The sequence below is a fragment of the Lynx rufus genome, unplaced genomic scaffold, assembly GCF_022079265.1.
Source record: "Lynx rufus isolate CCGP_SWC_20201006 ecotype Redwood Valley unplaced genomic scaffold, mLynRuf1.p SCAF_18, whole genome shotgun sequence".
In the NCBI taxonomy this organism is placed as follows: domain Eukaryota; kingdom Metazoa; phylum Chordata; class Mammalia; order Carnivora; family Felidae; genus Lynx; species Lynx rufus.
Window position 1 is genome coordinate 511,361 of NW_025814832.1, and position 142,898 is coordinate 654,258.

Consider the following 142,898-nt stretch of genomic DNA (forward strand, 5'->3'; position numbering starts at 1 on the left):
CCCTGAGGCCATTTAAAATCTGGGAAGCAAGACACAAAAGTCAGGAAGTTAAAAATCCACACAAGATTTAGAAATCCCAAGATAAGACCGGTAGAGTTGGCACTGTCCTCGGGTGGGTTACAGGTACTCGCGGTGGTGCTTTAACCACCTTCTCTGGGGCCAGAACTAGCTCTGCTTATTCCTACTTGGGTCCTCCCAGAAATGAGGGGCTGACGGTTCCTGATTTGGGTAATCAGGCTTTTATTAGCACACGACAGTTTGCTGTTTTCTAGCTGTACCAGAAAGTTTGGCTTCAAATCCATGAGGGACCCAGATGGATGAAGAAAATAAATGAGGAAGATGAGCAGTGTGGAGGTTCCTCAGAAAATTAAAAATAGACCTACCCTATGACCCAGCAATAGCACTGCTAGGAATTTATCCAAGGGATACAGGAGTACTGATGCATAGGGGCACTTGTACCCCAATGTTCATAGCAGCACTGTCAACAATAGCCAAATTATGGAAAGAGCCTAAATGTCCATCAACTGATGAATGGATAAAGAAATTGTGGTATATATACACAATGGAATACTATGTGGCAATGAGAAAAAATGAAATATGGCCTTTTGTAGCAACGTGGATGGAACTGGAGAGTGTAATGCTAAGTGAAATAAGCCATACAGAGAAAGACAGATACCATATGGCTTCACTCTTATGTGGATCCTGAGAAACTTAACAGGAACCCATGGGGGAGGGGAAGGGAAAAAAAAAAAAAAGAGGTTAGAGTGGGAGAGAGCCAAAGCATAAGAGACTGTTAAAAACTGAGAACAAACTGAGGGTTGATGGGGGGTGGGAGGGAGGGGAGGGTGGGTGATGGGTATTGAGGAGGGCACCTTTTGGGATGAGCACTGGGTGTTGTATGGAAACCAATTTGTCAATAAATTTCATATATATAAAAAAAAAATAAAAAAATAAATGAGGATCCCATTGCCAGGGTCAAGGGCTGAGTTTAAGTCAATGTGCCCCCCTGGTGGTGACGCTAAAGAACTGCAGCCATTGATGACCTGGGGCCCAGCCCACTTGGCCCACCCATGTGCTGGTGTGGCCCCTAGCACTTTGCTGCACTGCCTCTTGTTCCCATCAGACCTGAGCTTGAAGTACGCGCCCCCTCCCAGAATTCATCACTGAAACGTGATCTACTTACAAAGAGTTTTAATGGATACATCATTACATAGATTCAAGAACACCTTGTTGGCAAAATACCACCCAGAAAACCAGGCTGATGGCAGCAGTGCTCAACCCTAAGGTCTTGGGTCTGCTGCCATTTCTTGAGTTTTAGTAGAACCACTCAGTGCAGGTTTGGCTCAGATAAAACCATGCCAATAAATGTATATGTTGTGCTCCTTTGGGCAAGTTGTGGAGCTAGGTAGGCTTAGAGAAGGAGAATTGAGGGTGCAAGAGCCCTGTCACTCTGGAGCCATTAAAATCTGCCAAATAAGACACAAACCTCAGAGCAGTTAAAGCTCAATACAAGCTTTAGGAAGCTTCAGACAAGACTAGTATGGTTGTCACTGTCCTTGGGCAGGTAACATAGCCTGTCTATACTTCATTTCCTCATCCATAAAATGGGGGACAAAATCAGACTCTCCTCATGAAACTTTGTGAGAGTCTGATGAGCTAATGCATAAAGTGCTTATCCCAGAACCTGGCACACTGCATGGTCTTAATAAGCATCCACTGCTATTATCGTTGTCTTTGTGATCACATGCACTGGTTGCTGCAGGAAGGTGCGGGTCTAGATTTCTGTAGGGGTTTAGAGGTGAGCACTTTGGCTGGGCCCTTGGTGGAGAGGATTTTTGGAAGAGGTGGAGTTGAATGATAGAGCCCCGGCATCCAAAGGTCCCACCTGCCACCTGGGCCTTAAAAGACAGGTTAAGTCGATGCATAGTGCAAGCACGTTGGGCAGAAAGAGGGCAGGGGAAGGGGGTGGAGGCAGGCACAGTTAGTATGGCTTGGGAGGAGATGTGTCCAGGTAACAGGAAGGGCTGGGCCACAGTGGGAGTGGAGACTGGGGTTGTCGGCTCAGGGTACCAAGCCGAGGGGTAGGGCCTTATTCTGTAAGGGGGCGCAGTCAGGAGGATATTCTAGGTCTGGGGATTGGGAGGTCATGAGTCAGGGTGCTGGGCACTTCTGGTGCCTCAGGTGAGAGGAAGTAGCTGCCAGCCGCAGAGAGGGATCCATATGAGCCACAGAAACGTACCCTGGACAGAACAGAGAAGGAGAGGCTGGAGATGACAAAGTATGTCAGACTTTGACATAAGAAAGTTGGTGCCTTAGGGGCGCCTGGGTGGCTCAGTCGGTTAAGCGTCTGACTTCAGCTTAGGTCATGATCTCGCGGTTTGTGAGTACAAGCCCCACGACGGGCTCTGTGCTGACAGCTCGGAGCCTGGAGCCTGCTTTGAATTCTGTGTTTCCTTCTGTCTCTTCCCCTCCCCCACTTGTATGCTGTCTCTCTCTATCAAAAATAAATAAATGTAAAAAGAAATTTTTAAAATGTTGGTGTCTGATAGGCAGTAATGTTGAGGGGAGGGAGTGTGGAGGGCAGAGAGGTTCATCTTGGGACATGCTGATGGGAAGGGGTTTGTGGTCTTTACCTGGAGTTTCCAGGAGAGCTCAGGGGAAAGGGTGGGGCTGGACCCCTGGATGAGGGAGTCCCTGGCTTGGGCATGTCAGATGGGTCCTTGGAGGAGTGGGGGTCTCAGAAAAGGGTAGGAGGAGATAAGGGTCCTTTTCCTGTATATTGAGGAAAAGCTGTCAGGGAAGGAGGAGAAGGGCCAGGATTTCCCTGCAGCCCTCGCAGCGTGCATGGTGCCATGTAGACTCTGGGAGATGTCAGTGCCCAATGGCTATGTTACAAAGGGGACACATTTAGTGACATGTGTTGTCCTCACTGGAGGCAGAAATCACCTTGGAAGCTAAGGGGACACCTCTGGTAGAGAAGTATAACCCTCCCCTTTCTTGGACGTTGCCCTGGGCTGGCCAGTCCTCTCAGTGCCTTTCTCAGATGTCTCCCACCCATGCCCCAGGGCTGCTGTGGCTGAGATCCGGACCCGGCCCAGCCAGTGTGTGAGCCAGAGGCTGTCCTTAACACAGCATCAGCATGTCCGTCTCCACACCGAGGTGTTCTCCGCAGCACCTCTGGCCTACACACATGGTTAGAAGGAACAGTGACCCTAGAGAACTTGTAGGTTGAGGGGTCACTGCTGGTGAGTTTTTAAAATATGTGTAACAGATGGCTATGCATGATTAAGAACGAATTCCATGGTCCAGCAATCCCACTTCTGGGTATATGCCCAAAAGAATCGAAAGCTGTGACTCAAAGAGATATTTGTACACCCATGTTCAGAGCAATATTCCACAGGCAAAAGTTGGAAGTAACCCAAGTGTCCATTGACTGATGAAGGGCTAAACAAAACATGGTCTACACATGCAATGGCATATCGTACAACCTTATAAAGGGAGGAAATCCTGGAGTATGCTACAAGATGGATGAATCTTGAGGACATTATGCTAAGTGAAACAAGCCAGTCACAAAAAGATAAATACTGCACGAATCCACTTCCATGATGGTCTTAGAATAATCAAATTCATAGAGACAGAATGTAGACTGGTTGCCAGAGGCTGGGGGAAGGGAGGAATGGGGAATTAGTGTTTAATAGGTATAGGGTTTCAGTTTCACAAGATGAAAACAGTTCCGGAGATGGATGGTGGTGACATTATAAATGTACTTAATGCTCCTGAATTGTACACTGAAAACTGGTTGAAATGGTATTTTTTCATGTTATAGGTATTTTACCAAAATTTCTCAAAAAAGGATGAATTCCAAGGTTCATTTAAAAAATTTTTTTAACGTTTATTTTTATTTTTGAGACAGAGAGAGACAGAGCATGAACGGGGGAGGGGCAGAGAGAGAGAGGGAGACCCAGAATCGGAAGCAGGCTCCAGGCTCTGAGCTATCAGCCCAGAGCCCGACGCGGGGCTCGAACCCATGAACTGTGAGATCATGACCTGAGCCAAAGTCAGACATTTAGCCAACTGAGCCACCCAGGCGCCCAGCACAGATTTCTCATATGTAAAATGAGTATGCCCAGGGTTGTTGTGTGGCATGGGAGAGTGGGTTTGTGCAGCTTCTCTGTAAACTGTAAAATGTCGTGCAGAGTCCACGAAGTGTCTGCACTTCAGTGTCTTGACTCGGGGGTCAACCTTGTGAGCTACTCCAAGGAGGACTACGATGGGACTTTTCTGGCACATAGCTGCTCATTTCAGGCCATGTAGGGCCCCCAGCTTTTTGGAGTCCTATAGGGTTCCTACGGGCAGCTGCTGCCAGGATGGGTTCTGCAGGGCATTTCAGGTTGCAGACTGTATACATGCTCAGAAGGACTTTGCAGCCTTTCTCAGCCATGTTCCAGGAGGGAATTATTCCTTACAGTATTGACTCTCCTCCTATGCTTTTACAATCATACTAAGAGAAATAAGAAAATAGACACGGAAATAATTTTCTGTGTTTTGTGGTTCCATGAGGAATCCCAGTTGAGTAAGGCTGGGACCTGGCAGACCCAGAAGCCTCCACAATCCTTCACGAGGCTTCCACAGAGAATGAGAGGCCCAAGAGAGGCAGGCATTTGTCCAAGGTTGCACAGAGTTGGCAAAGCCGTCATTCAAAACCAGGTTCCTGAATGTCAGGCCATGACTGTGTGATGGGTGATGTGACCCTTTACATTCCTTCCACATTTTCAAACTGGAGCAGTTTCATGATGCTGGGTTTTACTTCTCTGGTTGTTGAGTTTTTTCCCCAGACCACCCTATCTGTAAGAGTGGTGGGTTTGAGAGGCCTGAGCAGTGGCCTCCTTTTTCTTGAGAGCTGAGGTCACAGCTCTGGCTGGCTCTGGGCGGTGTGTGGCTAAGTGCACTGCAGCCCTGGCATGGTGGGGGGAGGGGCAGCAGCTAAGTGGTTTCTGAAAAAGGGAAAAAATGATGGGAAAAGCTCTGGGATCCTCTGGGAATCAGAACCACGGCAACAGCAGCTGCTGCCATTGCTGGAAACATTTTCCTTGAGTGCCAGAGTGTACCCACAGCCCATCCCTGCCAGCGCTGAGTGACCGTGGCCCAGGGAGGGGCCACGGACCCTCACAGAGGCAACTCTTCTCCCCACACCAGTCCAGCTCTCCCTTCAAGTAACGAAGCCTTGGAGCTTGCCGGCACCTGCTGTGTCCGGGGTGCGCTGCATCTAGCTGGTGAGTCCTTTCTGTTGTTTGCTGGCCGGTGCCGATGCTAGCTTTTAGAATGGCACAGGGAGCTGTCAAAAACTGAGCCCTGCCTCTGTCCGCTTGGGTGACTATGAGCAGTTCAACTAGCCTCTCAGCACCTTAGTTACCCCATCTGAAAACTGGGGATAATAACAGTGGCTGCCTCAAAGGTCATGGTGACGCTGAAGTGAAGCTATAGCTGTGGTGCACTTAGCCTGGTTAATCGTAAACACTTGGCAAGTGACTGTGGAGGTTGCTATTGTCATTGTGTATGAGTTGCATCAGGGTCATCCTGGACCCTCCTCCTGGAGCAAAGAGGCCAGTGGTTTGTGACCGGAGGTTTCGCCACATAGCTCCTTCCAGGCTGAAGGGGTGCTGGGTGGGGTGGCGGGAGTCCTGGGTTCTCACCCAGGCTCCACTCGCTCTCTGTTTTAGATAGGGTTCCTGTGGCTCTTCATCCATAGGCGGGGTAGCCCCCGGATCTCCGTCCCTCTTTAGGAAATGCTCAGGTAGGAATTTCTCTTTAGGAATGATCAGGGGTGGATCCTGGACCAGTTCCCAAGAGCCTGTAGGGAAGCTGGAGGCAGACAGATGCTTTGAGCAGAGAGGGAGCAGGAGAGCTGCGCCCCGGGATGTGTCACCTGGATTAGGAAGAAAAAGGGGGCTTCGCCCAGGTGGTGGGCAGTTTCCTTCCTGGCTCTGGAGTGGAGAAAGATCCAGAGGCCAAACCAAGTTTTGCTGAGCAGGGTCATTTTTTTCAGGACAGTCCTTTAGTCTCCATTGGTAGGTTTGTGAATCTTGCCTAAACCAGAACAGCCATCTCCATCAGACACCCCAAGTCATAGTTGGAAATTTCCCCCATCATCGTAGGACATTCAACTGTGATAGGTACCTTGCCACGGGGCTCATGTGCTAGACACACCCGGGCCTGGCAGTGGCAGACTATCTTGTCCCTGTCCACCCTGCAGCCCAGAGCAAATGGCCTCTCAGTCCCTGTCCTGCCCTCTGCTCTGGAAGAAGCTTAGTTTTCAGTAGGAAATCAAGTGTGAGGCATGCAGTGCAGATTTGGGGTTTGTTGACTGACCGAATGATGGTACTGTGTGGGCTGCTTCATGTTTATTGGGTTTGGTTAGATTTGGACCAGTCAGAGGGAGAGGCTGTGGAATGATTTGTGGGGGCCCCTGCTAATGGGTGCTCTGGTTGGGATATTAAGAATTGTGAGTCAGGCATCAGGTTTATTCTTGGTTTTGTGGCCAGTCCTACCAAGGGGAGATGCCCTGCAAGAGTCAGGCCCTGGCAGATGGCCTGGTTCCTACCTGTACTTCGTTTTGGCCTTTGAGCTTCCTGGGATGCTTGTTTGAGCAGGAAGGTGCTACAGGTTGGGGCTTCTGAGCAGAAGGGGGTTGTCCCTGCCTGCCTGGCCCCAGGGCTAGGGGACTTTGGGCTGATCAGTTCCTCACCCTGGTGTGAAGTCCGGGGCTGAGTTTAATGGCTGAGAAGACCCCTGTGGTGGAGTGCTAGAGATACTCTGCAGTCAGGCTTCCGGGTATCAAATCCAGGTTCCACCTCATCCTAACTGTGGCCTCCAGCAACCACTGTGCCTGAGTTTCCTCATCTGTCAAATATTTACCTCTTGGAGATGTGAGAATGAAGTGAGCACATGTGAAGTGTTAGAATGGTACCCACCCTTGCACAGTACATGCTCAAGCACGTCAGTTACTTTCGTTCTTACTAGCCTCCTGTGCCTTTTAATGGTAGCAGGCTCCACATAGTATGAACATAATAAGACGTTCTCTTCCAAAAGCGCAGATGAGTGTTGGTGTTTATGCTTCTGAAGCTTCTCATGGCTTCCTACCATCCACACAGTAAAGTCCAAATCCTGTTCCTTGACGTTCAAGGACAACAGCCATCTGGTTCTGCCCTGCTGCCTGTCCTCCAGGCCCACTGGCTTCCTCTTCACCAGCTACTTTGGGGTCCCCATCCTCTCCTCTGGCCCCAGATCAACCCTCCTCTCCTTTTAGGCCCAGATCCTCTGTCACCTTCTCCATGAAGCCTTCTTCAGGACCCTGGCCCCTCCTGTGATACCCTGCCCCAGCCAGTGCCTGGTTTCTGTCTCAGATGGGGCCGAGTCCTCTCTGTGCCCCCAGCACAGGCCTGGGTACCCAGTAGGATTCAGTAGATGGCTGTTGAGTGATGGGATGAACAAATGGGTGAGTGGTTGGAAGGAGGATTCCCTGTGGCCAGGAACACTTCCTGCTGCAGGGTTTCCATCTGAGGGATAACCCAGAGAAAGACTCGAGCCCCCCTGAGAGGAACAGCAGGCAGGATGGAAAATGGGCCGGCAGTCAGCTGTCTGTCTTCTTCGCAGGGTGCAGAGTGGTGAGGCTGCCTCATTTATTTTTCCCCCAAGGACCTGGGCATCAGATAATAGCTGATCTACTGCCGAGGCCCAGCTGTGTGCTCTGAGTGTTCACTGCCTGAACTTGCACTTGAAAATGCAGGTTGTGAGCAGCTTCCCATTTCTTGACTGGCTATTTTTTGGAATCCAACCACTGCTGGAACATGAATCTCACTAACTTTCTTTGGAAATGGGAACAAGAAGGGTCTATATCTGATCTCTTTCATGTCCCCGACAGTGACCACAGCTTTATTTCATAGAGAGGGGGATCAGGCAAGTGCCCTGCTCAGGAAGAGGTCATAGGATGTAGGGGAGATAAGGCAGTGCCAGATAGAAATTGCTAGACTGCATAATGGATGGTGCTAACAGGGCCACGAAGGATGATGGACAACCAACTGGGCCACTCTGGATGGGGAGGGAGCACGGCCAGTGCAGAGCCTGGGGGTGTGGAGGAGGCAGCATTAGTGTTGGACCCCAAAGGGAGGTGGCCTCTGAAAAGTGATAGGATTTGGGCATGAAGAGGAGAAGGAAAATGCCCCCCAAGTGGAGACACTGCAGAGGCAAAGGCCTCTGAGATGTGGGACAGCCCTGGGTACCAGGGAGTGGGGATGCCCTGCTGGATGGAGGGAGGAGTGGGACAGAAGGTTAGGAAGGGGGTGGAAGACACTATCAAACCAAGTTCACGGCCATATGTGCTAGTGCTAGCTGCCAGCTGACCACCACATGTTCAGGCCTGGAAGGCCTGCACCAGCCTCTAATCTCTTAAAGTTTAAAAATTCAGGGATGCTTGAAATTTCACAAAAATGACAAAAAAGTGCAAAAAGTCCCCACCAACTCAATAGTTGCAGCTGCCAGGTCGAAGAGCAAAAGCAGGCAAGCACGTGGCTGGTGATGGGGACACGTGGCACAAGAAGGCCTGTGCAGCATGGAGTGTGAGCATGTCAGTCTCTGCCGCTCACCCTGTTCACAGAGACACAGCCTGTTCTGCTCTTTGAGGCTGAGCCATTCTCATCACCGAGTCCCTCCCTCAATGCCCAGCCATTGACAGCCACTCCCATTGTTTCCTTTATTCTGATCTTGGAGGGAGGCAGAGCAGTAGTTATGATCCCACTTTGCAGATGAGGCAACTGAGGCCCAGAGAGGAGAGCAATCCATTCATGTCTTTCAGAGCCTTATGGCTTCAAGCTGGCCCACACATCCACCCTTGAGCCCAATGCCCATGGGGTTGCTAGGCCTGCTCACCCCTGGGGCCTCTGAGGTAGGAGGTATAGCACCCCTAGAAGCTTTAGTTCTGGGGGGATAGGGCCAGCAGCTGTTGGATCTCTGGGGTGTCCTGCTTCACAGGGGCTTTTGCAAGGAGGGCAGATGGGGGCTAGAGTTGTGGAGTCCTCAAGCTGGGCACACACCTGATCTTGGTGGCTGCCTGCAGGCTGCCTCTCAGGCCACAACAGATCTGACAAGGATGAAGAAATGGGGGAGCTCAGACTCAGGGGAGTCTGAGGAGCCACCCCAAGAGGACTCCTGCTCAGACCCCCTGGATGGAGACCCTAACTCCAGGCCAGCTCCAGCCAAACCCCACATCTTCCCCACGGCCAAGAGCCGCAGTCGGCTTTTTGGGAAATGCGACTCGGAGGAAGCTTCTCCTATGGACTGCTCTTACGAGGAAGGCCAGCTAGCCTCCTGCCCAGCCATCACCGTCAGCCCTGTTGTCATCATCCAGAAGCATGAGGATGGCCTCACCTGTGACAGGTAAGCTGCATCTGGAGCCTGAGCCCCTCCCCACCAGGAGCCCAACTGGCTCTGCCAGCTGAGGCCCCAGCTGTGGAGATACCATGTGTTCCTCTAGCTTATGGGCTGAAGGTCATAGAGCCAGGGAACTGGAGAGGCTTCACAAATCGTCTGGTCCAGCATCTGTACTCCTAGGAGCCTCAGGACACATGGTCATGGATGCTGGCCTATCTGCTGATCTTAGCTGCAGGCTGATCTCTAGGTTTCCAGGCCTCAAATGCTCACCAGCCCCAAACACTTAGACTCTAAGTTGAAAACCTCAGGGCCAGGATGCTTTTTAGAGAGTGCAGAACAGTTCCAGTGACAAGCCCAAGGGCCCTCTCGCTTCCTCCAAGGCAGGTGAGGGAGGTACATGGGCCGGCTGACCTCCAGGCCAGTGTGAAGACACTTTTTCACTTAACAGGAACCGTCCAAACTGCTGCAACTCCCCGCCTCCAGCCCCCTCCGGGCTACTGCCCCCAGAGCCCCAGCTCCTGAGTAGGCAGAGAAGTGAGTGGCTTGGGTGTTGGAGGAAGCAGTGGCAGCAAAGACTTTCTAGATGGTGCCTACAGGCAGGGTGGGGACAGAGTGTGGACACATGCACCCCATCGTTCCCTGTTACATCAGTTTCCTGGACGGTCATCTAGACTGAGGGATGGGTTTTATATCATGTTTTTTCACCTTTTGGTTTACCCTGGGATTTAGTCATGCTCCCTGACAAGCTCTGGAGGCCCCAGGGCTGAAGGGAAATCAGAGCAGGAGATGAAGGTGTTTTCTGGCCTGCAGGCAGTCTTCCCAGGACTCTGCTCCTGCTGGGTCTGAGAAGAACCTCAAGCTGTATGATCGCAGGAAGATCTTTGAAGCCGTCGCTCAGAATAACTGTGAGGAGCTGCAGAGTCTGCTGCTCTTCCTGCAGAAGAGCCAGAAGCACCTCATGGACAGCGAGTTCAAAGGTGGCCCCTGCAGGGCCGGGCTCCTGGGTCGGGCCCCAGCTGTCATGCACTGCTCTGACCCTAACTTTGTCTTGCAGACCCAGAGACTGGGAAGACCTGTCTGCTGAAAGCCATGCTCAACCTGCACGATGGGCAGAATGATACCATTCCCCTGCTCCTGGAGATTGCCCGGCAGACGGACAGCCTGAAGGAGTTTGTCAACGCCAGTTACACAGACAGCTACTACAAGGGTGAGGAGGGGGACGGGGTTTGGCATGACTCTGTGCACAAGCACAGCTGGAGCCAGGTGGCATGCCTGGGCAAGCCTCTGAGCTTCGTACTCCCTGTACCAGCCACTGAGTTGGCATCTCCTGGTCCTGGGGGGGTCCTTGCCTCCCCCACCTGCTGGACTTGTTTTCTCCTGGTGCTGAGGGTCCCATCCTCCCCTCTGTGGACTCGGTGTTCTTTGCTTCCAGAAGCCATGGCTACTCTCCCTGCTACTGTTCCTTGACCTTGGGCAGTTTTGACTATTCCAGGTCATGGTCTGGTGTTCCCTGGGGGTCTCTACTTCTGCCTCAGGGACTCTCTAGGCCTCCTTTGGGCATTCTGGCCTGCTCCCCTCTTGTATGGGGGAGTCACCTGGCATTTTCTGCCCAGATCTTCCCCCTGCACCTATCTAAGCACCCCCACAGGACTGTGAGTACAAAGCCAACAGCACACACCCTCCACAGGCCAGACGGCCCTGCACATTGCCATTGAGAGGCGGAACATGGCACTAGTGACCCTCCTAGTGGAGAACGGGGCAGACGTCCAGGCTGCAGCCAACGGGGACTTCTTTAAGAAAACCAAAGGGCGGCCCGGCTTCTACTTTGGTAGGGAGACCATGGGGTAGACCCTTGGATTTTTGACAATTGCCAAGGGGAGGTTTCGGGTGGAGAGAGAGGGATTTGGAGGCCGGGTGGTCCAGGGACCAAGCCAATCTATTCCTGAGGCCCATCGTATGCCTGTGTTGGCCACAGGTGAGCTGCCCCTCTCCTTGGCTGCATGTACCAACCAGCTGGGCATCGTGAAGTTCCTGCTGCAGAACTCTTGGCAGCCAGCAGACATCAGTGCCCGGGACTCGGTGGGCAACACAGTGCTGCATGCGCTGGTGGAGGTGGCCGACAACACAGCTGACAACACTAAGTTTGTGACGAGCATGTACAATGAGATTCTGATCCTGGGGGCCAAGCTCCACCCTACACTGAAGCTGGAGGAGCTCACCAACAAGAAGGGGCTGACGCCACTGGCTCTGGCTGCCAGGAGTGGGAAGATTGGGGTAGGGGGAAGGCTTCGGGCCTGGGCAGGGAGTGTGACTTTAGATGGTGGTGTTGGGGGGACGGTCTGCCTTGCTGCATGCCTGGCATCACCATCACACAGAGCCCTGCTACTGTGACACTAGCCTGTAGGGGTAGGGCAGGGGGCTGTTAGAGGAAGCCAGAGGAATTGTGAGATGCTGGGCAGAAGCCAGCATCGCACCTGACTGTTTCTCATTTCTACCTGTGAGCATCACTAGCCAGACACAGAGTAGTGGGGACGGGGGGTGCTAGGGCCTGGGGATAGGAGTGTGTTGAGACAAGGGTGAAACTGATGTGATCAAGTGTGATCAGCCAGGTGTGATCAGGCAATGGGTCTGATGTGGCCGCAGCTGGGGTCTGAGGCAGTGGGTGGGTTGATCTCGATGGTGGTCGGGAGGCTGCTGGATGGAGGTGAGGACTCTCCTAGGGCTTGGGTAGAGTCTCCAACTGAGCTAGGAAGCAGACTTATTCCTGGGGCAGAGTTGGTAGCCTGGTGGAGACGCATCTTGTGGTTGGGGCTCCAGGGTGGTCTCTAACAGGCTCTCGTATCCCCGTGGCAGGTCTTGGCCTATATTCTTCAGAGGGAGATCCAGGAGCCCGAGTGCAGGCACCTGTCCAGGAAGTTCACCGAGTGGGCCTACGGGCCTGTGCACTCCTCACTCTACGACCTGTCCTGCGTCGACACTTGTGAGAAGAACTCGGTGCTAGAAGTGATTGCCTACAGCAGCAGTGACACCCCCGTGAGTGGGCCGGGGTGGGACTCAGCCAGGGTGGGCTTCTTGTCTCACTGCACCCCCCAGCCTCCACCCCAGCCCCTCGATCCAGCTCTGCCTGTCTTCTCATCACTGAAAACCTGCTGTGTGGCGTCTAGTCCCAGAAGCTTCATCTCCCCATTTGTTCCCACTGAATGTTTTCCTTCATCATACAATGTACAATGATATTCCCATAAAAGCGTAAATATTTCAGATATACACAGACAAAAACAACCTTCTTTTTATACCATATAAAAACATGTAGCTTTATTTTGTTTATATAAATGGGATCAAACTATGCAAAATGTAAAACAACCAGTTTTTTTACTTACTGGTGTGTCTTGTAGATAATTTTATATCAGAGTAGGTATGGATCTGCTTCATTAAAAAAAACCCACGCAGTGTTCTGTAGGAGGGCTGGGGATAAATGTCCATTGGAGGACATTTGAGTTATATCCAGTTTTCTGCTCTTTCAGTACTGCGAGCCACTTAGCATGGGTTTGGGAATTTTTCTAGGATGCCTGGAAATGGAATTGCTAAATCAAAAAGTATGTATGTTTTAGCATTTTAATAGCTACAGCCAAGTTGTCCTCCACAGACTCCATCAGTGCATTTGCCCCCACCAGTGGGAAAATCTGCCCATGCCCTTGCCACCCTGGATATTATCAGTCTTTTCTCAAAAACCGGTTTAAGTTCTTGGGGCCTGAAATGCTATCTTATTGATGTCTTAATTCTCATTTTCTTGGCTAATATGAGGTGAATAATTTTCTCATATAGTTACCTGGCCATTCATATTTCCTTGGTAGATTTCCTATTCATTGTCCTTGGCCATCTCTTCCACTGAACTGTTTGCCCCATTCCTCTTTGTTTCTAGGTTCTCTTAGTATGGAGTGAATCCATCCTTTCTCTATTGCATATATTGCAAATATTTTATTTTTTCGTCTGCCTCTTGTCTTCTAACTTCAGTCAATGCATCGTTTGCTTATGAAAGGTTTTCAGTTTGAGAGCCAAATTAGTCTTTTTCTTTTATAACTTCTGTGACTTTTATCTTGCTTTTTGTAAGTCCTTTTCCACTATAAGGTTATACAATATCCTTCAATATTTTTGTTTAGCTCCTTTGTAGGTATTTTACGTTTGTCTCTTTAATTTGTCTGGAATTTATTTTTGTGTAGGGGTGAGGTAGGCATCTTACTTAATTATTTTGTTTCCACATGAGGGTCCCAGGGCCACTAAATGAAAAGCCTGTCCTACCCCCACTGCTTTGAAAGGCTACTTTCCCTGTCTGTTCTTTCTAAGGTATACCTGCCCCCGAGGCAGCCCCAGGGGCTAGGCTGGAGTTTGTGCTGGTGAGGAGGCTACCACAGTATCTTACAGGGCAGAGGCTGTGTTTACAGGGGCAAAGTCTAGTGGGGGAGAGAGGTCTAGACTGCTTTGCTGTGCCCCGCCAGCCTTTACCTGGGCTGCCATGCTGGATCAGGGCGTTGGATTCAGAATCCTGAATGGAGTGTCCCCAGAGGGCTGGCCCATGTAGGAAACGGCTTCAAAAAGGCTGAGGTGTTTGGCCTAGAGAGGAGAGGGCTCTGGGGCCACACTGCCATTTTCATGTCTTGGAAGGCTCTCTCAGGCAGAAATGCAATACTGGGGTCCCTGAGTGCAGAACTGGGACAACTGGTGGAAAGCAGAGAAGTAAGACCAACTTTACTCCAGAGAATTGATCTTCCTGACAGTTAACATTTCTCCCCAGGCTGCTCGAGGCAGCGAGGAGCTTCCCATCCCAAAGGCACTGAAGAAAACATTGAACCGGGACCTTACTGGGGGAGCTAGAGCTTGGGCTGGGGGTTGGGTCGATGACCTGCAAAAGAGGATGATTTTGGCTTGTCCATCTTAGGAATATACTGGAACTTCAACAGAGATCTCTTGGATATGAGATTTTGTCATTCCTGGCTGGGGAGTGAGCCTCACCTCTCTCTGCTCCCCTTAGAATCGCCACGACATGCTTTTGGTGGAACCGCTGAACCGACTCCTGCAGGACAAGTGGGACAGATTTGTCAAGCGCATCTTCTACTTCAACTTCTTCGTCTACTGCTTGTATATGATCATCTTCACCACAGCAGCCTACTACAGGCCTGTGGATGGCTTGGTGCGGCCTGAGGCTTGGGGACTGGGGAGAGGGATGGGCATTTCTAGAAGACCCCCGAGACCCAGGCCCAGGCCAGGCCCTGGACTCCTTCCCAGCTCACTGGAGACATGGAAGGATCACCCAGAGCTCCTCATGTCCCTGTACACAGCCCTCCATGTCTCAGGTTGTCCTGGCAACACTCCCTCCCCCTTCTCAGTCCCTCCTGTGGTCTCCTGGTTCTGTGAGGCTGAGTGTGTGGTCTATGAGGTCCCTGATGGCTGAGGAGGGGCAACAGGTTAGAAAAGATGCAGGAACTAGGGCTCTAGAAGCAGCTCTTCCCTCGGTTGGCTGTCTGTAGGGTCATGAGCTGGCGTGAGCCCTGAGCCTAATGCCATCCCACTGGCCTGCCCACTTTTGTTCATTCATTCACTCATTGTTTGTTCCCTGGACATCTACTTTTGAGCATTTCTTCTGTGCTAGGCCCTGGGCCATCCATCAAATCGGCTTGAGACCAGACTTCTTCCTCTACCAAGAGCCATGGACTCCTTTGAGTTACTAAACTGAATCCTTTCCATTCAATACCCAAGCACCTAATTTGCTGCCTTTGTTTCCAGGGTGCCTTGCTTATAAATGTGATTTAAAACCCCACTTCCTAGTTAGGTGAAACCTGACTTCTATCCACCTAGTAAGGCCATTTAACGATTTCATTTTATGAGAAAAGAGAAATGTGCTAATAAGACAAGCTAGTGAGGCAGTGTTTATCAAACATCAATGGCAAGCAAAAGGAAACCCACCCCAGGAATGTATCCAAGACACAAGGATGACACACATGTGTGTGGGACATCTCACCTCCCACCATCCAGGGAAACCTCAACAGTCATGGGACACCAGGGGTTCACCATGGGCTGTGGGAGCAGCAGGAAGCATATGGCATTAGCATCTGTAAGAGTGTCTCCACCTATGCCATCTACCTCCTCCCATAGGTGCTCCTGGCTGGACAGTGTCTGGGAAGGAGCACAGCACTGTAAGGATGCTCTGCTTGGCACCTAAAAGATGCCACTTTGGGAATCAGCTCCCACAGAAGGGCCTCCTTGCAGGTGTCCCCAATAATGCACTGTCTTTAATGATGCCTCTCTCCTGATGGAGGCTGGGCCTCTTGGGCAGCCCAGCTCTTTTTTTTTTTTTAATGTTTATTTATTTTTGACATAAAGTGAGCGTGTGAGTGGGGGAGGGGCAGAGAGAGAAGGAGACAGAGGATCTGAAGCAGACTCTGTGCTGACAGCAGAGAGCTGGATGTGGGGCTTGAACTCATGAACTGTGATGTCATGACCTGAGCCAAAGTTGGACACTTAACCAACTGAGCCACCCACATGCCCCCAGGGGTGGGCTCTTAATCACAGGGCTTGGTAAATGCTTGTTGAGTGAATGAATGAGTGAATCGAGTCACTAACTTCTCTGCACCTTGCAGCCTCCCTATAAGCTGAAACACACTGTTGGGGACTATTTCCGAGTCACTGGCGAGATTCTTTCTGTATCAGGAGGAGTCTACTTTTTTTTCCGAGGGGTAAGCATTCCTTCCCACACTGTGAGTTTCCATTATCACCAAAACAAAAAGCCAAGAGACTCACTCATTGCTCACTCACTCTTTACTTCAGGGGAGAGATGCCCAGGTGAAGATGAGGCATTCGTGCCCAGTGGGTTTCCGCAGACTCAGGACAGTTCGAAGTGTTCGGAGACAGATAGTCAGGACTTTCCACTGGACGTACAGTTGACCCTTGAACACTGCAGGGGTTAGGAGCACCAACTTGTCACACAATCGAAAGTCTGCTTATAACATTTGACTGCCCCCAAATTTAACTACCAGTAGCCTACTGTTGATTGGAAGCCTTACTGATAACATAAACAGTCAATTAACACATATTTTGTATGATACATGTATTGCACACTATATTCTTACCATAAAGTAAGAGAAAATAAGAAAATCATAAGGAAGAGAAAATACATTTACAGTACTGTACTGTATTTATATAAAAAACTGCATATAAGTGGACCCTCACAGTTCAAAGCTATGTTGTTCAGGGGTCAACTGTAATGTTTAATTATGAAGTAGAGTGGAAGTCTCTTAAGTGACAGGATCATGACTGGTGGTTATTTAATTAAAACCATCTGTTAAAGCTCAAAACAATGAAAGAAATCTACACATATACTGGAATCATTTTATTTTACCTGAAAACTCATACATGTACATTCCTTGGCCATTTTTCTAATATATGAACAGTCTTTTCTTTGAAATTGGAACCACTGTTACATATACAAGTAATTGGAGATTATGGTGATTTTTCCCTGTTAACATTTTTTTTATTAAAAAAATTTTTTTAATGTTTTATTTTCTGAGAGAGAGAGATAGACAGAATATGAGCAGGGGAGGGATAGAGAACAGGGGAGACACAGAATTCAAAGCAGTCTCCTGTCAGCACCGAGCCCGATGCAGGGCTTGAACCCATGAACTGTGAGATCATGACCTGAGCTGCAGTTGGATGCTCAACCGACTGAGCCACCCAGGCGCCCCTCCCTTAATCTTTTTGATCTAAGCTAGCTACACCTGATTTTTTGTTTTTTAGTGACTTACCTTTAAGGAATCTTTCCAAATCATTGGATGCTGTCTTCACAGAAACAACTGTCTTTTTATTTTTGTACTCATATTTTATATTATAATAAGATACAAAGCCACAGTAACAAGTGCAGTCTTGATGACAAGGATTGACTGTGGGAGGGAGCAAAGTGTGTGGGTATCCTGGAGAGGGTCTCCTAGCCACCAGCCCTCACTGTGGGCGTCAGTCAGAATGTTTTCAGGGAGTGGAGAGCACTGGCTAATCTGGTGACTTAGTTCAGTGGAGGCTGCTTAAAGAATTTTTACTATAATGCATAGTTCTTGAAGAAAACTAGGGGAAAATGCACAAATTAGAAAGAAGAAAAGAAATTGCTCAATCTCATCATTCAAACACAGCAATTAATATTTTGGTACTTTTCCTTCCTGTCTTTATTTCTACCTAGAGTCGTAATTCCACTCTCTATTTTTAACAGTCTCTCCTGACTGAGTCACATAATGTTACCCTGTGAACCTGACCCTCGCTGTTCTACCCTTTTCAGAACCTCTGCTTTGATGCATTTGTTCCATCGTCGGCCATTTAGGAGCATTGCAAGTACACTCACCATTTCACCTTTCCTGGCTTCTTACTCTGTCTATTTGTTTGCAGATTCAATATTTCCTGCAGAGGCGGCCGTCTCTGAAGACCTTGTTTGTGGACAGCTACAGTGAGATGCTTTTGTAAGTGATGCTTTGACTCTTATGACTTGATAGCAGACGGTATCTTTTGGCCCAGTCCTAAAGTTATAGCCATCAGTTCTCACCCATCCTCTCACCTATGCTAAGCCTGGAACGTAGTAGGACCTCACAAATGTGTTGAATGAATGACAGAAGGCCCTCAATACATGTGTGGATGAATACTGAAGCTCTACTCTGTGTCATATACGCACCAGGTGTTAGGAAATGACATATATGGGCTCATGTGGCTTATAGTCTGAGTTACAGTCTGAATACCCTTGGTCATTTTTTTTCATGCGTTTGTCCAACCATCTGGTAGTCACTGAGTTGGCATTGGAATACTGAGATGAAATAGATATGATTCCTGTCTTCAAGGAGTTTCTGATCCTTGGGGTAGCGTTTCTCAACCTTGGCACCATGGACATTTTGGACTGGATGATTCTTTGCTATGGGGCCTGTCCTATGCATTGTAGAATGTTTAGCAGCATCCCGGGCCTCTACCTGCTAGCTGCCAGTAGCACTCTCTCTCCCCCATTCTTGATGACCAAAAATGTGTCTAGATATTGCCAAATGTCCCCAACTTGGGGAGGCACAAAGTCACCCAAGACTGAGAATCATTGCTTTAGGGGGAGACAGATAAACAAAAACCATAGTTATAGAACAGCATGGATGTCACCGGGACCCTCCTTCCTACACAAAATAAGCTGGAACCTTACGAAATTTCCTTGGAGGACCCAGGATACACAAAGGGGGTTTTCAGATGGGGATGGGTTCTCCTGGGATTTATACTAAGCACTTAACTCTGATCCCCAAGTTTCCTTCATTCCTGAGGCCTCTCTATTCCTGGCAAATGAAAGGAGTTGATTTCTTATCCTATTGTAGCTAGCTTGTCCCCATGTGTTTACCATAATCTTCAGATACTTGCACTTTAACTCCAAAGGGCTGGGTCTATAGGGTTAGTGCAATGCTGGTTTGCTTTACTAAGAGAAACAATGTTCTCCTACATAGCATTGTGCCAATAAACTTGATTCTATTCCTAGGAGGACTTACTGCAGGCAGGTTAGAAATGGATTTTATTTTACTTTTTCAAAGCTACTCATGCCCATGGGTAAACATTGAAGAGTACTAAAACGCTTACAGTCAGTATATGAATTCCTCATCTTAAGCCTTCCCATCTTGTCATTCTCCTTCCCAGGGACAATCACTTTTCATTCTTGCAGCTCTTTCATCTGATGTTTTCTCACCTGGTGGATGAGGATTTAGCATCCTTTTACTTCCTTCCCCTCTGCTTCTGCTCCTCTAGCCTCCCAATATAGTTTGAAGTAATTTTTGTTTTAGTTGGTATTGAGTAATTTATGTTATGTCTCTACAAGTAGTATTCACAGTTGAGCTTCATAATATACTGTACTTCTTTTTTTGTTTGTTTCTCCTAAAATTTGTAATTATCTTGTTGTTACTTGTTTAGTTTTCTTTGTACCCATTGTTAACTTGTCCCACACATCTCAAAGACTCTCAGTAAAAATTTTCTCAAAGTCAATCACATAAATTATATGATTGGAATCCCTGCTCCTAGTTTTTTCCTTGAGAGATCTCCTCCTGGAGTGCTGTCCTCTCTTTCTTACTGGGCTCGTTGGTCTCTGGGCCTGCTACTTAGCCATCATCCTGGGACTCCTCTTTGTTGCCATCTTTGGGATGCTCACTGCTTTCATTCTGGGTTAGACTTCCTGTCTCTTTTTTGGTTTTTTCCTCCTTTTTCCTCCTTCAGTATTGTCATTTGGTGAAAAGGATTGTCTCCTGGTGAAGGGCACAGTGATGACAACTTTTATTGTGTCTGGTTCTTAAGTCTCATTCTCCCACATGTGCATCCGAGGTGTCATCCCTTCACTAGCACCTTAGAGATCCCTTTCACTTCTCTCCTGATTTGGATCTCTTATTTTCTGAACCCCAAGTCTTCCTTTTTACTGATTCACTCCCTTTTTGAGGGAAAAACATCCTCAGCTAAAGAAAAAAGGCACATAGTAGGGAAGGGGGGAGTAAAATTTATTTGAAATCTGGCATGCCTGAGAATATTTCTACTATACCTTCACATTTTATTGATATCTTGATTGGATATAAAAATATTTTTAAAAATTGAAGATATTTCTCCATTGTTTCCCTGCTTCCAGTATTATAGATGACAAGTCCAAAACTATTCTGATTCTGGATCCTCTTAATACCTGGTTTGGTTTTTCTCTTTGTAAATCTGTGGTATCTTCTGTTTGTTTCTAGTGTTCTGAAACTTAATGATATGTCTTGATTGCATTTGTTTTTATCCAATGTTCTGGGCACTTGGTGGGCTCTTTCAATCTGGAAATTTATGTCCTTTATTTTGGGAATATTTTCTTGAATTATTTCTTATGATATGTATATTGAACCTCCTGACTTAGTCCTGAACCAGTTCTTATATCTTCTCACTTGTGTTCTCTTTATCTTTGGCTATTCTTTCTGGGAAGTTCAAATCAACTTTAATTTCTGTCCCTTCTATTGAGTTTATTACTTTTGATACCATGTTTTAATTTCTGTGTGTTCCTTATCTACAGCACTCTATTCTTGTTTCATTGATGCAATATCTTCTTTTGTCTCTCTAAGACTATTGAAATAAAATTTTAAAATAAAATAAATTTTCTTCTTTTTGCATAGGATTTATTTTCTCTAAGTTGTTGTTTCCCATTTTCTTGTTTTGCTCTATCTTTTATATTAGAAGATACCTGGAAAATTTTTTTTTCTGGAAATTTTTTATATCTGCTCATGAGTAAGAGTGGAGGACTGAAAAGCTTGCTGGGAGCTCTTAATGTATGAATGGGGCTTATCAATTTTGAGCTTCACTATAAACTAGTCTAGGTTAAGCTATTTATTGGCAAACATCCAAAGTTAGTCGATTGCATCTTTTCAGTCTTCTGCCTGGAGGAAAGAAGTCTGGCTGCTAGATTTCTGAGAACTGAGTGGAGAAGAGGGCTTTCTGTAATCTGTATTATATAAAAATCACAATCTGCTTTTGGTAAAATACCAATGCTTTCACTGTTGTTTGATGAAAGTGGCTCCAAAGATCCTCTCCTTTGTCTTCTTCAGAGACAAAACCTCCACTCTTCCTTATTTTAGGTCTCTTCATCTCCTTTCTGGAGGTCTCTAACCCTTTTGAGGCTCCTTGGTTAAAAGAGCTGATTCTCAGCTTTCCCCACTACAGATTTGGATTTGGGTCTGCTAAGTCAGTTTCTGTTTGTCCGCTGCTTCCCAAATGCATATGTGGGGGCTCCATTTGCCACCCAAGGTAACTCTTTACCTATTTCAACTGGTGTCAGTTCTTATTTTGGCCAAGGTTCTGAGAATACAGAGGAATAGTTTTCCTTTGCAGCAGAGTTCCAATTGATGAGCCAGTTTATTGACATCAGTTTTCAGTAGACTCACATCATCACAGTGGTGTTTTTTTGCTTGGTTCTTTCACAGAAATGGGAAGTGAGGTTGTCAGCATGGTCGACAGTATAAATGTAGCTGGGGGTACTTTCGAGAGGAGGCTATGATGAACAAGGAGACCTGGGGTGAATATGTAAAGAAAGGACCACTGGGCAGACTCTGTCATAGGATCATCAGATTTACTACACCTTATCCATGGATCCTACTTGGGCAGCCCCCACCAGACCGAGTTGCTGAGGAACATCTTTCCTGGCTCTCCTCCTGAGTTTGATGGTATGGCCAGCAGACTCCACCTGTGATTTTTCAGGAGAGCATGGCCTGTATCTCCTCACTGCTAAAGCAATGTTTCCCAGACTTTTTTCATTATTGCCTTTTTAGACATTTTTTCCTAATTGCCCCTCCCATGAAATCTAATACCACAAATATACTGTAGAGTTGTCCATGCAATGTATTTCTATTTGTGCTTTCTACAAAAAGAGAGTAAGATTTTGTACTCCCATAACCAACTTTTCCCCCCTTGGGGATGCTATTACTCCTACTGAGAATCACGGGCTAAAGGAGACAGGACAGTCAACCCTAGCTCCCGCAACAGCCTGTTGTCTGTGCTTCTGAGGGGGTGCCAGGCCTCCTGGGTGCTCTTAGACAGAGCTTCCTATCCCTCCACCCTCAGCTTTGTGCAGTCACTGTTCATGCTGGGGACCGTGGTGCTGTACTTCTGCCACCACAAGGAGTACGTGGCCTCCATGGTGTTCTCCCTGGCCATGGGCTGGACCAACATGCTCTACTACACCCGCGGCTTCCAGCAGATGGGCATCTATGCTGTTATGATTGAGAAGGTGGGTGCCAGCATCCAAGCAGGTTCTCCGTAGAACCTGTTTACCTCATGGGCGTGTGGGACATGGTCTACAAACTCTGTCCATCCTCTGTAATGTCTGGAGAGGTGCTGGTTTAGTTCAGCACCCACTTTCCCAGATAATTCCTCAAGATTCAGGCCATCTGGTCTTGACCTGGGTTTGGGGGCTCCCCTGAAACTTGACCCCCTACATACCAGGCCCTGCTCTCCCACCAGAACAAAGGCCATGGTGGGAGAAGCTATGGATGACTTCCTTATGACACTGGAGCTGAAAACCACCAAACCAGACCCTCCTGCATGTTCTCCAGTTCTACTTAGGCTCAAGATTAATCCCAGGCTGACATAGTCGTGACATTTCCCTTGGCCGGCCTGGGGACTGGACTTGGTTCTGACAAGCCTGCTCTCTCCTGCAGATGATCCTGAGAGACCTGTGTCGCTTCATGTTTGTCTACCTTGTTTTCTTGTTCGGGTTTTCCACAGGTAATGGGCTTGGTCAGGGCTGGTGGCGGGCAGAGCTCTGGCTACCCTCAGCTTCCTGAGGTCTCTGCAGGGGCTGGGTGGGGAGAGGCCCACTGGGGTGTGTATCTGCAGGTGACAGTGTGGATGGATAAAGAACGCACAGAAATGAGCAGGAGAACGTGGAAATGTGATTCATAAAATATTGTAAACAATTTTAGAGGTATGAAGTGCTGCTTTCCTACAGTATAGCTGCATTTTGGCTTAGTTTTTATTTTATTTTTATTTTATTTATTTATTTATTTAGGGTTTTTTAATTTTTTTTTTAAGTTTTTATTTTGATATTATTTCAGATTTTCAGAAAAATTGCAAGAATAGTACAAATAACTTTTCTGTACATATTACCCACAATCCCCAAATTTTATCACATTTTAAAATCACTTTCCCTTCTACACACACACACCACACTTAAAAAAAAGAGTAAGCTACAGACATGATCAACCCTTTACCACTGGATAAAGTCTGCATTTCCTAAAAACAAGGATATTTTCTTACATAAACAATGTGTAATGATCAGAATAAGGAAATAAACATCAATACAGTACTATTAACTAATCTACCAGCCTTATTCAGATTTCACCAATTGTCCTAATAATGTCTTTTGTACAAATAAAAATCCCAGATCATGCATTGTATTCAGTTGTCATGCCTCTTTAGTTTCCTTTAATCTGGAGTGCTTCCTCAATCTTTCCTTGTTTTTTTGACCTTAGCATTTTTAATGAGTAAAGGCTGGTTTTTACAATGTCTCTCAATTTGGGTTTGTCTGATGTTTCCTCAAAATTAGATCCAGGTGTGCATTTTTGGTCAGACTATGGAGGAAGTAACGTGTGTCTTCCTCAGTGCATTGTATCAGGGCTTCTGTAACGTTTGTTTAGCCCTTGTCTGGTGGTGTTAACTTTAATTACTTGGTTTTGATGGGTGTGATAAGTAATTTGTGAGGAGATGTTTTGAGACTAGGTAAATATCCTGTTTCTCATCACACTTTCAACCGGTAATTTTAGCATCCACTGATGATTCTCACCTGAATCACTTAATCCTAATGGTTGCCAAATGATGATTTTCTAACCCTGTCATTCCTTCTACATTTATTCACTGGCATTCTATTATAGGGAAGAGCTTTCCATTCTCTTAACACTCATTTATTATTTATGTCAGTGTGGCCTCACAGATTCTTTTCTGTTTTTGTTTCATTTTTCATGGAATCTCACTTTGTTAAGTGGGTTATAATCTTACTGTCACCATCTTGATGCTGAGATTGTCTGAGAAATCATCTTTGGGAGCCTCTTCAAGCTGGCTCCTGTGCCCTTCTGACACATCCACAGAATTTCTGGGCACCTGGCTCTGCTTTGATCCTCGTCTGAGTTCTGCAATTACATGGTTCACATGTATACCCTCTCCTTCCCCCTCCCCACAGCCTGTTTTGGAATCTCTGTCTTGGAGTTACGGACAGCTTTGACTAGGAGCTTTGATTGATAGGGATGCGTGTGGGCTCTGGCACCCTGTGTGAAGGTCCTGGTCTATCAGTACCCACAGGAAGGGACTTGGCCAAATGGGTTAATGGATACTGGATGTGCAGTAACCATGGGCACAACAACTATAGAAGCTCTCAGGCTCCAGACTACATTTTGCAAAGAAAAGTGTAGAATGCAGCAAGAGACCATTCTGCTCTGAGCTGCTTAGTCTCCATCATTCTGGAACGTGCTGGCTTTGGGGCACCCTCTAAGGGGGACAGGAAGACAAGGGTGACTGAGAAGCTGGGTGTGGATCCAGGACTGATACGTAAAGTTAGATAGGTTGTGCACTGTACAAAGGCAGCTAGATTCACATTGTATATGTACATTTGCATATTTTTTAAAACATTTTTTCCCCTAGCAGATGATGATAAAGTTCTTATTGTAACAAAACAGTATACAGTTGACCCCTGAACAAAATGGGAGCTAGGGGCACCAATTCCCTGCATAGTCAAAAATCTGCAAATAACTTTTGACTCCCCCAAAACTTAACTACTAATAGCCTACTGTTGACCAGAAGCCTTACCACATATTTTGTATGTTATATGTATTATATACTGTATTCTTATAATAAAGTAAGCTAGAGAAAAGAAAATGTTATTAAGGAAATCATACAGAAAATACATTTACAACTATGCTGAATTTATCAGAAAAAAACCTGTGTATAAGTGGACTCTTGCAGTTCAAACCTATGTTGTTCAATGGTCAACTGTACTATGACGGTTTGCTGATAGTTCTGAAGAAGAGGGTTTTTTTTTCTTTTTTAAATTCACACAAAATTGCCATATGGCGAGCAGCATTCTTACTGCAGACATATCCTGGGAGATGGGGCGCATCTGTTGGGGGGGGGGTCTGTCTTGGCTTCCATCCAGTTGCATATGTCCCCGCCCCTGCCCTGTAGCGGTGGTGACACTGATTGAGGATGGGAAGAATAATTCTGTGCCGGCTGAGTCCACATTGCACAGGTGGCGAGGGCCTGGCTGCCGGCCACCCGACAGCTCCTACAACAGCCTGTACTCCACGTGTCTGGAGCTCTTCAAGTTCACCATTGGTATGGGCGACCTGGAGTTCACCGAGAACTATGACTTCAAGGCTGTCTTCATCATCTTGCTGCTGGCCTACGTGATTCTCACCTATATCCTCCTGCTCAACATGCTCATCGCCCTCATGGGTGAGACCGTCAACAAGATCGCTCAGGAGAGCAAAAACATCTGGAAGCTACAGGTGGGTCGGTGGGTGGGGTGTGCACAGCGGAGGGCACTGGCTGCTCTGTCGCTGCTTAACACAGCAGGGGTGTATGAGCCCCTGCAGGGTTTGAGGAAGGGCAGAGAGCCCAGCCAGGCCTGGGGGATCAAGCAGAAGCATCTCTCCCAGTTGACTCCTTTCCGGCCCCTCTTTCGGGGTTTCCCTGCTACGCATCACCAGCTGGTATTCACAGACACTGTGTTTACTGTGACTGGGCAGTGCCCAGGAGAAGGAAACGGAAGGCTCAGCCCCATGGGATGCCCACCTCACAAGAGCTTGGTCTAGGGTGGGCCCCAGAGACCAGACTTGGGGGGAGCAGCTAAAATGGGGTTGATCCTGACAGCTATGTTTTTGAGCCACCTGGTTCTTAATCTGCCTTCCCACCTAGTAATAAAAGCATCGTTCTAATTATTAAGTAGCAGTGACTCTATACCAGGTACTGTTCTAAGTGTTTTATATGCTCTCAGTTAATCCTCACAGCAATGCTGTCAAGTGGCTACAATTATTATCTCCATTTTTGTGTAAAGGCACTGAGGCATTGAGCACTTAGGCATCTGTGTCCAAGGTAACTGCGATCTTCCTCAACTTACAGAGGAATGACGTCCCAATAAACCCACTGTAATTTGAAAATGCATTTATTACACCTAACCTACTGAACATCACAGCTTAGCCCAGCCTACCTTAAATGTGCTTAGAACACTTAACATTAGCTTACCATCGGGCAAACTCATCTAACACAAAACCTATTTTATAATAAAGTGTTGGCTATCTCATGAAATTTGTTGACTACTATAATAAAAGTGAGAAACAGAATGGTTGTATGGGTACAGAGTAATTGTAAGTGTACTGGTTGTTAGCCCCTGTGATCCCATTGCTGACCAGGAACTCCTGGCATCACGAGAAAGGATTGTATCATTTATTGCTAGCCTGGGAAAAGATGCACGTTCAAAACTCCAAGTATGGCTTCTACTGAATGCACACTGCTTTTGCACCATCATAAAGTTGAAGATCATTAAGTTGAACCATCATAAGTTGGGGACTGTCTGTAGTAAGTAGCAGTTAGGATTCAAGTCAAGCTGTCTCATCGTGAGGCCCTGTTCTTTACTACACTATCTGCCCCTCTGTGAGTAGGGAAGTCTGGGGTGAGACACTCTACATCACTCATGGGAGGCCCTGCCCTAACCCCAACCTGGCAGGCACCTCAGTGCCTGGGCAGTTCTGGGCCGGATGCGCTGAGCTTGGAGTGTGCACCTATTGGGCTATGGAAACAAGCCTGGTATGGAAGGCACTAGCGGTCCAGCTTGGGGGCACTGGGGCTGGGAGAAACTCTGGAGAGGTTGGTCTTGGAAGCTAGCCCCTGGACAAGCCTCTGCCCCTCAGCCCTTTGTGTCTTCCCACAGAGAGCCATCACCATCCTGGACACGGAGAAGAGCTTCCTTAAGTGTATGAGGAAGGCCTTCCGCTCAGGCAAGCTGTTGCAAGTTGGGTACACACCTGATGGCAAGGATGACTACAGGTGGTGTTTCAGGTAATGTTCAGGCAGGAATCAAACTGAGGGAGCTCAAGGGCTTAGCTAGATATCAGGGATCCACCCAGAGCCAGCTATGGGCACAGAGGCCATTCTAGGGCTTTGTGGGCATAGGGGACTCAGCCACCTGCAGCCAGCTGTGGATACAGAAGCCTTCCTCAGGGCCTCTTGGGACCAGTCATGTGCATAGGGGACTCTCCCAAGGCCAGCTGTAGTTAGGTAAAGGGCTATCCCAAGGCTGAGCTGTGGGCATAGGAGACCTACTGGAAAATGAGGTGTCCAAAAGGGGTCATCCAATGATCAGAGTCAGAACCAGGAATCCAATATTTAAAGTCCTTGGGCCCCATGATATGGTCAGAGAATACAGCTTTGGGGGTGGTGTCCAAAACGCAGGCCCTTTTCAGCCTTCCCCTTACTGGCTATGTCTCCCTATCCTGCTCTATGGGCTTCTTGGGATTGGCCTGTGGCACCAAGCCCTCAACCAGGAACATAGGCATGGCTTTTAGGCCATCAGCTCCCAGCTCCCTTGTCTCCTTGCCCTGCAGGGTGGATGAGGTCAACTGGACCACCTGGAACACCAATGTGGGCATCATCAATGAAGACCCGGGCAACTGTGAGGGCATCAAGCGCACCCTGAGCTTCTCTCTGCGCTCAGGCAGAGGTGAGGTGTGAGGGAAGGGTGCTGTAGCACAGAGGTGGCCTGATGATGGGCAGGTGAAGCCTTGGGGTTCCTTGTTCCTTGGAGGCCTTCTTCGCCCTGCAACCTGAGCCCCTTCGGCTCAGGTCTGATCTCACTGTTTGTGAGTTTGAGCTCAGAGCCTGGAGCCCGCTTCAGATTCTGTGTCTCCCTCCTCTCTCTGTCACCCTCTCCTGTTCACACTGTCTCTCTCTCTCAAAAGTAAATAAACATTAAAAAAAAAAAAGAATGAAGCAAACCTAGTTTTTATTGAACACATTTTGAGTTATAACTACAATTTTGCACTAATTCTTTGTTTTTAGATTTTAGAAAATTGTGGTAAAATATACGTAACACAAAAGTTACCATTTTTAAGTGTTCAATTCATTGGTGTTAATTACATCCACAATGTTGTGCAGACTTCACCACTATTTCCAAAACCTTTTCATTATTTCAAACAGAAACTCTTTACCTATTGAACAGTTACTCCTATTTTTCCCTCTGTCTCTATTCTACTTTCTGTCTCAGTAATATTCCATTGTATGTATATACCATGTTTTATTTATCCACTCATCTGTTGATTGACATTAGGATCGTATCCACTTTTTTGGCTATTGTGAATAATGCTGTGAACATTGGTGTCCAAGATTCTGTTTGACTCCCTGCCTTCAATTCTTTTGGAATTAAACTGCTGGGTCATATGGTAATTCTGTGTTTAGCTTTTTAAGGAATGCCAAACTATGTTCTATAGCAGCTGCATTATTGTACATTCCCACCAGCAATACATGAGGGTTCCACATCCTCACCAACACTTGCTATTTTCTGGGTTTTTGTGGTGGTGTATTGGTTGTCTTCGCCACCTTACTGGATGTGAAGTAGTCAAAATGTCCATTTCATTCTCATGTTTGAAGACTATCTTCATTGAATAAAGAATTCTGGGTTAACAGATATTTTTCCTCTTTTTTTTAAAAAAGTTTTTTCCAACGCTATTTTTCTCCACTGGTCTCCATTGTTTCTGATGGAAAGTAGCTCATTATTTGCATTACTATATGTAATATGTCTTTTTTTCTCTGGCTGTTTTCAAAATATTCTCTTCATCTTTGGTTTTCAGCAGTTTGACTAAGACGTGCTCAGGTTTGGTTTCCTTTGGTTTTATCCTGTTTGGCGTTTGCCTGAGATTCTTCAATCTGTATGTCAGTGTTTCATCAAATTGGGAAACCATATATATTTTGCTTCATTCTCCCTATCTTCTTTTTTGGGGACCCCAGTTGCATGTATTTTTGATTACTTGATATTACCCCATAGGTTTCTGAGATTTTGGTCATGTTTCCTTAATTTTTTCTGTTTCTCAAATTTGATAAGTTTTATTGATCTGTCTTCAAGTTTATTGATACTATTCTCCAAAGTGCTATTAAGCTCATCCAGTGACTATTACATTTCAAGTATTGTGCTGTTGGTTCTTAAATTTCTATTTGGTTATTTTTTTTTGTAGTTTTCATTTCTTTTCTGAGATTCTCTAGTGTCCTCTCATCAAGACCATATTTTCCTTTTTTTTTTTTTTTTTTTTTTTTGAACATACTCATAATAGCTGATTTAAGTTATCTGCCTGCTAAATCCAACATCTGGGCCATCTTGGAGTCAGTTTCTATTGACTGCTTTTTCTTCCCCCTTACTGTGAGTCACATTTCCTTGTTTCTTTGCATGTCTAGTGACTTTTAATTGTATACTGGGAATTATGGATAATATGTTGTAGAGACTCTGGGTTGAATTTTTTTTTTTAACAATTTTTTTTAATGTTTATTTTTCACAGAGAGAGAGAGAGAGAGAGACAGAGCATGAGTGGGGGAGGGGCAGAGAGAGAGGGAGACACAGAATCCGAAGCAGGCTCCAGGCTCTGAGCTATCAGCACAGAGCCCGACGTGGGGCTCAAACTCACAAACCGTGAGATCATGACCTGGGCTGAAGTCGGACGCTCAACTGACTGAGCCATACAGGTGCCCCGAATTTTTGTTTTAATTGGCAGTTCAATTATTGATGATGAATCACCCTGAACTTGTATACACTTAGTTTTAAACTTTATTATGGTAGATATGTGAAATGCCAAGTTATTTGCCAATCCCATAAAACTTGTGGGACTGAACCTCCCAACTGTTTCTCCTGAGGATCTTGTCAGGGCTTAGTTTTAGGCTTTGTTAGGGTGGGTGGGTCTTGAGTAGACCTTACTCTAGGGCATGTAGAGTAAATAGGGTATTTCTGGTATTTTAGCTTGATCCTCATAGTAGGAAAAAAAGAGTGTTAATGTGGTGGTCTCTCCACTCAGTACTGCTCAGCTTCTAGTGTTTCTGTCCCACTTTCAGCCCCATAGTGGCCACTGCCTAGTGAGCCTTATGTGATCTCACACTGTGCAGGTATGATCCAGCAACCCATCCCAGAGACTTTTGGACCTCCACCCCTACAGCTCCCTTCTTCCTCTTCTCCTGCACCCTGTCCCACAGATTCTAGCTGCTTTGGCTGCTCCAAACCCTGATCTCTTCTTCCTTAGCTCAGAGGCACTGCCATACTCTGTTTGGACTCCCGTGTGCTGCACCATGGTCAGAGAAATTGTCCCTAAGCAAAGTATCAGCGCAATCATGGGGCTCACTTTGTCAGTTTCACTTCTCTCAGCAATCACAGTTTCCAGTCTGTGTCCAATGTCTGGAAACATTTATTGCAAGTATTTTATCCTGTTTTATGGTTGTTTACAGCAGAGTGGCTAGCCTAGTACTAGACACTCCATCAGAGCTGGAAGTAGAAATCTATTTTAACAAGAGGCTTACTTTGGAAAACTACTTAAGGGCGTAATCAGTTTTCCCAAGAGCCTCCTGCAATCCCGTAATTTTCCTACGAGTTTCACTGGAAGCACTTCCTGTGTCATGCCATAATACTTATTGATTATCTCTTCAATTGTTACCTGGTCTAACTTTTCAAAGATGGCTTTGTCTGTAATTTGAGCAGGTGTCCGACATCACTCCTATTGATTTTGTGAAACCCCACATCTTTAAGAGACTTGGTGTTTCACTTTGCAGTTGATTTGCGTTGTGTTTGCATGACATTGTTGGCTGCTTCTAACATTACACATTCACTGTGATATTATATTGGCTAAGTGGCAGGGATACACATATTCATTCATGTTACTTGGGGTTGGGGCCAGAGATGGTTAGAGGTTCCCTGATTTTACATTTATAATTAATTAGTGAATATTTCCTGAGGATTTTGCTTTCCTGTACAACCTTGTAACAGTGGACACTTTAGTAATGAATAGTCATAATTCAGATAACAAGGAACTCTCCCACCCACAAAGTGTGTTGTGATTGGGAAGGGGTAAAGGAATGTATAAGAGAAAGGCCAGGAAAGAAAAGTGGTTAGTAGCTGAGCACTAAGGAGGGCACTAGGGAGGGCATGTGTGGGAGTCTTGGCATTAGGACTGTGGGAAGTGGGCACTGGGAGCCCCATGCCTCCTTTGAGAGCCTTTGAACTGGAGCTGGACCAAGCAGTCTCTGAGGCCAACCAGAAGATTGTGTCTCAATGAGACCTGGCCTGTATCCCCATGAAGCCCAGCTTCTATGCCTGGGTTCCCCAAGGGATCATCCTTCAGGAGTTGATGCTTGGTATTAGATTGTGTTTGGGGACAGGCCAGTGTCAGCCTGCAGGCCTGGGGTAAATACTGAGACCTGGAGACTTCACCTGGAGTGGTCATGATGGACCAGCCTCCCATATTCCTGACGCCTTTGACATTAGCAAAGGGGCCTGAATTGTGACCTAAGAGTGGGAGGTATAAATTTAGGCTGATTTTCCAGAGATTAGACCCAGGGTGGCCAACCAGAGGCCTTGGCTGACCAGGGCTCTGGCAGTGGGAGGAGAACATGTACAGCTTTCCCTCTTCACTGTCATTTTGCCTAGGTGGCTGGGAACCTGGAGATGGCTATGGGGGAAACAACTGGGCCCCCTTTGGGAGCTTCCTGCCCATATATGAGAGCCCCATTTAAGGCCTGGTATCATCATGGTTTCCTGGGCACTATTCCCAATTTGCTGTGCCCTGGTGGGGCCCGGTCCCCAAATCCTGATTCTTTGGCTGGTGTCCATCACCCTATAGCTGATGTGATGTGGAGCCACCATGGGGCAGGTCCCAGTGTTGCTCTGTGGAGACGTGGTCTCCCTCCCATGTGGGCAGGGGGGAAATGGAAGCTGGGAAAGGCAAGCAATGGGCTCTCATGAGGCCCCTGCAAGTCAGGTTAACGTGAAGGAAGAGAATTTAGGAAGTGCCAGAGAAGATGAGGCTCCTTAAGCAGGTAAGGAAAGAGGCAATGGCATGTATCCATGTGTCTCAGGAAGCACCGAAATGTCTGGGTCTCCTTTCATCTGGAGATTGGTAAGGCCAACAAATAAGTGTTTATTGCTGCTTGCAGCATCCAAGGCAGTAATGATGTTTTACCCTTCAGTTTCAGGAAGAAACTGGAAGAATTTTGCCCTGGTTCCCCTCTTAAGAGACACAAGTACAAGAGAAAGGCACCCTGGCCAGCCGGAGGAGGTTCATCTGAGGCACTTTGCAGGTTCCCTCAAGCCAGAAGATGCTGAGGTCTTCAAGGATCCTGCTGCTTTAGGGGAGAAATGAGCGACCCCTACAGGGTTCTCTTAACACTATTGGGCCTCAGGATATGCCACTGCTGCCATACGGCACTCTCAGCAGCCTGGCCTGGTCTGTGCCTGCCTCGGCACTTTCCTCGCCTGCCCTGGACAAGCTGTGTGAAGCATTGTTGGATGCCTGGGAAGAGATAGCCATCCAACCCTCACTGTCCCCAAGTGAGTCTCCTGAAAGGAAAGGATTTTGCTCGCTCGCTCTCTCTCTCTTTTTTTTTTTTTTTACAGACTTTGTTAAGTATCATGAATGATGTATCTTTATGTGGACGTATGTGATGCCCCTATTTTATTTTATTTTCTATCACTAGGACTAAAAGTGAATGAGGCCCAGGAAAACACCTCTTAGAACATGTCCTTCAATGTAAAATGCCAAAGCTGTTCTCTGTATTGGGTTTAATACCTTCCTTGAACAAAGCGGTCTGGGGGTGATGTCGTTTATTCCTCAGAGAAGGTGGGGGAGGCTGGCCCTATTCCCAGCTCTGGTGGAATCAGGTTTTTCCAGAGTGACTTCCTCCTTCTGTGTGATCCATCACAGTTCCAAAAATTTTAGCTCTATTGCTGTTCAGATGAAAGTATGGAACCCTGTCTCAAAAGCATGTGGCAAGAGTTTTTTAATGATCTTCTATTTGTTGTGACCATAGTCCTGCTCCCCTGCAGTGGTATGTATCTCCACCTCCATCCATCCTGTTGTCCATCAAATACATAAGTAAGTAAGCAAGTAAATAAATAAATAGGTAAATATCATATCAAGTGTGAACTTTGTGCCAGTCACTGGGCTAGCATAGCGAGTTGGCTCTGTGGTCTATGTGTGTGTGTGTGTGTGTGTGTGTGTGTGCATACTACCGAGGCTGGGACAGTTAGTAAGGTTACACAGTCAGCAAAGAGCATTGCCTGGGTCTGACCCCAGGCAGTGTGACTCCAAAGCCTGGAACTTACCTGCAGTGCCAGGCAACCTGGCAGAGAAGGTGCTGGGGCATGCCAGTCCATCCCTGGGGAAGGGAGACGTGCTTCCTCTTGTGGGCCTGAGACCCCTCGCTTTATCTGTAAGCCTTTCTCTGAAGGTGTCACGTAGATGTCAGATATTTGCAACTTTCAGACTTACTCAGAGCTGGAAGGAAGCTTGTGGGTGTCCTTTTGTAAAATGAATGATCATGACCTTTTGTGTAAACCTGCGTTGTTTAAAGAAAGACACATGCAACTAGCCCATTCTTTCTCCTTTGTAGCGGTCACTGTCTCCTTATTTCTCTCTGTCCCTGTGTCCCTCCCTCCATCACCTGGAGGCAGGATGAGCCACAAGCCAGAATCCCCAATGGGGAGGCTGCTGAGCTCTCCTAGCCCAGAGATATCTGTGGCCTGCTAGGATGCAGACAGGGCTTCTCCTGACCACTGTCAGGGTGGATCTGTTCAGGCCTGAGGCAGTTGATGGAGCTCTGCCTGGCTCTCAGTCCTTCTTCCTTCTTCACTGCACCAAATGGGGTATTTCCTAGAGCAGGTCAAGGCCTTGGCCCATCCCTGTGTGCACTCACCCCTTCTCTTCCACCTCTTTCTTCAGGGGAGAGCTTGTGTGCCTGCCACCAGAGCCTGATGTCTGCAGGGCTTGGGGGGTGTAGGGAGGAGGTGAGGTTGTGCTTGATTCCTGCCCAGTATGTCCTTTGTGGTCGTTTTACAGTTCAGGGCAGACAGACGCTGACCCCAGTCTGGTGAGATGGGGCCCCATGTAGGGCAAATGTCCAGGGGCTGCCTAAAATTCAGGCCTCTAGGGAGCGAGATTAGGGCGGGAATATCTAACGGCTGCCCTTTTCCCTCTTGCTGCCCCATCCCATCCGGGCCACGGGCTGCATTTCCCCTTTGTGTTTTGTTCCGCACACACAGCGCATCTGGGAGGTTCCTTTGGTCACTGTTTTCTTTTTTTTAGGCTCTGCTTGTTTCATGCACCATCACAGAAGGAGCTGAAGTCACTGATAAAGGGTGGGCACAGCATGGCTCATGGCTGCTACGAGAAACGAGGAGCTGGATTGCGGAGGGCAGTTTATTGGTCCTTCCAGGTTCCCAGGCCCCGGTGCTGCTGTGACTGAGTGCTAAAAGTCACCCATGTGGTGTCCAAGGCTGAGTGCGCAATACTGGGTTCTGCGGGGCTCCAGGCTTGGCAGAAGAAGGCAGAACTCCTGGCTCCACTGTTCTATGAGGTCCCCAAACACGGGTGGGAATCCGTCTCACCTGCAGCCCCAGCAAGTGCAGCCCGGGGTTCCACTGGCGGAGGTGTTGTCTTTGGTCTGGGGTGCTGACTCAGCTGAGCTGGGTCAGTTCCCTGCCTGACCGCACTGGTGACAGCATCCCCAACAGGGCCCCTTCCCCCTTGAGGCTGGACCAGCGCAGCCTTCTGTGATTAAGGGGTCAGGGCTGACTCAGCGGCTTGGGGCCTGACTTGCAGCTCCTGTCTGCTACCCCACCGAGCTTGTGTGTCACCCAAGCTCATCACCACTCCTTGAAAGTGCCTGGATCTCTTGCCTCCCAGTCCTGCTCCTGTTGTTCTTCCTGTGTAGGCAGTCCTCCCTCCTTCCAAGTTCAGCCCAAATGCTCTCGCTTCCCTGAGCCCATCCCTGACTTCCCCATGGGAGGGATTTCCTTCCCCCTCAGTGACCTCAGCCCTTTTTGTCCTTATGACCTGCCTAGTGGGGCCATGGTTCCTGCCTGAGCCTGTCTCCTGTGTGGCCCACAGTTTCTTGAGGGTGGAGACTGCTTTCTCCAGTTCTGAATCCTACACTGGCCCCTGTTTCCCTGCCTTATCTCCTACTGTGGGCTCTCACAATGTGTTGGTTTAAACGGGATTGAATGCAAACCAGCTGAAATGGCAGGAGCTGCTGTTTCCTTGTATCTGGGGTAGGAGGGTGGGGGGTAGTGGCTCTGACTCTGTCGTTGACCTGCTCCCTGCTCCATGCACAGCAGAGGAGGCTCCCCTTACTCCTTGCTGGGCACAGTGAGTGTATTTGGGTGGAGGACAGGGGCCTTTTAGAGCAGCTCTAGCCTGGTATTTGAGAAAAAGTGCTAACACCAGGCAAAATGTAAACATTGAAATTTGTCCACAGCTTCACCCCTAGGGTTCTGAGGCAGTGAGAAGCAAGCTAAAAGGGACAAGGGGCAATTAATTGAATCTTAGAGGGAAGACGATGATTGATCCAAGATCAGGCTTTCATGAAGGAGTTTCAGGCAATGTTTGTGGGAACCGGGCCCCCCTTGATGTCAAACTGCAAGAGCGGGGACCCTACTTCACCCACACTAAAGCCTCTTGGCCCCAAAGCCAGATTTCCTGCCCCTTACCGGCCACAGGTCCTGCTGCCCCGTGGTCAGAAGCCTGAGCCTGCTTCCTGCCTCTTTCCAGGCCTGGCCGGTTGTGGTGATGAGAGCCAGAGGGCCTTGCCCCAGATGACAGTTGGGGAAATCCCTGCTGCATCAGTCACGGGTGCCACATCCCTGTCAGCAATACTTCCTGCTCCCTCCCAGTCCTGTCTTGCCAGCGGGAACAGGTATGCAATTCCTGAGTGACAAGAGACAGGCATGGCTGCCCCAGCCTTGCTCCACCCCCTTCACAGCTGCAGCCTGGGTGAGGAGGGGGGCAGAGTCTTCCCCATGGTCTGGCCTGTTGGCAGGTGGCCCAGGTGGTCCAGGAGAATCAACTGGGATGATACCAATATGAATTAATAGCTGTTACTGTTTCTTGAGTCCTTTCTGTGCTCTGGGCCTTGTTCAAGTCCTTTCTGTGTGTTTTCTCAAGTAATTCTGCAAGGTGGATTTATTATGCACATTTCACAGGTGGGAAACGGGAGGAATGACTGGCTCAAGGTCATAATAGCCAGAAAGGGGTGAGGCTGTCTGGCGCCAAGGTCTGAAGTGCATAATATCTGGTTGTAAGCTTTGAGTGGGGGACTTCCTTTGTCTTTGGAAAGGTCTGATCCCAGACTTTGACGGACAGATACCAAGTCTCGGGGCTGGCCACCTTTGGATCAACCAGGCCAGTGCTTGGCTGTGGCCTTTCCTCCCAGAGCTCAGGGCAGAGCACTTGACCATTCATTAGGCTCTCTCACCAGCATGATCTCTTTGACTCTTCACAGCATCCATGGGAAGTAGGTATTATAATTCCCATTTCTCAGTTGGGGAAACCGAGGCTCATGATACATCAAATACAAGAGAGAAAAGAGTTGGGTCCAGAACTTCAGCCTTGGCACCTGCTGCCTCCCCTGCCTTCTTCCAGGTTGGGCTGCTGTGTGGGTGTGGGGGTGACTCAGGCAGAGCATGTGGGTGGGCGGGCGCTGCAGCTATGGCTGGTGGGTGTGGCCTGCTTGGCGCCTAGGGCAGGTGGCCCAGCCAGTTCTGCCTCCGACGCCTCATTTCAGCCATCTCCCTGCCTATGATGAGAGCCTCCCGCCGCCTCAGCCATAGTCCCTCTGGGGGTCCTTGGGCCTGGGACATGCGGTGATCTCAGAGCAAGGGCAGCCACCACCACCCGGACCTTACCAGGTGAGTCCTCACCACACATGGCAACCAGTGCCCTCCAAGGTCCTAGGGGACCCTAGGGCAAAGACCTAAGGGGTCCTTTAGGTCACATCCACCCTTTGCTGATAGGCCTTGGGCGAGTGGGTGGGAAGAAGCTTGGATCTCTAGCAGGAGAAACAAAGTTAGACGTGACCTCTTGGCCCAAGGCACAGGTTCTGTGCCAGAGCACAGGTTCTGATGGACCCAGGAAACTTCCCTGAGGTTTGGAGATCTTGAAGAGGGGGAAAGGCTCACACCCTCCAAGGGGCAGAAGTGAGGTTCTTGTCCCCACCAGCAGGCCCCAGGGATGTGGCTCTCCGGGGCAGGAGTGTAAGGGGGTAAGGATGAGATGAGGTAGCCCAGAGCTTGAGAGAGACAAGGCCCAGGCAACTCACAGGTGCTGAGCCAGCAGCTGCAGGGGCTCCCCGTGGCCCCCAGGCCTGGTCTGTCTTCCAGGGAAGGCCATTCCAGTCAGTATCAGGACTTGGGAGGCACTTCCCAGGTGAGGAAGCCCAATCCCAGAGACAGGGAGGGCAAGGCAGCAAGAGAGTCCCACAGGTGAGAATGCAGGGTTTGTGGGGTGACTCAGGGAGCTAATTATCACTGCTAATTATAGCTTCAGACCAGAGTTTTCTTGACCCTCTCCTGCCCAGCTTCCCAGAACTGCCCCAACTCATGGGCCCACGGCAGGGAGGAGGGAACAGCCAGCTGTCATAGGTGAGAGCCATAGGGTCCTTGGGGTCCAATCAGCCCATTTATCAGAAGAGAAAACAGAGGCCCAGAGAGGGGTAAGAGACATGCCCTCCATCCCTCTCCTTCACTCTTGGTTTAGCTCAACCTTTTAGCCGTATCTGGCCATAGGCCACTGTGGGCTGAGGAAGGTGGTAAAGGCCACCCAGCCTCATCCTGTAACTGTGGATACAGTCAGGGACCCACATGATCATGATTCTCTCTCAGTAGGATACTCCACCCACCTGGCCTTAAGGCCCCTCTTCAAAGGTCCTTGCCCCAAGGTACCTGCATTCCAACACCAAAGCCCTCCCCTGGATAACTCCTCCTTTCCCAGGGCTGCTAATTTTGGGGGAGGATGCCTGTCCCATTTCCCAACCTCATTGCGGTCTGATGGCAAACTGCTCTGGACACTTTCCAGGAACTTTTCCTATTTGGACCAAGGTTACCAGTGGCCCCAGCTCCATCTCACCCACCTGGACTCTTGCTATAGAAATTTGTCCTCTGCCCCCATCTCCATGACTCTGAGGGAGTTCTCTGAGGGCTGTTCAAGTTGAGAATGCCCCCCCCCATTTACTGTAGAGTCACCTCCTGTCCACACAACCCTTTGCCCTGTCCATCTCATCCTACATGGCCAGCCTATGCTTACCCATGCCAATGGCCTCCATGACAGCCTCCTCCCAGCCCCATGGCCTGGTCTCCATCCTCCACCCCACCTTCCTCTAACATGGCTGTCTCCTATGTAACCCAGGGCCCTCCTATGCCCCACTGCCCTTGGGACCAGCCGCAGCTCCTGACTGATGTTCCAGGCCCATACAACATGGCCCCACCTACTTCTGAGCCTCTCCCTGCCAGTGGTCCCCATGAACGCCCCAGGTTCTGCAACCACACCAGCTTCTTGCCACTTGCTAACTTTCTTGAGCCCTGGTCTTTATTCAGGCTTTCCTATACACAGAAACCTCTAAGGTCCCCTTAGTGTCCTCAAAAGACACGTCAGTCCCTCTCTTTAGCATATCCCTCAGAGGGATGCCAACATGGCATCCAGCTCCATCAGTATGAACATCAGTAAAACAGTTCAAGACTGAGGGGCTGCCTCCTCTGCATTGGGGAGGGGGCTCCACTGCTCCCTTCAGGTGAGAAGGGAGTCCAATGGACAGATAGCTACAAGGCCGGTTGCACTCAGCTCTGGGTGGATGACACAAAGATAATCAGTGTGTTAGCTGCAGAGACCACCAGGGTGCTAAGAAATCCAAAACACCAGAGAGGCTGGAGGCTGTATTACTATGAGCATAGTGTCTAGAGTAAAGGACGTGATAGTCTTATTCTGTTGAGGATAGCTCTGAACACAAAATCTGATAAGGACATTAGAAAAAGCAGAGCTAATTCTTGGGAGTCCACCTGAATATTGGTGGCTGGAGATGATGTCTTGAGAGAAGCTAAGGGCATGGTGGTCTCTACCTAGAAGCTCTGTTGGGCTCTCCTAGGATGCACAGGAGCAGGGATGCTGGAGTAGGGAGCAGGAGAAATTGTAGGGACAATCTCCCTGTCCCTGGGAAGAGTTGGCAGCCTGGGAAGGTGGAGAGTGAGATCCTTATCCTGGGGTATGATCAGGGGCCACATGGTGACACATGGGGGTCTGAAGCCCCCTGAAGCTCCTCCATGCCTACTCAACCTAAGCATCTGTGCTGTGATTGTGTTCCAGTCATGAATGTCCACACTAAGGAGATGGTGCCCCTCATGGGCAGAAGAGCTGCTGTCCCCAGTGGGAACCCTGCCATCCTGCAGGAGAAGAGGTCAGCAGAGATTACGCCAACCAAGAAGAGGTAGGGCTGGAGGGCTTGGTCACTGTGTTGTAAAGGCACAGGAAGGATCCTGGTGTCCATCCTCAGGGATCACTTGCCTGGGGTAGACCTAAGACTCTCAGTTCATCTGGGGTGACTTGGTGTCCAACTAGGTATAAATGGGGGGGAGGGTGGGGAAATAGCACTGCATACTCAGGGGGCTGAGCTGGGGAAGTCAGTACAACCAGAATAATCAGGGAGGTCTCCCTGGAGGTATCAGAGGCACTGACACAGAAATATTCAGGAAGGCTTCTGGGTGAAGCAAGGGATTTCTGGAGCCGTCCTTGAAACAAGGAGCAAGAAAGTACATGGAAATTTCAGGTAGTCTGGATCCCCAAGTGGGTACTTTTTTTTTTACCTACACCAACTACTTTCCTGTCCACTGGGTGCTGAGCCACAGCTTATTCAAGCCCTTTAATGCCACCTGTGTAATGGGGACACCAGCAAAGGCACCAACTCATAGGATGATGGTTAATTGAGGTTGTTGGCATAATGCTCTGTGCCTGGCACATAGTCAGTGCCCTGCACATGCTAGTGTTGATAGTGTTTTTGTTACTTGGAGATTCATCTTCATCATTGTCATTGTTATTATTATTCCAAAGAACCCCTGGGAACTGGATGGGGCTGAGATGGCTATGACTACTTCCCAGATGGGGATGTGGAAGAAGCAGGAGCAAGGAAAGTACTTCTCCAGGGTCATCCCTGGCCCCTGAGATGCCTCCATGGCAGTCCCCCACACCCTCAGCTGATTTGGTGCCCCTCAAGCCCGAATGGCCCTCCTCCCCACAAGCTGTGCTTTCACTAGACCCCGGTGAGCTCCAGGTCTAGTTCAGCTCATTTGTCCTGCCTCCTCTGTGTCCATTCCAGGCCCCCTCTTGGGCCAGATGTGAAGTTGGTGCTTTCCTTTCTGTCTGTTGTTTTGAGTAATAATCACTGAAGTTTTTTATGCACCAGGGCCCAGGCTGGGGAGACAGAAAGAATACCCATCCCTGCTCATAGTCTGGTGAGAAAGGCACCCAGAAGAATGTGGGAAGTGTCCTGACAACCAACCTGAGAAGGGGTGGGTTGTTCTGATCCTGTGGAAAGTCTCAGGGCACTTCCTGGATGAAGTGGTTTGAAATGGGTGATGGCAGGTGGAAAGGAAGGGAAAGAGCATCCCAGAAAGAGGCTAGGGGTGGAGACCAGTGAGGGACTGTATAGCTGAAGTGCGTGGTGGGTGGAGGAATTTTGGGGAACATGAGTCTCACTGGAGCTGGGTCTTGGGGATTGGTTAAGAAGTTTAGACAAACCTGAGGGCAGTGGGGAGCCTAAAGGGATTTTGTGTGAGATTTTCATTTTGGAAACGATACTCTGGGTGATCTGTGTGGATGATGGTTTGGAGGGGAGGCTGGGAGCAGGGGGATGACAAAGCTCTTGGGAAGCCTGAATGACAGGTGGTGAGGTCTGAACCTGGGTGATCAGGGATGGAGAAGAGGGGGTCGGGTCAGGAAGGTATCAGGATCGTGGGGTCTGCAGGATCAGCTATAAGAAGTTGGGGACAAGGAGGACCAAGAGACATCCCCTTCATCTGGTGGGGGGACCTGCAGGGATGATGGGGCCATCTCTGACATGCTCATGTCAGGAGAAAGAGCAAGATGAGGAGAGACAAGCCAAATTCAGATGTGAATTTTGGCTGAGAAGTGTCAGAGGGACATCCAGGTAGAGGCTACATCCTGGACTGTAGGAGAGAAAACTGAGCGGACACTGAGTTCAGACAGGTATTGGCGGGACTGTGGGGACAGCCTGGACCTGGGTGGGCTTGCTTGTCTAGGTAAGGGCGGAGGTATCCCTGAGCTAAGCCACCAAATACCACCCTCCTGCCTCTTTCCCTTTTCCCTCTCACATTCCTAGGGGAGGTTTGGACCTCAGGGAAGGATTTCAGACAGGGTTTCAGGAAAATCCCAGGATCTTTCCACAGCCAAACTGCCTTTTCTGAGCCTATCCCTGTTGATGACTTAGCTGTAGACTCAGCTCTACCTATGGCCTCAAAAGCCAAAGGCCTGGGTGTGAGGTGTGGCTGTTGTCTCCTGAAATGGTAGCCCCTTCTTCCCAAGAGCTCTTTGAGGGCCCTCACGTGCCTACTTCTCCCCATACCCCGAAGGTTTGAGCATCTCCCTCAAAACTGAGTATAAGACTCAGCCTAGAAAGAAAAATAAAAATTCTATGTAAATAAAGAAGGCCAGTTTGATCAGTAAGTGAATCTGTACTAATGGTGGGATTGAAGACACCAAGAGGTCTAGGTGGGGAGAAATTTTTTTGGACCTGGAGCTTTTCCTCAACCATCATGCTATTTCTCGTGAACAGCTACCTGGGCAAGGTGACACCCTGGGATAGAGGCCCAGGCTGATGAAGGGTATGGAGGAATGGGTCTTTTGGAGACCAGGGCCCTTGGGCATTTCTTGGGACAAAGTGGTTGGCCACACAGGCTCCTTCCCAGCTCAGGGGCAGTTCATTATCTTCAAAAGGGACAGAAATGCAGGAGACGTGGTGCAGAGCTGTATGCTCACCTGAGTTAACAGCACACTGTGGTGACCTCTGGTCTGGATCAAAGGTAGGAACAAACAAACAGCATATGCTGCATATTAGGAGCTAGGATGGCACATGGCCAAGACTTCACCATCTGTCATGATGGCAGGTGAGATGTGGCATGTGCAGTGGCAAATAGGGCAGGTGTGGGATGGCTCTCATGATCTAGCAGCTCCCCATCCCAGGAATTGGGTCCTTGCTCACAGTCAGTTATCTCTCCAGCCCAGCTCTCAACTCTCTTGTTCCCTGCCACCAAAGACTTCCTTCCTCAGACATAGTCCTTGCCTTCCTGCCATGGAAGCTTTTCTCATGTTGTGCTCTCTGCTTCTGGGGATTTTTCCAAGCCACAGATCTGCTCCAAGATCCAGAGCAAGTCCCACAGTGACAGAGCACAAAGCCTGTTCTGGTCCCTGCCCTCAACTGAAGAACCTTCTCTTCCCCTAAGATCCCATAGCCCAGCTCCTCCCTAAAGAGACTGAGGTGCCTATTGGGATGATGTCCTAGCTTTGGTTGAAATCTCTGAGGACAGGATCCATAGAAGGGTCATCTCTTCCTTCCCTGCTCCCCAGGTTTCCTACACTGAGCATATTAGTAGTTTTTTTTTTAATTTTTTTAATTTTTATTTGTTTTTGAGAGAGAGAGAGAGAGAGAGAGAGAGAGAGAGACAGAGACAGAGCTCCAGAGGCAGAGGGGCAGAGAGAGAAGGAGACACAGAATCAAAGCAGCTCCAGGTTCTGAGCTGTCAGCACAGAGCCCGACGCGGGGCTCGAACTCACGAACCGTGAGATCATGACCTGAGCCAAAGATGGCCGCGTAACCGACTGAGCCACCCAGGCGCCCCTAGTAGTTTTTAAGTAAGTGGGTGAGTCAGTGAAGGAGCAGGTGAGACAACAAGAGACAGAGGGGGTAAGTTGATGATTAAGTGTCCTGGTGGCTTAGCACAGTTCCTCGGCATGAGGGAGGACACTTCACAGTAGGATAAGGAAATATTTCTTCCCCTCCCTGGGGGCCTTGTTTTCCAGGCCTGGAGTAGATAGATGCTGTCATGATATGATTTTCTGCTCCATCCTTGAGGCCCCTTTGGACTCTGGGAGGAGGCCCTGAGAAGGAGGAGAGGTAGAGGAGAGGCAGGGGACCCTTCCTTAGCTTCATGTGCAAGACCGAGAAAAAGAGAAGAAAGCTTTGGGCAACGAGAGCCCAACAGGAGTCACTTGAGGGATGCAACCTCCCAACATTTAAAGTTTAAGGTTTAATCCTACCTGCTTATTGGGCCAGTCTACCAGTCTCTGCATCTACCCACTGATCTGCCCACCCAAGTACTCATTCCTCAGCCATCCATGCATCCATTCATCTAGCCTTCCCTGTATTCATGCATTCGTGCACCATCTACCCATCTATCCACCTTATTCACCCATCCAACTAATCTGTCCATCTATCTGACCAGCCATTTTTCCTTCCTCGCATTTATCTTTCATACGTTACCTGTCCATGTTCTGCTCCTCTGTTAAGTCTTCTGAGTGTCAGAGCTAGTGCTGGGTTCTGGAGAATCAAGGACATTGCAGTTGTAGTTCCTCCCACTGAGGATCTTACAGCTGAAGGTCAGTGTGTTGTCTGGAGCAGGAAAAGAAATGGCCTCATTGTGCTATGCCCTGGTCCGATCCGTGGGGCCAGTTCTGACCAATTCACTAGAACAGTAGCTCTTCAGAGCGATCTTTGCCCATTTGTGCACCGTTTAATCTCCAGCTCCTAGAACAGTGCCTGATACACTGTGGGTGCTCAATAAACGTTTATCGAGTAGATGCACTACTGAGGAGCCCAGGCAAGCAGGGACAGCTTTAGGGTGGCATTTCTGGGGCACTCCAGGGATGCCAAGAGTGGTGATCAGACTGGATGACCTTTGATGCCCACTTCAGCTGCACAGTCCATTCGTGGATGATTTTAGAGCTGTCCTGGCTCCAGAGTCCAGGCCTTAGGATTATCTGGCCCAACTATTCTCCATCCTGGGGGCATACAGGAGGTAGAGGCAGAGACCGAGGCAGACTAGAACCCAGATTTTGGGCTCCCCATCAGGGGTTTACTTCTCTTTTGGAAGAAGGATTTGATTTCAGGTCAGATCAGAACGTTCCTCTGATGGGCAGAAGATAGGAGGGTGAGACCCAATGTGCTAGCCAGCCCTGTCTCCCACCGCATTTCTGTCCCCACCCAAGTACTGGATTTGTTCTGAGACTTCCAGGTTTGTGTGTGCCTGGAGAGGAGAGGAATTCTCCAGGCAAGACCCAAGTCTCCCTCCTGTCTGCCCCATCCTGGGAAGTGCCTATGTTGGGCAGTTTCCACCTGCAGCTAATCCCTAGAGCTGCTTTGGCTGGAAGATCCAGAGGGCTGAGGGGAGAGCAGTGTGGATAGTGGTATAAACTTTGAGGCTGGAATCGGGAGTCAGGTTCTCTGACCAACTTGGCTTCTAGCCTGGTGGGGTGACTATGGATGAGCTGCTGCTCCAGCCTGAGCCTCAGTTCCCTCATCTGTAGAATGGGGCCATGATCCCTTCCCTGATGCCCTTCCTTCTGAACTTGATATGACTGGAATCATACCTTGGGAGCTCTTCTGTGGTCTTGTGAGAAAAGGAGGGAGGGTGTTGATGCTTCTGGGCCTGAAAGAGGCAGGCAGCAAAGGCACTGAGGAGAGAGGCCAGGTGGCAAAAGGCCATCGTTCCCAGGTGAGGTCACCGAGCCAGCAGGTGTGCTGCAGCAGCCACGGCGTGGGGAGTATTGCTACAAATGACCGCCAGCCTGATCCTCACTACTCTGGATGTCATGAGAAGGCTTGTCCCTGAGTGTGTGACTGTGGGTTCCGAGAGTGGGCGTGTCTGTGTTTGTGGGCGTGTCTAAAGGTGAGGCCGGGCTATGTCTGGTTAGGGAGTCCTATCTTGGGTCTGTGTCTTGCCTCTCATGGGGCAGTAAGTCTGTCCCTTTCCTTGGGGCTTATCCAGGTCACAGACCCTGCACCCAAGTCTCTCTTCCAGCCCTGGGAGAAAGCATGCCCTTCACTTGCCCCTCTACTGCTCCTTGCCTCCACTGTCCAAAGTGTTTTCCTGAGTTTTCCTTCTCCACAAGGGGTTCTTAGCCCTATACCTGGAACTTTTATATCCACTCACTGCTCTAGATCTATTTTCTGTGCCAACAAAACAATATGAGAGGTGGTCAAAGGGGGTTGAATGTGGGGGTGGGGACTGTGCCCTGGCAGCCAGGAAAGGCCCTTGTAGATGTCAGCATCTAGGGACCTCTCCCTGGTAGGGCTCTTCAGATCTGAGGCCAGAGGGGCAGTTGGGGGGCATGATGGGAAATTATGGTTCTTGTTGCCATGTTCACCAACGCTGGTGGGTCCTTTGCACCTGCAGACAGGCAAGTCCCCTAAGATGTTAGGCCACCCCGGTAGAGACCCCTGTGTTCATCTACTCAGTATTTTTAGTGACAAGAGTCACCCAAACCCAGCTTTGAATCTTGGCTCTGCCGCCTGCCTGCTGTGTGAGCTTGGGCAAGTCGCTTGACCTCAGAGCCTCCTCAGGCCCCCCTGTGGAATGTGGATGATTGGGATGGTACCCATCCTCAAGGGCTGCTGTGAGGGAAGAGTGAGGCCACGAGGGACGGGGTCCAGCACAGAGCTGGCCAAGAGCGAGTGCTCTGTGTGGCTGGGCACTCTTGGAAGCAGGGTTGCAGGACATACAGGTGGACAATTTCTGCCCCAGCTCTGATGGCCTTGCTTGGGTGTCCCCACAGTGCACACTTCTTCCTGGAGATAGAAGGGTTTGATCCCAACCCCACAGTCTCCAAGACCTCTCCCCCCGTCTTCTCCAAGCCTATGGACTCCAACATCCGGCAGTGGTGAGTCCCGGCCCCCCTGCCCGGCCATCCCCACCCCCTGCCAACCCAGCCCTCAGTTCCAGGGGGCGGGGGCAGTGACTCATTCTGGGCCACGTGGCCAGGCCCGGTTGCGGCATGCTACCATTGTCCAGTTTTAAACTCCTGTGTCCCTCTTCCTTTCCCCCACCCTCCAGCCTCTCTGGCAACTGTGATGACATGGACTCTCCGCAGTCCCCTCAGGACGATGTGACAGAGACACCGTCCAATCCCAACAGTCCCAGGTGAGCCTGGCCCTTCCTCTCATCCCACGGTGTCCACCAGGTGGGTGTCAGGGGCACGGGCACCAGGACCCAGGAGAGAGAAAGAAGCCTCCCTTCCCGGGGGCTGGGACAAATGTCTGGGCCTGTGGCTGCGGCATGTAGGCATTTTTGTGGGGGGAGGGGAGTACTACATTTTATAAACTATAAAAAGTATTACCCATTCATTGTGAAGCATTCAAGCCACAGTATGAAGCAGAATGAGAACTTTAACACAATCCCGTCTACGTAACTTAAAAATATATGCATATAAACCATGAAACATCATATGCATTTCCGCAAGAACACACACAAACAAAAGAATGTGCGTTACCATGGTTGCCTATTCGGAGTGTGGGGGCCCAGAGAGATAGATTTAAACAATTCAGACACCACAAAAGATGAAAGTGGGATTTTCCTTCCTCTACTCTCATACTTTTTTAGGTAATCACCATTAATAGTTCTTCCTAATCACCTTTACTATGTGTATCTAAATATATGTGTGTGTGTGTGTGTGTGTGTGTGTGTGTGTGTGTGTGTATTTAAAAGCTTACTTATTTTGAGAGAGAGAGAGAAATAGAGAGTGTGTGGGGGAGGGGCAGAGAGAGAGGGAGACACAGAATCTGAAGCAGGTACCACACCGTCAGTGCAGAGCTGGATGCAGGGCTCCATCCCATGAACCATGAGATCATGACTGAGCCAAAATCAAGTGTCAGATATTTAACCGACTGAGCCACCCGGGAGCCCCCAAGCGTATATTCTGAAAAAATGTGATTGCATTTGGATTAGGAGGGAAGCCTGCATAGGGTGACACGGATCCCAGGGGCCCGGAGCACTAATGGAGGGCGTTCTGGGCTTTGCAGCACCCTGCAGGCATCGTGGCTCTGGTTGGGGAAGGGGAGTGAGTGGGGGTGGGGGTGCATGTGTGGTGAGTTGGAAACACTTTCTGGCCTCAGTGCAAACCTGGCCAAGGAAGAGCAGAGGCGAAAAAAGAGGCGGCTGAAGAAGCGCATCTTTGCAGCCGTGTCAGAGGGCAGCGTGGAGGAGCTGCTGGAGCTGCTGGTGGAGTTGCAGGAGCTTTGCAAGCGACGCCGTGGCCTGGAAGTGGCTGGTCAGTGCCGGGCTCCGGCAGAGACGGTACAGGGCTGGGGGCCCTGCGTGCCTCCTGCTGTCAACCTTCCCCCATGACAGCCCGTGAGGAGGGCGTGTGAGGAGCCCAGAATGCTGGGCTGGAGACTTTGAACCTGACTCTGAGGGCAATGGGGAGCCATGAAAGGGCTTAAACAGGTAAAGGTCGTGGTCTGGCTCCTGCATGGCGGATGGGAAGGAAGCTATTCAGGCGAGGTGGGGACCGCAGCATCTGAGTGGGGGAAGGTGACCAGCTCTTCAGCAGTGGAATTGGCTGGACTCAAGGACAAGGAGGGCGAGAGAAAGGGAGGAGTCTAGGGTGGTGCCATTGGTGACTTGGTGGATGGTGGGGCCCAAGCTGTTAGCTTGGGGAGTAGCTTGTTAGGGGGAGGTGATGAGCTTTATTTGTAGGCTACCAGGAGGAGGCAGGCTGGAGATTTCAGGGTGTCAGCACTGAAGTGGACAGTGGAAAGCCACGCAGTGGGTGAGGTTGTCCCCTATAAGGGAGAGGGTACAGAAAGCAAAGAGCAAAAGGCCTCAGATAAGCCTCTCCGGGGCCTTGGGGGAGGAGTAGCTGGAGAGGGAGGAGGGGAGTGTGCAGCAGGGGAGGGCCTGGAGCAGGGTCTAGAGGTTTGAGCCTGCAGCCCCCACACCCTGCCCCCCCCCAACCCCACCAGGAGCAGACAGGCCCCTCCTGCAGCTCATTCTGTTTCCCTCCCTGCAGACTTCCTTATGCACAAGCTGACGGCCTCTGACACGGGGAAGACCTGCCTGATGAAGGCCTTGTTAAACATCAACCCCAACACCAAGGAGATCGTGCGGATCCTGCTGGCTTTTGCTGAAGAGAACGACATCCTGGACAGATTCATCAACGCTGCATACACAGAGGAGGCCTACGAAGGTATGCTGCCGTGCAGACAGGGATTGCAGAGGGTCCGGTGGGAGCCAGGCCACGCAGGGACACTGCTATCACCGCAGAAAGCACTTAGCATTAGCACCACATAGCAAGCACGCCTCTCTTCCTTTGTTCTGCAGATAGCTTTGAGCACTGACCACATGCCAGGCATTGTCTTTGGCACCAGGGTACAGTGGTGAACAAGACAGATGTAGGCCAATGCTCCAAATAAGGTAATTTTAGATGGAAAATGCTATGAAAATAAAATAGAAGAAGGTAATTGGATAAAAAGTGACTGGGGACAGGCAACTTCAGAGTGGATAAGCAGGGAGGTAACCTTTGACCTGCGGCCTACGTGGTGACAAAAGATTTGGAGCAGGGCAAGGGCAAAAGCCTGAGATGGGAATGAGTTTGACACACTGGAGCAATGGAAAGAAGGCCAGAGAATCTGTCAGACAGCTGGGTGAGGCCAACACATGGCAACTGTCGTCATCGCTACCATGAACCACCCCATTTGGGTCTCAGTGTTGTGGTTTCTCTCTTAAATGGGCTGGAGAGGGGCAGGGAGATCAAATCTGAGATGGTGTTTCGCTGCCCCGCAAATCTGTTGTGAATAATCTGTAAGATGTGTCCTCCCTGGAGTTTTTGGACTCAGTACACATCCCATTAGGGTCTAATGAGGTACAGAGATGCTGGGCTCAGGAATTACTGGATGCCATCCTGCTGATATGCCATGGGGCGCTAACCATTGCTCTTTGCAGGTGATGGTCTAGCTCAGGCCCTCAACTTTTCTCATGGGAGAAAGTCATTTTAATTTTTATTCATTTATTTATTTAAACTACAGACTCTCTAAAGGGTTTTCGTTACATGCAGGAAAAAGTCAAAGATTGTGAAAACTCCACACCATTGATCAGAAGAGAGAAAACCCAGGGAAGACTGCTGCCACTGAGTGCTGAGCTGCACACTGAGCTCCCTGGTGGCCAAAGCAAAGAGAGAAACTGGATGAGCTATAAAATGTTCTCAGCCTGCCACCAGGGAGTTGATAGTAGTCTTGTAGCCAGGGAGGTTTAGGCCAGTGCCTCAGGCTTATCTGTCCTGATTCTTCCCCCTTTCAGTCCCCTTCTGTCCCCCTTTCTTCCTGTCAGCATTACAGGGACTTACATACTCCCTTTTCTAGTAGCATGTTCCCCTTGAGGGTGGGGATGGAGTATATCTTGCCCATAGTGGATTCCCTGGGATGCTTGGCGTCTCACATAAGATGTCCTTAATAAATGCTTTTCGAATGGGTGAATAAATGAAGATTAGTGTATTAAGGCTTTGCTGTCCCAGCTGCAACCCCTGACTTCTGCCCTTTCTCAGCCTCCCCTCGCCCCTTCCTTCTTTGCTGGTGGGCTTGTTGGGGGCTGTGAGCACCCACTCTCTCTCCGCATGGTGGGAAGAGCCGTTTATTTCTGTCTTCCCAGAAACCAACCCCACCCCATTTTTTCCCTCTGATGGTATCTTCTGGCACCTTTCCTTCAGTCCTGGGTGCTGCCTGCTGCCTGGGGCTAAGGGGCTCCAGCACCACCAGTGTCCTCTTTTTCCTCACTCTGGGCATGTTACTTTGCTTTTCTTTCTGAGTCTCAGTTCCCCCGGCAGGCAGAGGCTAAGGTTTCCTCCATTTGCTGCCAAGAGGATCCAAAGACCACTTTTAAAATATTATAATTTTTAGCATTTTATTAGAGGCCTTCAGAAACGTGCCTTTTCCAAGGCAATTTATGTAGTTAAAACATTTATTATTAAAAGTTTTAAACATATATTTGAGATATTAGCTTAATGAACCATTATATATCCATTGTTGAGATTCAACATAACTATTTTTAATTACATAAATAACACATGAAGAGAGTTTCATTGTCAAACATTTAAATATTTAAATTAAGTTAAAAAATTCCTTTGCCTATTTCCTACGGTCCAATCCAGAACTGATTATTATGGTGTGTAGACTTGGAAGACTTTCCTAGGCTTTCTACACATGTGTCTATGCGCACATAGAAGTAGATGGTTTTATTTATTCACTTACCTCCTTAACATAGAATAGTATGGTGCTGTTTGCATTGTTCTACGACTTGCTTTTTTTTTTTTTTTAACTATATGCCTCAGACACCTTCCCATCTCAGAATATGAGTCTGTATGAAAGTCTGTCTACTTAAAAAAAAATTTTTTTTAATATCTACTTTTGAGAGAGAAAGAGGCGAGTGGGGCAGAGAGAAATGGAGACACAGAATCCGAAGCATCTGCCATCCTGAGGATGGCTATCCTGTGGCTAATTTCACTATTCCCCTGTTGATGGCTATCTGAATGTTTTCTAATTTTTCACGATGACAATAGCACAGTGCACATTCTTTTTTTTTTTTAATTCAAGTTAGTTAACATATAGTGTAATAATGATTTCAGGAGAGAATTCAGTGAGTAATCACTTACATATAACACCCAGTGCTCAGCCCAACAAGTGCCCTCCTTAATGCCCATCACCCATTCAACCCATCCCCCACCCCCACCCAACACCCGTCCAGCAACCCTTAGTTTGTTTTGTGTATTTACGGTTTGCCTCCTTCTCTGTTTTTATCTTATTTTTCCTTCCCTTCCCCTATGTTCATCTGCTGTGTTTCTTAAATTCCACATATGAGTGAAATCAAATGATATTTATCTTTCTCTGACTGACTTATTTTGCTTGGCATAATACACTCTAGTTCCATCCACATTGTTGCGAATGGCAAGGTTTCATTCTTCTGATAGCCTAGTAATATTCTATTGTATATATGTACCCCATCTTCTTGATCCATTCATCAGTCAATAGACATTTGGGCTCTTTCCATAATTTGGCTATTGTTGATAGCACTGCTATAAATATTGGAATATATGTGCCCCTTCAAATCAGCATTTTTGTATCCTTTGGATAAATACCTAGTAATAAAATTGCTGGGTCATAGGGTTAGCTCTATTTATAATTTTTTGAGGAACCTCCATACTGTTTTCCAGAGTGGCGCCCAGTTTGCATTCCCACCAGCAGTGCAAAAGTGTTCCCCTTTTTCCGCATCCTCGCCAATATCTCACAGTGCACATTCTTGTCTATGACCCTGTGCTCAGTGTGCACATTTCTAGGAAAATACTTTGATTTGGATTTTCTGGGTTCAAGGAAATGTATAATGATAATTGCCAAATTTGCCTCCAAAAAGTACTGCTTTATTCTCCCCCAAATACTCATCTTCTCACCCTTCACTAATATTGGAAATTATCCTTTTGTTTGGTTTTGGTTTTTGCCAATCTGGCTGGTGAAAAGTGGAAAAGTGTTAACTTGTTAGATTCTAACTTTCATTTTCTTGATTATCAATGATTCCAAACAGGTTTCACTTTCTTCATTGGCCTTGTGAATTTTCTTCTCTGTGAGGTGCTTGTTAATAATTTTTTTCTCAGTTTTCTATCAGGTTGTTTGTCTGCTGGCTAATATATCAGGAACTTTTAAAAACATACTGTCTCTATATCTCAGATATTTTCCCCAGCCTATCAGTTGCCTTTTAACCTTCTTTAAGATGTCTTTTGAAATACAGAAAGCTTTAGTTTTTATCTTATCAAACATGTTTGTTTTTCTTTTGTGGTTGTTTCTGCATTTTATAACTTGCTTAAGAAGGTCTTCCCTGCCAAAAGGTTAGTTATAAATGAACTTTCCATTTTTTTTAAACGCCAAGTTCTTTAATCCACTAGGACTTTATTTTGTGTATGGCACAGCACGGTGGCGTCTCTCTGGAAAATGCTGTTTCTGGTGGGGCATTCCGAGACCCTTCCCCACCCCCAGCCTTCCAGTCCCTTCCATCTGGAGGCTCCACAGCCTCCACCAACAGGGTTAAGGTCCCTCCAGCCCCTTCCTGCTACTGCTCCCCTGTTCTGTTCCTCAGTCCCTGGGGCACCATTCTCCCAGCTCCTGGGCTAGTCACCCCTTCTCTCCCAATCACTCCCTCAGGCCATGCTGAGGACTCTTTCTCCTAAGGGTCTTTGGGCCTCAGCATTTCTTTCTCCTCTGGAGCGACAGTTCCTCACAAATCTGGGCTGATTCTAATGCATCCTCCAATTCTGCACCCAGAGTGATGGGAAAATACACAGGTAGAAAACCCCAAACTCTGGTCATGTCACTTGCCTGCTTCAATGCCTTATGACTTCCCACAGTGCTCAGGATAAAGTTCCAACCTCTTAACCTGGCCTACGAAGTCTTGAGCCAGCCCACCCAGCCTTGATAAACTCAAGCGGTCTCAGCATAGAGGTCACTTCTGGGAACCGTGGCCCTGCCCCCCTCCGGCTATGTTAACAGTTCCTGCTGTAGGTACCACAGCCCTTGCCCCTCCCAGTATCATAGCACTTAATTCCCAGTGAGACCGTGAGCTTCTCGAGGAAAAGAATCAAAACCATACCCCATGTACTTCCCTGTCCCCAGCGCCTGGCAGGGAGCACAGAGCAGTCACTCCATCAATATTCCTTGCGTCCATGCGAATGAATGGAGCAAAGAATGAAGCTGGGATTCTTGACAGCTGGGCGACACAGACCAGACAGGCAGCTAGTGTTTAGCTGTGGCTCTGTGGAGGGTGTGGAGGCCCCAGAGGAGGCGTCACCCAGGGCCCAGCCGCTGAGCGACCCTCCCCCATCCCCACCCTGTCCCCAGGTCAGACGGCACTGAACATCGCCATTGAGCGGCGGCAGGGAGACGTCACTGCGTTGCTCATCGCTGCTGGCGCCGACGTCAACGCCCACGCCAGCGGGGTCTTCTTCAACCCCAAGTACCAGCACGAGGGCTTCTACTTTGGTGGGTACCGCCCCGCCCGGCATGGGCTGCCCCAACTGGCGCTGGGGCACAGGGCCTGGAGCCCCCACTGCTGATCCCTGCCTGCTCAACATGTCCAAGGCCCAGCAGTACAGAGCTGGGACTGGGGAGGCCGCAAGGGGCAAACCCTTCTGAACCGGACATCCAGAGCGGACCAGAGAGGGAGTGGCTGGAGAGGTGGGGAGAGAATGGGAGAGCTGCATTCTGGGGGCGTCAGCTGTGATCTTAGAGGGCACTTGGGCATCCAGTTGAGCAGCCCTGTGTAGGGAACCGAGACTTGGGGGCAAAGCCCTATTTTATAGGCGCAAAGACAGGTCCCCAGAAGGGGAATGATTTGCCAGTGTAGTAAAGAGCTGATGCAGGCACTGGGCCCAGTGCCTTCCAGGAATGCACCTAGGAAGTCAAAAGTAAGAGGGGAAAATTTCCTGACTCACAAGTTAGAGAATCCAAAAGCAATTGGGGTCAAGACACTCTGGGTGAAGAAAAGATCATTACATATACTTTAGATACAGTGAAATTCACAGTTTCAACGGACCGTTCTGTTCAGCTCCACCAATGCATACAGTTGTGTAACCACCACCACGATTAGGACAGGACATAAATAGTTCCATCACACCAGAAAATTTCCCACACAACTTTGTCAACCTGTCTTCCCACTCTAGCCCTTGACTGACAACCTCTGGCCTATTTTCTGAGTGGTTTTTCAATCAGGACAGCCTGGGTCTGAGCAGCCAGGAGGACAGGGTCTTGTCCAGTCCATTGCCCAGCGTCAGACCCTGTTGAAGACAGTGTTGGGAAATGTCTGTAAGGAGGGATGAAGAGAGGGAACAGGAGGGAGATTGGAAAGAAAACAGCAGGAGACCTGTTGTCCGGTCCTGGTTCTATCCCAGGCTTGCTGTGTGACCATGTGTGAGTCACCTGCCTTCTCTTTTTTTAACAAGCATTTATTGATCACTTACTATATATACCAGGCAGTGTTCTAGGTGTTGGAAATGTATCAGTGAACAAAACAAGGATCCCTACCCTCATGGAACTTACATTCTACACTGGAGGAAAACCATCAACAATAAACATAATAAATAAGAACACCATAAAATATGTTAGAAAATGCTAAGTGCTATTGAAAAAATAAAAAGTAAGGCAGGGGAAGGGGAATTGGGAGTTCCAGAGCAGGAAGGAGGTGGATTCCAATTTTAAATAGTGTGGTTAGGGTAATTAATTGAAAAGATGACGTTTGCACAAAAGATTTGGAGGAGGTGAGGGAATGAACAATGTAGATACTGAGAAACAGCACTACCAGCAGAGCGGATGGCCTGTGCAGAGGCCCTGAGGTAGGAAAATGCCTGGTATGTTCTAGGAAAAGGAAGAAGGTCGTTGTGCTTGGAGGGGAATTATGAGGGTAAGAGAGAAGATGATGTCAGAACATGTAGGGCCTTGTGGGCTATTGTTCTAACCTGAGCTTTTATTTTGGGTGAGGTGAGTCTCATGTGTTACTAGGGTCAATCTGGCTGCTGTACTGAAGGCTGAAGGTAGTGTTGGAGGGCCAGAGTGGTAGAAGAGAGACCAGTTAGGTTATAGAAGTGATGTAGCTTTAGCCTCCCCCATACAGGGCGGGTGTGGGGAGAGGTCACAGGGAATCTGAGGGATCAGTCCTGCTAAGGATATGGGCTTCAGTCCTAGGGCTTGGGGAACACTCTTCTGGTCTAAGAGGGAACTGAGCTCTGGCGCTCCCCCTACCACCCTCCAGGCGAGACACCGCTGGCCCTGGCAGCATGTACCAACCAGCCTGAGATTGTGCAGTTGCTGATGGAGAACGAGCAGACAGACATCACCTCGCAGGACTCGCGGGGAAATAACATCCTACACGCACTGGTGACAGTGGCTGAGGACTTCAAGACGCAGAATGACTTTGTGAAGCGCATGTATGACATGATCCTGCTGAGGAGTGGCACCTGGGCGCTGGAGACCATGTGCAACAATGATGGCCTCACGCCGCTGCAGCTGGCTGCCAAGATGGGCAAGGCCGAGGTGGGGCCTGCTGAGGGGGCAGGAAGGAGAGCGGGGAGGCTCACTGCCACTCTGCCAGCTCATGGGGCCTTTCTGGGGACTCCACAGATTACACCTTGGCCTGGGGAAGATCTTGGCCTTAGGTCTTGAAGTGCATTTTGGCCTGAGTTGGGTTTGTTCTGAGTGAGTGACCACACAGGACCACTGAGGTGCAGCTTGTGGGGCCCCCGGTCTGGACTTTAGTCCCTAACACTCTGTTTCTATCCCCTGCTCTGGAACCCTTTGTCTGGGGTCAGAGTGAGGGAGCTTTAAGACCACAGTGACACAATACCTCATGTGCTTTGTGGCTGAGGATTCCCAGGTGGCGAGGCACCCAAGCGGAGGCTGGGCCTGACCCTCTGGGCCTTCAGCCTCTCATGAGGACAGGAGTCCCGGAATGGCTGCTCCGGATCTGGAGAGACCTCAGTCTCTCATGTTGAACCTCTGAGCCGAGTCCCCAGCAGAGAGTGTGACTGCTTGCGGCCCTTTGTGCCCTGGTGGTGTGGCTGAGGAACTCAAGGCTTAGCCTTGGTGAAGACTCGGGCTGGGGTGGGCTCCCATCTCTGTGGCTGGCTGGAGTCACAACCTGGTCTGAGATCAAGGTCAGGATTCTGGTGGGGGGCAAGGCTCAGAGAAGCTTGCTCCTCAGCCTCCATGGTGTCTGATCCTTGGGAGGGGACTGAGGCTCCCGGGAGGCTGTGGGAGGACTGGGGGGGTGCAGGGCTGTTGAACAATCACAGCTGTGCCAGCCTCGGGTCAGCTGACAAGGGAGGTGGGTGCCCCGAGGGCCTTGGGTCTAGACCCAGTGGTCAGGCCTGGGGCTCACAAGGGACCTTTTTATTCTCTTGTGGGGGAAGGAGGTGTTGGAGATTGGCTTCGACAGAGGAGGAATTGTGTGCGTCCCCACCCTCCCCACTGTCTCCTACCCATAGCTGGGACACAGTTTGTGGGAGGCTTTGAGGAGAGTCAGATTAGGGCTGCAAGTGGAGCTTCCTCTGAGGCCCCCTCCCTGCCAGCCTCTGAGGCAAGTGCTGTGTCCGCATGGAGCATGGCCCCATGGCCCCTTGATTCTCTAGAGGACAATGTGCTCCCCTGTGGCCAGTCCTGGGGATGGGGCCCCCTCATTCCTGGTCCCTTCTCTTCTTCATTCAGTGTTCTTTGGAAAACTTTTCTGGACGATGCCCAAGGTGGCCGCCATGCTAGGAGTGGAGGGTGCAGAGACGCTTAAGACACATCCTGTTCCTTGAGGCTTTTCAAGGCTGGGGGCTCAGGATGGGGAGACCTGCCTGTCCCTGGGAGCTCTCTGTCTGGGCTGTGGGGACAAGGCTCCCATATGAGATGACATGGGAATATGTGAGATCACGGCTCTGATGCTGTTCTCCCCAGCAGGACCCTCTTCCTGGGCCTTGGGTTGGTGCCTCAGGAAGCCCTGGCCCCTGTCTTGGGAAGCAGTGAGCTGGAGAGCAGTGGCTCTCCACTTTGCCTGCGCTTTGGAACTGCCCATGGAGCTTTACAAAACACAGATCTCTGCATCCCCCCTCCAGAGATTCGGACCGAATTAGCTGGTGGTAAGGGATTGTTGAGTGTTCCTCATGACTCTACCATGCGGTGGGGTTTGAGGATCACTACCTGGAGAGTGGGTTTCCGAGGCCTCTCTGCCAGGCTGGCACTCTTGTATCACCCCTTGTCTGGCCCACAGTCAGTAGGCAAGTGAGCCTCAATGGGCATGGTCTTGACTGAGGGATAGGGAAGCCAGAAAAACTTCTAGTATCTTCTCACATCCAGGTCAAACAGAAATTAGTTCTCAGAATTGTCGATTCCCAGATTCTTCACTAAATGGGGTCCCCAACTGGTACAAGGATTTACGAGCTGATTGTGCAGCTTTCTGCATCATGCAAAGGGCCTCCACACCTTTCGTCCCTGGTATTCACAGTCCCTGGAAGCAGACTGAGCAGGAAGTTTCATACCCATTCCACAGATAAAGCTGAGCCCAGGGGTCTTGGTGGCAGACGCACGGGCAGGATTCAATCCATCCAGGTGGGAGCATCTTCCCAGCCCTCCTCTACAGCTGTTTCTCTTCCTGTCCCCAGATCTTGAAGTACATCCTCAGCCGTGAGATCAAGGAGAAGCCACTCCGGAGCCTCTCCAGGAAGTTTACTGACTGGGCGTACGGGCCTGTGTCGTCCTCCCTCTATGACCTCACCAACGTGGACACTACAACAGACAACTCAGTGCTGGAAATCATCGTCTACAACACCAACATTGATGTGGGTCTCCTGGGAGGGCTGGGGAAGAGTAGGGGTGGGAGGCTGGCCTCTGGCCGGGGGCTCAGGGGGCACTGGGAAGACCCATGCCACTAGCTGGACATGTCTGTAGTCTTTTGCCTTAGTAGGCAGAGTTGACACAGAAAGGGGAGGGGTAGGGCAGGTGCTGTATTTGCCTGTTCCCAGCTGACCTTGGGCTGTAAACTTTTGTGGTGGGGGTCTCCTGGGCCCAGAATCCTGGCCTGGGCAGTGTGAGAGTGGGGGTGCGAGGGTGGGATGACTGGTGTTGATCTTATCTATCCTGTTTCTCCCCCTCTTCCCTAATGGTTCCAAAAACCCCCTTACCCTCTGGGAAGGCATAGCTGGAGCAACCAGGGAGGACTTCCTGGAGTAGGCAAGAGGGGGGAGATCTGTAAAGCTGGAGGGGAAGAGAGAGGATCAGCAGTGAGAGGTTTTTGGCTTTTGGGGGAAGTGAGGCAGCAGGCTGGATCTTCATCCTCCATGTGTTACCAAAAGTCATGCTTCCCAGAGCCTGCTTTCTCTGGGGTCTCCCTGGAATCCTCACGGCAGCCTGACAGGTAGGGCAGTTTGATTGCTATCAACTTTATGGATGAGGAAGCTGAGGCCCTGGGAGGGTCAGGGATTTTCCTAATGTCGCACAGTGAAGGGGGCCAAGTTGGGGCCATAACCCCAGTCATGGCCCTTCCCCCTCGTAGCCCTCGCTCCCCACTGAGCAGCAGGTTCTCCTGCTGGAAGCCTGGCTCCTGTGGGGTTTGGCCGCTGCCTGGGGGCGCTGGGAAGGAGCCTACAGAGTCAGAAATTACCTTCCCAACATTCCCAGACCAACCAGTCATGGGACACAATGACTGGCCCTTCTGCCAGGGGTGGTGCTGACTCAGAGCTCCCTCTGGAATGAAGGCCCTTTGAAAATGGTAGTGGTGTTCCACCCCCAGAACCGGCATGAGATGCTGACCCTGGAGCCCCTGCACACGCTGCTGCATATGAAGTGGAAGAAGTTTGCCAAGTACATGTTCTTCTTGTCCTTCTGCTTTTATTTCTTCTACAACATCACCTTGACTCTCGTTTCCTACTACCGCCCCCGGGAGGAGGAGGTACGTGTGCGCCTGGAGGGAGGGTGGTGCGATGGTCAGAGCTTCAGGACCTGGGAGCAGTCCCACGTGCAGATGGGGAAACTGAGGCGCAGAATGACCAAGACATTTGCATGGCATTCCCCAAGTGTCATCCTTCACAGTTTCTAGGAAACTGAATATGTCTCCAGTGCTTAGCTATTGTGGGGAGATCTGGAGGGCTGCGAGACCCAGACCCTGCCCGGGCTCCATCTCAATCTAGAGCTGACTGGGTGTTTCTGCTGTGAGGGCCACAGGAAATGGGAGGAGGGGGAGGTCACTTTGAACAAGCTTTCCCATCACTCTGGGGCTCAGTTTCCTATTCATTACACAGGGCACAGAGTTTCAGCTGTTGAGTGTCCTGTGAGTATCGGGATACGGATGGGTTCTGAAACGAACGAATGCCATGAGGTGTGAGGGGCTGTTAACATGGACTGGATTGTGTCCTCACTGTAGAGTTCCGGGCTCCCACTGTGAGTGGGGCAGGGGTAGGGAGCTGCCCTTCTTTCTCTCACACCCTACAGAGATCAGGCTTCGTGCTGGCCTCTGGCTCAACTTGAGGGTTTGGCATGTGTATGTGCATGGTCCCTCCAGAGTTGGCATGACCCCTGCCTTCCTCATTCCCCATTCTGCACCCATCCATTCCTTCCCTTCCTCCCAGGCCCTCCCACACCCCTTGGCCCTGACGCACAAGATGGGGTGGCTGCAGCTCTTGGGAAGGATGTTCGTGCTCATCTGGGCCACGTGCATTTCTGTGAAAGAGGTGAGTGGGCCGCAGAGCCCGTTTGGACTTGCCTGAAAGGCAGGCAGAGTGACAGCAGGCCTGCCTTTGATCCAGCCTGCTCTGCCTTGCTACTGAGCAGCTTTGGAGAGGTGTTTCCTTTCTAAGCTTTGGATTTCTTAGTTACAAAATGAGAATAAATAGATCAGCAGGTCTGTCCTGCCTACTTTCCACCTCTCCACCCCCCTGCCCATCTATCAGCCATTTATCTACCCTCCCAGCCACTCAGTGACCCATCTTCCTGTCCCTCCATCCACACATTCGGTTACCTGTCACTGACCCTGTCATTCATCTGAATTCACAGCATTTCTCCCCACTGTCCTTCTATCCTTCATCCATTTTCCATCTTTCCATCTGTTTATCAATTGATCACTTATCAATCCATCCATCTAACTAGTGAATCAACAGATACATGCTGAACACCTTCTGTATGTGGGGCCCCGGGGGGAGGTGATAGGGAGGGAGAGAATTTGTCCTCTTTGAGCTCACAGTCTTGTAGGGGATTTCAGATAGACATAAATATCTGCACTTTAAAATAGGCTACGAAAAGGGCCCTGTGTGGGGTCCAGACAAGTGCTCAGAGGAAAAGAGATGACTTTTATCTGGGGATAGGAGAGGGAGGGAAGGCTTGAAAGCAGAGATGGCCTTTAGTGTGCGAGGGTGGGATTGGGCATGAGGACACTGGGGAGGAGGCCATTACAGGGTGGGCATGGGGAACAGCATAAAAAAAAGGCTCAGAGGCGGCAAAGCAAGGCCGTATAATTTTTTTGTCTTTTTTTTTAATTAAATTTTTAATTTTGATTTCAGTGCAGTTAACATAGTGTTCTATTAGTTTTAGGTGTACAATATAGCGATTCAACAATTCTGTACATTACTCAGTGCTCATCAGTATAAGTATACTCCTTAATCTTCATCACCTATTTCACCCATTCTCCCACTCACCTCCCCTCTAGTAACCATCAGTATGTTCTCTGTAGTTAAGAGTCTGTTTCTTGGTTTGTCTCTTTGTGTGTCTCTTTTTTTTTTCTCCTTGCTTGTTTGTTTTGTTTCTTAAATTCCACATGTGAGTGAAATCGTATGGTATTTGTCTTTCTCTGACTGACTTCTTTTGCTTAGTCTTATACTCTCTAGCTCCATCCATGTCATTTCAAATGGCAAGATTTCATTCTTTTTTTATGACTGAATAATATTCCATTATATATATATATATATATATATATATATATATATATATATCGTGATATATAGCTATATATCTTGCATTTTCTTTATCCATTCACCTATCATGGGACACTTGGGCTGCTTCCATAGTTTCGTGATTGTAAATAATCCTGCAGTAAACTTCGAGGTGCATGTATCCCTTTGAATTAGCGTTTTTGTATTTTTTGGGTAAATACCCAGTAGCGCAATTACTGGATTGTAGGATAGTTCTATTTTTAACTTTTTAATTTTTTTTTTTACAACGTTTATTTATTTTTGGGACAGAGAGAGACAGAGCATGAACGGGGGAGGGGCAGAGAGAGAGGGAGACACAGAATCGGAAACAGGCTCCAGGCTCCGAGCCATCAGCCCAGAGCCTGACGCGGGGCTCGAACTCACGGACCGCGAGATCGTGACCTGGCTGAAGTCGGACGCTTAACCGACTGCGCCACCCAGGCGCCCCTATTTTTAACTTTTTGAGGAGCCTCCATGCTGTCTTCCACAGTGGCTGCACCAGCTTGTATTTCCACCAACAGTGCACAAGGGTTCCTTTTTGTCCACATCCTTGCCAGTACCCGTTGTTTCTTGTGTTGTTGATTTTAGAAGCTGGGCCACATTTGCAGAATCGCAGGGAGCTGTGTGGCTGTACTGCTTTGCAGAGTCTGGGTGGGGATAAGGGGGTAGTGAGAGGTATGAGAAGTTTGGGGGTGCAGCCATGCTTACCCTGGGGCTGCCTCTGCGTGCCAGCACAGATCCCCTTCCGTATCCCTCACTTGGGCTCCGGCTTGGCCTTCACACCCTCCCCCTCACTGAGCCTCAGTCCTGGGGAGACACTGCCTTCCTCAGATCCTCCAGTGAGAGGCATGAAGAGGGTGCAGCGTTTCTTTCCTTTTTGGCCTCAGGGCATGGCGATCTTCCTGCTGAGACCCTCAGATCTGCAGTCCATTCTCTCTGATGCCTGGTTTCACTTTGTCTTGTAAGTAGGTCTATCCCATTGGTCAGCACCGCACAGGCAGGGCTCAAGTCCTGTGTCGTGGGTGCTGTGTCCTCTGGAATGACCATCCTCCCACGTCACCATGTCTCAGTCATCCTGCCATAGTCTCATGGCCAGGGACCTCCTTTCTCCCCTCTAGTAAGAGAGGCCCATGGATGCCCATGGAGAGGACCAGAAGACCCTACCACAGTGCCCACCATCAGGCTGCAGTGATGACTGACTTCACCCTGACATAGAGCCCTGGGCAGCAGATGGGGCAGAGAAGGCAGGAAGAGGCTTAGTAGTGTTGTTTACTTCTTTCTGAAGGGATGGATGGTCTGGGCCAGTTCCTTCTAGTTGTGTGGGGGTCCAAGGTTACCATCTCGGACTCTGGCAGATCAGGGCTGGAAAGCACTGGAGAAATCATAGAGTCGCATCTGTAGCATGAAAAACCAAAGCCCAAAGCATGGAAGTGAGTCATGAAGAGCCTTAACCCCAGCCTCCCAGTCATCTTCATCTTATGCTAGAGGAGGGCTGACCACCTTAGGGCCCTAGCCAGAAAACCCAGCCCAGCAGCCTTTCTGAACGAGGTCACGTGCAGATGACATCAGAGGCTTACGTGACCCTTGTCTCTAAATGAACAGAGGCTGATTCGGCATTGCTGCCTGTGAATGGAGCAGGATTTGCAGCATGGGACGAAGAATGTTTGGCTCTATAGCTCTGAAGGTCCCCTCTTTTGAGCATTTGGGAAGCTGGGTCTCTACAGGACCTTGAATCTTGGCCCAATGTTTCCAAACACCTAGGTGTTTTGTTACCTATGTACCTGCCTTCTAGAGGCACGAACAGAATTCTTCATCCCTGCGGGCAGGTGGGGTGCCCAGATACTTCAGTGAGTGGTAGGCCAGGTGCAGGACTGCCCCATGATGTGAGCCACATGGGAGTCTTTTTCCCTTTGAGAAAATAAGATAATTCCAGAGAAGAATTCATTTATACAGCCACTGGCTTTAGGTGCAGACAAAAGGCACTGATGCACTGTCCTTCTCTTCTGCTTCCTAGGTTCTTTGACAGTGATGAGGAGGGTGTATACACGCTTCCTCACTTCAGTCCAAAATGTATCGATCACCCAAACATTTGCTTTTCACTGCATGAGAAAAACAAGGTTGCCTGTGTCCTACTTTGGCTAGTTAGATATTTTATTACAGTGGAGACTGTGATGTTATAAGTAAGAGAGCTTTTTATCCAGATGTCTGCATAGCTGATGGTTAACGATGTTTAGGGGTAATTTTGATCCCGTGTGTTTGTTATATATTGTACCCTAATAATTTTAATTGTGGTAAAATTACACGTAACATGAAAGTTACCATCTTAACCATTTTAAGTGTACAGTTCAACAGCATTAAGTATATTCATTTTGTTGTGCAACCAATCTCTGTTTAGCGTATCTATCGTTTAGCATATGTTATAGCTTTTAAAAAGATTTTATTTATTTTTAATATTTATTTATTTTTGAGAGAGAGGGTGTGTGTGAGCAGGGGAGGGTCAGAGAGAGAGAGGGAGACACAGAACCCGAAGCAGGCTCCAGGCTCTGAGCTGTCAGCACAGAGCCTGACACAGGGCTTGAACCCACAAACGGTGAGATCACGACCTGAGCCGAAGTCAGACACTTAACCGACTGAGCCACCCAGGCACCCCAAAAAAGATTTTAAAAAGTAGGTCATGGGAGACTTTTGTTATGAATGACTTTTAAGTATAGACATGGTCAGTTTTTGTCATTTTTGTTAAAAATGCAATTATTCACTGTATCCTGTCTACCCCAGTGGTTTCCTGACCTATGTGGGGCTCAGAAATCACGTGGAATCACGTGGGTGATTTAAAAAACATCCAACCGCCTGGGCTGCTCTGCAGGGCTTTTGAAACAGAATCTCCTTGAGTCCTGGGGATCTGTATTTTTAACAAGTCCCTGTCAGCTGCAGCCAGCCCACTGTTGGCTCTGACTCGCATCTGCTGATGGCTCCTGCAAGGCTGGATTTCAGACATGGTTGAGTGGGGCCAGGGCAGTCTCGCCTGTCTCTTTGGCATTAGCCTGAAGGGTGCGGGAGGTTGGGGGTTTGAGTATCTACCCGTATGCTGAGGAGGAGTAAGTAAGGCCCTTGTCTCCTGTGTCTCCTGAACAGTTTTGTCCAAGCTGTGCTTGTGATACTGTCTGTCTTCTTGTACTTGTTTGCCTACAAAGAGTACCTCGCCTGCCTTGTGCTGGCCATGGCCCTGGGCTGGGCCAACATGCTCTACTACACGCGGGGATTCCAGTCCATGGGCATGTACAGCGTCATGATCCAGAAGGTGCGTTGGAGCTTTTGAGCATCGCAGACAGGCAGGCTCTGCAGCGGGGGAGCCCTCAGAGAATGTCCATTTTCAGGTGGGGAGACAGGTCTGGAGAACAAAATGCCCTTGTTTCATGGGCCAGCCTCTGCTCTTTCTCCCAAACCCCACCGTCTCTCTTTGCCTTTGGTCAGGCTTTAAGTGTCCAGACCCAAAAACACCTGGCTTGTTGGACACAGGGAAGGAATAACGCTTTATGAAGAAGTGTGCTCACACCCAGGCAGTGGTGTGCTGGTAAATATTTAACGACCAGCTCTCTGGGAAACACACACACACACACACACACACACACGCACACACATACACACACACATTATGTTTATTATAAATTTTACTATGCAAAGGATGAGTAGTACACCATTTACAAATAATAAAATAAATTATGCTCTTTATTGTAAATTCCACATAGCGAGTTGAATCCAGCAGAATGATTTGTTGATTTTGTTGAGCTCTTCCATCTGTTGCCAACCTGTGGTTGCAACTGACGAAAGTATTGTTGCAAGCATAAATGCTGGTTGGTATTTTTCTTGACTTGAAGGTGTGAGATGAAGCCTTATGTGGGAACTTCCCTTGTTTGTCAATGATGTGAGCCACTTATTTGCTGAATTGGATGATAATTTTCAAATGCTGGAAGACTGTTTCATTAATGTTATTATGTAATTCACCATACAGCAGCTACAGATAGGATACATTCGGAAGTTTAATCTGCCTTAACATTTTCTCTATCATTGTCTTAATTCCAGACCTAGACAATCAGCAGAATAATGTCTCTGATTTGTACCATTTACCAATTTCCATGGTGCAAATCCTACCATGGCTGATTTCCAGCTACCAGTATGACATCATCAAACACAGAGTCGGGAAGAGATGTGCAGTAACACATTATGTAGTACACGCACACCGTATGGCTGCTGTAGATGTAAATAACCTTAAGAGCATAGGTAATTGTAAAATAACTAAGTGATGAGTGTTGAATATTATCTTTGTTTTGAACATAATTTACTTAATTATAAGCTTATGTGATTTAATTTTTAATAATGGTTGTGTTTAAACACCAGCTTACAAAATTCATGAAAACGTAACCGTCAGCTCTTACGAGCGCATATGTGCTGGCTCCAGCACACCACTGCCCCCAGGAAGTGTGAGGATTTCAGATGTGAGTCTGTGAAGAAAGGTGCTCCCATACAGGCTGAATCATCAGGGACTGAGACAGACTGTGTTCCAGGAGGGAGGAGGGAGGTGAGCAGGAAGGGAAGGGAAGGAAGGCTTCTTGGAGGAGGTCGGCCTAGAGCTGAACTTTGGAGCATCAGGGGGATTTGTCTAGGGGAAGGGAGGACAGCCTGAGGGAAGGCATGGTTAGGGTGAGGGGCCTGGTGAGGGGAAGCAGTAAGGAGATCAGGGTCTAGTGAATATGTGCTCAAACCTTACCCTTGAATCATGTTTCTTTCTTTATAGGTCATTTTGCATGATGTTCTGAAGTTCTTGTTTGTATATATTGTGTTCTTACTTGGATTTGGAGTAGGTAATTGATTTATAAATAATAGGAACTCCCACATTTGTAAAGCACCTTCTATAGATGTCAAAATGATAAGGCACAGGAGCAGCCTCAGCAACACTTATGTCACCTACCAGTGGAGCACTTGCCATGCTAAGCATTTTCCAAGCATTGCCTTTTTACTTCTCCCAATATCTCGACTAAGGGGGCGTCATCATCCCTGATCATAAGGTAACTGAGGCTTAGAAGCAGACCCGTCACTCTTGTCCATCCACACTGTGGGGTATGCCACCCACATTCACATCCAGCATGTTATGTGGCCCCACAACCTGAGGTAGGCTGGGCAGGTGGTTTTGGCCCCATTTTACAAATAGGAAAACTAAAGTTTGCAGAAATCTGACTCATCAATGGTCTTTGAAAAATAGGAGTAAATTAATGCATGGAGATAACCTCCTTTGGCCCCACGCATCGTGTTACTTGTAGTTTACTTCGGATATATCTATGAGAGCCTCTGGTCTGCTGGGGACTGGAGATAGGGAGGCCCCACTTAAAATCTCTTCATTTGTACAACCTGATTTTATTTTTATTTTATTTACAACTCCTGCAGAGAAAGATATCATTGTATTTTCCCATGCCAGTTCTCCTCCTCCCACCCACCAGCCCCCCAGGGATCATTGGCATTTGAAATTAGGCAGCCATTCCCATCTTCTGGTATCTTTGCTGGACCACAATGTGCTTATTTATTTCCTCATTCACTTGTTTATTTATTCATCCATCCATTTACTCATTAATTTGACCATCCTTCCATCCATCCATCCAACAATGAGCCACTAGTATGGTGTGTTGGGGAGAAAAGAAGAAAGAAGCCAGGTCTTGGCCAGGGGGTCTCCCTACAGAGCATTAGAAAGAGACTCAGGACCTTACAGTCTTGGAGGATGGCCCAGGCTATAGGAAGTTGGGAGTCCAAATCCTGGTTGGGGAACCAGGGATACATGTGGATTATAATTCACAACTCTGCAAGTCTGTGAGTGATCAAGGGCCAAATGGCAGGGTAGAGGAGCCTGTTTTGTTGGGCAGGAAGAGCTTTCTGCAGGGGGTCAGGGCAAAGAACCAGCCTGATGAAGCTTCCGGGAGCTGAGGCTGGAGGTGGAATCTAAATGGCCAGAGAGAATGAGGCAGTAGGGCTGCAGCGTGTATGTGGCGGGGGAGGGCGGGGGGGGGGGAGGGGGGGAGGGCGGGGGGGGAGGGGGGAGGAAGGGGGGGCATGTGTCTACGTGCAAGTATGCATGAGCTTGTTGGGTAATTAGCCAGGCACAGAGCCAGAGGAGAACACCCTGTTATGTCCTCCCAGCCCTGGCTTCATTGATCGAGAAGTGTTCCAGTGACAACAAAGACTGTAGCTCCTATGGCAGCTTCAGCGATTCGGTGCTGGAACTCTTTAAGCTCACTATAGGCCTGGGCGACCTGAACATACAACAGAACTCCAAGTACCCCATCCTCTTTCTGTTCCTGCTCATCACCTACGTCATCCTCACCTTCGTCCTCCTCCTCAACATGCTCATCGCCCTGATGGGAGAGACCGTGGAGAACGTCTCCAAGGAGAGTGAGCGCATCTGGCGTCTACAGGTGAGCCTGGCAGAGGCCCTGGCACGGGGGCCTTCACGGGGACCAAGTTCAGCACACGGTATTGACAACTGTCTGCACCAGTGGATCTGGGGTGGGGGCCTGGGAATCTGCATAAGCGCTCTGCGGTTGGCCAGGTTTGAGGAAGTCTTAGTCCAGGTTCCCTGGGTAGAGGGTCTAGGCAGTGTGACTGGACAGCGGCACATGTGATGCAAACCTAGGCTTATGGACATGTACTGCTCAGAGTTAATGGCGTAATATGAGGATGTAGAACTGTGACCTTAGATTGCATCGAGAGGAGCAGCATAGGGCCTAGGACAATTCTGCTGTCCTCGACCCTAGCTGCCACCTCTTACACGCCGTGGGCCTTATACACTGAGGACACTACCCCACAGGATGGTCCAGAACCGGTTACCAGGCCTGAGAGAGGACTGGAACCTGTGCCTCACAAGAGAAGGTGTTGGAACTAGAGTTCAAGAAGGTGAGGGTTCCCTCAGATATCTGCAGAGCTACTTGTGGGAGGATAGTTTCCTTCTGTGGCCCCAGAAGACAGAACTGAGGTGTTGGGGGCAATGACCAGGAAGTTTCTAATTATTACGGCCTTCTTAATTGGTTCGTTGATTATATTCAGGATAGATTTGACAAATTATTGACAGGAAAACTGCTGAGGGGTAGTCCAAGGCTGGCATGGAGATGGGACTACGTGATGTCTGCCCCTCTCTTCCCTGTGGGATCCCAGGATCCTAACATTTTCACTTAGGAAGCTGCTGGACTTCCAGAAACATTGTTTACGTTATGTTTAAAGCAATTTGAACACTTTCCCCAAACTTACTGGCTTTTCATTTTTGAAATCTGTGGATTAGCCGAACCCTCAGGATCTATGCATTAAGCGCCCAGTGGAGGGAACGCTGGCTGTTTGGTGGTGTGTGTGCGTGTACTTGTGTGCGCGTGTGCACGTGCGCATGTGTGCACAACCCTGTGGAGCTGTCTTCCTGGGCTGGCTCCTCACTGATGTGCTTAGCCTCATTTATGTCCCCAGAGAGCCAGGACGATTCTGGAGTTTGAGAAAATGTTACCAGAATGGCTGAGAAGCAGGTTCCGGATGGGAGAGCTGTGTAAGGTAGCGGAGGAAGATTTCCGGCTGTGTCTGCGGTAACAAAGGGAGAGGGGCCCCTGGGTGGTGGTGGTCTTTGGGCGGGGAGAGAGAGATGAAGCGGTGAATGTTGGAGAAACGGTGCCACCGCTTGCTTCCCAAACCACAGCTACAGTCGGTTCTGACCTCCTCGGAACAGGGAATTTGCTCTCGTGGGGTTGCTAGCCCTGGGATGAGGTTTCTCGAGCTTCCGAAGGGAGAGGAAAGGAGACTGCTGGTTGCAGTTCCCCTCTCTGCCCCCTGCAGGGGCCTCCATGGCCTCTCCCTGACACTGTCTGGTTTAGGAAACATTTGCTGGCCTGGCGCTCTTTGTCCTCCTCTCTATCCTGTGTGGGTTCATGTGATACCAGGGGACCCGAGGCACATTTCGTCACTGGCAAGTGGAAAGTGAGACAGCTACTTTCGACAGATATCAGGCTGTCTGGTTTTTAGAAAGTGATGTTCATGCCGTGACCAACTTTTCTGATGATCCTACCTCCGTCTGACTGCCTGACCTTACACACTGCCCTCTGTGTATCACCTTACCGGAAACAGCTTCTCTGACTGAGAATCCCACACCGCGGAAACCATCCTTAGCCTAACAAGTGTCTCTAATTTTGACACCCTCATTCTAGAGATGTTCTCTGAATGTGAACTTCAGCCAAACCACTGCCTCCATTTATAATCTAGCACCTTAGACTCTGCCCACTCTTATTGGGGTTTGAACCCTAACCACCTTCACCTAGTGAGACCTTAACCCTAGTTTAACCCTAAACTTCTAAACTTCCACAAGTTTACTCCTCACACTGTCATATCTCAGCCTGGGCCCTCCTCCCCTCCTTCCCCATAGACCAGTAAGGAGCAGCTGTAGCTGTCTAAAGATGTCCCCTTGACACCTCTCTGAGTTTTGGGGCCCCACACACTGGGAGGAGACCAATCCCTTGAGGCCTGGGAAAATGGAGACTTGGGTAGATTTCAAACCCTAAAAATGCTGACATGACCATGTGAGGTAGGAGTCCCAGATCCCTGGGGTGGACAGAGGAGGGCCGTCTAGGACACCGCAAAAGCCATGCTATTTGTTTGCATCTAATGAGGTGCAGTTGAGAAATAGGATGATTATCACATTTGCAGGATCAATGAGGTGAAGTGGACTGAATGGAAAACGCATGTCTCCTTCCTCAATGAAGATCCAGGGCCTGTAAGACGGACAGGTACTGTTGCTGTCAGAAAGCGTGGCCACCACACCTGTCTGACCATGTGATCTTAGGCAAATCATGTGTGAGGGCCCCGATTTTCCCCATCTGCAAAATGGGAGGGTTGAAGCAAATTGGTTCTCAGGTCCCCTTCAGCTGTGACAGTAAATTTTTTTTTAATGTTTATTTATTTTTGAGAGAGACAGAGTGAGAGTGGGGGAGGGGCAGAGAGAGAGGGAGACAGAATCCGAAGCAGGCTCCAGGCTCCAAGCTGTCAGCACAGAGCCCGATGTGGGGCTCAAACTCACAAACCATGAGATCATGACCTGAGCTGAAGTCAAATGCTTAACTGACTGAGCCACCCAGATGCCCCTCAGCTGTGACATTTTATAACCCTACCTGGAATAACTTTTAAAAATCAGGTGGTGAAAAAAGAATTAGGTGGTGCATTGGGACATGGAAGCCCATGTTACAGAGCGCTGCCTTTCTAAAATAGGGATTTTGGGGTTCTTTTGAAAGCAGATTTCAACAAAATCCAAGATTCTTCCAGGAGCAACAGCAAAACCACCCTGAACGCCTTTGATGAAATAGATGAATTTCCGGAAACTTCGGTGTAGGAGCAGAATGCAGAGTTGGTGTGGGCATGGGCCGTCTGAGGCTGCTGGCTGGCCCTGGACTTGGTGCTGAGGGCTTTGCAGAGTGGAGGAGCCTGGCTCTGTGTGCCTACAAGCAGAAAGCACCCTCACGCTGAGCGGCTGACTGAACTGAGAGAGGCTGCTGTCAGTCTGAGTGGGAAACACCCTGGATTTCTTTTTTTACTCAGCAAAGAGTTTGTGTAAATCCATGGTGGGCAGTCCTGAGCCTGGGAGTCCCTGAAATCCAGGGTGAAGTCTCTGGGCTCACCAACTGGAGGTCATCTTGGCTGGGAGAGAAGCATGGCAGGGAAGGGACAGAGGCCTGAGGAGCAGAACTTCCTTCCTGCCAACATCTCCTTGACGCCCCCCCCCACCTCCCCCCTCCCCCGGCCCCAATCCCGGCCCACACATTCCACCGGCTCCCTTACTGTGACTGGGCTCCAGAATTGAAGGGATTCTTGATCCCATCCCAGCACAAACAGGGGACTGAACTCAGTGGGACATCCTGGGGGAGGGGGGGACTGAGCTCTGGAAATGCCTTTTTGGACCCTTCAGGGAACAGGAAACTACTCTTGGAATGAGAGCCTTGGCATGTCAAGGCTCGAACTGTCTCACACTGAGAGACACTTTTAGTAATTAACACAGGGTTTTTATTTTCAACAGAGAAAAGACATTTCAGTTTTGAAAATTACTTCAGATGAAGTATGTGGTTTTAAAATAGATTTTGGGATTTGGGGCAGATATAAGTATTATATACTTGACCTCAGGGTGGCCAGAGCAGGGACAAAAGGCTTTTCTTCATACACACAAAAGTCCAAATGAGACATGCCAGGCAGGGCCCATGTGGGCTGCTGCGACCTGGGGGAAGAGTTGGCCCTTGTCCTTGTCCTGGCCCTGCAGTCACGCATGCCTCCCAGCTGGGATCGTGGCTTCATCTGAAACAGAAATAGCAGCTGTTCTGTTTATACGGTCTTAAATCTCAGAGGTTACTATTATACAACAGTATTTCTCATTGGAGGAATTTAACAAAATACCTGAAATGCTCTGGCATTTAATATTTCTGTTAACTGTGAATTTTGAAGCTGAGGAGAAGGAGTGTGAGAAAGGAGTGTTTGCCAAGGCACAGGGCTTGTATTTAGAGCCTCGTCCTCCAATTTCCTCCCCCAGAAATGACACACAGTCAGTCTGGGGCAGAGGTGCAGTGGAGACAGAAGACTTGTTCCCGATCACTGGAGCCTAGACAGCCAGAAAATCTACTCTGCCTTATGTGTCTGGTAAAAGGATTCATGTGGGAATCTTGGAGGGTGGACTTACAATGATATTCATCATGAATTTTTAATTTTAAAGGGCATAAAAATAAATTTGGCTTTTAGACAACTTAGCAGTTGGCTAGTGGATCTGAGCTGAGGTAAACCGAGGAGTGCAGGCCGAGCAGTCCACTCTGGGTACGTTTCTCCACTTGGGGCTGCTCTGCGTGGCAACTACCCTGGGTGAGTGGACACTTGGCTTTTGTGTCCCTGATGGGCCAGGGCTGAGAGAGGAGGTCGAGGGCAAGCCTGAGACCTGCAAAGTCTGCGGCAGCCCCTGTATTCCCAGCAGATGCCAACCAGCGCTCTAAGCCGCGCTCGGGTCAAGTTCCTGTGTGGGCAGGGGTAGCAGGCACTTGACATGTCCTCTGGAAAGGGGAGACTGGGGGAGGAGGGTTGTCACGGAGGTAGGTGGAGCACGTGTGTTCCAGATGGGCAGAACCAGTGCCAAAGGTTGGAAATTTCAAGGACAAAGATTTTGGTTCCATTCATCCAGCACCTACTCCAGGTATTTGAGATGTTTACGGAGAACTTTTTAGAGATGTTGTTAAAGATCACGGTCAGATGGACTTCGAGGTCCTTTTAGCCTGGAGATCAGCATCCTATATCTGGAGTTCCCTACTTGCATACATCCAGAACAGGTGCCCTGATCTGAAGTACAGCCATTTGGATCCATGGTGCCATGGTCTGGTCATTCCAAAATTGTTTTTGTTTGGATATGAATGGACAGAGCCACATGGCTCTCCATTTCCCACTTGAACAAAACCTGGGAAGTGAGGCAAATGGAAATCAGTAATGGGATCTTGGTCTTCTCACCAATATGGAGAGCTGTTTTCTGTGGGTCTGAATGGAATTTGTTGGCAGGACCATTTTCTGTCCCGGATATTCATCCCTTAAAAAGCTTTCAGCCTAGATCATCTGACCCTCGGTAGGTTTACCAAAGCAAAAGGAAGCAATGAGTCAGAGGTCATTGATTTAAAAAGATCAGTTCCCCTATTTTACACCTGGAAACTACACCCCGGAAAGGAAAGTGGATTTGTTTAAAGCCAGGCAGGAAGTCATACCAGAGCTGTTGGAGCTGGAGTTTCTGACTCCTGGTCTCTCCCAGCTCCGTTTTTTTATTTTTTATTTTTTATTTTTTTTAGCACAGTTATTCAGTAAACTTGAGTCTGCCTTTGTGGTTGCCACGTATGTTATGTCAGGGAGGGCTAGGGCTTTTTGCTCAGATGATTCATGATGGCAGTCTGCATTGTCCCAATGATCCCTATGACAGATTTAAAACTCAAGTGTGCACATAGGTGTGTCCAAACCACACACACACACACACACCATGCCACATTGAATCCATGGGCATATAAGGACATCTTAAAACTTCATGATTTACATTTCAGTAATTTAAGGGGTAGGCATTTTCCAGGCATGGAATCTCCCATGCTTGGATAATGGTTTTGGCTAGAAATTTTCCTTGAGCTAAACTGCCTCAGGAGGAATCTATTATTCTAGACATCACGTGACGTATCTGTTTGGAATGAAAATGGTGCTTACCTTCCTCTCTGGGTTGTAGCAGAAGGTATGAGGTTGTACTGTGAAGTAATTAAGCTCTTAGAAGGCCCCTGCCTGAGAGAGCCCAGTATTATTGAAGTTCCTTTCCTTCCTCAAAGCCTGGTGAACTGTGGCCTTTTGCTCTGGGCGGGGCCCAGGTCGATGGGCCTTCATCCGGGCCTGTAAACCATACTTGATTTTTGCATTGATTTACATGTTTATACTGTGATCTTGGTCCCAAACATAGGATTGTCACCTTGTTCTCACTGAATGTGCCTGATCCTTGTAAATTTTAATTCACATACTTGATTTTAGTGTTATGTGTGTAACTCTGTGTTAAATTAAGAAGTCATAGAGAACATTTTAGTGCCAATGAAGAAATGCTTTTACGATTTCTAATAAATATTTATTTTGCCTTGTCATGATCATGATTTATCCTTGTCTTAGGTATGCCAATATGAAGACCAGCTGAGAATCCTGGAGAGTTGCTTTCTCTAGGGATAAAGGGGAGCCTGCCCACTTTTTGGACCTGAAGCATTATTATTGGTTTCAGCTCAGGGACAGTCAGTATGCTGAGACAGGTCACCCTTGTACATCTCCCAGTACACTGAATGTCCAGTATTCCATCTGAACCACTCGACAACTCTGGGGTCAGTTTGAGTAAAGGGAGACCAAGGGAGTTGAAATGACACACTCAAGGAATCACAGCCAGAAAATGTTAGCGGGTTAGGCCAAATGACCCCCAAGCAGTGATCTATCCATCATGCCCTACTGGCTCTCCACTTATTTTGCATGGTTACAAAACCATGGCTCCACGTGGAGACCAGAAAGTGTAAGTCCCTTCTGTCCACCTCACAGGACCTTTGTGAGGAGGCAATGATGTTACTATCGTTATTCGCCAACTCCTATGTATATGCATGTTTATAATTCTTTTATTTCATAAGGATGGCAGTTTTTAACTTGAATGCCAAGACACCGCTGGGTCTTGAGGGGTTGCAAAACTTGCCAACAATCTATTAATAAGTGATTCGCTGCATTTGGTGAATTTTTTACTTCCTTCAAATGACTCCTAGAGTAACACCCTTTCCTGGGATGGGTCTTTTTGAGTGGCAAAGAAATGAGAATTATACATAATCTACATCCTACCTCAAACAAGCTTCGGCCTGTAATCTAGGAATGTGCTATCCACGGGAGCATTCTGGGTGGACTGATAGAAAAAAAAGGTGGAAACCCCTGTCATAGGATATGTTCTGGGAGTGGGATGCCTCGGTCAATCGGTATGAACAGTTTTATGGCTCTTGATATTGTGAAGAATTACCTTCCAAAAGGTATTTTGTAACTTAAGCCTTTAAGATTGTATGTTTCCTATTTATAAAGCTTTTCCAATCACATTGATTGTTTTAATGACACAGTTTTATAGATTTGATAAGTATTATATCCCCATTTAATAAGCAGAGAAATTGAGACTTGGAGAGAGGTAGAAGGACACATAAAGGTCATGGTGCTTTTTCCTGGGCCAAGGATCCAGGCTCCCTGAGGTTTAGTAATTAGTGCGAGTCAGTAGTGCCAATGAGGTTGAATAACAGAGTGGCCTCAGTCACATTTCAGAATATGTCTCATCCAGGTAAAGGGACTATGGGGGTGGGATAGGGTTTCAAGAAGAGGGAACAATGTGGGCAGAGACCTCAAGTTACTAGGGAGCTTGATGCAGCTGAGGATGGAGAAGTCCGTGTGGCCAAGTTTCTGGGAGCAAGGGGACAAGTGACATGAAATGGGGGTGGAGTGGTAGGCAGAGGACTTGTCCAGCTGTCGTGAGGCTTTGAGATTTCGTATCAAGGGTTAGGGGAAGCTACTAAAAGGTTTTACACAGAAGAATTATTACATGTGAACATTTCCCTGTTTTTGCAATGGGTTGCAGGCTAAAAAGGTATATTTTTCCCTGTGTCATCCTTTGGGACGTAGTGACATCTGAAGAGTGTAGAAGAGTAAATTTCACTTGGGAATGATGGGAATACCGAGGACGTGGCTGGGAAAGAAGGAGAGGAGGCATAGAGAAGATAGGGATATTGGTGGATTATGAAGATGCTTCAGCAGAGAAGGGATGTTTGAGCACACTTATTGGGCACTTATTAGATTGCAGATACTGAAAAGACATCGGTAGTATCTTCAAAATGGGACAGAAGCAGAAGGGGCAAAGAGGCAGAGGCCAAGAATGCTTTACAGATTAAATGAGAGTTGAGGAGCATTTTGAACGAGAAGTAGGAATTAGCTAGAGTGAGGGCTGAATGGGGGAAAGGAGCAGAGGAAGGAGGGAGAGAATTCTGGGTGGGAGGACCAGTCTGTGTGAAGGCATATAGGAATAAAACAATGTGAAGCGGACTAGAACAGAGAGGACCTGAAGGGCGATGCATTTAGAAAGGTTGTAGGGGAGGGAGGGGCAAATCACAAAGGGCCCTTGTGTTAGGAATTTGAACTTCAATGACTTGTTATTCTGTCCTGGGCAAGGGACACTATTATGATGACCCCCATTTTACAAATGCAAACGTCAAGTCTGTAACTGAAAGTGGCTATAGCTCTAGGTTTTTAAAAAATCACATTTAATTAGAAACTCTGAATACCGTAAATATTGAGTCAGAGGAAATAAGACTTTACATTTACATTGTAAATTTTATAGGTAACTAAAGTTTGATAGAAGAATAAAGTACTCTTGCCAAAATTTACATCTGGAAAAAACTGACCCAGAAAAACCGGACTCAGACATAAAACACGAAGGAACTTTCACAGTGGAAGAAGGAAGATTGATAAATTGAACTTTCACTCAGAATTCAGAAGGAAGAGAGTTTATTCCAATAAAAATCATTTTGGCAAAGTACAAAAATATTGGTGCGGAAAAATTTAGAAACAGTTTATTTGTGCTTTATAAAACACTGAATATGAAAATGAAATTAGTTTAATGGGGTTTACTCTGGAGAATGAGATATTTACATACATCTTTGTTTCAGATAACAGTATGATGGTTGGTACATACATTTGAAACCATAAACATGGGTTCCTTGGGGTCCAAATCACAGGATAAAAACACTCTTTACTTGGCTGCTGGGGCCTAAAAGAGGAGGCAGGGAGGCTCCTGCAGGGGCTGGAGGGAGAGAGGGAGGCAGTGTTTCAGCCCAAAGACCTTTGAGGAGAAGAATCGTGGGTGTGGAGGCGTTTGGGGCATTTAGATCACAGGCACTTCTTTGAAAGAATGCATCTGTGAACCAGAGACATGATTTTGGGTCACATTAGTGTCCGCTGCTGTCTGCTATTTCTGTCTTTACCGCCTTTGCTGCCGGAGCCCAAAGACTTCCTCACGTGTTGGCTGGGAACAAGGGCAAGCGCCTTCTTTCAAAACGAGAAGCGACAGTTGGAAGGAATATGCCTCTTCCAGGTTTTCCCAAGTTGGGAAGGAACGTTAGCTTCCCAAGGGGAGTGTGAGATGTCTGGAGGCGGCTCCCCGCTCCCCGAGGTCAGTGCAGAACAAGGGGCCAGTTCGGGGGCAGCCGTGCTGTGTGGGCGACTGCAGACAAAGGGCCATTCAGGTCCTTGATTTATTCCTAGTGTCACCTTTATAATCAGCCCTCATTTCCTGTTCACATTTCATCTTCAAAAGAGCAGTTACAAATCTCCTATGGATATCACAACTATTGCTAAAGTTACAGATGGGATGCTTAATATATTATCATTAATTCAGGTATGAAAAATTTAAGTCACAAGTCTGCATCATGAGTTTCGAGTAGCATTTATACATTACCTGAAAACACATTTAATTCTAGATTCAGGTTAATAACTTTTAAGGTATAGTATCCATTTCAGTTTTGAAATTTGAATTTAAAGGCTGTTTGTTAAGAATGTTAAACTCTCAAAGTATAATATATAAAAAGTTATACAGAAATAAGAAATGCACTTCTTTGAATAAGCTACGTGTCCACTATGATACTTTGAGAAGATACGCATTAATTTATTCATTCATTCAAAAATTTGCCTGAATGCCCACTGTGGTAAGGCACTGGACTAGGTACTAGGATATGAAGTCGAAGAAGCCACAGCCCTGCCCCTCAAGAGCTTACAACCTAGTGGAGTTTGTCAAGATACTGTGTCACAGGTGGGCTAGAAGTGATTCTTAAGGTAACGAGGAGCGAATACTTCTTGCGTTGAGTGTTAGTTTGGTTGCCTTTGCAAAAGCTTCTTTCTTTTCATAATACGCGGCCTCGTTTACAAACACTGGGTACACAGTACTGCCTCCGCCCAACGGAATAATCTTTCCATCAAGAGTTAAAAACACAGGATCCCCGGGGTGCAGCGGTTTCCAGTCTTGATCCTCTCAGGAAACAATTAAAATACGTAAGTTACATTTAGACTTTTTCCCCACCTTAAAAGTTTTACGTCGGGCTCTCTAGACAACTAACAAATTATAGCAGTGTCTAACAAAAGAGATACTTGAGAGATGTGTTGGGAGGCCCATGAGTGATCTGGCCAAACTGAGACCGAACCATTAATTTGGGCGGCAGTTTTAAGAGTTCCGCATTTAGTTTTTATACCGCATACATGTGACTGGAGTTTGTTTCAATACCAAGTTTGCCTTGAATGCTGCCAAAGAGATTCAGAATATTAAAGGGCCAAATAAACACATGTCTCCCTAAGTGTATGTTCTACCTGTTGCTAGCAGAAGTTAAATCCTGTTCAGCAAAGCTTAAGAAATATCCTTTAAGAGCCTTCAGTGTGCAAGACATTGTACTGTAGGGATGTAAAAAATGAGTCCTTGTGCCTGCCCACCGAGGGACTCTATTCTGATGGGGCTTAGTGAGACAAAGTGGGGATGGGCTGGGGCCTGTCTTAGGATAAGGTGAATGTTCTCCATGATAACAACGGAGTTATCTGATCCAGACCATGAGCCCTCAAATACCAGTGCTGTCACATCACAAGAACCCTAAAGCAGCTCTTCCCACACTTTATATGTTTTCAGATTGTGTACAGATTTTGTTAAAATGCAGATTCTGATTCTAGAGGTCTGGGGTTCTGTGATTCTGCACTTCTAACATTTCTCAGCAGCACCTGGGAATTTATTATTAAAGCACAATTTCTTTCCCCGCTGCAGACGTGCCTTCATATTAACAAGTCCCCAGAGATTCACATGCATAGTATTAAAGTTTGGGAAGCTCTGCATTACGGTAAGTTTCTCAACCCTGCCTGCATGCTATAATTGACTGGGCTATTTAAAAAATACAGATGAGTATGAGGCACCTGGGTGGTTCAGTTGTTTAAGCATCAGACTTTTGATTTCAGCTCAGGTCATCTCATGGTTTCATCTCACGGTTCATGGGTTCCAGCCCCGAGTCGGGCTCTGCGCTGACAACATAGAGCCTGCTTGAGATTCTCCCTTTCTCTCTCTCTGCCCCTCCCCTGCTTGTGCTCTTTCTCCGTCAAAATAAATAAATAAACTTTCTATATCTACATCTATAGGTATCTATAGATATAACTATACCCAAACCTGAGCCACATGAAAATCACCTGGTAAACCTAATTGATTTCCTGTGTGCACCCTGAGGAACTAAATCAGAATCCCTGGGGAAGGGGCCTGGGACTCAAGATTTTTTAAAAGCTCCTCAGGTGATTCTCCTGTGGCCTGAGTTTGAGAAGCACCGCTTTAGTGCTTTTGTAATAGGCTTCGGGCATTTGGGAGTACATCCTCTAGATCATCCCAGTGAGCATCCATGACCAAGAACTGTCTCTCTTTGAATGAAACCTGGACTCACAAGCAGGTGTCTGTCTATGTCTCTCTCTCCAGGATCAACTATCCTCAGTGTTCGCTCCCTGATCTCCATGGACACTGGTCTTGCTATTCCTCAAACACTCCAAGTTTGTTCTAGCCTCAGGGCCTTTGGACTTGTTTTCCACGTGGACGACTTCTCATTGCCCAGGCTCCAGCTTCAATGCCATCATCTAAGAGATGGCTCTTTCAGACCATTCCATCTGATAGGAACCCTCTGTTAGCCTCTATTATTCTGTTCATTTCTTTTATAGTACTCATTACAATTTGAAATGATCTGGTTTATGTATTGTTTACTTATTCATGGTCCATTATCCCCTGATTACTATGGAAGCTCCGTGAGGGATCTTGTCTATCTTGATCCTCAGGGCCCAGAATAGGCTTAGTAGTCATTCAAATATATGTATTTTTTAAAAAAATATTTATTTATTTTTGACAGAGAGACAGAGCACGAGGGGGGGAGGGGCAGAGAGAGAGGGAGACACAGAATCCGCAGCAGGCTCCAGGCTCTGAGCTGTCAGCACAGAGCCCTACGTGGGGCTCGAACCCACAAACAGTGAGATCACAACCTTAGCCCAAGTCAGACGCTTTACAGACTGAGCCACCCAGGTGCCCCTCAAATATATTTATTGCAATAATTAGTGAATCACTCACTCCTTGTAAATACTGAGCAACCAAATCAATACTGTCCTTCCTTTCAAGACCTACCACAAACCCTGTTTGTTACTGATCTCATTAACCTCACTTCTCTGCTTCACCAGGATGATGTTTGTACTCTTCAAGGATCCTTGAGGAATACAAATCTTAAAAAAATCCTGTGTTGTAGCCAGTTATGACATCATCACCTTGGCCTCTGTTTCTTGTACTTGCTATTTTTGTTACCTGTAGTGCTTTCCTCTCTCCCTCAATCTTTATATTTCTTTCCTTTAAAACATTGCCTAAGGCTCCTTCTTCCGGTTTCCACCCAGATCCCACTAAGGCAGAAAGCAGGATTTGCTCCACTTGTCTACAGACAGCTTATTTTATTAAGTTGTAAGTCTGGATGACTGTTACTAGGGTCATTAGATCGGAGTCTGAACTGCATCAGTAGTTTTCCACTCTGATTACCCAGGCCAGTAAGATCAGATTAGCTCAAAGTGGGATCCTGGCATTGTTATGTTTCAAAGCCTCTCTAGGCAATGTATGACCAGAGTTGAAAGCCCCAGACTAGATAATCCGCCAAGTCTTTTCCATCTGTCTGAGGGTGCATAGGGTTATCACAATTGATATGGATATTTTAGCTTTTTGGAATATTTGCTTCTCTTTGCTTCTGCCTTTGCCTTTTCTAGATTTCAATCTCCTATGCTCTCCCAAGAGCCTTTTTTCCCCCTTAACTATGCCATTATTGATCAAACCAGAGAAGGAGCAGATACTGGGGTTCTGAGGAGAGTCAGGGAGTGGTGGTAGAAAACACCGCAGAGAAGGAGGTTCTGAGTGTTTTGCTCTAACTTATTCAGTGGTGATCACAGGGAGGTGGCAGCAATGTGGTCAACTGCAAAGAACATTAGTTCTGGATGTGCCATTGATAGCTGTAAGACTGGGGAAGATCTAAATTTTATTTTCTTTAAACAACTTTTTTTTTTTTTTGAGTGTAGTTGACACAATGTTACATTAATTTCAGGTGTGCAACATAGTGATTCGACAAGTTTATACCTTATGCTATGCTCACCACAAGTGTAGTTACAACGCTATTATAATACCATTGACTATATTCCCTATGCTGTGCCTTTTTACTCTGTGACTTAATCATTCCATAACTAGAAACCTGTGTGAGCCTGTTTTCTTATGATAAAATAGATACAGTAATTACTGTCCATTGCACTTGGGCAGGAATTTCACCTTCCCTGAGAGGCCTTGTCTGACCTCTTCCTCCCCACTTCATTATTCTTTTATGGCATCTGGCTATCTTGATTTCTAAACCACAGTTTAGAGTTTAGTACATCTATAAATCTCATGAGAGTATAGACCATATTCACTGATGTATCCCCAGAGCCAGCAGAGGATATACTCAATAATAATATTTATTGAACGAAGGTCTGAATACCTTACCTACACTGCTAATGTGGGTAAATGTAGGTAATGCAGGTAAACGAGCTAATGTATGTAAAATGGTTTATGAATTGTAAAGTTCTATTTGAAAGTGAGACATCATTAATTTGAATACTTTAAAGAAACAGCAAATGTTACCTGCAGGTTAGGGTGGATAATAGCGGCAATATCTCCATTTTCATTCCTAGGATAATCAACTTTCTCCATTATTTTATAGACTTCAATAGCACAGGGGGGGAATTCTTCTCCTATGGTGAAAACAACATGTATGAATAGTGATTAAGAAGAATCTCTTGAAAAAAAGGAAGTTGAAACTTTAAGGGAAGAACAACACCCCAAAAAGGAAGACAGTTACAGGGAGAACATACCATTTTAAGTTAAGGATATTCTTAACCAACATCCAGCCAAAAGAGGTTCTCAAATTATTCCTATTGGTACACCATCCACAAGTACACTAATGGGGAGAGGCAGAAAGCAGAACTTGAAAAGCCAGGATAGGCTGGGAGTCAGGACACCTGGGCTTCAGTCTAGCTGTGTGATCCTGAGCAAGATGCTGAACTTCTGGAGGCTCACTTTCTTTACTTGTCAAACGAAGGTTTTGACAGTATCTCGGAGGGCCCTTCCAGCTCTGACATTCTATGACTGCACATCCTCAGGGGGACTTCCGGCAGGTTAGGTGACTTCAGCATGGTGCTCCTTCTCTTAACTAAGTATGTGAGACCCTAGGATGCAGGCAGCCTGACTTCCAAAGATGAGGCAACATTAAATAACCCAATGCCCAGAAACGTGTAAAGGGAGTAGTTTACATGTACACCAGGCAGCTCTGTGTAAACCGGATGAATTTTCATCCAGGAGAGGATCCTTAGTGTGCTATGGTTGCAACTCAAAGGAAACTCCTCCTTTGTCCTTAGAACAGAAAGTGCAGCCCCGGGTTGGAATGTGGATAGCCTGTGATCACTTCTGTATCAGTTAGCTTTTGCTGCTTAACACACTACCCGAGAACTGAGTGGTGTGAAACAACCACCCCCAGTTTAGCTCATGATTCTGTGGAATGTTTGGGCAGTTCCCCCGGTGTAGGCTGGCTTTCTGATTTCTGACTGGCTTGCTCATGCATTTGTGGTGAGCTGGTGGTAGGTCAGCTGGAGGCTGGCTGATCTAAGATGGTCTTACTCTCATGTCTGGCATTTGCCAGGCTGGCAGCTGGAGCTGGGGTGTCTGAGTTCTCCGCCTCATAACCTCTCATTATTCAGCAGGCTAGGCTAGGCTGATCCACATACTGGCAGTACAGGGTTCCTAGGAGGAGCAGAGAGCAAGCTCCAGTGTGCAAGTCCTTTTTGAGTTTCTTCTGCGGCACAAAACAAGTAACGTGGCCAAGCCAGATTCAGGAGGTAGGGAAATAAACTCCATTTCTTGGCAGAAGGATCTAAAACACCACATTGTGAGAACACGGACACAGGGAAGGGAAGAATTTGTGGGCATTTTTACAATCTACTCCATCTTCCAAAGGGAAGATAGAAACTTATCAGGTGTCATCTCTTTAAAGCAGAAGGTCTATTAGGAGGACAGAAAAAAGTGGGAGAACGTAAAGAAGCATTCTAAGTTTGCTACTTAGAATCTCACAGTTGGAAGAAGCCTCAAATGCCTAACCTCATCAGTGCTTGAGAATTCTCCACGTCTTTCTGGCCAAGTGATCATCTTACTCCTGCTTGGATGGCCTCACAAAGTGTGGTCCATTCCACTGTTGGTCAGCTTTGTTAATCAGACATTTATGTCTCTAGGTGACTTCATCCCACTGATTCTATTCTGCCCTCAGAGTCACAGAAAACATGTCTAATTGTTGCTTTCCAGTATGACACGTCTAAAACTCTAATATAAAAAGTCTTCTTTTGCTGGCCTAAGAATTCTTCTTCTCTACTTACATATGTCACATTCGTGAGGTTATATGTGAAGATACTTTGTAAACTGAAGTTCTACGTGCATCTTACGGATGGCTCTTATATTATGGTTTTTAAACTCTTCAGCCTTCTCAATTCTCTCCTTGGCTAACCTCTACTTCATACAGGTTCCTCCTGAAATACGGACTCAGAATTTATTCACATTCTCCAAGTGGTGTTTATTCAATCCAGAAAAGAGACCATCACTTCCCTTATTCTGGGATTTTTTTTTAAACATAAAAGCAAATTTTGAACCTGAAATGTAGTTAACCTAACCTAAAATATTTGCCTCACACAATTGTTAAAGGTAGTCAGCACTTTTTAGATCTACCTTCTAACCACAGATATTTTCCTGCAAGCTTCCTGCCACCTTTCATTTATGTATAAGCATGTCACATATATCCTCATCCAACTTACTAGTAATAATTTTGAGTAGCACAAAGCCAAGGATGGAGCTCTTCTGCACATTTCTAGAGAGTTTTTCTCTAGGTGGTTATCTCTTTGTCAGCATTCTTTGGATAATGGTGTTCTTTCCATGTTAGTTAGAAATCCACCAAACTGGAAAGTCAAGATTAATAGTGGTTTAAAATTTTTGAATTGCAGGATCCTTTGCTTAAATAAAACGTTACATGGAAGAGCAATAAAACAGAAGAACTGGTCTGGTAGGAGCAGAGGTAGGGGTGCCTGTCCTGGAACTACAAGACAGCCATGAGATCCCCACCCCTGGGGATAGGAATCTATAGACTATGATTTGAAAAACATGTCTTTCCTCTCATGTCTGTGGTCTTGTACCTGGGTTCACTGTTCCTTAATGTAAGGTAGTCCCCACTTACTATCGGAAGGGTTTCTTATCAATTAGTGGTGACCTTCCCAATACCAGGTACATGAGACAGTTATAGAACCAGTTCTCAGACATAGGTGGTAAAAAGCTGATCTTCAGTCTTTATGACTTTGGAGTCAAAGGATTCCCAAGCACAGAAGAAATTCCTGTGATTGCAGTAGGGTGCACAATCTGAGGTTAAGGAATTATACTCCCCCATGACACTGAACTATTCTCCAGCTTTGTCACTATAATGACCCATTCCTCAACGACAATTCCAATTAAGCCTGCTGGAGTAATTATTTATGTAGGATGTCCCTTTCTCTCTCCCTCTCTCTCTCTCTCTCTCTCAGGAATTTTTAAATTTTTACAAATTTTATTAACTCTTTAAATTTTAATTCCAGTATAGTTAACATAGAGTGTTATATTAGTTTCAGCTTTCTTTGATTTTATTTCAATTATACCTTAGTTTTAAATTTTCAAGTACATTCATTTTTTAGTAATCAATAGGCTTTATTTTTTGCTGTTTTAGGTTTATCAAATAAATGAGCAGATAGTAGACTTCCATATATCATCCTGCCACCAGCCCCATTTAATTGTTTTTTAATTACACAAATAATATGCAAATACATCGTTCACCTTGAAAACAATTAAAATAAAATTAACCTGTTTTTTCCTCATATATATGTATGTGTATTCTAGCAAGTGTTTATTATTATTATTCTGAAGCAAACTGGTATAGTGCTGTATGTTTTGGTTTGTAGCTTGCTTTCTGTAATTAACAATGTATTTTGAAGATCTTTTCACATTAATTTATTTAATTGTTCACCAATGGATCAATATTCAGGTCATTTCTATTGTCTTGCTGTTACAATGATGCTGATGACCGCCCTTGCATGTGACACAGTGGGTGTGCCTGTGCTTTTGCATGTCTCTGAGGTATGGACTTGCTGGGTCACAGGATTTGTGCATTTTCAGGAGTGGATACTATAAAAATTATTCTCTAAAGTGTCCTTACTGGATTTATACCAGCAGGGAATGAGAGCATCCTCTTTTCCTACACTTACCATCAGTTAATACTATCAGGTTTTAATATCTGCCCACTCTGGTGGGAGAAAATAGTTTCTCACTTTAACTGGTGTTTCTCTGATTAGTAGTAATGTTGGACATCTTTTCATGCGCTTATTGGATATTTGTATTTCTTAGTGGTTCTTTGCTGTTTACAGTGGAGATTAGCAGAAAATGAGGATTTTATTTGGGGAGATTTGTTAGTAGCTGTTTTGCTTAAATGTGTCTACTCTGGTCATTGAGGAATGGCTGAAGTGAATAACATTTTTAAAAACATCTAATATCATGAGCATGGCAAATTTGACAATTGCTATATCAGCGTTTAGTGGTTAGGTCACTATGTGTGTTCATTTCATCTCGCTTTTCTGATTTACACACACACACACACACACACACACACACACACACACACACACTAACAAGGAAATAATTCCTGCCTCCTACTTACCTTCATTGAAATTATGTATAAAATCAAGAGCATGTTTGATCATTTTTCTCATTTGATCCAAAATATCGGCTCTCAGAACTCCTTGAGGCTGGGGCCCAACTTCTACACCTCGGTACAGAAGGGGTATATATAATATTTATATAAATATTACAATATATTAGACAATCGAGCATGTTCATATATTAAGACCTAGAATCTCATCATTAAAATGATTAAAAAGGTAGACCATGTAGCATCATGGAAAATATTTGAGACAATGTTAGGCAAAACATAAAAGCAGAAGATTTACATGTACACATTATAAGCGTAGTGAATAAAAACTGAGAGAAAACATGAAAAAATATCAAAGAGTTATATTAGAGTAGTAAGATCTTGGGGTCATTTTTTGTTTAAATATCCTTCAATATTGCCATATTATCAACATTGTCAACATTTAGTCTTGACAGGAGGAAACGCATCTATTTGAGTCACAGAAATTTGGTGCCATGGATGGTTAACATGACCATCTAGGTGACCCCAGAGCAACATTCTTGCCCTTAACATAACAACTAATTCTAATGTGATAGTGCAACAGTTTTAGTTTTCCCTAGGATTAATTTGTATTCATTTATTCTCACCCCAATACAATCCATCCTCACACCTACAAAACAGTCTCTCTAAACCAAATATCTAGTTACCTCCCTCCTGTTCCAGTCTCCCATACAGTTATCCCCCATTTATCAAAAATAATATCATTCATTCTTTTCTAACCAATTCATATCCATTCATATACATTCTTTTTCACCCATTCTATTTTTACCCAGTTCTCTTATTTCTTGATTCACAAAATCTTTCTGTATTTGACATTTATTTTTTATTTGTTGTGCTTAGCTTTTTTGCATATACGTCTGGACACACATTTAAGTATGTGGTATAAATGTGGTTAACGTATGCATTTTGTGTATAAATGATTTGTACACATGTGTTAAAACATGTTCAAGGATATGTCTATATGTGTGTTGTAGAAGACATTATTGGTTGCCCATCCAAAAGCCATTCCACTTCTTCCTTACTGATAGAGTCCTGATTTTGGTTCGGTATCCAGTCTTCCAGGTAAGTGAACTTTTCTCCAGCCCAGGTGTAAATATGGAATAGTTTAAGTCGTTTATAGTACTCCCATTATCCTAGTGATTGATTTAAGAATGGACATGTGATCCAGTTCTGAACAAGTGGTTGTAACAGAGGTCTGCAGGGAGTCCCTAAGACTTTTCTTTCATCCATTAGATATTGTATTATTGGCATATGATGCTTAAAACTACAGTGGACATTTTGTGGCCATGGGGGCTGCTAAAAAACTCCACTAAAGATGGTATACTAAAGGGGCGCCTGGGTGGCGCAGTCGGTTAAGCGTCCGACTTCAGCCAGGTCACGATCTCGCGGTCTGTGAGTTCGAGCCCCGCGTCAGGCTCTGGGCTGATGGCTCAGAGCCTGGAGCCTGTTTCCGATTCTGTGTCTCCCTCTTTCTCTGCCCCTCCCCCGTTCATGCTCTGTCTCTCTCTGTCCCAAAAATAAATAAACGTTGAAAAAAAAAAAAAAAAATTTAAAAAAAAAAAAAAAAAAAAAGATGGTATACTAAAAAGATAAGATGAACCTGGCCCCTCATGATGTGCTGAGCTGTAATGTAAAATAATAAATTTATTTTATTGTTTAAGCCATTTGAGCTTTGTGCAGCCAAAAATATTGTACGTATTCTTGTTTGGAGAGGAGATGGAAGGTGTGGAGAGCAGCTGTGATTGGTAGAAGAGGGTGTCTGAGTCAGAAGAGTCAGTTATTGAAGGATTTTTTCCTTTCTGATTGTGAGTGGAAGATAACAGGGTGGCCATATTTTCTAAACCAACAATTACCCTTGACACAAGATCCTGTATCAGAGAAGAATGTTTAAAGTTTTAGGAAATAGCCACAGCATAGTCCCAAGTGGAGCTGAAGAAGTAGTGGTCATAAACTTAAATCTTCTGAGTCTCAAATGAGGCCATGGTTGATCTGGGAAAGTTAACTTAGGAGAAGATTCTGTCTAGAGTATTCTGTGTGTGTGTGCATGTGTGTATGTGTGTGCATACACACACATGAGAGAGAGACAGAGAAACAGAGACAGAAGATGAAGAAGATTCTGTGAATGATCATAAGGCTGGCTGCAGAAAACAGCTTCTTTCCACAATAAAGTTTACTTAGAATGATCCTGCCACATTTCAGCTGCCTTGGTAATAGAATACAAAGGTGGTCCTTTTGGAGGCTGGTAGAAGCTAGGGCAAATTTCTATGAGACAATAGAGATATATCGTAAAACGTTGGGTTGGAGATAGTTTCTGTCTGAGCTTAAGTATTTCCTCCCCAGTGAGTGGATGGTATAAAAATATTCCAAATTAATGAAGTTGGCAGGATAACATACAGTATTTCTAATTGTTTATGATGATCTTAGTACTCTATCATATTGAAATATTTGAAAGGCTTGGCCCTAAAAAGGGGCAAATATATTGGTAGATATTTGTTCTAGTTAAGAGCAGCATTTCCCCACAAATATCATAGACCAAGAATACTTTTTCAAAGTGTGGAAATCTTCAGCTTTATTTGGTGTCCCAGAAAAACAGGATCTCTATCATTCATTGTTAAGCATTTGGTTTATTTCGAATAATTACCTATACTTAGATATTTACCTTTGCCCCAACAGATCCCCGATTATGCACCAAAATTACCAACAATTAAATGACCAAGATAACTTTAAATTTGCTGATACTGTTTGACAACTTGTTTTGAAATTAAATTACTCTTGGTTAAAACCATCTTAGATCTCACAAAAAAGGATTTTAAGTTGTGCAAACAATTATGCTAGCAGGTCATTCAGGAAAGAGAGTGGAATATAGAAAAAAAAAGAGACTGTCTGATGTGCAAGCCTCCATATTGGAACTTGCCAGAGGGGAAAGATGCATTCACAGCTCAGTAACTGACACGGAAACAAGTGAGTGGATAGCAAACAACTCTTGGGAGACATGAGTACAAAACAGGTGCTAAAAGGAAAGTTGGGAAAAGATTTTTTTATGGGTCTCTGGTGTTTCTGCATGTCTTGCCAGCAAGACACTGACTGCCTTGGTTCCAGATTATTTTTCAAGAATGTTTTTACAGTGAACAGTCTTGGAAGATAGAGATGATCTCTTTCTAGGCACAAGGGCAGGCATGTTTACTGCGTATTATAAAAGATCCGAGTTCCCTCAGTTCACTGTTTCTTTCCTGGAATGCAGAAACTGCTCAATGAAACTGAGGACATTTGACATAGTTAGAGCCTGCCTGGAGTTAGTTAGTTTGCTTTTACTTGACAATTATAAGCCATAATGATAAGCAAGGTAGCTATAAATATTCTCCAGAAAATAATTGTCTCAGAGTTTCATCCAGGACATATTTTGTGCAGTTGTGACAATAGGAAATATGACTTACCAACAGGATACTTGGCTATAGAACGAGTGGTCGCATATTTGAGGGAAGGATGCTCAATAAGATAAACATAGCAGGGTAATGGAGCCAAAGAAGTCTGAAAAGAATTTAAAACATCTTTCTTATTATGTAAAGACCATATGCTTTGTTCTCTTTGCCACTAGAGAGTCAATAATGTCTTCAATATGCTTTACTCCATCAAGTAAGTAATAGAATACAAAGGTAAGACAGCTTTATGAAACACTCTAAAATTCAGTGTTATTATTATAGCTTTGAAAACACATCAATGAATTACATATAAAATTGAATTATACATAGCTTTCTGGGCAAAAAGTACATTAAACAATTCTCCAGAACCATGATAAAAAATGTATGAAATAAATTTTCCTTCTCAATGGATTTGGCTATTTTTGTTTTCACCACTGGTGACACTTCCTATTTAGTTTAGTATAGGTCTCATAAAGAATTCCGTTTCTACCCTTATGGTCCAGGTCCGTACAGATGTTAGGTAACCCCCCCCCACCTCGACTTATCTGAACGAGAATTCAAGATAAGGCCTCTGGATTTTGATAACATTGTCAGCCATGCTGCTTCTATGCCTGGTAACCAGAGCATTCAACTCTCCCTTCAATGAGCAAAAAGAATCACTGCATTATGATCTCCCACCAGAACTGCTAGCTAGTTATTGTCAAAAACTCAAGGGAAACAGAAGTTAACAATTAATCTTTACTGTCTGCTAGGTATAAGGCTCAATGCTGTATCTCACTTAAGGCTTTTAACACTCTTATGGGTAAGTGTTATTATGCCAATTGTATACAAGGAAAGCAAGGTTTGGGGTGTGGAGTATCTTGTCCAAGGTTAGTGAATGAGAAAGCGAGGATATAAGCCCAGGTTCTCCTGGATACACAGGTCAAACTCCTTCCACTTAAGCATATTGGCCCTCTGGAAGGAAGAGTAGCCATTATACAGAAATAAACACATAGTTCATTATTTGTGTTTTTTGCTTTGTTGTTACTTTCTAGCAATTTTCCTCTAGCTGTCAGCCCTGGATTGCTGAATTTTTCATCTTGTAAATTTCTGAGCCTTAAAATGATTAGCTATACAAGTACTGAAAGAACAGACATGTGTTGGGGTATCTGACTCAAATGGAGACAAGGGCAGAACTAAAAAGAGCCACCCTTTTTATCACTGGTCTTTGGTCATATTAAATGACTATTTCTCAAGCTTCCTAAAACTAGCATTGAGCTATGTCAACTACACTATTTTAAGTGTGGGTATTGATTTTACCAAATAGCTTATGGTTTAGTGGCTGTCTGGATAAGTGAGTTATAATTTTATAAACATGAGAATCCACAACTGTTTTATTATTTTGTTCACTGTGTTTATTATTTTACTCCTTTCCTCAACTTTTCTCCTGCCTTCAACACCACCTCTATTCTGGTGCGCTCCTCCCACTCCCTCATCTCTCTTGGACCCCCTCTTCCAACCCTTTTCTGGTGGCTCTACATCTACAATTGACTTAAAAGTACAGGTACCATGCTAACTTATAAATTAATAACACTGGGGCACCTGGGTGGCTCAGTTGGTTGAGCATCTGACTACGGCTGAGGTCATGATCTCACGGTTCATAAGTTTGAGCCCCACATGGGGCTCGCTGCTGTCAGCTTGTCAGCACAGAGCCCACTTCAGATCCTCTGTCCCCTTCTTTCTGTCCCTCCCCTGCTTGAGCTCTCCCCAAAATAAGTAAATATTAAAAAAAAAGAATTTTAATTAATAACATTGACATTACCTTAATATAATGACACATCTGAATTAAAAAGTCATTCCTGGAATCTTCAAGAATAAGAGTGCACCCCATGTTAGAAGTAGTGTTGTGAAGGTCAAAAATAATGTCATAGGAATATTCATTGTCTTTTGGACCAAATAAATGATTGATTTCTTGAGCCCTTCTCACTTCATATGGCAAATCCTTTGACATTTTTTTGCTGTTATTAGCAGAAAGAAAAAGATTGAACAACATCTGTGGCTAAGATAACATTAAACATACAATAAGAACATAGTGTATAAGGAAACAGTTGCCAAACCTTTAATATGAAAAATCTGTAAGTCAAGTGGAAACTTATTTCAAAATTTCATAAATAAAAACTTCCTTCTTTTTTCTCCATTTGATTTTATGTAATGGTGCATCTGCATGCTCACAAACAGTAGTTCATTCATGTGGCTGATCCCAGGGAGGACATTTCAAACAGAATTCACCATTTGACTTCAATGTTTAACAAAATGTATTCATTAATTTAATCAATAGTTTGTTTGTTTTTTTTTAAATAGTTATGTGCACTGGGCTATTTATTGGGGCTAGACTATCAAACACACACATAAATTTTTTTTTGTCCTCTAGCTAATTCTAGTCCACAAAAATAGTAAAGTTAGGTGATCACGTTACCTAATTAGGGATTCTAATTGAGGTCCCAGGAACCATTATGGTCCAGGGTAAGCTTTACAAAGTCTGTAAACTCGACAAAAATGCAAAATTTTGCAGGCATATGCATACATATTTTTTTTCTGGGATGAGGTTTTTATTGAATTCTCAAATCAGTCTCTACCTCTCCTCACTCCTTAGGATATTTTTTTTCCCTTACTGTGTATGTTGACAATTTAAGTTTATTTTTCCTCATTAAACAATGGTTTAACTCAACCACTTCTCTATACTTCCATCTATTTCTGTTCCCTGACTATTTTTGCTAGTGTCTTCAAGGGACCTACAGTTGGAACCTGGGTAATTCCTGCCTAAAATGCAATCAAGAAGGTGGAGCAGCCATTTTTTGACCATAAAGCAAAAAGAATGAGGACAAAAGCTGCATACTAAGGAAGGTGCAGTGGGAAGACAGAAGAGACCTGTGGCGCTTATGTTATTATTGAACCACTACAACCAGCCCTCGACCGCCAAGCTCCAGACTGATTTGTGAAAAAGAAACCTTTACTTAAGCCACTGTTTTCAGGTTTTTATTATATGCAACCAAACATAGTTCCTAATGGATAGGTATGCATTTTAAAAGTTAATTCATGGGGGCCCCTGGGTGGCTCAGTTGGTTAAGCATCAGACCCTTGATTTTGCCCCAGGTCACGATCTCATAGTTCATGAGACGGAGCCCCGCATAGGGCTCAATGCTAACAGCCGGGAGCCGGCTTGGGATTCTCTCTCTTCCTCTCTCTCTGCCCCTCCCCTGCTTGCATGCTCTGTCTCTCTCTCAAAATAAATATTTAAACGTTAATTCATGAAACAACTCAGTGAGGTTCCTCTACACCCAAGTGATCTGCTTCTAATTCTCCCCCATGTCGGTAATGGCATCACTAACCACCCAGTTGCTCAGAGCCAAGGCTTGAAGTCTTGAAAGATAATGGACACTTTGAGTTCTCATGCCCGTGGCCCAGGTCTCATAGGAAGAGTCTCAAGGGATGAAGCAGAAGGAATGGGCAGGAGCAAGATCCTAAAAGGCACTTTAATCACACTAAGTTACTTAAATCTATGCCAGATAGATTTTTGAAGAATTTTCAGCTGGGGAAGGGCATAATAAGATTTGCCTGTCAGGATGATCCCTATGGCTGCTATTAAACTGAGTCAATGGCAGGAAGGATTGGAGTAAGGCTAGATGAAGAAAGATTCTTTAGGAGGCTACTCTGTCCACAGATGAAATGAAATAAGGTAGCGAAAATGGAGAGGAGTATTGGATTGCAAAATATTCAATGCTTGAATAAACGGGAAGATTTAGTGACTTGGTAGACATGGGGCTTGAGGAACAGGGAAGATTCTAAGTTGATTTCCATAGAAGATTTGATGGGTAATGGTGACATTACTGAGATGGGGAATATAGGAAAAGGAGCAAATTTGGGAGAGGGAAGTCAGGAGAAGGTAATTAAATTTTATAAGTGTGATAACTACCCTGAGAGAGAAGTGCCTAGCTTCTGAATAGTGTTAAAGTATAAGAAGCAGAAAGCGAATTTAATTTTAAAGACTGCTCTCACGGACAATGCATACTACTGATGGTCATAATAGGAAAACCCACCCCAGTCCATTTCAGAGTTATTTAAGAAGTTAACATGGGGCGCCTGGGTGGCGCAGTCGGTTAAGCGTCCGACTTCAGCCAGGTCACGATCTCGCGGTCCGTGAGTTCGAGCCCCGCGTCGGGCTCTGGGCTGATGGCTCAGAGCCTGGAGCCTGTTTCCGATTCTGTGTCTCCCTCTCTCTCTGCCCCTCCCCCATTCATGCTCTGTCTCTCTCTCTGTCCCAAAAATAAATAAACGTTGAAAAAAAAATTAAAAAAAAAAAAAAGAAGTTAACATGCCGACTAAAAGCATTATTCTTCAACAAATTCTTATAAGAGTCAGTTAAAAGCTATTTTAGGTGAATAGATAAATCTTTAAAAAGATTTTTTTAATGTTTTATTTATTTTTGGAGAGGGGGAGAGAGAGAGAGAGAGAGAGAGAGAGAGAATGAGCGAGGGAGGGGCAGAGAGAGAAGGAGACACAGAATCCGAAGCAGGCTCCAGGCTCTGAGCTGTCAGCACAGAGCCCGACATGGGGCTCCAACCCACGAACTGCGAGATCATGACCTGAGCCCAAGTCAGAAGCTTAACCGACTGAGCCATCCAGGCACCCCTAGGTGAATAGATAAAATCTTAATTGTATCACCATAACTTCAGTCATGAAGATAAAGCATTCCTGAAATTAAAATGTATGCTAGTAAAAATATGCTTTGATACACAAAATGTGACTCATGTATAATTCTCCCTAAAACATCTATTTCATAAAGTGAGGCATATTTGTACTAAAGGTAGTAACTGTATTTGATCTGTTGTGAGATTAAATTTAAGTAACTCTGTAAACTCTAGTTAGCCTTTATTAGAACATGAGTACACAGGGCAGTGGCTGCTGTGTGAGTTGTTCCTTTGCACGTGTTCCATCTCAGTTAGTTGTTTTCCAACTCGTTGTGGATAGAAACCATTTTGTTCATAGTACTCCCACAGTACCTGGCACAGTGCCCCATGAAGAGTAGGTGTTTAATAATATTTTTAGGTAAATAAAAGAAAGTGGTGAAAAACAAATACTAAGAGGCCTATATATCTATACTAGGAGCTATAAGGATGTAAACAAAGGCAAAAATAATTAGCATTATTTATATTATGTATTATATTGTAATACCTAGAGTGTTACTATTGCATACACTGCTTGCAATGTATTATGAACCAGCTGCAATTTAAATTCAGAATATGCAAGTGAAGTGCTTTTATCTCTCAGGGATCCACCACTGAAGCCAGTACATCTACTCCTCATTTGACAAGGTGGTGTGATGGTTTTTGATGATGGGTATTTATTCACTTTTTCATATTCAACAAATATTAATTGAAATATTACAATTTTTTTGACTAGAACTTTATTACTGCCATGAATATAGTTGTATAAAAACATAGTAGCGAACCACCTAGGAAGCTAACAAATATGTATGCAAGCATACAGGCCAAAACTAATATAATACAAAAGACTATTACATCTGTTTTTTTAAAGATATGATTTAAAAATAAAAACCATTGTTATTGTCTTAGTCTGTACAGAATGCATTTAAAAAGAAAATCAGTTAAGAACAGTCTGATACTTTTGAAAGTTTATAAAAGAGCATGTGGAGGCCCAGTTTAGGTAATTGAGTACTTCATAGCGAGTATGATTAAAAGTGAAAGTGATCCATTTCACAACAGCGACTATACGTACGGATACGGGTATCATGTGCTACATATACGTGTTCTCTCTCTCACACACACACACACACGCACACATGCTACAACACAAAATGTAGTCTTACCCAAGATTTTCAGGGTCAAAAACTCGATTCAGGTCACAGTCAATATATCTGGTACACTTCTTCACTGCTCTTGGGTTGGTAATAAATGGTTTTACCTCCAGCCCTGTTCTCTGAATCTCAGTGCCATTCTCCAGCCAGCGCTTAACTAGAAATACTCCTGTTAACTCATTGCCATGAGTTCCTCCAAAGATAGCAACCTTTTTTATAGGATCTTCAGTAACATGACAAGAAGTCATTTTTGTCAAGTAGTTTTACCTGATTTCTGCAATTCAGAAAAGAGGAAATCAAATAGAACTTAATTTCTTAAGAAAAGTTTAGAGATTTAAATCTAAATGATACTTTAACCAAAGTGCAAAGTGCAGAGTTCTCTTGAGCGGAGTATAATTTAATATTCTGTTACAAGTTCTGAGCCCTGTTTATTATAGGGACACTCCCTTCCTTAGCCCTGCCCTTTACCATATTTGGATTAAAATATGCAGAGATGAACTAGATACAGCTGTTTAACTTCTTACTCCCTCACATGGTCAGTAGATCTAAATGCAATAATAAATTAGCCTCTCATACTAATACAAAAATTCTGGTTTCTAGCCAATGTCACCTAATGGTGCTTCCATGACTATCTGTAATAGTAAAAATAGTTTATACTTTTCTAATCCTCAAAAATATGAAAAAAATTAAAAATCTATAAAAAATAAAGAAGGGGCTCATTATATGCATGCTATGATTTGCTATTTATGTTTCCACTCACATTTCAAAACATTTCTTCTCTGAAATGAGTTCAGAGCCTTTTCATTATCTGAGGACATTTGAATCTCACCTCCATAAACAGCCAAAGGCGGAGAGATCCTGAGAGACCTCCTGTGGAGCCAGCACCATTTCTTTCAGTATGCTTATTCATAGTCAGAGACACAAGAACCAAATAAATGATCACTAGGACGTTAAAAACTACTTTGAAATATGTCTTAATTTCCTTCTCATGAAGTTTTCGGTAATTCTCTGTCAATTTCTTTAGGAATCTTTCCCACGTTTTGCCTTACTATTAAAGGAAAAGCAACTGTGAATAATTTTCAAGTCTTTATAATGCCTGAAAATGTCTTGGGGCATGCTATATATGCTAACCGAATTATGAGTTTATTGTAATACACAGTCTAATTTACTAGAAGCCCAGACTCTTCACTGGAATGTGTTACTCAAGCGGGGGGTCTTATTAGGGGAAACTATTCAGAATACTAAGATGATTACATCCCTTTGGAGAAATGACTCTGAATCAAATCAGATTTGATTTCATGCTTGATCATCCAGAAAGACAAATATGTTCAAGTTCTGGAAATACCATGTAATAGTAGCGCCAGATTGTTGATAGGGATACAAGAGTAATTCCTCACAACCTCAGAGAAGTTTAATTTGTAACTAAATTTCCCACACTACCTCAGTTTATTCATATATTTACATTATAAGACAGGGTGGGTTAGGCATTGACATGGCCATTGTAGTGCTAAAGGAAAAGTCCCTCAGCTACCAGGAGAAAACTGGGCCGGGGACCCAGGTTTTCTGATTCTAAGCCCAGTGTTTTTAACAGAACAGGGTGCTTCCTGTTATTTTTGGACTTCCCCAAAGTTCTAATTTTGCTCTTTTGGAATTTGCATAAACAGTTACTACAGCGTGCTCAGGAAACAAAAAGCATACAAACAAAACAGATGCTAGAATGTAAGATGTGAATGTTTCATAATGTTTAATAAACCAATCCCTATGTTCTTCCTTAGGAGATTATAATGCAGAGATAGAGAAAGCAAAATAATAAAATCCAAATTTACACATTAAAATTACTGTTCTAACCTAAGAAAAAGCCCATGTAGCATTTGATTTTTCTATCCACATCAATGTACACTGAACACTAATGTAGAGATGCTCAAAACAAAAGCAAATGTAAACAAATTATGGTTGTATTATTTACTTTGGTCTTAAAAACTCTAACTATGGTGAATTATTAACACTTGATTAGGTTTTATTTCTTTTCTGATTTGTGGTTAGTTCTGTCCTTTGCCCTAGTCTCTCTGGAAATGCTGCTTTGGTTATTTACTCGTAGCTGGCACAAATGACTTGCATTTCGAGGCTTGTTTTATGGAATTTTAACAGATCAGCACTTTGAAGCACATTTAACATTCAGAAATAAAGTTTCTCTTACATGTCAAAATGAATAACTTTTTTTGCGAGCTAGTGAATTGCAGTAATTCTGTCCTATACTTACCTTGTTTATTGTGTACAGAGTTTGTCTTCTGCGGAAAGCTTTATTAGAAAAAAAAGAGAGCATTTCCTTAGAACTAGAGCAACAGAGGCTTTTCATACTCTTATACCAAGTTAACTTCCGAAAGATTTTTAACTCCCTGTTTCCCAAGGCACACTAAATTTTTGAGCCCTACAAAAACTACAAATTTTCACTAGTCTAATTCTTTTTTGAGAGTTCAGAGAACTGATGGTGTATAAAGTAGAACCGTTTCTAGTTATCACTATTGATGAAGTTTTGGGGTGACAGGGTGGGGGGGGCAGAGCTGACGGCCAAGAAAGAATTCTTGAAGACGCCTTTGGTGCAAAAACGTGATTTTATTAAAGCACGGGGACAGGACCTGTGGGGGGAAAGAGTTAGCTGCACTTGGGGTAGTGACAGGTAACTCATTATATACCTTCAGGTTGGGAGGGGGTCAGGGTTAGAGTAAGTCTCTAAGGAATTTTGGAAGCAAAGTTTTCAGGACTTTAAGGGGCTAGCTGTTGCTAGGGAAATGCCATTTATTACCATTTAGTAAAACCTCAGTCATGAGACCCTTCAGATTCTATCAGGGGGCCATAAGCTTGGAGTATGATTGCCAGCATATCTTGGGGGAGTTGAGAGAAAGGAGTTTCCAAAGGAATTTTTATATGCTAAAGTAGACTTACAGGATCCTCAAGGTTGGGATAATGGTAAGCCAAGATTCCCTTTTGCCCCCAGCAAAGTGTCATCATTCAGGCAGCTGAGATCCTAGAGGGAGGTTACTCTGCCGGTTTCAAGGACTTGCCAATGGACTGCAGGCAGTAAGGGAATTTAATTTTTCATTTGTCTTAGTTTCCCACATCACCATGGCAAGCACTTAAACCCCTTTCCTTTGTTCTTGGGTAGCCAGAAGTGAACAAGGAATATCACACATATTCTACTTGGGGGGTGGAGGGGCGGGCGGTGGGGATTGCCGTCAGCTTGCCCCATGCTCCCTCAACACTGTCTCATTATTATGTTGAATATTTAATGTTTTGAAGTATTTAAAAGAATAAACCTAATAATTTCCAGCACTATAAATGTTTTGTAGGGATAGCGGTGCCTGATTATTAGTAAAATAATGTAGTACAAAACAAAGGGAGAATAAATTTTTCATAGTCTTGGATGTCCAATAAATCCACGCAAGAAATTTTGTGGCAGATGCATTTAAGATGTTGTTTCCAAAATAGTATGGCTGAGGGATAAGGAAGATCTTCTCTCAATATTACATATAAGGTATCTCATACATAATGTGGTTGTCCAGCAGTCATGTAATCAAACTACTCTATTTTTTCCTTCCCCCATGGACCTCTTCCTGTCACCCATCCGGACCAACTTTCCAGATGGAAATAAATAAATGTAACCAAAACAAGATAGGGATAAAATAGATAAGTTTATACACAACTAGTAAAGATTCCACATTGTTCATTCTGCAGTTCTGGCAGATTTAGCACATCATGTTGTCCATAGTGGGCTTAAAATATTTTCTTTAAATGAGAAATCCATTTGGGGGGCACATGGGTGGGTGTTATATATGTGTGTATGTGTGTGTGTATGTATGTATGCATGCATGTATGTATGCACACATGTATATGTTAGGTCAAAATCTGCTTCCCTAAAGCTTTTATTCATTTTCTAATAGTCTCCTCTTTGAGGAGGGCACCTGGGTGGCTCAGTTGATTGAGCATCTGATTCTTGATTTCAGCTCAGGTCATGATTCCAGGGTAGTGGGATGGAGCCCCACATCCGGCTCCACACTGAGCCAGAGCCTGCTTAGGATTCTCTCTCCCTCTGCCCCTTTCCATTTTTTGGCACTCTCTCTCTTACTCTAATAGTAATAGTAATAATAATAAAATAAAAAATAAAAGTCTTCTCTTTGGAACCATGACAACTAACAAGTCTTTTCAGACATCTTATGCTGTGAAGTCTTCTCTTTTCCAAATTAAATGAAGACACAATTACTTCAAACTTATTCCGGAGTTTGGCATTCATACTCATTCTCCTTCTTTTGACCTAATCTTATAAGAAACTAGAGATTACCCTGGAACAATGCAGGGGTTAGGAGCGCTGACCCCCAAGCAGCTGAAAATCCCTTATAACTTTTTACTCCCTAAAACTTAAATTACTAATAGACTGCTATTAACTAGAAGCCTTACTGCTAGTCAATTAACACATATTTTACATATGTATTAAATATCGTATCCTTACAATAAAGTAACCTCCAGAAAAGAAAATGTTACTAAGAAAATCATAGAGAAAATACATGTACAGTACAGCACTCTAAAAAATCCAGCTATAAGTGGACCTGTACAGTTGAAAACTGTGCCGTTCAAGGGTCAACCGTACTAATATGTTTCATGGTCTCAAAGTCCTAGGCCTGTACTAACAACCTTCCCTCCATCTGTAGACCCTCCGCACATTTCTGTTCACCTCTCCCAGGCTTCAAATGGCCAGAAGGTATAGTAACAACATAACATGGCCTTTGACTTCAGACAGAGCTAGAATTACTATTCCTGGCCTATAGTAAGGACTCAGTGAATGGTAGCTACTGTTATTGATTACGGGCTAACATTTACCGAGCATTTACTGTGCCCCAGGGCTGTTCATTTTTCTCTTTTAATAGTTTTAGGGGAACTGAGTAAATAGTTATACCTGCTTTACTGAGAAGAGAAGTGTAGGTGTAGAGGGGGTAAATAACTTGCCCAAGATCAGAGGGTCAAGATCAGAGGCGTCTGACCAGCGCCAGAATTCCGGGTCATTGCCGCATTCCATTTCCTCTCCCGGGCCTTGAACGCCCTTTCCCTCCACTGAGCTCTCGCACAGTGCAGTCCCTGCTCTTAGAGTTGCAGGGCCCTGCTCTTAACCGGGGCTTCAGCTCTCCAGGGGCCTCAGCGCTGCAGCCAGCCAGCCGCCAGATGACTAATTCCCAGCCCACACGAAGCAAAGTCAAACAAACCTTATGACCTGCTTTTCAGGCCCGAGGCCTTGTTATTCTCTTCTAGGCGAACCTCCAATGTCTTACAAACGTTTTAGGTTTTAGAACCTAAAAAAATGTGTGCGCTGGGGAAAGCGTAAAGAGGAGTGTTGGGCCACCAGTCGTGGGTACGTCTCAGCGGTGAATAGAACGGCTCGTCCCTAGAGCCATCCGGCACCTCGTACCTCACAGCTGCGAGCAGAAAGGACAGGCGCGTGAACATCTTTTTCTCACCGTCCACTGAAAGGATTATGCCACAGCACCCGAGCCCCAGAGGCGGGTGGCTCCTGCGCCTGCGCAGTGGGCGGTGCGGGTGCAGGTGCGCTTGCGCAAAGCTCGACTTCTCGCGCTCCTTCAGAGGCCGGGAAGTCAGCGGTAGCTGACTGGGTTGTGTTGGCGACGTCGACGACGACGGAGCGAAGCGAACGGGTGACGGTTGTTGGGGGTTGGGAGCCTGAGGGTTAAAGTTGCGTGTCGTGTTGGCCCGAGGGCCAAGAAGGGAAAGAGTGTATTGTCTCTAGTTACCAAACTGCCCCAGTCCCTGGGTCAGGAGAGGTGGTTGGAAAGAGAATGTAGGCCTGACTGGACCGCTCAGGAGTGGCCAAAATAGGCCCTCCTTGCCTCCATTTGAGCTAGTGGCCTTTGGGGGCTGTGTGTGTGTGTGTGTGTGTGTGTGTGTGTGTGTTGACTGAACAAACTTTTTGCACGTCGACGCTGCCAACCACCTAACTGCCGTTAGAGTCCAGTTAGAAGCTGGGGTGGGGGCACCTCAGGGTCCCCGGCCCTCTGGTCTGGGGGAGGATGTCTCATTTTTGTTGATTTTGTTTGCATGGCACTCAGAAACGTAATGACCCTTGTAAGCCCCGCTCTAGGTTCATGGTGTGAGTTGCGTTGGTATTTCTGTGCGGAGAAAACGTCGTGTAACCTCAGTTTTGCTTCCTAGAATGACATCAAGAATATTTTCTAAAGGGCCCGCGATATCCGGCTTCAAGCCCAAGATTTGGAAACAAAGCAGAGGCAGTCCCTGCCCTTATGTTTCCCCATTTTTATTTCTTTAAGTGATATTTGGAAATTTGTTTACCTCAGTATGATTTGCGGTGTTACTTAGTTGTTTCCTCACTGGATAATGAATTTAGGAGCAGAGATTACCTTATTTAGGTTTGTATTTTGCCTTTTCATGTAATAGGTGTTTGTTGCATTAAATTGGGATTGAAATATATTAGGAGGAGGCTAAACATGGAAAAAAAATTGCAACAAATTTTGTTGTAGAAGAAAAAACAAAGAAAAACCTTGTTTCACTTGTTGAAATTATATAGATTGAGTAGAAATTTATTATTGCAATTAATCTGGATATTGAGGCCTTAGTCTTTGGTATTCTGTAATACAGGGATCTCCAGTTAATGGCCAAAGCAAGTGATCTGCACAGTGTTTTAAAGTGAGTTGGAGCGTGTTCTCACGTGGTTAGTTCACTTGTGTAGGTTTCCTCCCTGGCCTTGCGAGCATATCAGTTTGCCAGTGTTGTAGCCATTTCCCTCTTTTATAAATCTGGTTCAGAATCTTCATTGTGGGTTTTTGGTTGTGAAACATGTTATGTGGACTGTGTGGAAAAAAAAAATGTATGTTTAGGCAGCAAGGTTATAGCCACCTCAGTCGTAACCAATTTTGAACAGAGTTGGAAAAATGGATCATGTTGTAAATTCTTATTCGGGAAGCAGGGTTCTGTAAAGTGTTTACCTTATTTTGAAGCCATAGTGTTAAATCAAAATTTCAGTAATTAGTAGGCTGAGAATTTGATTTTTTTGTTGATATAATGTGAATTGCATATTTCTTGGAAGGTTTAGTCAACTTCATTTGTAAATTTGGAGTGCTAAAGACAAAGTTACAGATTTTAATATTGAAGGAAATGAAGAGAAACCTAAATGAAAATTCAACTCGAAGTACAGCAGGTATTGAACAACTTTTATTTTTAAATTTTCTATATTTTTATATTCCATGTAAATCTTGTGTAGTTTATAGAGGGAACATTTTGGAAGGAACTTGAAGGAAGACTGAACATATAGTCTAACCTCTTTTAGGTGCAAAGAAGTAAGATAACTTACTCAAGGCAAAATAGTGACAGAAGTGGGAGTAAAATGAAACTTTCCTGGATTTACTCTAGTGTTCTTTCTACAAACCTTATGTGTTTGAGTTGTTCTGCACTTTTAAACTGAAAACAAAAAAATAGGCTTATTTCTATTTGTATTTGTGACCTACTTATTTAAAATATTTCCAGAAGCACTTCTGTCTCCGTAACAACTTCCCTTACCATTTCTTCTTTCCCAATTTATTAGTTAGTAAAAGGACAGATGGTAAAAATGAAGAGAACCAGGGAAATGGTGGTAATGCATAGTGAAGATAGTAATAGCTGTTGGATGTACTGTGTTCTGGCCATTATATGTATTATTTTATTTAATTTTCACACTGGCCCTCTGGGATAGGCATTATTATTAACATCCCTGTTTTCCAGATGAGAAACTAAGGCACAGAAGGGTTAAATCAGTAACTTATGAAGTGGCAGAACCAGCATTTGAATCTAGCTCTAGATGCTAGGCTCTAGCATCCGTGCTCTTAATCACTATATTATCCTGCCTCTCTATGTATGTCATATTAGCACGAGTTTAAGGAAATTGCCCAAGTTTATATTTTGAAGTTGTGATTCAAACCCACGCAGTCTGATTTCAGAGCTCACATAATTTTCCCAGCTTTTCATCAGATAGTTATCACAGAGACTATATTCTCCCATAGTACATGTTGATGGACCAGCTAGAGTATGGTCTAGTGGCAAGATACCTGAATTGAGATTTGGGAACCTTAGTTTCCGTTGTGGCACCGTGCAAGCTTTTGGGTCCCTTTTTTGCTCTGAGATCCCTTCTAGTTTTAGTGTTTATAAATTCTAACTCTTGGCTTGACTTGAGATCCCAGGCCTCCCATCTGGATAGCTTGGAGGTAATATTTATTTATTCTCATGTGGACTGGATATTATCACTTTAAGGCGTTCTAAAAGTGATCCACAGACAATATGCATTAGAGACAACTGGAGTGCTTGTTAAAATTGTAGAGTTTTGGATTCCAAACTAAATCTGCTGAAGTAAAATCTATGACAGTGGGGTCTAGGAGCTGGCATGTTAAGCACAAGTCTGTGTAAATCTTGGTCAAATGAGAACTGTGGCCCTAAAGAGTGTGCTATCATAGTATAAAGAGTGGTTAGGGTTTTGGAAAGCAGGGATCAAAGTTTGGTTCTCCCTCACCTCTGTTGTATTTAAAGGATCCCCTCCAGTTGACATGGTAATAAGCAAGCACAGGAGGGAAATAAGGAAAACAAAAAGTGGATTTAGAAAGGGTCAGGGGGTAAGGAAGGAGATGGGAATTACTTTCAAACAAGAGGAATTAAGTCAGTGTTAATGTAGAACAAGAAAGGAGTTTTTGTCGAGACAAATGAGGCTATTTGGGATCTTAAAAAGAATGTAAAAATCAATCCAAAGATGTAGAAATATATCTATAATAAATATAAAATTAACATACAGAAGTAGACAAATTCAAGTTGTATATTATACAGTTACTCTATAACTAGATCGACTATTTGCCTATTATGTACTAATTTATTGATATATATAATTTAGGCTGTTTGCCTGTACCATTGTTCAATCAGAAAAAGAGGAATAGACAGCCATTAACCTCTAATCCACTTACAAATGATCCAAGTATCAGTACTGCTTCTGACAGTTATGACTTCCCTCCTTTACCAACAGGTAAGAAAATAAGGTGAAAATAAGAATGAAGATTATAGAAAATTACCATTTTTATTTTATTATAATAGAAATAGAAAGTTTACTTTTTCTTCTTTCCACCATCCAAATACAGGGATTACTTGGCTCTTTCTGAACATTCCAGTACAGTAGTTTGAGTTTCCTTGTCTACAAGGATGGCTTAGCATTTAAATGGAGTATCTTAGATCTGGAGCCTTTGTTCTAATGAAGTTGTAACCCACATTGTAAAGATTTGTGTGTTTCTTTTTCAAGATACATGGATATTGTGACTTAGGCATGTGGTGATAAAGAATGGAGAAACTCAAGTTGCATCAGGAATAGGGATAAGTATGCATGTGAACACAGGAAAAATGGGGGTAGCAGGGTAGAAGCCTAACATTTCTGCTGCTTGGCTTTTTTCTCTTCTCTTAGCATTTTTGCCTTTCTTCATTTGATGCTTCATTTCTCTCATCCAGTTGGCTTCCTTATAGCTTCAACTAGCCCATGAACTGAATTGCCCTTGCTGGGAGTTAACATAGCCTTTTTAGTTCTAGTTTTCAGAGTCTACTGTTGACTGCCTTCTGTATCTTTTGATTAAATTCTAGAGACAGCCTTTGGTTCAGCACATCTTTTTCAGTGAGGTCATTAAAATTCTGGTTTAGCTTTATGATTAGGCCTCTCATCTCTGTAACAATTAGCTGTGGTGGTGGGTGCAGAGAGGTCTTAATGTTTGCTGACTTTTTATTTCTCTTAAGAAGAAGGCATGGATAGGCAGGTATTCTGAAATATACTTGGTAAATGCTGGTTATATACATTTATATAATTTTGAGGATACTCTAAAAATCTTTAATAGGCTCTTTTGCAACTGGAATTTTAAAATCTCTTTATATATATAGCCACATATAAATATAAAATATATATATTTGTTAATTTCATCCAGTGTGCTACCATAGACCTTACTTAGTCTGCTTCTAAGCTGTAATTATTTTCTTTCATGTTTGAGGAATTTAAAATAGGAATTTTATATTACTCTCATTTTTATGGATAAAAGATAAAAATTCACATGGATATACATAAATGGGCATTTATCTGGTCATCCTCTGCCATCTAAAAAATTTCTCTGATGTTTAAAATATTTTTATAAATAGCATGAATGTTGGCCTTGAAAAATAACAGCATTTGGAGCTACTCCATAGGGAAATGTTCATCCTCCTGAAGTACTGAACTGTCCAAACTCTGACCAGGATTACAATCTGTCAGAGATCTATAAGATTCTTATACTGGGTAAAAGATAGGACTAGATCAGTGATTTTCAAATTTGTGTCTTGATCCATTAGTCCGATTGGGAAAAAGTTAATCTTTAAAGAAGGAAATAGAAGAGAATAAAGTAGAATAGAAAATATGAGAGTGCATCACAGATAGTAAGGATACAAGTTGATGGTGCAGTTTTATGTTCTCTCTCCTTTCTCTCATGCACACACATGCATACCATGTGTATGTGTATATATATGTGTGTGTGTGTGTATGTTTGTGTGTGTGTGTATATATATATATATATATATAGATATATATGTTCTGGGCTATGATGTAGTTTTATTTCAAGTTATTTATTTATTTTGAGAGAGAGAGAGAGCACGCACAAGCAGGGGAGGGGCAGAGAGAGCGAGAGAGAGAACCCCAAGCAGGCTCCACGCTGTCAGCCCAGAGCCTGATGCGGGGCTCAAACTAACGAACCATGAGATCATGACCTGAGCTGAAATCAAGAGTTTGGCGGTTAACCTACTGAGCCACCCAGGTGCCCCTGGGCTATAATGCATTTTTTGCTGTGGGTTGGGGTCAAAATAGTTTAAGAAACATTGACTACGCTGAATTCATGTTACAAAATACAAGGTACTATATATACTAGGATTGATTGTGGAAAAGATACAGATTAAACTATTATCCTTGTTTAAAATACAGTGGAGAAGAAAGACATCTATAAAAATTAATAAGGCAGGCTGTGACAAATTCCACAACAATGCTATTAAAGAACACAGACATATCTTCAAGTCCACTGCTTATTCAGGCTTTTAGTTTCCCACGAATTAAATAAGTGTGAAATAATTATTTTTTAAAAATGTTACCTATCTTACTTTTATCTATGTTATTTATATCTTTTGAGATTGGGCCTGGGAAGCTGTGAATCCAGAGTTGCCTCCTTTAGTGAAAACACTGAACACAGGGTATGTGGAAAAATGGACACTAGTGACTGTGTGTGTCTATTATTGACTGATGTCATTTTTCTGTGTACATTTTACATTTCTCAATTTGGAAACAAACTACTAATATTTATAAGACATGTTTCCTTTAAAGGCAAATGCCACATTCAGTTTCTCCTCCCCTGAGAAGTCAAGATTCTATGTCTAAGTCTATTCAATCAAATACTGAAAGAAGCAAGAGTGGTTGGAGGTGAGTTTACTTAAGATTTATCTTTCTTTTTCTCCTTCTCTTCTCCTCCTCCCCTTCTTTCCCTCCTCCTTCATCTCTTTGTCCTTGCCTAGACAAAATTACATTTAGAAAATTTTTATACTTAATAATAACCAACTGTGTGGGCTCACCTAGGACTGTAGTTTTTCCAGGGCTTGTCCCCAGGCCAGGAGCACCTCCTAGACAAAAGCATTGGAGCAGGTTGCAGATGTGTTGTTTACCAGTAAGGAGTTGGGAAGCTGAAAGAAACTTTTCTAAACTGAGTAATACAAGTTATCCCATAGTCATGGAAAGACAAAATTATGTTTCTGTTCTCACTATTGGAAATAAAATTGCTGTCATATGAGGAGGTGATCGATGTAGGTAAAGTTTTATAGAGGTGTATCAGACAATTAACTAATAAAAATGCCAGTAACATTTTTTCCTGGATATTGTGATGTTTGCGATATTTATCACCTTTTAAAATTTTGTAATTATTTGTGATTTCTTTTCTCATTATTTTCATACCTACTTTTGCACCTAATTTACTTGAGAAACCTCTTCACATCATACAAGCTTCAGGCCCCATACAGTCTGGACTTGTGCCTGGTCTCTAGGAAACCAGGACCTTTTCTTGGATTATTTTCTCTAACGAGGGATGAGTTGTGTTATTTGCCCCCTTGTGATCCTGGTGATATTTTCAGAAAAATTATTCAGAAATGAGAATTTGTGACCTGGACTAGTTTCTCCTTGTGGAACTCTTAACTAGTATGCTCAGAAATTATACTTTTGATTTTGGCCTCATTAACATTATGTTCTCATCAGTTCTGATCTCCTCATAGATTAAATTAATCCAACTCCCTTAGATTAATATAATAAAATCCTGCAACAGATTCATAAGTTGGGCTTTTAAGCTATGTAGTAAAAGTACAAAATTTCTAATTAAATAGTTACCTATACTGCCTATATTTATTCTCGTTATTTAGAATCATCTATAAGCCATAGTTTAACTTGTAAAAATTTTACTTTGTAGAAAATTTAAAAATAAATATATAAAGAAGCAAGAAAATGTCCTTAAAATCTTACACTCAGAGACAACCACTGTCATATGAAGGCTTATATGGTTTAAAAATATACTTTATAGCACTGGAATCTGCGTGGGGAGAGTAGGATTCTCTGGGTTCCAGATTGATAGTAACTTGCTATATAACTTCACGCAAGTTGTTTTGTCCCTCAGTTTCCTCACCTAAAAAGAGAGGTATAATATATTGTAGAGTTGTTATGATAATGTATTTGGAATTTCCAACTAGTCAGTAGTTACAAGGTACTTTATAAACCACAATTTTTCACTATTAATTTTTTAAAAGGAAAAGTATATAGAAATAAAAACTAATATTAATTTTAAACTATTACAGCTACAGAGATGACAACAAAAATACTAGCTGGAAAACTTGGGATAGAAATGATTTTAGGCCTCAATGTGAAAGGACAAACTTAGTGGCAAATGATGGAATAAATTCTTGTCCAAGGAGTTGGGGAGCTCAACAACAGAAACAGTTGAAAATATCCGAACCTCCTAACTCATCTCATCAAAGAGAAACTGAAGTACTCAGAGAAACACATTCATCAAAAATACCTGGCTCCACAATGAGAGGTCTAGACAAAAACAGTGCATTACAGGCATTTAAGTCTAATTTTCAACAAAACCAATTTAAGAAGAAAATGTTGGATTATATTCCAGAAGAAAGCACTCTCAAGGTAAACTTTTAAATATGAATTATTTACATTTTTGTATTTACATTTAAAAAATGAGATAAATATTTAGAAGTTTACAGCGATAAGAGCATTTAAAATCAATCCCATGGCATGCATTTCTTGGTTAACACAAATATCTAGTTCCATTGGAGTGGATGAATGTTCATTTCCAAAATATTTTCTTAGAGGTTGTGAATGGCCGCTCCTGTTCATGGTTGCTTTAGAGTATCTTACCGGGTTCTGAATTTCACTGTTTATTGATTGTTGGGATGATGAGTTTATCCATTACTTATAGAAATTCTCAAAGTTCTTCCTTAAATGGCCAGATAGTAAATATTTTTTACTTTATGGGTCATATAGTCTCTTAGCTATACCACTCAACTCTGCCTTTGTAGCTTGCAAGCAGCCATAGACAATACATAAATGAATAGGCTTGGCTGTGTTCCAATGAAAATTTACAAAAATAGCAGGATAGATTTGGACTGCAAGTCAGAATTTATTGTACCTTTCCAGTTTCATATTCCATAATCTACTAATTCTCCAATACACTAGCCATTTCAGACCCTTCACAATTCTCTGACCATGATATGCACTCTGTATATTTTTCTCTATATCTGTACTTCAGCCTTATTTCCTCTTATCACCACTCTTTGCTCTAATTGTTCTTTGTAAATATCTTTAATATATTCTATGTGCTGGTTGTTCACTACCTTCCTTCCCTTGTGCCCTGGCTCAGTAGATTCTTTACACTCTACTCTTGTCTGTGTTTTGGAAGGCTGAATTGTCCTACACAGTACAGCATCCTGAGGTCCCTAGGCTAGCTCCTGTTAGGGATCAGCCAGTTGGGGTCACTGGCAGGAAATTAGAGGGTGGGGAGAAAGTTTGGGGTTTCCCATTTTCTCCCTGTTTAAATGTTGTGTCATAGTCAGTAGCTGATCCTAAATGATACAGCCCCTCCATGAGTCCACCTTTCACAGGTGTGGTAATTTTATTTCATCCCTTTGTCCTTTCAGCCTAGGAGTGACAGTAGTTTCTTATTGTTGTTAGTCTTTGAGGGCTTAAGTACCCTGTGCTTGTTCTGTACATACACTCGTAAGAAGTCTTTTCAACAGAAAGTTTTTTTTTTTTTTTTTTGCTAGAAATCTAATATAGCATATATCACAGTGGCTTTCAACCTTATGTTTCCTTGTATACAAGAATGATATGACATAGTTTACCTTAGTAACAGTTGTTCATTATGGCAGTAGCTCTCAATGGGAGGCATTGGTATTTTGGTTACGAAGAGGAGGAGAAAGAAGGTAATTGTAGTTGGAAAAAAAGTCCCATCAGTTGTTCTTTGATGTGTCCCCACCCTCACAAAGGAAAGTACCCTCCCCCCCAATTAATAACTTAACACACTGTATTCTTAGTTGATTTTTTAAAATGCCAAACACAATTCCCATCTCAGGGACTTTATACTTTAGTGTTCCTCAGTCCTCATTTCATCAACGTATTTAATAATTCCTGTCTGTCTTTATCCTTTTACCCTGTTTTTAAAAAATGCATAGGATATATCAATTCCTGACATTCAATTATGTATTTATTTGTTTATTTTCTGGATCGTCCATTAGATGGCAGAATCTGTGAGGGTAGATATCTTGTCTGTTTTGTTCAGTGTTGTTTCCTCATTAACAATATTTGGTGCATAGTAACTGCCAATGAGTACTTTTGTAATGAATGAGTGAATGTGTCTGGCTCCCCTCTTAGAGTATTAACACGTTAGGGAAAGGAATTGTGTTTTACTCACCTGTGTTTATCACAGGATTGGCACACGATTCTTTAAAAACAAGTAAACGAATGAATGTCCACATGAATAATTCTTTTGCTTTAAAAATACTGAGTGAATAAATGAGTGATGAATGTTCATATAAATAATTCTCTTCTTGATTAATGGTCTCTAAGTAATCCTAGTTTCTCCTGCTATAAAGTGCTAATGATGTCTTTAATTTAGGGGAATAACTGTACTAAAATTATCAGTAGTGGGTTTTGTTGCATACATTATACATTTTATGCCTGGGGACCTAGAATCTTTAACATGGAAAGTGAAAGAGTATGATGAAAAAAAAATGAAAGGATTTTCTAATGCTGTGTTTTTATTTTTTCAAAAGGAAGACTCATTGTATCAGTTAAAGCTTAAGGAAAAAGATAATTCTTTAAGAATTATATCTGCAGTGATTGAAAGCATGAAGTACTGGTGTGAACATGCACAGAAAACTGTACTTCTTTTTGAAATATTGGGTAGGTATGGTACTTCAAAAAACCTCAGTAATACTATTTGGATGATAATTTTGAATGTCAATAGGAATACCTAGGGAACCTTAAAGAAAAATAAAATTTGCAAAAGGAGATTATGTTTTATTAGGATTTTCTTCAATTCCTGAATTTGTCATTGATTTGGGTGACTTAAGATGTATTTGGTTATTTATGGTAATATTCTTCTGATTTATAATGTTAAAACTGGAAAGATTGTTACAAGGGCTCTAAGTTAATCCTTGAGGTAGGTGAAGAAATGGGGCAATTCATTAGAGTACATTTGACTATAACAAAGCAAGTTAGCTGCAGAAATGGATCTAAAAACCAAATCTCCTTTATTCTCAATCTGGTGTTCTTTGTACTATATTATACTAAATCCAGTAGTAATTTCGTATATAGTTAAATCATATTTTAAATACTCTAAAAGAACATCTATGAAGAATCCTTTAGTGATAGGAGAAAACACCCTATGATTAATCTGTTTCTTAAATTATTACTTAAAAGTTTTTAGAATGTTTCCAGAATTTGATTTTACCTAGAATGAAGAGATAAACAAGAAATAGAGACTCAAAACATATTTCTTTTAATTCAAATAAAATAAATATTTAATACTGTTTAAATTATTTAATATTCTAAATATATAGAAAAATAGAGAATATAAATATCCACATACCTATCTTATAGATCTATTTGAAGCCCCCATCCTTGTTTCTTCTTCTCTAGAGATAATCCCTGTGGTATCTTTCCTGTCCATGCTTTTATAATTTTACTATGCACATCTGATTTCACAATTTATATTTTTTGCTCTATGTGTTTTAAAATACATGTATTAATATTCATCTAGAATTATGTTTTTGATTTTAGCCATCTTTCTGTCCTATCACAGTGTTGGCTTCATCCTGAAGCTCCAAATGTGGTCTCTCCAGCACTTCTGACTCTTTCCTTTTGGTATTAAGATGACTATCAAAATTTTCTGTACCACACATGCTTATACCACACTGTCACATTTGTTGATAGTTCCTTCTCCTTGTGTTTTCCAGAAACTAGCAAATGACTAGCCAATCTTGAACTCTGTAGCTGGGAATGGGATATGCTGATGGGTTAAATTAGTCTCCTGGAGGGGCGCCTCGGTGGCTCAGTCAGTTAAGCGTCTGACTTCAGCTCAGGTCATGATCTCACAGTCTGTGAGTTCAAGCCCTGCGTCGGGCTCTGTGCTGACAGCTCAGAGCCTGGAGACTGCTTCAGATTCTGTGTCTCCCTCTCTCTCTGCCCCTCCCCTGCTCATACTCTGTCTCTCTCTGTCTAAAAAATAAATAAAAGCAATAAAAAAAAAATTAAAAAAAAAATAAATTAGTCTCCTGGATCTGTGGGTCGGTCAGATCCTATCCAAATCATATGGCTAAGAATGACACAGCAGAGGTTTCCTAAAGGAAAATCTGGGTATTATTAGGGGGAATGGAGACTGACCTCAAAATAACAAATGTTCACTGTCAGTACTCAACAGGTGGTTATTAAAGAATGAATAATGCTCTCATTTGATAATTTATTGAAATAAACATGAAATATTATTTGCATTTTATATATGAAACAGATTTGAAAGAGGTTAAACAATGTGCTCAATTTAGTTAAGTTGAACTGGAATGCAAATAAATGATTTCTGATTCTAATTCAGTGTTTTTTCCTTCATTAAACCATGATGCTTATTCATTATATTTTTGTATTTTATTATTATAATATAGAGTGGTCTGAGGATTTAACCACTCTATAGAACACACCATAAGAAAAAAGCATCAAATGGCCAAATATTATCAATGGTATGAACTTTTGCACATAACCTGTTCCTGAGTTAGACAAGGCCAAAAATTTTGCTTTCCTTGGTATACAGCAGTTTCAGAAATGTCATTCCCTCTTAAAGTGTTGTCTTTATTATTGTATAAATAAAAGTAGGAGAGCTTGGTGTAGGAATAGTATTTAAATGTCACTTCTCACTGTTAAGTTTTATTTACATTTACCAACTGTTTCTCCCCCCTCCCCCATTTTAATGTTGCTTAGCTGTTCTTGATTCAGCTGTTACACCTGGTCCGTATTATTCAAAGACTTTCCTTATGAGAGACGGGAAAAATACTCTGCCTTGTGTATTTTACGAAATCGTGAGTATTTGTATAAATATTCTTTGCAAAGCCTGTGCCAACAAAACATACAAATGTAGGCTGTAATTACATTGCAGTAGAAATTCTGTTAACAATTTAGTAGTACTTTCAGCATTTTGTTTGGTTTTAGTTCTGACATTAAAGTTTATTTGTTTAGCTAATCTAGAGAACCTACCTGCACCTGCCAGGTGCTGTGCTAGATACAAAGGATACAAAATAGAATATAAGTGCTAAATAGCTTTCTTTCAAAGAGTTTATTACAATCTCAGGTAGAGAGACTTACATAAATGTTAAACCGTGGCATGATAAATGGTATGATAGAGGAATGTGCAGTGTGCTATAGAAGTAGATAGGAAGGATGGGGCAGATCAATTTTTGAAGAATGCAGTAACCTGTCTTATCTTACATATTTAAAGACTAGTAAAGCCAGAGTGTGTTGGGGGAGGGGAGAAGCGTGAGGAGTGCATTGTAAGATGGGAGGGCAGCATATGCTAAGAGAGAGCGTGGATTGTAGAGGAAACTGCAAGTAGTTTATAATTACCAGAGCCTGGAGTCAGTAAGTGATGGGGGTGAGGATAGTGGCTTTAAAATTGAAGGAAGTCAAAGAATGGGCTGGGATATAGAAAAGACTCTTTGTGACAAAGAAGGCTGAGGGTGACAAAGGAGGGTGGAGATCACAAAGGAGGCTGCAGACTTTTAACTTACATACATTATAGAAGAGTTGGGTATTAATTCTGAACTTGTCCTTGATTCCAAAATCAGACTTGGATTCCAGTTTTTACTCCCACCATTTACTAGTTTTATGACCTTGAGTAAAGCTACTTCAACTTTATGAGTTTTTTTAATCTGTGAAATGGGGAGACTAATTCCTACTTTGAAAGGTTATTTTGGAGATAAGATGATAAAACATGAATGTATAGCATTTGATATAGAGTAGATGATCAAGAAATAGTAATTATGTTATTAATTTCTGTAATATTTTTAATACTTAGTTTTCTCTAGTCTGATAAGCTTAAAATTTTTTATTGAAGTATAATATATACCTAAAAGTGTAAAAATCATAATTGTGCAGTTCTATGAAGTATCTGTGAAGTGTCACAAAGTGAACATTACCAAGGTTAAGAAATAGAATATTGTCACCCTATGTATCCTTGTGTCTCCTCACACTATCTCCTGTCTCTACCTAAAAGTAACTACTATCCTGACTTTTAATATCACAAATTAATTCTGCTTAGTTTTGAACTTTATATAAATAATATTATATGGTACATCTTTTATGTCTTTCCCTCAACACAATGTTTGTAAAATTCATCTGTGTTGTTGCATGTAGCTATAGCCCACTTATTTATATTTCTATGTACAGTATTCTGTTGTAAAACAATTTAATTTTCTCTCCTACTGTTGGTGGCATCTGAGTTGTTTCCAGATTTTTTGCTGTTAGGAATAATGCTCTGGGAATATTCTTCTGTATGTTTTTCATGCATATGCACGCATTTCTGCTGAGCATCTACCTAGAAGTAAAATCACTGTATCATTGTGTATCTGTATATTCCAATATAGTAGTTATTCACCAAAGAATTTTCCAAAGGGTTGTACCAGTTTACACACTCACAGTCAGTGTAGGTGAGTTTTAGTTTTTCTGTATTCTTATCAACACTTAGTACTGTCAGTCTTTTTTGTTTCAGCTATTCTAGGGGGTGTTTAGTGCTGTCTTACTTCTTTACATTCCCTGGTGACTAATGAGGTTGAACACCTTATATATGTTCACTGGCCACTTAGATACCTTCTTTGAAGTCTGTTCAGGCCTCTTGTTCTTTTTTTCTATTGAGTTATTGTTTCGTCCTTATTTATTTAGAGGAGTTGGTTTTGTTTTTGTTTTTTTGTTTGTTTTTGTTTTTGTAACTATTCTGGGTACAAGTTTTTGTCCATTATTTGTCTTGCAAATATTTTCTCATACTCTATAGTTTGCTTTTTCTTAACGGTAGCTTTTGAGGAACAGAAATTCTTCATTTTAATATAGTCCTTTTAGCAATTATCAATATTACCCCTTATAACTAGTGCTTTTTATGACCATTTGGTGAAAGCAATTCCAGAATAATTTTATTCATGGTTAAGAGGAATTGATGCTGGCTGTGTTTTTCCTGTTACTGTTTTTTTTTTTTCCTGTTTTACTAGTCCCATTAAGGCATGGGTCCTTTTGGGTCCTAACTCTAAGCTGGGGGTGATGGTGGAGGTAGTGACCAGAATCTCTTTTCCTTGTGGACCTCTGACTCTGTTTTTTATCTCCCGGTCCTGGGAGCCTGTCAAAAACTGTGCTCAGTTTTTTAGACTCTTAACTGCCTTGACTATACTTGATACAGAACCTCAGTGAGAAACATCCCTAAATGTCAGGCCGCATTCTGGACCTCTGTCTTCTCCCAAATGGGTGTCTCTGTATTCCCCCACTGCGTTGGTATCTCTCTGATGTCTACAAGAAGATATAAATATTTCATCCAGTTATTCTAGTTGTTCTTAGCTAGAGACTTGGCCTAAACTACCTGGTCTACCATCTACTAAAAGTGGAACTCTAGCAGTCTAATAGAAATGAATAATTCATGTGCCATTACAGTGGGAATTATTCAGTCTTTTAAGAAGCAATAGCTCACCAGCTTGTAAGGAGCCCTACGCAAGTGAAGGTCTTTCCTCTGTGACAGGGCACCCCTATATGCCCAGCTATTATGGTCTTGTCAGCCGTGGGGCTCTAAGTCTACTGAGGGAATTACAGCATTTTGAGGTGATTGATATTTAGTTGATTATATTTTTAGTTTCAAAAAATTGAAATTCAGATGAAGTAAAAAAATAACTATTGATATTTATTTTTTTAAAAACAGGATCGTGAACTTCCAAGACTGATTAGAGGCCGAGTTCATAGGTGTGTTGGAAATTATGACCAGAAAAAGAATATTTTCAAATGTGTTTCTGTCAGACCAGCATCTGTTTCTGAACAAAAAACTTTCCAAGCATTTGTTAAAATTGCAGATGCTGAGATGAGGTATTATACTAATATAATGAGTGAAATTTAAATAGTGATGAAGGAAGTTTAAATAGTATAATTTAAAGCATTTTTGTTATTAAGTTATCATCTCCATGGTTTTATAGCTACTGTTTTTCTGTATTTCATTTGTTAAATTAAAATATTTCAGTCCTTTTAAATGTGGGAAGAGTTTTTTTTTATGACAGTGGTGCATTTGCTAAAATTAACCATTTTGGATAAAAATGTTCAATATAATAGGAATAGATACTTATTTAACATGAAGTAATAATGCATTTGAGTCAGCACAAAAGCCAACATCAAGCCTAATGGGGAAATAAAGAGACATTCCCTCTAAAGTCAGGAATAAGACAAGGGTGCCCACTATCAGTACTGTTACCAGGCATTATACTGGAGCTGTTAGTCTATGAAGTTCATTTTATTACTTTAAAGTATTTAGTAAGCATGTATTATATATATATATATATAATATATATATATATAATATATATATAATATATATATATATAATATATATATATAATATTATATATATATATTATATATATATATATATATATATAATATATATATATATAATTTGCATTTAATTCTCTCTTTACTTCTTATATCTGTCTTTCTAAAATACATTTGCACTCTGGTCTTTCCTCTCTACATCCTCTCCCTGCCCTCATTTTTTGGATCTCTATTGTTTACCTGTCTATGAAGCAAACAAATGGAGGGGAGTGATAATCTCCAGCTTTAAAAATAATCAGGGTGGAGGAATCCCTCAGAAGGTGCATGAAAGGAGGATACAGAAGATGATAGCAAGTTCCTTTCTAGCTTTGTAGTTACTGCTTTATAGCAAAGATTTAGTTGTGATGCCAGTTGGGAGATCACATCCAGAAAGATTCGTGTACGCTCCTTTAAAATATGGTATATACTTTGAACCAGGAACCTATATGTGGTGCTATTTCTTCCATAGCTTTGATTCATGGGTCCAGGAATCAAAGGGTGGTAGCAGGACTGAGTTTTGTTATTATTAGACCAAATAATGTACTCACAAAATTTTTGCTTCCCACCCCCACAATTTTGGGCTGCTAATTTAGAGATCTTATGTTCTGTTGTAGTCTGGTTTGCCCCAAATGCAGACACTGAGACGAAGTCTTATTATTCACTAGTAGTTTATTTGGGACTGTTACCTCACAGGGGAAGAGACAGAAGCAAAGAAGGGAAAACCAGTAACCCGGGTGGCTTATTTAAGTTGGCCACTACTGGGGTGAATAAGACTTGATGAAATGCATCATAGGATCATCCACCTTAATGAAAACCGGGGAAGCATATATTCATCAGCTCCCACTACTTTTTTTTTTTAATATTTATTTTTTGGGAAAGTGCAAGTTGGGGAGGGATAGAGAGAGGGGGACAGGGGATCTGACAGCTGGCAGCAGCGAGCCTGATGTGGGGCTCGAACCCATGAACTGCAAGATCATGACCTGAGCCAAAGTTGGATGCTCAAACAACTGAGCCACCTAGGTGCCCTGCGACCACTTGTTTTTTAAGGGTTGGCCCATGGATCCTAAACTTCCTTACACTTTCGGGTTGTGTACAGATGAATATTAAACTGGCTTCCCATGGTATTCTACTCCATGGAAGCAGGAAAACCCTATGACAGGATGCAATAAGCAGGTGGAGCAGGCCTGAGGTAATGCAGTTAGATTGTGTCTCCATAGAGCTGGTTGGAGTCTACAGAACTGGTTACTGCAGCTGTAGCTGGAATAAAAGACCGTCTGAAGAGAATCTGAAGTGGTGCACAAGAAGTGTCTGGTGCAGTTCCCAAGGACTGCTTTAATGGTTTTATTCTACTAGAAGCTGAGACTGCCACTTGGCCATTTTAAGTTCTTTATGTTACTGAACCAACAGGCAAACAAAGGAGTTACCATACTGTCTGGAGTAATTCAATCCAAATTAACAGTAGAAAAATGAATTTCTCTACACATTGAGGAAGCACTGTCTGATACCCAGGAGATTCTTTGGAGTACCACTTAGTAAAATATAATGGAAAACTACAGCAACCCAATAAAGGCAATAACACTGAGGATTCAGACTCCCAAGGAATGAAGGTTGAATATAAAGAAACCATCCAGCTGAAGTCATACATATAGAGGAAGTATAGAAGAAGGAGTTATAAATACTAGCGGTGGCTTTGTGATCAATGCAGTGTAAGAAAGAGCTGGAAACTAGATAATCTGACACATATGGAGAATGATAGAGGTGATAGTGGTGGTGGGGTGCTATTAAAGTTTCCTACAGAGGTGAGAAGCTAGACATACCTCAGAGGAATGAAAAATCTAGGTTTCTATCTTTGTGCAAAGCTGACTTGAACATACTCTGGGAGAGGTCTCTTTTACTCTAGTACTTTCTCTGTATCTGCGTATGGTTGGGTCATAGAGCTCTAATTTTTATTAGCTGCAGGTTTATCTCTCCCTTCGAGTATGTTTGTGAGGAACTAGGTTGTAGTGAGAGATCATGCCACCCTGGGAATCTTTCCAAAATATGTCTTTCATGACATTTTGCTCAAAGACAACTGATGACATCTTGTTGCCTACAAGATAAAGCCTCTTACACTGTAAGATGTTTTAGGATATTCACAGTCTGGTCCCTCTTCGTTTCTATGACTTCTCCAACCATCCTCCTTCACCTCCCAAAATGTAGGCTCCAGCCCCACAGGACTACTGTCCATTCCCTAAACAGGCAATGATTGACCATCCATATATGAGCTTCTGTCTATCCTCACCGCCCCCCCTACCCCCCCCACCAAAGCATGATCAGGTATGATGGGTTATGTAGTCAATCACTGCTCCAAAACTCTGAGAGCATTTGTCCTAAGGGGTCCTGGGTAATTTCTGTGTCTTTAATGAGTTCCTTTAGGATCTAGACTCCTTTGGGATCCAGAGCCCCTTAGTCCCAGGGATGTGTAGAACGGGAGATGTGATAAGGGATGCTGCAGACACAAGTGACAACTACAGAGGCTGTCACTTTACATATCTTTGTAAATAAAGGTAAACAGGACCTTAGGTTAGTCTCCTGGAGTGCTCAGACACACTAAGTTGGGTAGAGGGTGAATGAGCTGGTCTCTTAGGGTCCTTCCAACCTGAGGGTCTTGCTTTCCCAGGTTGTATGATGTTCTGTAGGATGGTGCTTCGGGTATGATAACCCTCCTTTTCTTTACCTCCCTGGCTCCCAAGACTTCCCCACATTCTAGAACTATTTTGATTGATGTTCATAGTTACATTGAGTCTTTTTATTAATTATAGCATTCGTAAATATTACTACATAATGCATCTCACAAGATTGTATCATTTTAACGGATCTCTGAGGCAAGCATTTAATACACAGGTTCTTAACCCTGGAATATATATTTGAATTACATTAGGAGCTTTAAAATACTTTGGATAGTCCTCTCCCCTCAGGAATCTGATTACATTTACTGGTACAGTAATCAGTATTTTAAAAATGTGTGTCCTTACTACTTAAAGTGGTCCACAGACCAGCAGACTTGGCATCAGAAAATATAAAATTTAGTGCCTAAAAAAATGTAGAATTTTAGTCACCACTGCAAATCTACAATATCAAAATTAGCATTTCACAGGACCCCTAGGCAGTTCATATGTAGATTTTTAGAAGCACTGACTCTTGGGCCTCCCAGACTGAGAATCATTGATTGGCCATGTGAACAAGATGAGAGGCATCGTTAATGGAGCAGCTGAAGCTCCTACGCCTGATCCGTGGCAGTGTCTGCTAGCTCTCTGGTCTGTGCTTCCTAATGAGATGTTCGCACCAGGGATGGTGCCCGCTCATTTTCCAGAGGAGAAAAATTCTGATAAATGAGGTGTATGAAACTTCACTTGATACCATTATTTGCTGCAACACCAGCACATATGTCCACGTATAAAAAATTTTAATGTGGCTCAAACAGCATCAGCAGGGTGAAAATTCTAGCCATTGGAGTCAGTTATGCTTCTTTAGGGAGGGAACTTTTAATATTCCTTAATGCTCCTACTGAGCTTTCTTAGCTTTGAGGGACTCTCTGAGGTGTGGGTGTCTGGAGAAGCACTGGAATGAGGTCTCAAGGGTAGAAATTACCTTTATTTTTTCCTTTCCTCCACAAATTACTAAACCTGTCTATACATGAGATTTTTTTTTATGGCAATACCACTGAATCCTATGGATACAACACAAGGAAAAAGTGATGGTGTGGATGTGTATACTGGGTTGTCTGTTTCGGTTAAAGAGCAGTGTGCTTGAAGTAGTCCAAATTTTCCATGAGTTAGAGATTATGTCAGGGAATTCTATAATAAAATGTCAAAAACTAGTAAGTTCTTGTTCTGAGAGTATTTAGTAGGAGTAGATATTCTAATAGGAGTTTGCTGTCTGTAAAGTTGAAGGAATGCATGTCTCAGCCTGAAGAACAGCCAATAAATATTTACGAAACACTGGCTACATCCAGGCACTGTGCCAGATGCTGGCACTTCTGTAGTCATGAAGGCAGACACGGCCTTTCCTGCATGAAGTTTACAGTCCATTAGGGAGGACAGCTATACACAATACCTTGGGCAGTATTAGGGAAAAGCACAGGATCCTGTGGAAACATAGTAGCAGGTTCACACTTGGTCTGGAGGGGACAGGAGAGGTGTAGCTGAGTAAGTGATGTTTAATATGCCTGAAGGTTAAGTAGGGCAAACCCAGGTGAAGAGGGAGCAGGGGGAGGAAGATGCTAGGCATGGGGGCCAGCAAGTGGAAAAGTCTGGAGGCAAGAAATTGTGACTTTCAAGTCCAGCATTTCTGGAGAGGTGAGTGTATGTCACTATGGGGCCAGGTGAAGCTGTGGAGGTAGGCCAGGGTCAGGTCAGGAAGCAATTTTGTGCCCTTGAAAGGAATTCTGCCTTTATCTTAAGAGCAGTGAGAATCTATGAAGACTTAAGGGAGAATGATCAGATTTTCATCTTAGAATACTGCAGTGTGAACAAAGGATATTAAAGGAGAGTATTCAAGCATGGACACAAGGAGATGAGTGAAGAGGCTGTTTCAATAGTGCAAACAAGACATGATGTCAGCCCAGCCAGGATAGTGATGGTTGAGATAAGGAGTGGATAAATGAGAAAGAGATTTATCGTGTCAGAATATATAGGATGTTGATAATGACAGAAAGGAGGGAGTAAAAGAAAACTCTCAGGTGTATGACTTAAGCCTGGATTTCTTTTTTTTTTTTTTTAACGTTTTATTTATTTTTGAGACAGAGAGAGACAGAGCATGAACGGGGGAGGGGCAGAGAGAGAGGGAGACACAGAATCGGAAGCAGGCTCCAGGCTCTGAGCCATCAGCCCAGAGCCCGACGCGGGGCTCGAACTCACTGACCGCAAGATCGTGACCTGAGCTGAAGTCGGACGCTTAACCGACTGAGCCACCCAGGCGCCCCAAGCCTGGATTTCTTTTACTGAGATATGAGAGACTTGGAGGCACAGATTAGGAGAGGGGCAGGGTGAGATCATGAGCTTTATTTGCGGTCTGTGGAGCTGAAAATGCTTGTGATATTATATGATGAGATAATCACTACACAGTTGGGAATACAGTTCTGACGGTGATAGAGGTCTATCCATGAGGTTTAGATGGTAATTTATGCCATGGGAGTAAGCAACTCTTTTAGGGCTGTCTATGTAGCATTATAAGAGAATAGGATTTAGGAAAAAAAGCCCAAGAAAACACCAATATATAAAATTCTGTTATGGAAGACACCAATCACAGTTATTGAGAATGAAGAGCTAAGAAACAGGATGATTGCACAGAAGGGATCAGAATGTTTCAGAAGGTATGGAAGAGTCAATATTATTAAATGCTAATTAACTAGAAAAAAAATTGAGCCAGAAAATGATTAGGTTAAGTGATTTGTTATATTTGTGGTTATAGAGTGTTGTGGATAACAAGGATGAAATCAATCATTGCAGAACAACGTACAGACCATGTATCTTAGAAATATTTTCATTTTTATTCAGTTTTTTAATGGACACCATTATTTCCTCCTAAAGGACACAGACCATGACAAGAAGAAATCAAACTATTGTCTCAGACTTCCTCCTTCTGGGCCTGCCAATTGAGCCAGAGCAACAAAATCCGTTTTATGTCCTGTTCCTGGCCATGTATCTTATCACCGTACTGGGGAATCTCCTCATAATTTTCCTGATTTGCCTGGACTCCCACCTGCACACACCCATGTATTTGTTTCTCAGCAATTTGTCTTTCTCTGATATCTGCTTCTCTTCTGTGACCATTCCGAAATTGTTGCAAACCATGCAGAGCCAAGACTCATCCATCACTTTTGCTGGCTGCCTGACCCAAATGTACTTCTTTCTGTTTTTTGCAGACCTGGAGAGTTTCCTCCTAGTGGTCATGGCCTATGACCGCTATGTGGCCATCTGCTTCCCCCTCCACTACACCATTATCATGAGCTCCAAGCTCTGTCTCTCCCTGGTTGTGCTGTCCTGGGTGCTGACCATGTTCCATGCTATGTTACACACTCTCCTCATGGCCAGATTGTGTTTCTGTGCTGACAACATAATCCCCCACTTTTTCTGTGACATGTCTGCTCTGCTGAAGCTGGCCTGCTCTGACACTCGAGTCAATGAGTTGGTGATATTTATCATGGGAGGGCTTGTTCTCGTCATCCCATTCCTACTCATTGTCATGTCTTATGCACGGATTGTGTCCTCCATCCTCAGGGTCCCTTCTGCCAGGGGCATCCGCAAGGCCTTCTCCACCTGTGGCTCTCACCTCTCTGTGCTGTCTCTTTTCTATGGGACAGTTATCGGTCTCTACTTGTGCCCTTCAGCTAATAATTCTGCTGTTAAGGAGACTGTCATGGCCGTGATGTACACTGTGGTCACCCCCATGCTGAATCCCTTCATCTACAGCCTGAGGAACAGAGACATGATGGGAGCTCTGGGAAGACTCCTTTTCAAAAAGAAAATTTCCTTCTCTGTATAATGGTAAAGCTGAGGATTTTTACATAATTTTATCAAGTAGATACACTGATGTTAATATGGGAATATTGACCCAGGCTTCTTTTTTTTCTCCCACCATGAATTTTTCTATTAAAAAGACCTACTAAATAATTGTTCAGTACCTAATACAAATGAAGTGGGGTTATGTGGTTGCACTCAGAAAGGGGATCCCAATGACCTGGTAGCAGGTTCTTTCTATTTGCTCTTCCCAGGTGACCCTGAAGAAACATTATTTTTAAACTTTTAATTGAGCTTTCTGTTTCCAGTTGTGAAACAACTAATATGTTATGTGTTTTGTTTGTTTGTTTTTTAACTAAAACTCTGCTTTAAGTAATACCCTGCTCTCCCAGGTCAATATTGACTAAAACTCAAGCCTCTCACTCCTCTGCTTACTTTCACTAAACTGGACTTTCATTGTTGAACGCAGATTTTTATGTACTTCTTCCTGAACAAGGGTTCGCGTTATTTTGTCTCCTCTTCTCCTCTGATTTATTTTCATGTCTACATTGTCTTTTTGACCTGATCTGAACCTAAAATGAACTTTCTATCTCATTTGCTACAATAGTTTGTTTTTGCCTGGGAGCTAACCCATACCTGGAGCTCTATAAGTTACTCACACAGGTATGGGAAAGCCAGAGCCTGGTTAAAGCCTTACTGTTTAAGGCTGTCTTCCTCCTACTTAGTATTTTAAATTTTTTCAACAAATTTTACATCCATGAACTTATGCTACTCTTATGATTACTCCACAAAGGAATCTTATTACCATCTTAAAGATTGAAAATGTGGAATTTGATAACTTGCCAAAGTCCCAGAATTGGTCAATATTGAGCCTAAGATCTCAGGCTATCTAATTTTAGAGTTTCTTCTCATTTCCCCCACCTCAGAAATAAGGGAAAAGCCATTGATTTTTCAGTCAGCCCTATGTATAGCATTGTCTAGAATTCTAACTTTGGACTGTTCATTTCCTGTTATCTCTGATAGCATCTAAATCCATTATTTTAATCCTCTCAGAAATACTGCCTACCTCCACATATCTATCTGAAGTCTAAATCTTTTACAAGTTCTCAATTTTTATTTTCATCTTCACAGTAGACCTCTCCCCTTGATGCTCTATGAGCACTTCAATCTTAACCTACAAAAAATTGAATTTTTATATTTCCCCCCAAACTTCCACTTTGCTTAAACTCCATCTGTTTTTAGCTTTACAGAAGTATAATTGATAAAAATTGCACACATTTAACGTAGACATCTTGATGAATTCAGACTTATGCATACACCCATGATACTATCACCACAACCAAGATATTAAATATATCCATAATATCCAAGAATTTCCATGTGTTCTTTTGTGTTTTTTTCTTTTTTGATAAGAATACTTTACATGGAATCTATCCTCTTCACATATTTTAGAGTGCACAATGCCATATTATTAACTGTAGGTATTATATTGTACAGCAGATCTTTAGAACTTAGTCATCTTATGTAACAGAAAGTTATACCCATTGAAAAACCAATTCTGCATTTCTTCGTCCCTCTGCCCCCAACAAACACTATTCAATTCTCCTTGTTTGTGGTTATGACCATTTTAGACACCTCTTATCCAGAATAAAATCGTGCAGTATTTGTCCTTCTGTTTGTGGTTGTTTCACTTAGCGTAACATCCTCTAGTTTCATCCATGTTGTCATGAATTTTAAGACTTATTTCTCTTTTTTTAAAAAAGATGAATGATAAGCCACTGTATGTATGTACTACATTTTCTTTATCCATGTATCTGTTGATGGACATTTGGGTTGTTTACATATCTTGGCTATTATAAATAATGCTGCAATGAACACAGAAGTGCAAATGCCTTTTTGAGATCCTGGTATCATTTCCTTTGGATATATACCCACATTGGGACGGCTGGATCACATGGTAGTTCTATTTTTAGTTATTTTGAGGAGACTCCTTACAATTTCCCATTGTGGCTGTACATTCCCACCAACTATACATAAGAGTTCTCTTTTTCGGGGATACCTGGTTGGCTCAGTCTTTGAAGCATCTGACTTCGGCTCAGGTCATGATCTCACGGTTCTTGGGTTATAGCCCCGCGTTGGGCTCTGTGCCGACGCTACTCTGTGCCGAAGCTGTCAAGCTTCGAGCCTGGAGCCTGCTTTGGATTTTATGTCTCCCTTTCTCTCTGCCCTTCCTCCACTCGTGTTCTGTCTCTCTCTCCAAAAAATAAATAAACGTTAAAAAATTTAAAAACAAAGAGTTCTCCTTTTTCACCACTTGTTATCTTAAAAAAGTAATATCCATCCTAACAGATATGAGGTGATATCTCATTGTGGTTTTTGATCTGCATTTCCCTGGTGTATTAGTGATATTGAGCAACTTTTTCATATACCTAATGGCCGTTTGTACATCTTCTTTGGAGAAATGTCTATTCAAGTCTTTTACTCATTTGTTAATCAGGTTATTTATTTTTATTTTGCTGTTGAGTTGTAGGAGAATCTTACATAGTTTGTATATTAACCCTTAATTAGATATTTGCAAATATTTTCTCCCATCCAATAGGATGCATTTTCATATTGTTTCCTTTGCTGTGCAGAAGCTTTTAAGTTTGATGTCTCATCAGAAGGTATCGAGTACTTAGGAATAAACTTAACCAAGAGGTGGAACGCTTGTATATTAAGACTATAAAACACTGATGAAAAAATTTAAAGCAGATACATTAATGGAAAGACAGCCCTTGTTCATGGATTGGAAGAATTAATATTGTTAAGATGTCCATATTTCCCAATATACAGATTCACTGCAATCCTTATCTTTTTCCTCTTTTTTAATTAATTATTTTAGGGGCCCCTGGGTGGCTCAGTTGGTTAAGCCTCCAGTTTAACTCAGGTCATAATCTCACAGTTCATGGGTTAGAGCCCTGCATCGGGCTCTGGGCTGACAGCTCAGAGCCTGGAGCCTGCTTCAGATTCTGTGTCTCCTGCTCTCTTTGCCCCTCCCCCACTCATACTCTGTCTCTGTCTTTCTATCTCCCCCAAATGAATAAACATTAAAAAATATTTTTTTCAATTTAAATTCAAGCTAATTAACATACAGTGTAGTCTTGGCTTCAGGAGTAGAACCATGTGATTCATCTCTTACATACGACACCCAGTGCTTCACAGTAATCCTTATTAAAATCCCAATCGCGTGTTTTATAGAAAAAATCCTACAATTCATATGGAACTATATCAGACTCTGCAAAACCAAAGAAATCTTGAGCAAAAAGAACAAAGCTAGAGGCATCATAGTTCCTAATTTCAAAATATATTACAAAGCCACAGAAATCAAAACAGTAAGGTAGTGGTGTAAAGATAGACATACAGTCCAATGGAACAGAGTAGAGGACCCAGATATAAATTCATGTAATATACAATCAACTGATTTTCAAATAGGGCGCCATGAACATGCAATGGGGCAATGATAGTCTCTTCAACAAGTGGTGTTGTGAAAACTGGATATCCACATGAAAAAAGAATTCAGTTGGATCTCTTATCTTACACCATACACCAAAGTCAACTCAAAATAGAGTAAGGGGTTAAATAGAAGACCTAAAACTGTAAAACTTTTTGAAGAAAATATATAGGGAAAATTTTTTTTTTTAATTTTTTTTTTCAACGTTTATTTATTTTTGGGACAGAGAGAGACAGAGCATGAACGGGGGAGGGGCAGAGAGAGAGGGAGACACAGAATCAGAAACAGGCTCCAGGCTCTGAGCCATCAGCCCAGAGCCCGACGCGGGGCTCGAACTCACGGACCGCGAGATCGTGACCTGGCTGAAGTCGGACGCCCAACCGACTGCGCCACCCAGGCGCCCCTAGGGAAAATTTCTTGACATTGATCTTGGCAGTGATTTCTTAGATTTGACACCAAAAGCCCAGGTAGCAAAATTAAACATAGACAAGTGGGACTGCATCAAATGATATTTCATTTCTTGATTCATATTATCTTCCATCCAGTTACCCAAAGAACTGTTTGTGTGTCTATGTATTTATGAAAATAGGTTATTATTCAGTTTTTCTTTTTCCATTTACTATTATGCTTGCTAATTTATTTTAATATTCTCCATGTGTTACTTAAGGTACAGTAGTTGGTGTAACAAATAAACCCGGAAATTTCAGTGGTGTGATACAGTGAATGTTTTTTCCTGCTCATGTAAAATTGAGTTGGCATTGACACATGGAGAGCACTATGTTTCATGTCATCAGGTTGATGGGGGCTCCATAGTCACCTCAGGTGTTGACATTCAGCCCCGAGGAAGACAGTGGGTAGAGGACGACAGTGAAGAGTTTAATGAACTGGAACTAGAAATGGCATACATCACTTTGACCTACATTTTGTTCTCCAAAACTCAGCCACATAGCTCAACTTAGATAAAAGGTGGATAAGGGGATGTCACAGACTGCCATGTAGATAGATAGTTAGATAGATAGATATTATTTTGAAATAATTACAGAGTCACAAGAAATTTAAAAAAATAGTACAGAAAGATAATTTGTACCTCATCTAGGTTCCTTCAGTGGTACCATTTTATATAAGTAGAACACGTTAACAAAACTAGGAAATTGACTAGCACATCACAATGAACTGGACCACAGACTTGGATTCTACCAGTTTTGCTGCAATCATTCTTTTATGAAGATGATGATGATGATGTCTTTGTGTGTAGTTTATGATAATTTATTACATATATGGATTCATATAACCATCAACAAAATCAAACTCCAGAACTGTTGTCTTACCACAGAGGATGTCTGCTGTGTTACATCTTCATACTTCAAACTGTAGTATATTTTGAGAGTAAAAGGGGTCTGGGACTATAATGGGACTGTACAGGAAACACAGGTATATGTGATAGTCTTAATTTTAGTTTATATAAATGGGATCATAGATGTTCAAAAAGCAACAGAGGGCAGAGAGAGAGAGAGAGAAAGGGAAAATGAATGATGAGTACCTCACATGCCATGTAAGAGTCTAGTGTGTAGAGATACATATCTTTTCCCTTTGTGTAAATACAGGCATGCATTTCATTGGTGCTGTACTAAAGAAGTATTAGCTGTTTAAAAAATGAAAGAAAAACTAGCTACATTTGCCCTACTGATAGACAATATCACTATAAAATGGGGTCCCTTACTGGGGGATTTTCTTTTTTAATTTCAATATAGTTAACATACAGTATTATATGAGTTTCAGGTGTACAATATAGTGATTCAACAATTCTTTACATTACGCAGTGCTATCCTGATCCCCCCCACCTGCCTCCCCACTGGTAACCATCACTTTGTTCTCTGTAGTTGAGTCTATTTCTTGGTTTCTCTCTTGCTTTCTTCTCTGCTTGTTTCTTAAATTCCACAGATGAGTGAAGTCATATGGCTTTGTCTTTCTCTGACTGACTTATTTCGCTCACCATAATACTCTCTAGCTCCATCCATGTTGTTCAAATGGCAAGATTTCATGACTTTTTTGTATGGCTGAATAATATTCCAGTGTGTGTGTGTGTGTGTGTGTGTGTGTGTGTGTGTGTGTGTTTCTTTATCCATTCATCAGTCTATGGACACTTGGACTGCTTCCATAATTTGGCTATTGTAGATAATGCTGCTATAACCACTAGGGTGCATGAATCCCTTTGAATTAATGTTTTGTATTTTTGGGGTAAATACCTAGTAGTGCAATTACTGGATCATAGGATAGTTCTATTTTTAACTTGTTGAGGAACCTCCATACTGTTCTCCAGAGTGGCTGCACCAGTTTGCATTCCCACCAGTAGTGCAAGAAGGTTCCCCTTTCTTCACATTTGCCAACTCTTGTTGTTTCCTGTATTGTAGATTTTAACCATTTGACAGGTGTGAGGTGATGTCTCCTTGTGGTTTTGATTTGTGTTTTCCTGATGTTGAGCGTTTTTTTATGTCTCTGTTGGGTATCTGTATGTCTTCTTTGGAGAAATGTCTGTTCATGTCTTCTGCTCATTTTTTAATTGGATTATTTGTTTTTTGAGTGTTGAGTTATATCAGTTCTTTATATATTTTGGATATTAACCCTTTATCAGATATGTCGTTTGGAAATATCTTCTCCCATTCTGTAGGTTGCCTTTTAATTCTGTTGATTTTTTTCCTTTTCTTTGCAGAAGTTTTCATTTTGAGGTAGTCCCAATGGTTTACTTTTAATTTTATTTCCTTTGCCTCCGGAGACATATCTAAAAAAATGTTGCTATGGCCAAAGTCAGAGTCATTATTGCCTGTGCTCTCTTCTAGGATTTTTGTGGCTTCAGGCCTCACCTTTATGTCTTTAATCCATTTTGAATTTATTTTTGTGTATGGTGTTAGAAAGTGGTCCAGTTTCATTCTTTTCATGGTGCTGTCCAGTTTTTCCTACATTTGTTGAAGAGACTGTATTTTTCTATTGTACATTCAATTTCTCCTTTGTTGAAGACTAATTGACCATATAATTGTGGGTTTATTTCTTGGTTTTCTATTCTGTTCTCTTAGTCTATGTGTCTATGTTTATGCCAGTACCATACTGTTTTTATTAATACGGTTTTGTAATTTACTTGAGGTCTGGAATTGTGATGCCTCCAGCTTTTCTTTGGAAATAACTTTTTTTTTAATTTAAAGTTTGGCTGGTTAACATACAGTGCACTATTGGTTTCAGGAGTAGAATTCAGTGATTCATCACTTACACAGAACACTCAGTGCTCATCACAACAAGTGCCCTCCTTCATACCCATCACCCATCTAGCCCACCTCCCAAGCACCTCCCTTCATCAACCCTCAGTTTGTTCTGTGTCATTAAGAGTCTCTTGTGGTTTGTTTCCTCTCTTCTCCCCCCCGCCCCCACTGCTTCCCATACATCAGCCTGTTTTGTTTCTTAAATTCCATGTATGAATGAAATTGTATGGTATTTGTCTTTCTCTGATTGACTTATTTCACTTAGCATAATACATTCGAGCTCCATCCATGTCATTGCAAATGGCAAGATTTCATTCTTTTTGGTGTCTGAGTAATATTCCATTGTATATCTACACCACATCTTCTTTATCCATTCATCAGTTGTTGAACATTTGGGCTCTCCCTATAGTTTGGCTATTGTTGATAATACTGCTATAAACATCAGGATGCATGTGTTGCTTCAAATCAGCACTTTTGTGTTCTTTGGGTAAATACCTAGTAGTGCAATTGCTGGATTGTAGAGTAATTCTATTTTTGGTTTTTTGAAGACCTCCCTACTGCTTTCTAGAGTGGCTGCACCAGTTTGCATTCCCACCAAAAGTGCACAAGTGCTCCTTTTTCTCCACATCCTCACCAAAACCTATTGTTTCTTGTGTTAACTAATTTTAGCCATTCTGACATGTGCGAGGTGGTATCTCATCATGGTTTTGATTTGTATTTCCCTGATGGTGAGTTTTGTTGAGCATCTTTTCATGCATCTGTTAGCTATCTGGATGTCTTCTTTAGACACTTTTTTTGGAGGGTGTTGAGTTTGATAAGTTCTTTATAGATTTTGGATACTAACCCTTTATCAGATATGTTGTTTGCAAATATTGTCTCCTATTCCACAGGCTGCGTTTTAGTTTTGTTGATTGTTTCCTTTGCTGTGCAGAAGCTTTTTATCTTGATGAAGTCCGATTAGTTCATGTTTCTTTTATTTCCCTTGCCTTTGGCGGTATCTAGTAAGATGTTGCTCTGGCCCAGGTCAAAGATGTTCTGCTTGTGTTCCCTTCCAGGATTTTTAATGGTTTTCTGTCTCACATTTAGGTCTTTCATCCATTTTGAATGAATTTTTGGGTAATGTGTAAAAAAGTAATCCAGTTTCATTCTTCTGCACATCACCAGTTTTCCCAACACCATTTGCCGAAGGGACCTTTTCCCATTGTATATTCTTTCCTGCTTTGTGGAAGATTAGTTGACATGTAGTTGTGGGTCCATTTCTGGCTTTATACTCTGCTCCATTGATCTGTGTGTCTCTTTTTGTGCCAGCACCAGACTGTCTTGATGACTACAGGTGTAGTATAGCTTGAAACTTGAAATTGTGATGCCTCCAGTTTTGTTTTTCTTTTTCAGGATTTTACTTTGACTAACAAGATCTTTTGTGCTTCCATACAGATTTTAAGATTGTTTGTTCAAGATCTGTGAAAAATGCTGATCGTATTTGATAGGTATTGCATTAAATGTGAGGATTGCTTTGGGTAGTATAGACATTTTAATAATGTTTGTTCTTCCAACCCATAAGAATTGAATGCTTTTTCATTTCTTTGTGTCGTCTTCAATTTCTTTCCTAAGTGTTCTCTAGTTTTCAGACTACAGGTCTTTTCTTCTTTAGTTAGTTTTATTCCTAGATATCGTATTGGTTTTGGTGCGATTGCAAATGGGATTGATTCCTTGATTTCTTTTTCTGCTGCTTTGTTACTGGTGTATAGAAATGCAACAGATTTCTGCACTCTAATTTTATATCCTGCGACTTTGCTGAATCCATGTATAAGTTCTAGCAATTTTTTGGTGGAGTCTTTTGGGTTTTCTACATAGAGTATCATGTTATTTGCAAATAGTGAATGTTTGACTTCTTCCTTGCTGATTTGTCTGCAATTTATTTCTTTTTGTTGTCTGATTGCTGAGGCTAAGAATTTTAGTACTATGTTGAATAGTAATGGTGAGAGTGGACAGCCTTGTCTTGTTCCTGATGGTAGGGGAAATGCTCTCAGTTTTCCTCCGTTGAGGAATGATATTAGCTGTGGTTCTTTTGTATATGGCCTTTTTGATGTTGAGGTATGTTGTATCTGTCCCTTCTTTCTTGAGGGTTTTCATCAAGAAGGAATGCTATATTTTGTCAAATTCTTTTTCCGTATCTTTGACAAGATCATATGGTTCTTACCCTTCTTTTATTAATGTGGTGTATCATATTGATTAATTTGCAAATATTGAACCATACTTGCAGCACAGGAATAAATCTTATTTGATCACGGTGAACAATTCTTTTTTAATTTTTATTTTTTTTAAATGTTTATTTATTTTTGAGAGAGAGAGAGCAATCAGGGGAGCGGCAGAGAGAGAGGGAGACACAGAATCTGAAGCAGGCTCCAGGCTCTGAGCTTCATGGTGAACAATTTTTTTGATGTCCTGTTAAAATTCTATTTGCTGGTATTTTGTTGAGGATTTTTGCATCCATGTTCATCAGTGATATTAGCCTGCAATTCTCATTTTTAATGGGGTCTTTGTCTGGCTTTAGAATTAAGGTAATGCTGGCTTCATAGAATGCGTTGGGAAATTTTCCTTCCATCTCTGTTTTTTGGAAGAGTTTGAGAATAGGTAGTATCTCTTCATGAAATGTCTAGTAGAATTCCCTTGAGAAACCATCTGGCCCAGGATTCTTGTTTGGTGGGAGATTTTTTTTTATTACTGATTCAATTTCTTTTCTGGATATGGATCTTTGAATTTTTCTATTTCTTCCTCTTTCAGTTTTGGTAGTTTGTGAGTTTCTAGGAATTTTTCCATTTCTTCCAGATTTCCAATTTGTTGGCATATAATTTTTCATAGTATTCTCTTATAATTGTTTTATTTCTGTGGTGCTGGTTGTGATCTCTCCTCTTTCATTCATGGTTTTGGGTCCTTTCTCATTTCTTTTTGATATCTATGGCTAGGTGTTCATCAATTTTGCTTATTCTTTCAAAGAACCAGCTCTTAGTTTTGTTGATCTGTTCCATTGTTTTTTGTTTGTCTGTGTGTATATTGTTTATTTCTGCTCCAATGTTTATGATTTCCCTTCTTCTACTGGGTTTAGGTTTTGTTTGTTGTTCCTTTTCAAGCTCCTTTTGGTGTAAAGTTAGGTTGTGTATTTGGGACATTTCTTGCTTCTTGAGGTAGGCCTGAATTGTAATATACTTTCTTCATAGGATTGTCTGTTGCATCCCAAAGGGTTTGGACTCTCATGTTTTCATTGTCATTGGCCTCCATGTATTTAAAATTTTTTTTTAACGTTTATTCATTTTTTGAGAGATGGAGGGAGACAGAGCGTGAGTGGGGGAGGGGCAGAGAGAGAGAGGGAGGCACAGAATCCAAAGCAAGCTCCAGGCTCTGAGCTGTCAGCACAGAGCCCGATGTGGGGCTTGAACTCACGAACTGTGAGATCCTGACCTGAGCTGAAGTCGGACGCCTAACCGACTGAGTCACCCAGGTGCCCCTGGCCTCCGTGTATTTAAAAAAAAATTCTTCTTTAATTTCCTGGTTTACCCATTATTCTTTAGTATGATATTCCTTAACCCCCATGTATTGGAGGGCTTTCATTGTTTCTTGTGGTTGACTTCAAGTTTCACAGCATGATCCAAAAATATGCACGGTATGATCTCAATTTTTTGTACTTGTTGAGGGCTGATTTGTGAACAGTATGTGATCTATTCTGGAGATTGTTTCATGTGCACTTGAGAAGAATGTGTATTCTACTGCTTTCGGATGAAATGTTCTGAATATATGTTAAGTCCTTCCAGTCCAGTGTGTCATTCAAAGCCATTGTTTCCTTGTTGATTTTCTGCTTTGACAATCTGTCCATTGTTGGAAGTGGGATATTAAAGTCCCCTACTATTATGGTATTATTATCAGTGAGTTTATTTATGTTTATGAATAATTGATTTATATATTTGGGTGCTTCCAAGCTGGGGCATAAATATATTTAATTGTTAGATCTTCCTGATGGATTGACCCCTCAATTATGATATAATGCCCTTCTTCATCTCTTGTTACAGTCTTTGCTTTAAAATATAGTTTGTCTGATATAAGTATGGCTACTCCAGCTCTCATTTGACATCTATTAGCATGACAGATGGTTCTCCATCCCCTCACTTTCAATCTACTGGTGTCTCTAGGTCTAAAATGAGTCTCTTATAGGCAGCATATAGTTGGCTCTTTTTTTAAATCCATTCTGATACCCTGTGTATTTTGATTGGAACATTTAGTCCATTTACATTCAGAGTGGTTATTGAAGGTATGAATTTACTGTCATTGTGTTGCCTGTAGAGCTGGTGTTTCTGGTGATGTTTTCTGTTCCTTTTTAGTCTTTGTTGCATTTGGTCTTGTTTTGTCTTTTTTTTTTCTCCACTCAAAGAGTTTCCCCTTAAAATTTCTTGCAGGGCTGGTTTAGTGGTCACAACGTCCTTATTTTTTGTTTGTCTGGAAAACTCTTTATCTCTCCTTCTATTCTCAATGACAGGCATGCTGGATAAAGAATTGGTGGCTACATATTTTTCCCATTCAGCACGTTGAATATATCCTGCCATTCCTTTCTGGCCTGGCAAGTTTCTGTGGGCAGATCTTCACAGATCTGTCTTCACTTGTAGTTTGAGTACTTTTTTTTTTTTTTTTAACGTTTATTTATTTTTGAGACAGAGAGAGACAGAGCATGAACGGGGGAAGGGTCAGAGAGAGAGGGAGACACAGAATCCGAAACAGGCTCCAGGCTCTGAGCTGTCAGCACAGAGCCCGACGCGGGGCTCGAACTCACGGACCGCGAGATCATGACCTGAGCCAAAGTCGGACACTCAGCCGACTGAGCCACCCAGGCGCCCCTTTGAGTACTTTTTTTACCCTTGCTGCTTTCATGATTTTTTTCCTGTGTATTTTGTGAATTTGACTATGATATGCCTTGGTGATGGTTGGCTTTTGTTGAATTTAATGGGAGTTTTCTCAGTGCTCCTTGTATTTTGATATCTGCGTCCCAGTTCTATAGCCCTGGAGCTGGAAGTTTGCACCCCTTACTCTTCAGGAAAACTTCATAGAGTAGCAATTAATCACACCTCATTTCCATCAGAACCCTGCGTTCACCCTGCCTGTGTCCAACTTTTTAATCTCAGGTTCGTGACTGAGCTTCAAAACTCCAAATTTAAGGATTCCTGCAGCACAGACCCATGCTCTTCCTCTAGGGGAGGGTCTTACCATGCTTTTGACTTTTGCTGGTCTGTGCAAAAAAAGCAGTGGCATGACTGTGCAGCTGTTCGGACTTTATGTCAAAACAGAACAGAAAGCCAGCACCCCTGCCTACTGCCCTCAACCTGAGGGAGTCCCCTCTTTTATGCCTGGAAATTGCACAGCCCATTTGCACAACCCATCTTCCTTGTGACCCAAGGGATCATCAGACCATGCTGTCACTCCTGGGATTCTCTCCTGCTGTATCACTTGAGCACCTTTAAGCCAGGCACTTTCCTCCCTGGTAGCAGACTGCTAAAAGTTCAGATTTTGTGCTCCCCTGCTTATATTACTTCGCAGTAGCTTCTGTAAAGCCAGCTCCCTCCTACTGCTGTACCCAGAGCAATATCTCCTCCTGTAAACTCTTCTCACTTTCTACCTTCCAAAAGGTGGTTGCTTTTCTGTTCTAGTCTTGCAGCTTTCATTCTCTCAGACCCCTGATTTTTTTTGGTGTTCAGAATGATTCGATAAAACTAGCTGTGTTAAGGGATGAAACAAGCTTAGGGTCTCCCTACTCCTCTGCCATCTTAGCTCCAGGAGCCAGCCAGCTTTTTTTCTTTCTTCTCTTTTTCTTTCTTTCTTTCTTTTTTTTTTTTTTTATTTTGGCAAGAACCCCACATAATATGAGATCTACCTTATTAGTGAATTTGTAATTGCACAGTAGAGCACTATTAACTCTATGCACTTTGTAGTAGGGCAGATCTCTAGGACTTTTGCATCTTGCATGATTGAAACTCTATACCCACTGAACAGCAACTCTTCATTTCCCTCTTCCCCAGCCCTGAGCAACCAGTATTCCACTTTGCGCTTCTATGGGTTTGACTACTTTAGAAACCTCATGTAAGTGGAATCATGCAGTAATTATCTCTCTGTAACTGTAATGTCTCTGTAACTGACATTAGCATAAAATGTCCTCCAAATTTATGTTTTGTAGCATATGACAGATTTCTTTCTGTTTTAAGGCTGAATAATATTGTTTTATGTATATACTGCAGTTTCTTTATCCATTCATCCACTGATAAATGTTTAGGGTGTTTCTGTCTCGTGGCTAATCTGAATAATGCTGCAATGAATACGGGAGCACACATATCTTTTCAGGATCCTGTTTTCATTTCTTTTGAATAAATACCTAGAAGTGGGATTGTTGGATCATTTGAGAATTATATTTATAATTTTTGAGGAAATTCCACACTGTTTTCCATAGTGGCTCCACTATTTTATATTTCTACCAACAGTGCACAAAGGCTACAATTTCTCCATTTCCATACAAATACTTTCTATTTTCTGGTTTGTTTGTTTGTTTGTTGATAATGGCCATCCTAACAGATGTGAAGTGTTACTTCATTGTGGTTTTGATTTGCACTTCCCTGATGATTAGTCATGTTGAGCATTTTTTTTCATATGCCTATGGGCCATTTATATGTCTCCTTTGCCCATTTTTAAATTTGGTTATTTTGTTTTTTCCTCCAGCTTTTCTTTTATTTTCTTTTTTTAAGTTTTTATTTAAATTCGATTTAGTTAACATGCAGTGTAATATCGTTTCTGGTGTACAATTTAGTAATTCAACACTTCCATACAACACCCTGTGCTCATCACAACAAGTGCCCTCCTTAATCGCCATCACCTATTTAACCCATCCCCCCTCTGGTAACCATCAGTTTGTTCTCTACAGTTAAGAGTCTGCTTCTTGGTTTTCCTCTCTCTCTTCTTTTCCTCTATGCTTGTTTGCTTTGTTTCATTTTTTTAAAGGTTATTTACTTATTTTTGAGAGAGAAAGTGTGAGCAGGGGAGGGGCAGAGAGAGGAAAGAGGGAGAAGGAGAGAGCCAAGCAGGGTCCACACTAATAGTATGAAGCCTGATGCGAGCCTCAAACCCACCCACTGTGAGATCATGACCTGAGCCAAAGTCAGATGCTTAACCAACTGAGCCACCCATGCGTCCACTTGTTTGTTTTGTTTCTTAAATCCCACATATGAGTGAAATCATATGGTATTTGTCTTTTTCTAATTGGCTTATTTCTCTTAGCATAATACTCTGTAGCTCCATTTATATTGTTACAAATGGCAAAATTTCATTCTTTTTTATAGCTGAATAATATTCTATTGGTTATATATACCACATCTTCCTTATCCATTCATCAGTCCATGAACATGTGGCCTATTTCCATAATTGCCTATAGTAGATAATGCTGCTATAAACATTGGGTGCATATATCCCTTTGAATTAGTATTTTTTTATTCTTTGGGTAAATACCTAATACTGCAATTGCTAGATCATAGGAAGTTCTATTTTTAACTTTGAGGAACCTCCCTACTGCTTTCCAGAGTGGCTGCACAGTTTGCATTCCCACCAACAATGCAACAGGGTTCCCTTTCCTCCACATCCTCACCAATACCTGTTGTTTCTTGCATTGTTGATTTTAGCCATTTTGACAGGTGTGAGTGATATCTTATTGTAGTTTTGATTTGTGTTTCCCTGATGATGATTGATGTTGAGCATCTTTTAATGTGTCTGTTAGCCATGTGTATGTCTTTTTTTGGAGAAATGTCTATTCATGTGTTCTGCCTATTTTTAAATTGGATTATTTGGTTTTTGAGTGTTGAGTTGTATCAGTTCTTTTTTTTTTCTTTTTTTTTTGTATCAGTTCTTTATATGTTTTGAATATGAACCCTTTATCAGATATGTCATTTGCAAATATCTTCTCCCATTCAGTAGGTTGCCTTTTAGTTTTGTTGGTTTTTTTCCTTCACTGTGCAGAAGCTTTTTATTTTGATGTAGTCCCAATAGTTTATTTGTGACTTTGTTTCCCTTGCCTCAGGAGACATATCTAGTAAGAAGTTGCTATGGCCGGGAGTGCATGGATGGCTCAGTTGGTTCAGTGTCCAACTTTGGCTCAGGTCATGATCTTGCATTTCGTGAGTTTGAACCCCACATTGGACTCTCTACTGTTAGCACAGAGCCCTCTTTGGATCCTCTGTCCCTCTCTCTTTGCCTCTCTTTCTCTCTCAAAAATAATTAAACATTTAAAAAAAAGTTGCTATGGCCTATGTCAGAGGTTAATGCCTGTGTTCTCCTCTAGGATTTTAATGGTTTCCTGTCTCACATTTAGGTCTTTCATCCATTTTGAATTTATTTTTGTGTGTGGTGTAAGAAAGTGGCCCAGTTTCATTCTTTTGCAAGTTGCTGTCCAGTTTTCCCAGCACCATTTTGGAAGAGACTGTCTTTTTCCCGTTGGATGTTCTTTCATGATTTCTGAAGATTTATTAGCCTTATAGTTGTGGGTTTATTTGAGTCTTCTCTCTCTTTTTTTTTTTTTTTATGAGTCTGGCTAGAGGTTTATCAATTTTGTTTATCAATTCTTTTCAAAGAACTAGCTCCTGATTTCACTGATCTGTTCTGTTGTTTTTTTAGTTACTATATCTGCTATTTCTGCTCTAATCTTTATTATTTTCTTCCTTCTGATGTTTATTCTTCTTTTTCTAACTCCTTTAGGTATAAAGTTGAGTTGTTTATTTGAGATTTTTCTTGCTTCTTGAGGTAAGTCTGTATTGCTACAAACTTCCCTCTTAGAACCTCTTTTGCTGCAACCCAAAGGTTTTGGATGATTGTGTTTTCATGTCATTTATTTCCATGTCTTTTTGATTTCTTCTTTGATATCTTGGTTGACCCATTCATTGTTTAGTAGCATGTTATTGTAACCTTCATGTATTTGTGGTCTTTCTAGATTTTTTCTTGTGGTTGATTTCTAGTTCATAACACTGTGGTCAGAAAAGATGCATGGTATGACTTCAGTCTTTTAATTTGTTGAGGCTTACTTTCTGGGCTAATATATGATCTATTCTGGAGAATGTTCTGTGGCCACTTGAAAAGAATGTATATTCTGCTGTTTTAGGATGCATAAATCTTGTTAAATCCATCTGGTTCAGTGTGTCATTCAAAGCCATTGTTTCCTTTTTGGTTTTCTGTTTGGATAATGACCTGTCTACTGATGTAAGTGGGGTATTAAAAGTTGAAAGGAAATTTTCAAGGTAAGTTTGAATATGTGAAGTTTCTCTAACATGCTACCTTTAGAATCTAAACCACACCTAGGCTTAACTCAATTTTATTTAAGTCTGGCTGATTCCTTTAAGACATGGTGTCAATCTTTTGCTATCCCAGTGTTCTCTTTCCCCTTTGCACACCTTCTAATAGGGTATAAAAAGTTTGTGCATATATAGGATAAATGAGCCTTAAGTACATTTTAATGAGAGTAGACAGTAGGTTCTTTGTATAAGGAAGGTTAGAGTTGGGAAAACCTGACAAAACACAAGAGAGGTAAGGAGTGGTGACATGCTCAGTTTATGACAAGATGTGGCATTGCATGACTTGTTTTCTTGTCTATGCTGAGGCTAGAGTCTGAGAAGTCTGTTGTAACAAATGTGGATATAAGTTGATTTCCATTTTATGATTCTCACATGCTTTCAATGTGGTAAATTTCCCATTCAGCACTGCTTTTGATAAGTTGTGTTTTAATTTTTAAACTATTTTAAAAATAAATTTGAGATTTATTCTCTGACCCATATTTTATTTACAAGTGTTGCTTAGTCACTAATTTGGGATTTTTTCCAGCTATCTTTGTTATTGATGTCTAGTTTAATCCCATTCTGGTCTGACAGCAGACATTGTATGATGTCTATTCTTTTAAATTTGTTAAGGTCTGTTTTGTGGACAGAATGCCTGATGAGCTTGAGAAGCATATGTATTGTGCTATTGTTGAATGAAGTAGTCAGTAGATGTCCATTATATCCAGCTGATAGGTAGTGGTGTTGAGTTCAACTGTATTTCTACTGATTTTCTACCTGCTGGATCTGTACATTTCCGAGGGATGGATTTTGAAGTCTCCAACTATAATAGTGAATTCATCTATTCCTCTTCTTTTTTGTTTTTTAACGTTTTTTATTTATTTTTGAGACCAAGAGAGACAGATCACGAACGGGGGAGGGTCAGAGAGAGGGAGACACAGAAACCGAAACAGGCTCCAGGCTCTGAGCTGTCAGCACAGAGCCCGACGCGGGGCTCGAACTCACGGACCGTGAGATCATGACCTGAGCCGAAGTCGGACGCTTAACTGACTGAGCCACCCAGGCGCCCCTATTCCTCTTCTTCTAATGCAGTCCTTCTTGGTCTCTGTGGTACTTTAGCCTCAACTTCATGTCCTGGTATTTTCACATGGTGTCTTGTCAATGGAAAGTTTAGTCTTCTGGTAAGAGAACTGAAGTTGGGAATGATTTATGTTGCTATCTTGATGACACCACTCCACAAATATCTTGCAATTTGTGACTTGAATTTTTATCCTCAATGGTATCTTTTGATGTCTTAATGGTGTCTTTTGATGACAGATTTTTTTAAAATTGTTAAATGTAGAGCTTTTAATCAATCCTCTTTATAATTTTAATTCTTTACAAACAAAATTATTTTAAATCCAAGACACTAAAGATACTCTATACTGTCTTCTAGGAGATTTTATGTTCTATTCTATTTTTAAAATATTTATTTATTTTTGGGAGAGTGCAAGTAGGGAGGGCGGGTGGGGGATGCAGAGGATCTGAAGTGGGCTGTGCGCTGACAGGCTGACAGCAGCAAGATCTCATGGGGAGATCATGACCTGAGCTGAAGTTGGACACTCAACCAACTGAGCCACCCAAGTGCCCCTGTTCCATTCTATTTTGAAAATCTTTCACATTTGCATCTACAATATACCTGGAAATGATTTTTGTATTTGGTATGAAGGAGGCATATCCAAATACTTGGAAAGTAAGCAACACATTTCTAAACAACCTATAGGTCAGATAGGAAACCACAAGGGAAATTAGAAAATATTTTGAATTAAAATAAAGTGAAAAGATGCATATCAAAATTAGTAGGATACAGCTAACTCAGTGCTTAAAGGAAAATCTATGGCACTGAATGCTTATATTACAAATGAATGAAGTTCTCAAATAAATGATCTGAGCTTCCAACCTAAAGATATAAGGAGGAAAAGAGGAAATTAGAGCAAGCACCAGAAAAGAAATAACAAAAAGAACAGAAATCAATGAATTGCAAACAGAAAAATGAGACAGAAAAATTGAAAACAAAAGTTGGTTCTTTGAAAAACTAGCTAAAATAAATACACTTTTAGTCGGAATGATTAAGAGGAGAAAAAAGAAAAGGCACAAAGCATAAATATTAGGAAAGATATATAAGATGTCACTACAAAGCCCTATAGTTATTCAAAGAATAATAATGGAATACTATGAATAATCTTATGCCCATAAATGCTACAGCTCAGATAAAATGGGCAAATTTGTTGAAAGACACAATTTCCAAAGCCTACTCACAAAGAATAGATAACCTGAATCATTGTTTCTATTAAAGAAATAGAGTTTGTAGGTAAAAGCCTTCTGACAAAGAAAACTTCAGATGGCTTTACTGATGAATTATATGAAGGAAAAAGGATACTATTCTATGCAATTCTCCCCGTATTTAGAAGAGGAGGAAATACTTCTCAAGTCATTTTATGAAGCCTTGATATCAAGACCAGATAAAGAAATTATAAGGAAACTATAGACCAATATTCCTCACGAACATACACACTAAAATCCTCATTAATGCAAACAGAATCTAACCATACATGAAAAGGGTTATATATCACTATCAAATGGGGTTTATTATGGGAATGAAAAGCTGTTCATTCAACATTCAAAAACCAATCAATCTAAACGATCAATCAATAAAACAAATGGGAAAAGCCATATGATTTTAAAATCAGCATGGTGTTAAACCTCAAAGAAACCATTTAATTAAGGCTGTGTCCCAAAGTATAATTCTGTGGGTAAGTGTATTGTACAGTTGTTACCAAATGACCCTTTGTTATTAAAAAGGGAGATTTACCTGGGAAAAAGAATCATCTGAACAAATGCAGAAAAAGCCTTTGACAAAAAATTCAACATTAATGTAACCAGTTTGTGATTAAAACTCTCAGCAAACTGGGGGCGCCTGGGTGGCGCAGTCGGTTAAGCGTCCGACTTCAGCCAGGTCATGATCTTGCGGTCCGGGAGTTCGAGCCCCGCATCAGGCTCTGGGCTGATGGCTCAGAGCCTGGAGCCTGTTTCCGATTCTGTGTCTCCCTCTCTCTCTGCCCCTCCCCCGTTCGTGCTCTGTCTCTCTCTGTCCCAAAAATAAATAAACGTTGAAAAAAAAATTAAAAAAAAAAAAACTCTCAGCAAACTGGAAATAGAGGAAACTTCTTCCACCTAATGGAAGAGCAACTTCTAAAAAACTATAGCTAATATCATATTTGATGGTGAGAGATTGAATACTTTCTCCCTAAGTTCAAGGACAAAGTAAAAATGTTTGCTCTCACCCTTGTTATTCAGTATTGTATTTGAAGTCCTAAGCAGTGAGAAAGGGCAAGGAAAACAAATAAAAAGTATATAGAGTGGGAAGTAAGAAATTAAACCATCTCTGTTCATAGACAACATGATTGTCTATTTAGAAAGTCCCAAAGAACATAAAAAAATGGTTCTAGGATTAATGAGTTTAGTAATAACATAGGATACAAGGTCAATATATTAAGAAGTTTCATTTCTGTGTATAAATATAATATTAATATGTTAAAATTATATTTATATCACCTAGAAATAAGCATGTGTAAAGTGGAAGAAAAACTCTTTAAAGTACTATTTACACTAACACCAAAACATTTAATACTTAGGTATAAATCTTACACAATATATGAATGAACTATATCTTGAAAACTACCAAATACTGATTAAAGAAGTCAAATAAAAAAATGGGTAGATGTAAAATGGTCATGGATAGAAAACTCAATATTGTTAAGATGTCAACTCTTCCAAAACTGATTTAGAAATTGAACACAATTCCAATCAAAATTCCCAGTTTTTTGATACAAATTAATAATATGATTATAATATTCATATGTAAAGGCAAAGAAACTAAAAATTAAAACTGATTTTGGAAAAGTAAACAAACTAAAAGGACTCATATTGCCTGGTTTCCAGACTTACTGTTAATTAAAATAATTGGGAAACTATGGTATTGGAGAAAATATAGAACTATTGATGAGTGTAACAGTATAGGATAGTACATGGAGTCCAGAAATAGATCCACTCAAGTGTTGTCCACTGTTTATTCACAAAGATGCAAAGATAATTTATGGAAAATAGTCTTTTCAATGAGTGGTGCTGGAAAAATCGGATTTCCCTATGCAAAAAATAAAAATGAGCCTCAATGCATACCTCACAATCTCTACAACAATTCACTCAAAATAGGTCATGCACTCATACAAATATGAGTACTGAGAAAGTTCCCCCATAGCATCCTGTTTCGTGAGGTAAGAGAAGTCCCAGGGCAGAAAACAAGGAGCATGTGCAGCAGAATTGAGGTAACGTGCTGTCAGGTAGCTTCTGATAAAGCTCATTGAAGTCAGTGCAGTTACTGAAGCTGTGGCTAAAATAAAAAATGAAACTGAAGAATTGAAAATGGTGCACAAGAAGTGTCTTATTTTTTTTTTCAACGTTTATTTATTTTTGGGACAGAGAGAGACAGAGCATGAACGGGGGAGGGGCAGAGAGAGAGGGAGACACAGAATCAGAAACAGGCTCCAGTCTCTGAGCCATCAGCCCAGAGCCTGACGCGGGGCTCGAACTCCCGGACCGCGAGATCGTGACCTGGCTGAAGTCGGACGCTTAACCGACTGCACCACCCAGGCGCCCCAAGAAGTGTCTTATATAGTTCTGAAGAGAGGGGTGATTCTATCAGGGGATGGCTTTACACAACGATGGTTTCACTGAATTAGAAATTGAGCCCACCATCTGGACATTTTGCTGTTCTTATGTGAACTGATGCACAAAGAGAAGAGTTGCCATTCTGCCTGAGGTGGTGA

The 142,898-nt window shown here is 43.6% G+C and overlaps 5 protein-coding genes across 6 annotated transcripts; 4 read left to right on the top strand and 1 right to left on the bottom strand.

The window, feature by feature from the left end:
• The first annotated feature begins 8,945 nt into the window (after positions 1-8,945).
• Positions 8,946-33,115, top strand: TRPV1 (transient receptor potential cation channel subfamily V member 1). Its single transcript, XM_047080540.1, has 15 exons — positions 8,946-9,432; positions 10,237-10,403; positions 10,481-10,633; positions 11,114-11,254; positions 11,402-11,700; positions 12,280-12,459; positions 14,453-14,611; positions 16,059-16,154; positions 17,848-17,918; positions 22,036-22,201; positions 22,632-22,698; positions 25,147-25,469; positions 26,891-27,018; positions 27,564-27,679; positions 32,173-33,115. Exons 1-15 carry the CDS (start codon positions 9,146-9,148, stop codon positions 32,343-32,345), a joined length of 2,526 nt encoding a protein of 841 aa, XP_046936496.1. The 5' UTR covers positions 8,946-9,145; the 3' UTR covers positions 32,346-33,115.
• Positions 33,116-39,334: 6,219 nt separating this feature from the next.
• On the top strand, positions 39,335-69,894 carry TRPV3 (transient receptor potential cation channel subfamily V member 3). 2 transcript variants are annotated; one of them, XM_047080950.1, is made up of 17 exons: positions 39,335-39,453; positions 45,810-45,914; positions 46,088-46,174; positions 47,146-47,300; positions 48,042-48,218; positions 52,906-53,046; positions 54,812-55,092; positions 57,201-57,377; positions 58,328-58,486; positions 59,163-59,264; positions 61,385-61,458; positions 63,630-63,795; positions 65,290-65,356; positions 66,681-66,955; positions 67,992-68,104; positions 69,216-69,295; positions 69,797-69,894. In XM_047080950.1, the coding sequence occupies exons 1-17, from the start codon at positions 39,335-39,337 to the stop codon at positions 69,892-69,894; spliced, it is 2,376 nt and encodes a 791-aa protein (XP_046936906.1). The 2 variants fall into 2 exon arrangements, with proteins under 2 accessions (XP_046936906.1, XP_046936907.1); XM_047080951.1 differs by having other exon boundaries at positions 69,800-69,894.
• Positions 69,895-75,636: 5,742 nt separating this feature from the next.
• ASPA (aspartoacylase) lies at positions 75,637-94,571 on the bottom strand. The gene is made up of 6 exons (XM_047081620.1): positions 94,241-94,571; positions 90,176-90,371; positions 88,390-88,483; positions 84,926-85,033; positions 80,794-80,903; positions 75,637-77,118 (listed from the first exon to the last, which is right to left on the bottom strand). The coding sequence occupies exons 1-6, from the start codon at positions 94,474-94,476 to the stop codon at positions 76,921-76,923; spliced, it is 942 nt and encodes a 313-aa protein (XP_046937576.1). The 5' UTR covers positions 94,477-94,571; the 3' UTR covers positions 75,637-76,920.
• Positions 94,572-101,401: 6,830 nt separating this feature from the next.
• On the top strand, positions 101,402-114,987 carry SPATA22 (spermatogenesis associated 22). The gene is made up of 8 exons (XM_047081730.1): positions 101,402-101,444; positions 103,158-103,286; positions 105,445-105,505; positions 105,636-105,731; positions 107,144-107,486; positions 109,631-109,760; positions 111,828-111,925; positions 114,796-114,987. The coding sequence occupies exons 1-8, from the start codon at positions 101,402-101,404 to the stop codon at positions 114,985-114,987; spliced, it is 1,092 nt and encodes a 363-aa protein (XP_046937686.1).
• A 6,044-nt stretch (positions 114,988-121,031) lies between these two features.
• LOC124512921 (olfactory receptor-like protein DTMT) lies at positions 121,032-121,976 on the top strand. Its single transcript, XM_047080562.1, has one exon. It carries the CDS (start codon positions 121,032-121,034, stop codon positions 121,974-121,976), a length of 945 nt encoding a protein of 314 aa, XP_046936518.1.
• Positions 121,977-142,898: the final 20,922 nt, after the last annotated feature.

Excerpts from the sequence above, each read along its gene's own strand:
- TRPV1 (XM_047080540.1), top strand. The coding sequence starts at position 9,146 with ATGAAGAAATGGGGGAGCTCAGACTCAGGGGAGTCTGAGGAGCCACCC. Across the intron at positions 11,701-12,279 it reads CCAGGAGTGGGAAGATTGGG|GTCTTGGCCTATATTCTTCA; the intron begins GTAGGGGGAAGG and ends TCCCCGTGGCAG. Across the intron at positions 22,699-25,146 it reads CTTGTTCGGGTTTTCCACAG|CGGTGGTGACACTGATTGAG; the intron begins GTAATGGGCTTG and ends CCTGCCCTGTAG.
- TRPV3 (XM_047080950.1), top strand. The coding sequence starts at position 39,335 with ATGAATGTCCACACTAAGGAGATGGTGCCCCTCATGGGCAGAAGAGCT. Across the intron at positions 45,915-46,087 it reads GACTCCAACATCCGGCAGTG|CCTCTCTGGCAACTGTGATG; the intron begins GTGAGTCCCGGC and ends CCCACCCTCCAG. Across the intron at positions 46,175-47,145 it reads TCCAATCCCAACAGTCCCAG|TGCAAACCTGGCCAAGGAAG; the intron begins GTGAGCCTGGCC and ends TTCTGGCCTCAG.
- ASPA (XM_047081620.1), bottom strand. The coding sequence starts at position 94,476 with ATGACTTCTTGTCATGTTACTGAAGATCCTATAAAAAAGGTTGCTATC. Across the intron at positions 88,484-90,175 it reads AGATGTGTCATTATATTAAG|ACTTCTTTGGCTCCATTACC; the intron begins GTAATGTCAATG and ends AATTCTTTTCAG. Across the intron at positions 85,034-88,389 it reads TATAGCCAAGTATCCTGTTG|GTGTAGAAGTTGGGCCCCAG; the intron begins GTAAGTCATATT and ends TTCTGTACCGAG.
- SPATA22 (XM_047081730.1), top strand. The coding sequence starts at position 101,402 with ATGAAGAGAAACCTAAATGAAAATTCAACTCGAAGTACAGCAG. Across the intron at positions 103,287-105,444 it reads CTTCCCTCCTTTACCAACAG|ATTGGGCCTGGGAAGCTGTG; the intron begins GTAAGAAAATAA and ends ATATCTTTTGAG. Across the intron at positions 107,487-109,630 it reads CAGAAGAAAGCACTCTCAAG|GAAGACTCATTGTATCAGTT; the intron begins GTAAACTTTTAA and ends TTTTTTCAAAAG.
- LOC124512921 (XM_047080562.1), top strand. The coding sequence starts at position 121,032 with ATGACAAGAAGAAATCAAACTATTGTCTCAGACTTCCTCCTTCTGGGC.